The following is a 144,179-nucleotide window of genomic DNA, read 5'->3' on the forward strand; positions in this document are numbered from 1 at the left end:
GGTGAGGTGATTGACTTTGATGGAGATTAGAGTTGTGTTTTTAATGATGTTGTTGATCTAGCAATTTTGGAAGAATATGATGATGATGATAATGATGGTGATGTTGACAGGTATCAGGTATTTGTGGAATTTAAGAATAATGTAGTTTCAGAGTTATTAGCAAATAATGTTGACAATACAGGAAGATAAGTGGTGTATGTGATTATGTAAGTGACAGTCATGGAATACCTGTCCAGTCAAAGCAGTTTTTCATTAAAGTCATGCAGAGTAATGATTCAAACAGTAAAGGTGACTTATCTGTAAGTGTAGAGAATAAAGGTGAAAACTTCTTGAAGTTTGTTTGGTTGGTTGGTTGGTTTGTGGGATTTAAAGGGACTAGACTGTGATGGTCATCGGTCCCAAGTTTGTTTGGAACCAAACTGATAACAACGTAGATAAATGTGCCTTCTGGAATAAGTTAACTGTGTTTAGTCAACATTTGTATCCAAATTGGTGAAAAGAAGTAAAAGATCTAAGCAGAAAGTGTAATATTGGCAGTAATATATTTTGTGTTCTTTCTGTAATAATTGATCGAATAAATTCATTGTGTTCAATCTTTACCTGACAACATGAGTAACTATTGTAATTCTGTGATTCCAGAAAAGTTGATAAAACCCTGTAAAGACAGTGTGGATGTAACAATCGATAAAACTGAAAGTGATCTTTTACATAAAGTGTCTAATAACAGAAATGATGATTCATGTTTTGGGTGTCCTTACATTAAGATTAAGACTGACAAGTGGGAAGGTAACTGTTCAATTGATACAGGTAGCCCGATTTTTGGTATATCTGAACAATTTAGAGACAAGATTGAGTATAGTAAGAATTTTGTGGAAATGCTGATTGTAGGTGTAAAGATAAGAGGAGCTACAGATAATCAAACCAAGTTGCTAAGATCTCAGGAACTTTTAATGTTTAGTATAGAAAACAAAACATTTGAATATGGATGCTTAGTGACCTCTAGTCTGTAAGAGAATATAATTCCTGGTAAGGATAGGATACTGAAAATTGAGGCTTGTTTGGATGTAATGCTAAAGAATTGTTTGTTTTGGAACCTAAAAGTAATACTTATGTGAAAACTAATTTCTGTATTTTAAACTGTGAGAAAAATTGTAACTATTTACAAAACAATGTGTACCAAGGTGAGTACCAGGTGTTTGATGACGATATAGATTTTGGTGGGACTGAGGATCAAGATTTTGAAAGTGTAGTAGATTCTAAAGCAAGGGAAGCTACAACTCTTAAGACCAACAAAAGAAACAACTTAGAAATTTGTTATTGGAGTTTATAAATGTGTTTAGTGAAAACACAGGGTAAGTGGAAGGCTGTCAGTGCATGCTTTTGCTTAGAGATCATCAACCTTTCTTTCTCAAGGCATATAATACACCATTTTCAAAAAGAAAAGATGTAGAGAAAGATTTTCAGAAAATGGAAACATGGGGTGTAATTGAGTGAAGTAGGAATGCTTCCAAAAATCCTTTAACTGTGGTAAGTAAGAGAAATGGTGGAGTGAGAATTGGTTTGGACTCTATACATCTTATTAAATTTCTTGTCATAGAGAATGACCACCTGGAGAACATGGATAAGCTGTAACACAAATTTTCTTATGTAAAATATGTGAGTAGTTCAGACTTGACCTCTGGATTTCATCAGATCGCACTTGAAATTAACTGTAGAAAGTATACTGCATTTTTGTGTTAAGGTGTTTTCAGTACTGTATGGTGCCATTTGGGCTAACTGTATCTGTAGTTGAATTCATAAGAGCTCTGGATTCTGTCTTGTGAAGTTAAGTGGGTCCAAAATTAATTGTGTACATTGATGACATTTTGGTCACTGAAAACGTTTGGGAACAACATTTGGATCTGTTAAGAGAGGATGTATGTCTGCACCATGCTGGACTAGTCAACTTTCATGAGATTATATGTGTTGGGCAATGTACTCATGCATCTGCCAACTACATCAGTGTTGTGACTGAGATTGGTAAATTGTTAGCCAAAACTGCCAAAGACAGTGTTATTCCACAAAAATATGTTTCTTTCAAGCAGGGGGATTTATATCCCAATACATTATATAACTTGAAATCAGTATGGTTTTTTTACCAATTTTAAACGATTCTATTAGGCATTTACATATGTACGTTAGTTTGTATGAATAGCTAGCAAATAGTGGGGAAGACATTTACTAGTATAGACCATATAACATGATGCAACCACGTAAGCTTTCATACAATGATTTTGGTTCTCAAGCTACTCGATTATGTCATCATTCAAAGCTAATTATGACTCTGTTTACCTGTCTTTATCCTGAGTACTGCAAGATTGTATCTGACTGGAACTTGAGTTGTGGGCAAACTGTCTTGGGTAGCACTGGTCATCACAACAGTGTATGTGTACACAAGGAGTGCATACAACTAATGTTTGGGGCTAGATGCTTCTTATAATTACTCTTTACATGTGACTCAATTTATTGATACGATTGTGAACTTTATTCATTTCATTGTGTCACAACATTTTTTGCTGTTTGTACATGTGTGGTTTGGAATCATGTGTCGGCCCCTACATCATAAGTTTAGACCCAAATATTTTTTCATTATTTTGTCCTTTCATGAGCCAACATATCCTTAAGTATTATGTGGCTGATTGATTTTGAGCTATATTCCTGTTCATGATTGAGTATATTATTCTGGTCAGTACCTGTCATTGTGTTTTTCGAGTCAGTTCACATATCTTACACTTAGGCTTTGAATTTTTTCTCTTCTTCTTTGAAGATTTTGGAGGTGTGATTTCTATGGATGTAAACTTTCAATTTGTAGTTCTAGTAATTTACCTTCTCTCTGTATTTATTTCTATAGTTTAGTGTTGTAATGTTGTAATTTTAACTTTGTATTATTTGTCTTTGGACAGTTTGTTCCACAGATCTGAGAATCTGAATGCCATGTCCAGATATATGTACAATAGATGTTTCTCTTATGTTTTCTGTAATGTGTTATATATCAGTTACTTCTATACATCTGTATTCTGTCTTTTGGCATCATCCTGTATATTGTTTGGCAAACCTTATAATCTGTCGCAAAATATTGAAAAAACACATTTTTTCCCAATTTTTGTGTGCAGGAGGCTGTAAAGGGACACGTTCCTCTGGCACTACTTTTCTGAACTGAAGTAGTCAATATCAAAAATAATTACAACTTTTTAAACAGGTTAATATTATCTCAACTGTTTTTTAAATGAATTTCCCATAATTTTGTACAGGATGTCTTATATTTATGGCTATAATGTATAAAAAGAAATTAATTTATTTTTGTTGTTACAATTGGTATGTGCTAGCTTTGAACATACAGTTATAATAACTTTTAGAAACATTTGAAATTTACAAAATATTTGGCACACTTAAAATTCCTTTTATTAATTGGGCAGTGTGATGATGATTATGTTTATTTCTAAGTGACATGCCTCTGATGTGATCAGATGTGTTTTAATTTTGGCAATAACCATGTAATTTTCAGTTTTGAAGTGGAAATTGTAAAGACAGTGTGATATAGAAAAATGTACAGGAATAAGAATTACAGAAGCAGAAATTTCTGCTCAGGCAATACTTCAGATTTATGTACATCAATTGGAACTGTGAGAACCTACAATGTCAAAAATTTCAGCTTCAGGAATCAGCCCCTAGACATGAAGAACTGAAGCCAACGACAAGCAAAGGATATAAGTAATATGTTTATTGTAAATCTCACTCCTCTTGATGCTTATTAAAAGAGTTGGTTATGAAGTCAGTGACAATCAACAAATGACGTGATGGAGGGCAGATTGCAAGACTGATGCGCTACTGAAGTGGCATCATAGAAGAGACTACATAAATCAGGTTGGTTGGCTTACAGTACTTATGCAATACAGTGTCATTGGTGTGGGTGACAAAAAAATAGAAAATGTAATTAATGCAGCTGCACTGTTACAGCCCACATTAAAAACCATAACTATAATTTTGCACTGTATGCCAGACACTAATACTGAAGCATTTGCACAGTCCTTGGAGAAAACTGACTTATTTGTTGCACAATGATGTAAGTACAGGATATACATTCTTGGTGACATAAATACTGACTTAAGACTAAGGCAACCACACAATTTAGTTTTCTTAAAGTGCTATGACTGCATAACTTGTATTACATTGATGATAGTTCATAACAGTTTTTCTGTTGTCATCAGTGTTCATTAACGATACTTCATAAAATGGCAGGGTTTCTTATACCTCTCATCACATCCTGAAATGAAAAATATTCCTCCCCCCCCCCCCCCCCCCACCCGCAGAGTTATCCTGCTGCCTACTGAACTTAAATGATATCTTTGTCTCCCCCTTTTCCACCCCTGCTCCAAACCAAGTGTCCCAGGGGATTTATCCTGCAATAGATGCAAGACCTGACACACACCACAACATGTTCCAATCCTGTCCCAGGCATCTCTCATCCCATCAAAGGCAGCGAGAAATGTGAAAGCAGTCATGTGATCTACCAAGTTATCTGCAATAAATTTCTGGTATTCTACATGGTCATGACCACTAACAAGCTGTGTGTCCACACGAATGGCCTCCACCAAACTGGCCAAGAGACAGCTGGATCACCCAGTTGCTGAGCATACCACCCAGTATGATATGTTTGAATTCAATGACTGCTTCACTGACTAGATTCTTTCCACCCACACCATCCCCATGATCTCAGCCTTCCCTATCCCCTTCCCTGCTCCCACTCCAGCCCCTACACAGCCTTCTACTCCCCTGGTGCACTGGCAAAATCCTTTTCCTTTTTCCCATTTTCTAGATTTGCAATGACCCTAAATTATTGTTGTTCACATTTCACAAGTAGGATTTCAAAATGTCTACATGAACAATTTTTGTCAGTTCTACATGAGTACATAGAATGCACATAATTTGTTTTTCATTGTGTCAATTACTCATAGTAATATCTGAAACTGACATCGTGATTTAATGTACAGTTTACTGCAACAGGTGTGCAAATGGTACCATTTGTAAGATTGTAGGACTCAGTTGTTGGATTCTGTTGTCTCTGGTTTGTAAAACCACAGTTCTTTTATTTTGGACTATGTCATACAGTACTGAGAAGTTAAAAATCCATGCTGCTTATTCAATACTTCACTTTAAAAAAATTCTGTTACTGCTCTTAAAATATTTTGGTAGGGTATTGTACTCATGCATCTACTCATAAATTTTTGTTTGTCTGAAGTAATGGTATTATGATCATTTATCTTATTACACATATCTGACTAATCTTGATGGTACACAGGAAATCAAAAATATCTGTGAAAGTAAATATCATTTTTTATGTTTTCTTTTATCATTCCGGACGAAGGTCATCCTACACAAGATCATACCTACTTAACCCAGAGTTCCTGTTTTTAGCTTCTTGTCTGAGGTACATGTCATGAAATATTTATGCTGGATAATAGCTTTGTGGATGCAGATCTGGTGCAAGTGTTACTGCTCTCTTTTACAACAACAGGGTTATGTTACTGTGAGTACTCACCCAAGTAAATACTGTTATCAGAATGTGCCAACATTTTGTCAAAAGGAGGGGATTATGTGTTATCCAAGAGCTATTATGCTCATCCCTGAACTAATTAAAAATTCGGTGATTAACACAAAATGAATTCAATATTAATCCTTTGTCAAAGATTACTTTAGTCCAGGGAGTTATATAAAGACAGCAAATGGTTTTCAGTACCTTTTTATTTATTCTATTTGGTCTTCAGCAGTATAATACTATTTAGCCAAGATTGCCTGTACTTGGGATGTGTTTATTCTTTATGGATTCATCATCTCATCAAACTCATTGCATTAGTATATAGACTATTCCACAATTTCATTGTTAGATGTGCATATTAGTAGTGTGTATGGGTATTTAGCCCCCACTCATAATTTTAGTTTTCCTGAATTTGCTGATGAGCTTTTAATTGACTTAACAGAAACTCTTACAGGCATATATTGTATATGAAGATTAGAAATCTTTACAAAATTGACTCATTCCTCATATGATTTGTTCTCTTCACAACATAGAAACAAACACTTAAAGTGTCAATGAGCACACTGTACAGTATAGCATTTAGTACTGCAGTTTTGGGCAACATGTTTTTCAGTTGGAAAAGAAGTTGCTTACAAAATGCCTTTTTTATGTGCACTCCTCTCTACATAGTTGTATGAGTAGCCATGTTTTATGTTTAGTGCTTCATTAGGAAGCTTTTCTTCATCATTATGGACTCTACAATTGCCTAGTGAAAATCTAAACACACTATATAGCATTACTGACTTGGTTATATTGCTGGTATTCTTTGGTAATGCAAAAATTTTGAAGTCTCATTCTCTGAAACTAGTTGGAGATGTAATCTAATATTTCAATGATGAACATGAAAACACTGATTTAAACATGAGATTACTTCACATTTCTTAGTGACAAAACACATAATTATGAAGATTAACTTCTGCTATCACCTATTTTTATTGTTTAAATAAACCAAGTAAGCTACTGCAGTGGTTGAACTGTAAACACATTCAAGTCTACAAAAATGTAAATCTTCAGAAAATAGCATTTGAAAGAACTCAGTCACTGTAGCTTCACTAAGACTTTAACACAGAAAAGTTGTGTGGATGACTACAGCCAGATTTTCCAAAAAAGTTCATGATATAATCACACTGAGTGACTGTAACAGTAAGATCTCCTCGTATTAGTGACTTTGACATTGAAATGTAGAATGATGAGTTCACTCCATGAATTTTTACATTGAGACATTAAGATGAAAACAGCTGATCATGACTCTGCCATGCAGAAGTTACTGTAATGATTACTAGACGCTATATTCCTATTGTTATATAAAGAGAACAATGTCAAAATTAGTAGCAATGACATTATGAGGAAGCAGGTAATAATTTGTTTTATCTATGTGATAGACGATTGGGAAATTAATAAAGTTAGGTGGATTGTTTTATTCATTCAACACGCATTGTTGTGGGTATTTATTGAGCTTCCTGTAAATTTCCCAGTATAGTAGTTTTCTTCATTTCTTAATTGTCAGGTTACTCTGATAACCAAAGCAATTTTCCAGTTCAGAAAAATTAGAGCAAGAAAATTATAACTAGATTATTGTGTTATAAACATACTGAAAGGTCCAAATAATAATATTATTTTCTGGGTGATGGAGACCTTAATTACGGATAACTTTTTAGTTAATTACTTTCCACAAATAATAAAATGTTTACTGACAGAGTGAAATGAGGGCCTTCAAATAATTTATGTCATTCTGGAAATAAACATTTGTTACCTCATGAAATGTTTCTGAGCATATGGCTTCCAAATAAAGTAAATCACCTATTTCTCTTAAAACAACATATACAGTGAATAATTATGTATACCACTGGCATCAGCAGAACTCAAATAAACTGATGAATAATTATTTTTACTGAAACATCACCTAAATAAGAATTTTGGTGCTTTATGTAAATGTGGTACGTCTGCTACCAGCACAATATAAAAAAGAAGGTGTAGAGTTATAGCAAACAGAATTACTTCAATTTGCTAAGTTTCAAGTTCCTCATCTGTACAGTAGAAGCATGTCTCATGCTGCTCCCATTTCAAAAAAGTGAATCTAAGGTTCTCAAATCCAAAATGGCACATGTAAATCAGCTTTTATGAAGTTACTGTTGATTGCTTTAGCACTGCAGATAAACTAGCTGGATTATGAAAACATATCAAAATTAGGGACATCTTTAACCCAGCAAGTTTCTGCGAGGAACACAGTATTATAAAAAATAAAATGCTCTAAAAAGGTAATAGAGCACTTGTACACATAGTACAGAGATCTACAAAAGCAAACTTGGTAACAGTGGCATACAAGGGCAGTCAAATTAATATGAAAGATATGAAAAACTAAGTAAACTATTCAATAATACAAAAGTAATTGTCATAGTTGTTAACACATTTATTCCACTGTAAGGCAAGGTGGTGAATGTCTTTGTGGAAAAATGTTTGCAGTTGCCTCCAGAAACATAACTGGACCCAGTCATGCACCTCAGCATCTGAAGCAAAAGGTCAGCCATGAATGTTTTTCTTCAGAGCTTTGAAAATATGAAAGTCACATGAGGAGAGATTGTGACTTTATGGAGAACATGTAAGGGTTTCCCAGTGAAATTTCTACAGCGTACTATATAGGAACTTGGCAGGCATTTTGTGGGCAAGATGCTTCAACTATGCCGCACAGTTTTCCTGGAAAGCCTCCACACAACCTCCATACAGTCCCACTCTCTCCTCATGTTATTTCCATATTTTTGAAGCCCTGAAGAAAAACATTCTTGGCCATCCATTTGCTTCAATACAAGATGGGCACACGTGGGTATGATCATGATTCTGTGGGCAACCACAAACCTTTCTCTGTGAAGGGACTGACCATCTTATCTCACAGTGGCATAATTTTATTCACAACTATGGTGATTACTTTTGAAATAATACACAGTTTACTTACTTCTCCAAACATTTCTCTGTGAAGGGATTGACCATCTTATCTCACAGTGGCATAATTTTATTCACAACTATGGTGACTACTTTTTAAATAATACAAAGTTACTTACTTCCATAAGTCTTGTTTTCATTGGACTGCCCCTTATACATAGAGCTTTCAGCTTGTGTACTCTTACCGAAATTTTTCATCAATGTAACCAAATATATTAGAACAAAAGATGAAAGTGACATGGCTCACATCCCATGCAAAGCCAATCACAAAATATATTGATTTCATTGATTACTTTGAAATTATTTTTAAATTCTGTTATATTGGCTCCATGACAAATCTATAGTAGCCAATCTGAGTCATGATAAAAATTGCTGTTTTGAAGAGTGTGCTGCAGCACGTTGTGTGAAGCAGCCACCCTCAGTTTCTGGTGGCGGCGCCGCTGTGGCAATCACAACTTTGGTGTCTCCCTCTGGTGGAAAAGGGGAAAGGTTGCCCGTTCAAGTGCATTTAAGGGGCGTTATGAGCTCGGCAGGTGAGTCTGGTCAGTTGGTCAGTCCAAGTGGGGCTGGGTCAGTCTCACGACACCAGTTGCTGGTCTGTCTCTCATTCACATTTGTGCAGCAGTGAGTGTCTGTCTGTCATCGGAGTGCTAGTATGGCTGTCATTTGGATCAAACTTTAAAGCCAGGAAATGAGAGTCTTGTCACTCAGCCAGTAACAGAACTCAGCTAGTGGTCGCCCGGTCGGTGCTGTGTTCCTGCATCTGAGCCTGCGCATTAGGCCGCCAGTCTGCTCGAGTTGCTTAGGCAATGGTCATTGGCGGTTGGATCGGTCGGTTGGTCAGTCTCGCACTGAGACACAAGATGACTGGTCTGGCTTGAGCATCTGCACATGTGAGGTCACCACATGAATCCAGTGGGCCACGCCATATAGAAAGGGGTAGCGGCTTCGCGGTTGACACGAGAGCAACAGGAGTCAACACACAACATCAGTCTGGCCAGTGCGAGCTGCGACGCTGTGAGACGGGAGATCGGTGCGCCTTCCTGCATCCGTTGAAGCGACTGGCAGTGGACAGTTTGTGAGAGTGTTGGGGGTGCTGCACCAGGTCTTTGCCAGAAATCGCAGTTTATTAAAAGTTAAGAGATTGGAGACATGTTGTTTCATTTGCTTCTTAAATTCTACTTGTTTTGGTAAACATTTTTGGAATACAGTGATCAATAGATTATTATATTTTGACTAAAGTTCAGTCTTGATCACACCATTTATGTTTCAATGATATAGGTAACCGGTTTCGGTTATTTTTACATAACCATCATCAGACCCATGGTTCCCTTCGGATGGCAGGCGGAGCTCTCCTTAGCTGCTACGAAGTTAACTGAGGAGAGCTCTGCCTACCATCCTAAGGGAGCCATGGGTCTGATGATGGTTATGTAAAAATAACCGAAACTGGTTACCTATATCATTGAAACATGAATGGTGTGATCAAGACTGAACTTTAGTCAAAAAATCTACTTTTTTTCTTGGTGAGGTCACCAGCCGCTTTGTTTTGGGGTCATCCCACTAATCTTCTCCATTTGCCCACCAGCAGGAAGATGGTTATTTATGAATTGGGCTGTCCATTTTCCCTTGTGGAGTTGGGGTGGGTTAGAGCAATCTGCAGTTTGGGTTGTTCAGTAATCCCCCTGTCAATCTGCCATACATAAACAGCTGCCTCTGTCATGTTTGTCAGATAAATGCTAACGAATTTATTGCTTAAGGTGTAAAGGGCAAATTCCTGAAATATGTTTTTATCTTGCCTATCATCTTGCAAATTGGTATATGTGTAATGTAGAGCTTGTTGGTACATTTAATGTAAAACTGAATCTCACGGGTTTTATTTAAATGGTCATTTTCGTATATAAAGATGCCACCCTTCCAATGTAAGAGTTCTTTTAAAAACAAGTTGCGCTTTTGGTCGCAAATAATTTTTAATGTGAGTGTTTTGTACCATATCCATCGGTCTTACAGGGTGTGTAGTTTATGTGTTTGTGTGAGTTGTTAAAATCTTTAGTTTAAAGTAATCTGGTGTGTTGCAGATTTGCACCAGTGTAGTCTTTAAGAGGTTGTTGTGAGCAGTCGTGACTACAGCCATGTTAAAAGGGAGTGGCAAGGTTTTCAACCCAAAAGCTCATACTATAAAAAAAAATTAAAAAAAGATGTTATTTCTGCCTCTGAATAAATTGTAACTTGATATTTTCAGGGCGCTTTCTGATTACAATTTTAAATCTGTTTAAAAAAAAGAAGGTTTTTAGAAATAAACTTTCCATTTATTAAAAAAAAAATTTTAATTCGTTCATCAGTTACTCATTGGCAACTACTTCCGCACTCACATAGTGTGATTAAATGTGTTAATGTTGTTGATGAATTCCTAATAAAAAAGTAAATTCTTAAGAAAATGTTTTGAAAGTAAATACATGGTTCATTACTTGTAGCAGAGCGTGGTTACTTTCTTGCTACTACTCTTTGAGTAACTGATGAAATTATACTTGTACTTATTTTATAATTTAGTAATATTTCGCTTTGGCTGAGTGACTGTTTTGCTGCATGTTTCAGGTTGAGTAACTGATGAAATTATACTTGTACTTATTTTATAATTTAGTAATATTTCGCTTTGGCTGAGTGACTGTTTAGCTGCATGTTTCAGGTTGTCATGGCGGCCAGAGAATGTCCAGGATTCGGTCTATTATGCAAAAATCAAACATCATATGAGTTGCACATCTGTAATATAAACAAACAAGGCACTGTTCTTGAGTTGCTAGGGGATTTAAAAGATACCTTGCTCAATCCGGTCCAAATTTCACCAGAGGTTGTTGGTTCCTTTCTGACAGCCATGGCAGCAGAGGCAGTAGAGGTTGGTGAGTTCCAACAACATTTAGACTGGTTTCGTGTTGATCAACCAAGTCGTAAGCAATTAACTAGACTACGCACGCATTTGGTTCACATGTTTAACCAGGTCTCTGATTTAGAACAACTTACTGTAAATGAGGCTGATCATAAGGAAGTGGTTGAGTTGCAGCGAAAGATGGCTGTGTTGCAGATTAGGTTAACTGGGTTAGAGTCTATCTCCAAAGAATCTAGTGGGCAGGTCCAAGTCATTCTGGCAGGGCCAGGAAGCGAACTAAATAACCCGAACAGCGGAATTGAACCTAGCTCGGAGTTTTTCGCAAAGCTACCTAACCCTACTGCACTTCTGTTAAAGGATGTAGGAGAATTAAGTGTAGAATCATTGGTGAAATTCTGTGGTTACTGGTTTATTTTGAGCAGCATTCCTTTGCTTTTCGAATATCGTGCTCCACCCTGTTAGCTCTACTGTACCTGTTAGCAAAGGGGAAGTGTAATGAATTAATTTCTAGAGCTCTTTCAGAAGGGTTCTCGTTACAACAACTTAGGTGACTTATAATTGCTGAGACACTCACAGAGGGCTCTAGGAAACATCCAGAATGTCAGTATATTTGGAAGGTGCTGACCGCTAGTGAAGATTTGTCAATGTATGTGGAAAGGGTAAGGGTAGCTTCGCAGCCCTTTCTAAGTGATTTATCAGAAGAACAATTAATTGCAGTAGTTTTGGAAGGGATGGCAGCTGCTGACAAAATAAATTTTATTTTCAAGTCACCCCCAAAGACCTGGGAAGAACTCTCTGTTGTTGTTACTTCTGCATCTGCACTAAGGTTAAGCAAGGACTCTAGGAATGTTAGTGTGTCGGGACAAGTGAAGGAAAATTTTGGAGTGGAGAGAGATCATCCAAGCAGTATTTATCAAGGCTTACACAGGAAATGTTTTTGATGTGGGGCTAGTACGCATTTGGTTAGGAGTTGTCTGGTTTCACAAGGGGCAAGAAATATTAAATGACATAAGGGCAGACGACACATTTCCGGTAGTAACTTATTGTGTAGTGAGGGGTGTGCCATAGTTGCCGATTCCCGATTACGCCTACCTTATATTTGTCTTAATTTGAATTGGGAACCTCTGTGTGCTTTATTAGATACGGGTAGCACGTATTCCTTGCTTAATGAGACTTGGTTTCTGGAATTTGGCAATCTTACCAAACTGAGACCTAAAAAAATCCCACTTCGGAGGTGTTTTGTGACCAGTGGTCAGGTGTTGCTTCTGGTGGGATGGGTTAAGGGTATTGTTACTGTAGGACAGATTTCGTTGCCAATGACCTTTAATCTCATTGCTAGCTTGCCAGTAAATATGGTGCTGGGTTGTGATTTGATTTCTAAAACTCAACTAGTTTTGGATTATTCCGGGGGTAGGTTTTCTTTTAAGTTTCATGCCAAATCATAAGTTTGGATTTTGTGAATGTTGAGTAGCGTTAACATCCACACCTCCTTCCTTGTCAGTCACTCCTATTAATGATATTGATCTCTGTCGTCTTTCTCCAGGGGAGGGCCAACAGGTCCATGAGTTGTTGGATGCATTTCCTGGCTTATTTAGTGATAAACTTGGGGTAACAAATAAATTAGAATATGATATTCGTTTGACTGACAATATTCCGGTTAGACAGTCCCCATATCGTCTCTCACCTCCTAAGATGAAAATATTGCGGGAAAAGGTACAGAAGATATTAGATCAAGGGGTTATCCATCCCTCGACTTCTCCATATGCCTGTCCGATATTCTTGGTACCAAAGGATCAGGGTAGTGATATCAGGGCAGTGGTAGATTATGGTTGTTTAAATGAAAAGGTGATTTTGGAATCAGTCCCATCGCTTGATCTACACAACCCCTTTACTTGGTTTACTGGCTCATCTTGGTTCATTGTTCTAGACTTAAATCAGGGTTATTACCAGATCCCATTGACAGAGGAGTGTAAACATGTCACAGCATTTTGCACCGATTGGAATCTATTTGAATTCAACCTGGTGCCCTTTGGCCTGGCCACCAGAGCTGTTGTTTTGACTCGTTTATTAGATAGTATACTGGGTGAATTTAAACTATGCTTTGTCTGTAATTACATGGATGACCTTGTGGTATACAGTAAATCGTTTGAAGAGTATTTGAGTCATTTGCACCAAGTATTTACTAAACTTCAGCAGGGTGGTCTAACCGTTAAACTCTCCAAGGTCACGCTTGTGAGGCCCCAGATTTCCTTCTTAGGTCATATTGTTTCAGGCGATGTGGTTTGGATCAATCAAGATCAGACTAAAGCCTTGTGCGTGCTCCCACCTCTGACTGATAAGCAGGGAGTCGCTAAGTTTATTGGTATGGCAAATTATTTCAGGAGGTTTGTTCCAAATTTTGCAGCCTTAGCTACCTCTTTGAATCAGCTGCATAAAAAGAGAGTTAAATTTACTTGGGGTTCCACCTAGCAGGCGGTCTTAGAACAGATCAAAACTGCCATAGCTAATCCACTGGTGCTTGGGGTGCCTGATTTTGATAAGCCTTTTATATTTCAGACGGATGTGTCGTGTGCGGGTGTGTAAGCTATCTTATTACAAGAATGGAAAGGTCAGCAGCAGCCTTTGGCCTATACCTCACGCCATTTGAATGATACTGAGGCAAAGTACTCAGTCTACAAATGTGAGGCCTTGGTGGTCCTATTTGCATTAGAAAAATTCTGGTTTTACATTGAACACAAACCTTTTTTGCTGGAGACTGATAATCAAGGCTTGAGTTGGGTCTTGGCTAGGCCACGTAAGACCAATCGGATCACACGTTGGGCCGTGAGAATCTCAGCCTTTAAATTTGAGGTTAGGCATATCAAAGGTTCCAAGAATGTAGTTGCTGATGACCTTAGCCGGATATTTGACCCACCATCCGATTGTTCGGAGGAGTACCACCAGGGTCCACTTCAGGGTCAGCTTTTGGTTTTAGGGGAAGTACCCCAACTGTTTAGTAATCTCAAATATAACCAGGAACAGGATGTTGAATTGGGTTCCATCAAACAGCAGATTAGGTTGGGTGAGGTAGTCAAAGGTTACAGCTTGAGAAAAGATATTCTGTGCAGGGCAGTGGGTCGAGAGCATCACATCCGAATTTGTCTGCCACAAATATTACTCCAGCCAATATTCCAGTATTATCATTGCTCTTTGGTGGGAGGTTACTTAGGCACATATAAAATGATTCAGAAAATTAAGCAGTATGAGACCTGGCCTCATCTTGAGTGTGACATTAAGAAATTAGTATCCGGTTATCATTTGTGCCGGGCTGCAAAACCTAGCAATGCACTACAGCAAGGTCTATTGTCTTCAGAACATGAAAATTACCCAATGGATCATCTTTATGCCTATTATGTGGGTCCGCTGCCACGTTCCAGTAGAGGGAATATGTATATTTAGGTGGTATTTGATGCCTTTTCTCACTTTACTTGTCTTATTCCCAGTAGAAGTAGTACTACCAACATAACTATTTCTCACCTTACAAACATCTTTAGGATCTTTGGGCATCCTAAGAGCTTGGTTAGTGATAATGCCCTGCTTTTGTGTCAAATAAGTTTAAGGCCTTTTGTTTTGGGAATGGCGTCAAGTACATAAACACAACACAGTATTACCCTCAGGGGTCCTTTGCTGAACGTGTGAATTGCAACCTAAAATCAGCTTTATTAATTTACCATCAAGTTAAACTGAGTAAGTGGGATACTAACTTACCCTGGACTAATTTTGTGTTTAACACTGTGGTTCATGAGGCATTGAAGACTACTCTCGCCTCTTTCTTATTGGCCTATCCTATCAATTCGCCTTTGTCTAACTTATTGCGCATCCAAGACTTACTCCTTGAGTGGGTATCCCCAGGGTTAATTAGAGAGAACTGGAATCAGGCTCGTCGCAATATAGTGGCTGCCCATGGTCAACAAGCCATGCAGTACAACTGCAATAGGCATCCTTATCAGGGAAAACTGGGGGATCAAGTCTATATTAAGAATGTTCAGGGTCGAGGAAGGATGGGAGGCCATGTAGGGAAGTTCACACCCCACTTTATAGGTCCACACATGGTGCTCTGTGTGTTGGGGCTGGTTAACCTGTTAGTCAGACATGATCAGACTGGTAGGGAATATCGAGTCTATTTGAGCCAGGTGAAGTCTCCGATTTCGGGTGCCTGTTCTAGTTTGAGGGGAGGAGGTTGAGCAATGGTAAAAATTGCTGTTTTGAAGAGTGTGCTGCAGCACGTTGTGTGAAGCAGCCACCCTCAGTTTCTGGTGGCGGCGCCGCTGTGGCAATCACAGCTTTGGTGTCTCCCTCTGCTGGAAAAGGGGAAAGATTGCCTGTTCACATGCATTTAAGGGGCATTATGAGCTTGGCAGGAGGTCAATCAGGTGAGTCTGGTCAGTTGGTTAGTCCAAGTGGGGCTGGGTCAGTATCACGACACCATTTGCTGGTCTGTCTCTTGTTCGCATTTGTGCAGCAGTGAGTGTCTGTCTGTCATCGGAGTGCTAGTATGGCTGTAATTTGGATCAAACTTTCAAGCCAGGAAATGAGAGTCTTGTCACTCAGCCAGTAACAGAACACAGCTAGTGGTCGCCCGGTCGGGGCTGTGTTCCTGCATCTGAGCTTGCGCATTAGGCCGCCAGTCTGCTCGAGTTGCTTAGGCAATGGTCATTGTCGGTTGGATCAGTTGGTTGGTTGGTCACGCACTGAGACACAAGATGACTGGTCTGGCTTGAGCATCTGCGCATGTGAGGTCACCACATGAATCCAGTGGGCCACGCCATATAGAAAGGGGTAGCGGCTTCGCGGTTGACACGAGAGCAACAGGAGTCAACACACAACATCAGTCTGGCCAGTGCGAGCTGCGACGCTGTGGGACGGGAGATCGGCGTGCCTTCCTGCATCCGTTGAAGCGACTGGCAGTGGACAGTTTGTGAGAGTGTTGTGGGTGCTGCACCAGGTCTTTGCCAGAAATTGCAGTTTATTAGAAGTTAAGAGATTGGAGACATGTTGTTTCATTTACTTGTTATATTATACTTGTTTTCTTGGTGAGGTCACCAGCTGCTTTGTTTTGGGGTCATCCCACCATTCTTCTTCATTTGCCAACCCGCAGTAAGGTGGTTATTTATGAATTGGGTTGTCCATTTTCCCTTGTGGAGTTGGGGCGGATTAGAGAAATCTGCAGTTTGGGTTGCTCAGTAATCCCCCTGTCAGTCTGCCATACATTAATAGCTGCCTCTGTCATGTTGGTCGGATCAATGTTAACGAATTTATTGCTTAAGGTGTAAAGGGCAAATTCCTGAAATATGTTTTTATCTTGCCTATCATCTTGCAAGGTGGTATATGTGTAATGTAGAGTTTGTTGTACATTTTATATAAAACTGCATTTCATGGATTTTATTTAAATGGTTATTTTCGTATATAAAGATGCCACCCTTCCACTGTAAGAGTTCTTTTAAAAACAAGTTGCACTTTTGGTCGCAAATAATTTTTAATGTGAGTGTTTTGTACCATATCCATCCGTCTTACAGGGTGTGTAGTTTATGTGTTTCTGTGAGTTGTTAAAATTTTTAGTTTAAAGTAATCTGGTGTGTTGCAGATATGCAGCAGTGTAGTCTTTCAGAGGTTGTTGTGAGCAGTCGGGACTGCAGCCATGTTAAAAGGGAGGAGCAAGGTTTTCAGCCGAAAGCTCATACTATAAAAAAATAAATAAATAAATAAATAATTTTTCTTTTTTATTTCTGCCTCTGAATAAATTGTAACTTGATATTTACAGGGTACTTTCTGATTATAATTTTAAATCTGTTTTTAAAAAAAAGAGGACTTTTAGGAATAAAATTTCCATTTAATAAAAAAAAAAATTTAATTTGATCATCAGTTACCCAGTGGCAACTACTTCCATGCTCACATAGTGTGATTAAATGCGTTAATGTTCCTGATGAATTCCTAGTAAACAAATTAAATTCTTGAGAAAATGTTTTTAAAGTAAATCACAGTTCACAATCCATGATTAGATAGGGATTTCTTAATTATCACATACTAAGATAGATTTTTCCACGTGCACAGTGTAAATCTTCCCCTCTAGTTCCCCCTACCTCCAATACACAAAAATTCAAGAGATCAATTTCTTTCATCAGTTTCTTTTAGTGGTCGTGGTGAGTAAGGATATAACTGACAAAAGACTTATAAAATGGGTCATTATAAGAAATACATAATGGAGATGCTGAGTCACAGATAAGTACAACAGAAAGACTGTAAAACAGCCCTTCATCAAAAAGATGATGTGACTTACCAAACGAAAGTGCTAGCAGGTCGATAGACACACAAACATACACACAAAATTCAAGCTTTCGCAACAAACTGTTGCCTGATCAGGAAAGAGGGAAGGAGAGGGAAAAACGAAAGGATGTGGGTTTTAAGGGAGAGGGTAAGGAGTCATTCCAATCCCGGGAGTGGAAAGACTTACCTTAGGGGGAAAAAAGGACGGGTATACACTCGCACACACACGCATATCCATCCACACATATACAGACACCTTGTGTATATTTCTGTTTCATAACCCATTATAATCTCACAGACTGATCAATATGAAGTCACAAGCACAGGAGAGGTGACGTGTACAAAGAATCAAGGAAAAAGAACTGAACACATGGCAAATAAGAAGCTGTGTATCATTAGCTGAATGTATTATAACTGGCTTGTTATACCTACCTCTAAACATAACAATATTGTGAAAAGGAGAGTTGTTACTCACCATATAGCAGAAATGCTGGGTTGCAGAGAGGCACAAATATTCGACCAAATATAGCTTCCATACCAAGAAGTCACTTCTGTACAGCCTAGCCACACACAGCAGTCATAAATGCAGTGACAAAGAGACTCACTTGAAACATACCAAGGGTCTCACTAAAGTCTCCACAAACTGTAATTGTCCTCCCAACCTTGTACAAAAACAAATCTCCCAAGCCTTATCTTTCCAGTCTCCCACCACATCCCCTAGGTCCCACCATCTGGACACAGAATAGCATTCCCCTCATAGCTCAGTACCACCCAGGATTGGAGCAACTGAATTACATTCTCTACCAGGGTTTGGAATACCTCTCATCATGCCCTAAAATGAGAAATATCCTGCCCACTATCTTTCCCACCCCTCCCACAATAGTATTCTGCTGTCCATTGAACCTACATAATATACTCATCCATCTCTACACAACCCCTTACCTCATGGCTTATACCACGGTAATAGACTTAGATATAAGACCTGTCCTATACATCCTCCCACCACCACTTGCACCAGTCCAGTCACAAACAACACTTATCCCATCAAAGACAGGGCTGTCTGTGAAACCAGTCATGTGCTCTATGAGGTAAAGTGCATTCTATGTGTGTATGACAACCAACAAGCTGTCTATCTGCATGAAGGGCCACCGACAAACAGTGGCCAAGAAACAAGTGGACCACCCTGTTGCTGAGCACGCTGCCCAACATGACATCCTTCATTTCAATGACTGCTTCACAGCCTGTGCCATATGGATATTTCCCACCAAAACCAGCTTTTCTGAGTTGTGCAGGTGGGAAATTTCCCTGCAACATATCCTTTGTTGCCATAACCCTCCTGGCCTCAACTTTTATTACTCAGTGTCTTCTCCTACCCAACCTCTTCTCTGTTACCATTCCAGCACTACCCAGCCATCATTCCTCCATCGCACCCAGTCTTTTTACTTCTGTCCTTTTCTGCTACCGCCTCCCCCCCCCCCCCCGCCCTTGCTTAGCGTCTATCCACTACCATACATCTAACCTCCTAACCTCCTGACTGTACATAGCTGCCCTTCCCTTTATCTACCTCATCCCTGCATGATCCCGAACAGAACATCAGTGTCCACCACCCAGACCCTACTATCCCTCCCCCTCCCTGCCCCATCCTCCTCCTTATCCCAGCCCCCTCCCCACCAGTCACCACTCCCATCATGCACTGGTGCTGCTCCTGAAAGTGTGGCCTCAGTTGCCTGAGACAGCAGATCTAATTTTGATGAAGGCCTTACTAGCCGAAAGATTTTTGTTGTGCCTGTTTGCGACTCAGCATCTCCACTATGGACAGTAGCAACTCTCCTTTTTCACAATATTATTACATTCCATCCTGGATTTTCCATTGTTTGATTATTCTAAACATATGCACAGTGAATATTTGATGAGGTTTCTATGACAGATGAGTATTCAGTATTTCTTCATCCAATTCACGTTCTGATTACTGGAAACTACGCAGCCAAAAGACTGGTTCAGTAACTTCTGACAGGAAACGCAAAACTTCATGGAATATTTCCTCACAATAACAGAGAAATGCAGGTGCAAGTTGCGGTCCAGCAGAAATTTTCATATGTTGCTAATAGGTATTACATCTACACCCAATACAGCTGATTAACAGTTCACAATAAGCGAATAAATTTTGAATAATTGAATATATTATAACACAACATTACATGAACAGCCAGTCACAAAATATTATAATTTCATATTTTTCACAACTTTAGTTTTAAAGAAATGTAAGCAACTCAGTCAAGAAACATTATCCTTAGACTTATAATCATTAGTAGATGGACCAATAAACTCTCTTCTCAAAAGTGCATAAACCCCCGCCCCCCCTTTTACAACACATGCACATTACATTATGCAATGATTCTGTATTAGTTACTCTGGGAGGGGATGGGAGTAGTGGTTAAGCACAACACACATATAAGATGGGACAATATGGCTGTTTAAGATACATAACTCTTTATTCAATAAACAAATTTATTTTACTGCAGTTTTTAACATATCATACTAAAAAAATCACATTCATTACAACAGTAACTCCCACACGAGATACAAGTGTCATCCACTTCAATAAACATTTTACGACAGTGGTTTTTCACAGTGGAATGTAAACCATTTCATTTTCTTAAAATGGATCTATGATACTATTATTGACAATTCCATAACATTAATGTATTACCAGGCATATTAATTTGGCACAGATGGTAAAATATAAAATAATGTTCTTGGGTATTGGCCATGGCCTATCCTTAGTAACCATCCCAGAAAATATAGTGTGGTGGTAGACAATGTTTGGCTGTGCAATCCTGTAGTCATTCTGGTGTGATACTGGATTTGGAATCTGTTTCTGAAAATAAATCAAAGGTATACTGAATAAACTGTTGAATATTTTTTGATTGAACCTGGCAGTAATGGAAAGAATGAACACAAATAGAATAACATGTCAATGTCATATGTCAAATTAGAAAAGAGTTAAGTACATACTGATTACTAACATGAATATTGTATGTAAAGTACACCACTCCATCACCAATGAGGCACTAATCAATCTCAAATGAAGTACCTAGGAGTAAAAACTCCTGCATTTGAGCAAATATTAAGTTGACAAATGGTGAAGCAAATAATCAGTTAATCTGATCAGGTATTCCATTCACATTGTACATGGACAGCTGGAGATGCTAGTGTTTACTGTTAATCATTTTGAAGGTGTATCTTCAAGGCATTAAGCATTCTAACAGCACCTTCACAACATATACATTTACTAATGAGGCTTGACATAAATAAACCATCACAATTTCAAAAGTATAGTGATTTTTTCCACTCATTATCATATTCTGTACAACCCACCAACAAGGTGAACCCACAGGGCCATGGAACAGTTAAAGGTACACATTAACAAAAGACAACCAGACATAGCATACGCTGTACACTATATTAAGAATAAATACTGCTTAATACTAGTTCTGTTTATGCTAGTTAAATGTGTATTAGTGAATTAGAAAGAATGCTGCAGTTACTGTAGTTATATTAGGTATCTGCTAACTTTCTTATCAGAAACTTAATATTTACTTGATTATTCAGGTGTTTTTCAAAGAAAACAGAGATCTAAATATTTAATTACACAGGATAGTTTACAACACACTGCTTGCCATCTAGCTAAAGGAGTCACATCCTTGCACTAAGATAATCAGTGGCAGGAGTTGCTCAAGATGTATGTTTTAAATTTTCTTTTGAATTGGCTGAGATAACCAATTACTTGGTGTATGTTGGATAGGAGCTACTAGAATGTTTTCACATTATTGTGTAGCACAGAACTTCGTTAAATCCTAGGTAACGATGCAAAGTTTACACAAGAGTTATATTTCTGTCTTGTATTGATAGTGACAATCACAGTTCAGCTTGAACTGATTTTTAAGACCACACTAAGCCTTGACTAAAATAAATCTGTGATTGTGGAAGAGGAAAGGAGTCAGACACCTGTAGTTCTTTCATGACACCTGTGTGCTCACTATAATGACTGATTTTTAGGCATCACACAACTTTCTATGGCACAGTAGGATACAGGAAGGGGAGAGCCAACTGATTCCCTATCCACCACCCCCACTGATGCTGACAAAGACAACAATAAGAATAATCCAAATGTATGTTTTGCTCCATTTGCATTGCATGTGCAGCTGTTGCTCATTCTAAGCACATGGGATGTTGTATACAACCAACAACCTTGTGCTTCCATGGTTGTTTGTAAGCCACTAAGTTTATTTCAATCCAAATTTAGAAGAAAATGTAATAATTGTTTATCACTAAATATGCCAAAGGCTCTCAAAAGCATTCAACAATAGCCACAACAGTTTTTTGTTATTTTCCCACTAATAAGTTCTGACAGGTACCAATACAATTTTAATACTTTAAGGTATATCCATTACATATGTGGGACACTGTGGGAGTGATGAATAAAGGTTTTCAGAAATTACTGCAATTCGCCACCTTCCATATTATTTTTTGGTCTTTATTTACCATGACCAGTTTTGTATCACCATCCTCAGACAGTACATACTTATTGCATGTTTGCAGCATTGTTGCAGTTGGGCACCTGTGGCCAGGCATGAACTGTACATACTTCTCATCACATTCAGTGCATACAGGTTTCGTTCTCACATCTTGACACAGCTACATGATCCACCACAATGCTGCAAATATGCAATAAATATGTACCATCTGATGATAAATCACTTGTAATTTAAAAACCAGTCATGGTAAATAAAAACTGAAGACTAAAAGTAAAGCTTACTGGCTGCTGGAAACCCTTCCACAATTTTTAAATCTGACCTGGCAACTCCTGCTTGGAAGATAGATATTTAACAAAAACCTTGTGACATAAAAGACTACAATGATTGCCTGTGCTGTTAAGAAGTAGATGTAAATATTCCTAAACTGTAACATGAGCAGTGAAAGAAATCAATAGGTTCATTATCATTACTTTTCAGCCATTGAGCCAGCTGGTATCTGTAAATGGTTAGTATGAAGCCATAAACACAAGGAAGGCACAGAGTGTAAAACCAATGTAATCTACACCATTTTGATAGAAACAGGCCAATGATCCTTGGAACATAGCATTATTTTTAATTAATCAAAACACACACAAACTATATCTGAAAAACAAAATCAGTCCATACAAAGGTATCTACTGCTCTAACTACAGGGTGGAGCACGAAATGTGTTACCATTTTGTTTTTGAATATAAGCTTTATTGTCAATACAATCTGAAAGGAACATATATTACAATGAAGAGTCATCCATGGAGATTTGTTCTAACTCAGCACATGCTCAATATGTCCACCATTTCATTTCCTAACTTCCTTCAAACGAATACTGAAGTTAGTGATTACCGTACGGCACATGTCATCCATAATATCACTGCGAGCGTGAAGAATAAGTCTTCTGAGCTCCATTACATCACGTGGACATTTTGGGAAAATTTTTTCCTGTAGGTGCCCCCAAGGAAAAAAGTCACATGAATTGAGGTCTGGACTATTGGGGGGCCAATTTTGTCTAACATTGAAGCGACCTTGAAACCTGAGTGACATGTCGAAATGCTCATGTAAAAACTCCAACACAGTGTTTGCAGTATGTGGCCTTTCTCCATCTTGCATGAACCACTGCGTGTTGACGGGCAAAGCAGCAAGGCAGTAGCAAGAAGCTGTGGAATTTAATGGAGCTCAGAAGACTTATTCTTCAAGCTTGCAGTGAAATTATGGAAGACATGTGCTGTAGGGTAATCACTAACTTCAGTGGTCATTTGAAGGAAGTTAGGAAATGAAATGGTGGACATATTGAGCATGTGCTGAGTTAGAACAAATCTCCATGGACGGCTCTTCATTGTAGTATATGTTACTTTCAGATTGTATTAGCAATAAAGTTTATATTCAAAAACAAAATGGTAACACATTTTGTGTGCCACCCTGTATAATAGAAGGTAGATTGGTATAACTGAAAATTGTGACTCCACCAATATGTTTTAACTAGAAATGTCATCAATGTGGTGCAAACATCTACTTCAAGAAAATACAATATGGTGACCACGGTGTAACTCATTACACCTGCAATTAAACATAAATAATATGTAAAGTATTTACTCCCGCAACAGAATGAATGAAACTAAAAGTACAACCAAATGAGGATGGGGGGTTTTTGGCAGGGACAAACTAAATACATGACTGTAAGAATAATTATATCAATGCAAAACAAATATTTTCCCAAAAATCAAGTACACTAAATCCTCAAAATTTAATACAAAAGCATTGCAAAAATGAAAACTATTGGTGTTGTAAATTTTGAGTGACCGATACATCTCAAAAAAAGACCACAATATCAGTAACCCATACACAACTCAAAAACTCAACACTACAGTTTTCACTTGACCTACATATCTGAAACAAAGCATTTGATACCAGGACAAAACATACAACTCTAAAACATTGTGTTGAATATTTCAATTCACCCTTCTAGATCAAAGGCCTAGATACTGTGAAACCACACAAAACTCAAAAACACAATGACACAAATTTCACTTGACCTACACGGCAGCAAAATACGAAGCCCACAATACAAAAAAACAACTTTTAAACTATAAAATTCGTTACACACCCCATCACAGTTGCAACATGGGTCTCTGCAGATGAGTGTAGTACCAGAACCCGATCTTATGCGAATAACCTTACGTTAGCCTCAGGTAGTAAATAGTGATGTGACAATGATTGCCAAATAGCAGAGGGCTAAATTATCTAGAATGAAGTTCAGTTACTATTGGAACATTTGTTCAAAGTGTGCACCTTCTTGGTACAACTTAAAAATGTCAATACTAGCTGCTTTGCACTTAGAAATCTTTCTCACTGTAGTGGCCCACAAACAGGACTGACAGCATACTTCTATTCAGTCTGTCCTAGAGCATTTTCTTTTGAAGCAGTGCAGCTAAGATCTATAAATTTTCAATTCTAACACTGAAATTCTTATACTTACATCCTAAACCAAATCTCAAATGAACCCATACAACACATTACACTCAGCACATACACACAGACCACCAGAAGGACCATCAAATACAACAAAGCAACATATACAAACACAACCAACCCAAAAATTCTGCGCCGTAATGACGTCACACACAGCACCCTTACGTCACATGTCAAAGCAGATGGGTGGAATCGGACACTTCTGTTGAGATAGTTCCAGGAACTCCATTACTTAACTACTCAAAATGTTTAAATGAGAGTTAACTCTGAAGAAGCTTTCCAACAGTCACTACAACAGTATGTAGCTCCATACAGCATAACTCTATACCCTTTCATTTGCACGTAGCTATGAGACTAAATCTGCTGTTTATAACAGTTATCAACACAACACTACACTTGCAAGTTGAATTCATACATTACACTATTAAATAAATACTATACATTTATATTCTATGGGAAAATAAAATATTCTAACAACATAATTTTAACCAATCAACTTACTTGCCTTCCAAAATGTGAATGTATATTATGATTCCTATTCTCTCTCCAACAGTTTTGCGTTCCGATTACCATATCTTAGAAATGAGAATAGCCCAAAGCCTACTGCTGAGTTATTATTACATTTCAGTACAGCATCTACTATCTTGGGGAAAACAAGAATGACATAGGTCTTTCGGCCCGCCAAAACTTTCGTGTTCGAAGGTTATTCTCATAACGCCTTCCACTTGCTTTCTTCTTGCTTTTGCTACTGGTTTTATCCTGCATTGTGCACAGGGTCGGCAGGGTTAAGTACAGAATTGGCATGGTTAAATTTAAGGGGTGGCTGGATGCCCTTCCTGCCACCACCCCACACCCCCTGGAATGGAAGTAGTGTACCCCTAGCATCTAGTGTAAATTGTGAAATAGTGTGAATGTGTATCAGATGTCTGCGAGTCATGTAACTGACATAAGGACCAGCCCAGTATTCACCTAGTAGGATGTGAAAAACCGCCTAAAAACCACATCCAGGATGGCCAGCACAACGGCCGTCGTCGTCAATCCACTGGGTGGATTCGATACGGGGCCGGCGTGCCTACCCAAGTCCAGGAAGCAGCACGTTAGCACTCTTGGCTACGCTGGCGGGTTCATAATGCCTTCCACTGGATGTGTTAAATTCCATTAACTACGTTACTTCCTGTGTTTCGCTGTCGCTAAAGATTGTCTCGGCAGCCATATTGCATGGGCACGGCCGTTTCCGACCAACACTGCACTAAACGTCACCTTATGGTGGACAAACGGTATGTATAATTTTGCCAGTGTCGCCAACATAATTATTGTACATAAAAGTTTGCCAAAAGTCAACTGATTATATAGACAAGAATGAAGCTGTATAAACTTGACAGGATCAGATTTATATACCACCTAAAATATTTATTCCAAAGCTTGTATACAATGCCTCAAAACAGTAACCTCCACATCCTTTGAAACTTAATCTGTAATAATGTTGTTATGATGCACACTATGTGATCAAAAGTATCCAGACACCCCGAAACACATACATTTTTTATTTAAGGATCATTGTGCTTCCACCTACTGCCAGGTACTCCATATCAGCGACCTTAGTAGTCATTGGACATTGTTTGAAAGCAGAATGGGGCGCTCTGTGGAACTCATGAACTTTAAACATGGTCAGGTGATTGGGTGTCACCTGTCATATGTCTGTATGAAAGATTTCCACACTCCTAAACATCCCTAGGTCCACTGTTTCCAATGTGATAGTGAAGTGGAAATGCAAGGGGACACACACAGCACAAAAACATACAGACTGACCTTGTCTGTTGAATGACAGAGACCGCCAACAGTTGAAGTGGGTCGTAATGTATAATAGGTCGACATCTATCCACACCACTACACAGGATTTTGAAACTGCATCAGGATCCATTGCAAGTACTGTGACAGTTAGGCAGAAGGTGAGAAAACTTGGATATCTTGGTTGAGTGACTGCTCATAAACTACACATCATGCTGATAAATGCTAAACAACATTTCGCTTGATGTAAGGAGTGTAAACATTGGACGATTGATAGTGGAACTGTATCAGAAGGATCACGTGAAGAAGGACCAACAAATTTTGAAGACTATAGGGGCCCAATATGAAAAAAAAAAGATGTCCTTGACTTGTTGTTAAGCTAAATTAGCATGCCATCTGCAAGATGGAAAGAGAAAAATAAGCTGTTTGTTGTTTCATGTTTCCATTAGTGCATACATTAGAGATATGTGGAAGGGGTACAAATTATATGTGGGATAAGTGACAGTATGTTCCACCTTTTAATGCAGAAGGTACAGCATTTCTCCAATACTGATAAACTAGCGCATATGTCACTGGATGAAAAGTCTCTAATTGCAAATTTAACATATGACAGCACTTCTGACAATGTTATTGGCTTTGATGACTTGGGGTTTACACTCACAGTATATTTCTCCCACTACTTCTCAGTTGCTTGTTCCACTTCAAATAATATGAAGATGAAGGTCATATTTGTGGCAACAGGCGACAATGACTAAAACACAGTAGGCGTACGGAATGAGAAATGGGGCGTTGATCCCTTTTGCATGTATAGGTATACGTATATGCTTCTTATGTGTGAATCTATGTTTTTTTTCTTTATTGTTATTTTTAAACCTGTTCACAGGAAGGCCAGCAGCAGCATACTATGCCGCTCTTTGGCCTCAGAGAAACACAAAAGATACAAATGTAGACAATTAGAGAAAAAACACGGTGGACATATAAACGGAGACAAACACTTTTTAAAATACATGGAGCCATTCACGGGTCTAGAGTCCAAGATAAAATTTGTTCAGACACTTGGACACATACATAGATGAAAATTGTCACACACGAACATAGGTGCACAAAACTAATAACACTGAACCACTTAAGCACAATACGATGGCACACACAGAAACACGAGGCGTTGATCTCCAGTGCAAGAATGCTCATGATGCGTGCACGAGTCCGGGGACCTGCCAAGAGAGGAGGAGGGAGGATGGGAGAGGGAGAGGGGAGAGCAGAGATGCCACGGGCAGGGGAGATAGGGGGAATGGTGGAAGGGTGAGGGGAAGCCCAGGGGAAGAGGGGTGGAGGAAGGGGGATGGGGGAAAAGGAGAGAGAAGGGAGGGAGGGTGCCTAAAGGAAAAGACACAGGAAGTGGGGGCGGGAGGATAAAAGTTGATAGAAGGGGTAGCTGGAGGGGAGGAGGACATCATCAGTGAGGGGGAGCTGGCGGAAGCCACCTTGGGAGAGGGTAAGGAGGGTGGAGAGATGGAGACCGGGTGGGACATGGGAATATAGTCGCGGCAGCAGGCAGGGGTGGGAGAGGATGGGCAAGACAAGTGGATGAGGAGGATCGAGTTTACAGTAAGTGTACAGGATCCGTATCCTTTCAAGGAAAAGGAGGAGGTGGGGGAATGGAATGAGATCGTACAGGATCCGCGTGGGGGAGGGGAGACGAATGCGATACGTGAGGCGGAGAGCATGGCGTTCAAGGATTTGAAGGAATTTATAAAAGGTAGGGGGGGCGGAGATCCAGGCCAGATGGGCATAACAAAGGATAGGGCAGATGAGGTGTTTATAGGTGTGGAGTGTGGTGGAGGGGTCCAGATCCCACGTACAGCCGGAAAGGAGTTTGAGGAGACGGAGTCGGGATCGTGCCTTGGCTTGGATTGTCCGGAGATGGGGGGTCCAGGAGAAGCGACGTTCAAGGGTGACGCCAAGGTACTTAAGGGTGGGGTGAGGGCGATAGGATGGCCATAGATGGTGAGATAGAAATCAAGGAGGCGGAAGGAGGGGGTGGTTCTGCCTACAATGATCGCCTGGGATTTGGAGGGATTGACCTTGAGCAACCTCTGGTTGCACCAAGCGGTGAACCGGTCAAGATGGGACTGCAGAAGGTGTTGGGAGCGCTGCAGGCTGGGGGCAAGGGCAAGGAAGGTGGTGTCATCGGCAAACTGGAGAAGGTGGACGGGGAGGTGACGGCGGCGGCATGTCCGCCGTATACAAAAGGTACAGAAGGGGGGAGAGGACGGAGCCTTGGGACACACCGGCAGAGGGAAAAACGGTGTAGTAATCCATGTTATGGATGGTGACGTAGGAAGGATGGTGGGAGAGAAAGGAGCCAATCAGACGGATGTAGTTAATGGGAAGGGCGAAGGTTTGGAGCTTGAAGAGGAGACCGGAATGCCATACGCGGTCATAAGCACATTCGAGGTCCAGGGAGAGGAAGATTGCTGAGCGACAGGAATTAAGCTCTTCGGAAAGGAGACGTGTTAGGTGAAGGAGAAGGTCATCGGAAGAGAAGGATGGCTGAAAGCCACACTGGGTAATGGGAAGGAGGAGGTGCTGGCGGAGATGCTGGTGGATGCGTCGGGTGAGGATAGATTCCAGGACCTTGCTGAAGACCGAGGTACGGGTGAGGATAGATTCCAGGACCTTGCTGAAGACTGAGGTAAGGCTGATGGGACGGTAGGAGGAGACGGCGGACAGCGGTTTACCAGGTTTAAGGAACATCAGGATACAGAATGTTTTTCACAGGTCGGGGTAGTAACCAGTGGACAGGACTACATTGTAGAGCCTGGCCAGGGTGGAGAGGAAAGAGACAGGAGCTTCACGAAGGTGATGGTAGGTGACACTATCATGACCAGGAGGGGTGTTGCGTTTTGTGCGGAGTGTAGCAATGAGATCCTGTGTGGTGATAGGGGCATTGAGTTCTGTGTGTGCAGTGTTGTCCAAATCCTGGAAACCAGGTGCGAGGGGAGGGACAGAGGTGTCAGTTCCATCGCAGACATCCGGGAAGAGGGAGTAATCGAACTAGGGATCATCGGGGATGGAAAAGACATCGGAGAGGTAGGATGCAAAGTGATTGGCCTTACTAAGGGTGTCAGGGAAGGGGTGATCATCATGGAGAAGAGGATAGTAGGGGGAGGGTTTAGTTCCGGTAAGGCGACAGAAGGCTGACAAGAACTTGGACCAGTTCTGAATCTATGTGTTTGTATTCGGTTGATATCCATGTGATAAGCTACAGCTCTATCCACAGTTACAAGTGTTTCTTCACAAATGTATCGTAACTTGCCCCTGGTTCATGATTTTTATCCCTACTTGCGCTTATGTTAGAATCATTTTTAGAAACATCGTTGTCTTCCGATATTACACAAACTCTGGTAGGCAAAAAGAAAAAAAAAAAATCAAATATTTCGTCAATCACGTAGGAAAGGGATGCATAACAAAAGTGATGCCGACGCATCTTTTTCGCCGCTTGGAGCGCTAGTGTCGCTGCAGCTGTCAAACGGTAACAACTTTAACAGCAGTGAGTGTCGCGACTGTTAATGTTAGACTGTGTGTCACACTAAAAAAATTAACACCGTGGAGATAGATAAGCAGAGGTAACAGTAAACTTGTTGTTTCATTCGATCACATTTTTATTATTCTTGTAACTGCGTGGATAACACGAAGCATTTTACATGTTTTTTGTTACGATGCTCTGGCAATAGTTTCAATATTGCATTAATTTAATGGCTTTTGCGGCACATTTGAAATTTACTTTGTTGTGTATACAAACAGCCATGATTAAATTATCGTTGCTGGATTTGTTTATGGTCTGGGCTTGCGTGCGAATTTAGTGTGTACTTGTTTTAGGTTATGTTTTTCAAAACAAACAGCTTGTTTTCCATGAGCTTGTAATTTTTCTCAATAGTCAGAGATCAATAATTTTTCCACCAGTATTTTGGAGCGCGCTAAGTACTCTACGCATACTGTTCATTAATTACGAAAAGTTCATGTGCCGTTTGTAGCCTGTAGCGTCTTGTGAAGTACATGTTTTTTTGTCCCATCCGATAAAATTTCTACTTGTATACTCTGTAACTTTGCAAAAGAGACGATTTGTATTTTCGACGTTTTTTCAATAGTTTTTACATATTGTGATCTCCAGTGAAAGTGCTAGTCATTTATAATTGCTGTGTGCTAGTCATTTATAATTTTTGAGGGAAGGACGACCGAAGACAGCGAAGTGCTCACTTTCACTATTTCGTTATCTTAATCAGTATCACTGTTGTTATGTAATATTTGTTGTGAAGGAACGACGAGGAATAAGAATAGCGTTTGCTATGATGTAATGCGATGCTCCTCCCGATAATAGCGTGAGTAACTTTACAGTATTCGTCAGTTCTTTAGTGCACATAGTTACCTCTTTTCAGGAATTGGGTACCGGTATCTGCAGATAAAAGATGATGTTGGATGTATTAATTTGTTGTGGCTATTTAGAATCATTTTAGTATCCTATTATTTGATCTGCTGCACAGACCTGGAAATCTTACATCAACAACAGTTTGTGTTAACATGCGTATATGAATGTGGTTTAGTATAAGGGTAATGCTGCTGTGTTGCAAATAGATGTAGAAAGAAATTAGCTGGTGTGGAAAACGCTACTATGAAAGTGCAATTCTCACTGACAAAGAACATTACACATCATCAGACTGTAACAGAACATTCACCATGGGTCTGCAGCTAAGAGGGTGAAGAGCCAGTAAATATGTTTTGCAATAGAAAGTTAACCAATATGAAAAATAGACGACATTTAAAAAAAATTTTCGACAGTTCGTATAAAATACAGTATGTGTGATTTTCTTTAGTGGATAGATAAAAAAAAATCAGCATGGCAATATTTGCTCTACTGTAGGTATTCAGTAATGCCTTGTACAAGGAAAGCCTTAAAGGAGCAACTGTGTCAAAAACACCCATTAAACAAATGACAAAATGATGGTTTGTAGGCTGCTGAACTCCTCTTATAGTTAGGTTTTAATTTTGTACACATCAAGATGATACTGAGTAACTGAAGACAAACTGCAGACTAATGTCTGAGTTTAGAGATTAAGTACTGAAAGTGCCACATACATGATTAAGACCCGCAAATTCCATTTTACATTGATGAGAACAGGATTATAACACATTTGGATAATCATTTGCATTAGGGTATTCCCAAACTAAATCCCAAAAATGGAAGGCTTTATTTCAATTTATCTTTCTTCAAATTTAAAATTGTGGTTGATGTAAGTTACTGATTTTCTGTAGAAAATATCATTTCTATTCATTAGTTGCTTTGATTGCTCATAATGCTGTATGCCTAGTTAGAGTTCCTCTGGGAAAAAGCAAGACACCTCTCAAATAATGCTCACAGTAGTAGAGTATACCTTAAACCAATGACAGACACAAACAGTATCAGTCAGTCTAGCATTTTTCTGTTGGATGGATTTTGCAAAACATGATTTTCTATCATTTTGAGATTATATGTTATGACACTTCATTATGAGAGAATTGTAAATCAGTTCTTGACATTAGACTCTTTTCTTCACCTAGTTTTAATTTATTTATAGTTTAGTGGTTCATCTGCTGCACCCAGTAATGGACTGAAAATACTGCCTTTCAGCTGTATCTCACATTAACAATGGAAATTGAATGTGACTTTTATTACCTGGTTCCTTGTCTTTCCTACAGCCTGACTGCAGTAATGGACCACGAAAAAACTATTTGGATAAAAGAGGAAACAAGTGAGATATCAAGTTCACCAGGCTCCATTGTAAGTAGTTTCTTAGTATTTTTTTACTGTTGTTTCATTAATTTCAGTGTGCAGTATGTTGTGTGAATAAACAGAATTCATGCCATTTTGCTGAAAGTATGAGGAATTAAGTACAATAAAATCTCCAGTGAGTTTTTAAGTTTACAATCAACATTTACAGCACTATGCATAGATTATAATGTGTGTTAAAATTCACAAATGATGCAGGGGAGGGTTTTAATGTAATTTTTGTAAATTTAGACAAATTTGTAATGCACTGCTTATTGGCAGTTATAATATATTTATATAAAATTGAACTATTATGATAAAAATAGTCATTGGCTGGATGTCATTTCCAATGAGCACAATATTTCAGCAAGTGACCACATTGCCATCACCTTGTGCACTAACTTACTGTGCACTTACTAGTGATCAGTATGAGCTATGAGTGTAATTTTTTAAAAGTGTATCATAGGTTACATAGATGGCACCTTGGATCTTGTGTTTGTATGTTCCTGTTGTAGACTGTGGTTGTCTGTTTTGTTTATGTCACTACTTGAGTGGTGTCATAGATTGTCTTTTTGCTATACCTGTATAGGTCTAGTGGAGATGATGATCTCTTGAGGAAAGCAATGATTTGCATTGAGTGCTATACTATACATGTTGTGGTTATAGAGTTGCAGCATAGCCTAAGGCCTAGGTTAAGTAGGAAGATGACAGTCTAATTGTGGTTTGGGAAAGCCAATGAAGTTTTTATAACAATCTTTTTCCATAGCTACATTTATGCCATTGATGAAAACCCTAGCTTTCCTACCATAGTCCAGTATTTTCAGGTTTTCAATACATCTGAAGGTGTTAATCACACTCAAACTCCTGATAGTTATTCAGTTTTCATTTTTCTGATATTTGCAAGTGGTTAGTGAAGTTGTCTGTTGCTAATTTCTTAAGGCTTGTATTTCTGCTGTGTTAATGACGTAATCGGTCTACCAGTGCTCAGTCAAGTTCTCATAGTTACCTTGAAAGAAGTTTGAAGAGACATTTACTGTGAACACTGGTTTAAGAATTTAGTTTCATATAATATTTTTTTTGCATTAGCACTTGTCTCTGAATATGTAAACCAAGTGTCAATAAGACTCATGGCAGAAAATTGTGATTTGTCTCTTTAGTTCACATTAATTAAATTTTAGAACACTGTGTACATGCACCCTGATATATGCCAGTGTGTATATATGTGATGGGAGCAAAGTTATGGCAAAACTAAGAGGTTGTACATTCAGTATTGATGTGGTTTTATTCTCTCTCTCTCTCTCTCTCTCTCTCTCTCTCTCTCTCTCTCTCTCTCTCTCTCTCTCTCTCTCTCTGTCTCTTTTAGCTACCTCTTCTATATACATCACTTCATGATGGAATGATATTTGTAAAATTGCAAGGATGTTACAGAAATATTAAGGAATTTTTGTTGTAAATAATGTAACTTAAAGTTTGACCCAAACTTTTTGTTGCACTGTAAAATATTTGTTGCTTCCTTTGCATCCCTCATCTTGAATGTTTCTGCAGAATTGGTAATGATACAAATGCAAGAACATGCTCCATAGATTGGTTTTGCAAAAATTGTGTTGGCAGATTATATGTGTTTGTTGACAGCATAGCAGACAGTCTGCATTGAGTGAAGCTAGACTTCACATTTATTGTAAGCCAGGCTTAAGAACAACAGTACAGAGATGTGTGTTGTTCAGCTTTCAACCTTTTCACCTTGATTATATTTCACTTCTCTTCATTATATTTAATCTCTCTTCACCGATGTGAAAATTCGAGGATTATCTCGCACGTTTTTATTCTTTAAATGGTATTGTGTCTGCTGTAGGTAGTGAATCATGAGCAAGTTAAATAATTTGTGATGCAATAAAACCAATATACACATGACATTTATCTTTTACACTACTTCCATTGTATAAGAGTGTTTTTCAATAACTCAGTGCTGTATGAAAAAGCTGTGGGTGTTTCATCACTCAGTAAGAATTTATTTTTAGAATAGTTCTGTAGTGAGTAGTATCTAGAAAATAATGTTGTCATTCACATAATTTTATTTTCTCTCTAACTGAAATAAAACAAATCAGTTTTGCATCAACCAGAATTACTGTCGCACAAAAGAACATATACTGAGAACTGACAATAAAATGATAGTTGTTGCTAAATTATGTGGTGTTAATTATTCATGAAAAGTACTTTAATTGTGGCATAGAAGTTGTGGAAGTTGCTAACAGTGTGTGGAGATCATGACTTTTTAAATGTACTCATTTTGCTTTGTGTTACTCTCACCACAGGTCCAAGTATACCCCTCTAGTGTGAAAATAAAGGAAGAACCACAGGAGACTGGGAATCAAGAGGTAATTCTAGAATTTTTTGACTGAGTGGAATTAATCACTGATTTGTTATTTCACGGTTGTGGGGAATGTAAATGAAGAGGTAAGCAATATAGCTGAGCATTATTGTCAAGGTTTGTTCAGATATGCTAGTAATTATTACTGACTCACAATATCATAATTTGCCCACTATTGTCAAATATGGCACAAAAGTCTAAATATAGTATTTTTTAGGCATTGCTCCATATGGGTTGAAGTATTGTCTTTGTACAGGAACAATAGTTTTAATATCTACATTAGTAGAGTTATTATCTTGTACAAGGACATGGTAAAAAGTAATGCCTCCACATTTTTTTTGCAGAAACTGTTATAGCTTTTCAAATAAAACAAGCTTTGTCAATTTTTTACGTCTTTATTCTTCATGTTGACGTATTTATTTCTCAACGTAGTCTCACACACAATGAACACATTTCTCTTGCTGAGAGACCAGTTCATTGATACTGACACTGACTTTGTTGACAGAGCCACAACCTCACCTCTGCTTTCACTGCTTCAGTCACTATCTAATGGAAGTCCTCGAAGGTATTCTTTAGATTTGGAAACAGATGAAAATTGGATGGGGCCAAGTCGGAAGTATATGGAGGATAATTGATGACAGTGAACCTAAGCTGTCGGATTGTTGCAGGCATTGCAACCCTCATGTCTTGCCTGGCATTGTCATGCTGAAGGACAGGGTGGTGCATGTATGGGCAGACTCTTTGAATTTGAAACTTGATCGCAGTACGCTGCTCCTCACGCACCAACATAGTTAAGCTACACATGTTCATGTTACATGCTACAATCCAGAGCCCTCTAGCAGCAGATGGTTCCAATTTGGGTCAGCAGAGCGAAAAAGCCTGTGCACATTACTCAGTCGAGTAATATACGTGACATGTAGTATCTCGACCGATACTGCAAACAGAATTAAAAAGTTGGAGGCATTACTTTTTAGCACACTCTTGTATATACAAACAAAAATAAGAACTACACGTGATTGTGTTGATGTCTAAATAAAATGATGCATGATAGTTGCTGCAATGCCCTGGACCTGAACAGTGATTTCTTATGTATTTGACCAGTTGCCTTGACAAGTAAACTATCCACAGACACTTCTTTGACTGAGTCAGTTGTTATTCTCATGGGAGGTTTGATTAGTGGGCAGAGCAAGAATGTGAATTCATCATATACTGTGAAAATGATGACAAAGTACGATTCAAGATATGAATGCTTTTGCTTGAAAATACTCCATTATGTCTGGAAACCCAAAGTGAATCTTGACCCTTCTCAACACTCTTATCAGTCACATCACCATCTGAATCAGCATGATACTATATAATACCTACTTTTACAACAATGTGGCAGTTTTCATATTTTACACCAAAGTATTATCTACCATTAAAATTACAGCGCTATTGTAGGCTTCTTTTCTTTGTCCCCTCTTCTACATTTTAATAAACCCTTGCAATGTCATGTGCTTCAATTTATTTCATTATCCTTGTTATCAAGGTATTTACTTAAATTGCGGAGCAATTCTGTTTGTCTTCATTAAATTTACTTTATTCTTTTTTTGATTTCTGTTTTTTCCTTCATTAAATATTTTTACTCTTTTTTTTCATTTCTACATTTATCATTTCCTCCATTAGGAAAACCTAAAGAAAGATGGACAGATGGAGCAAATTCCATCCTCCAGAATATGAGTTCTTAACAACTGCAATGCCTCATTCAGTTGGTCCCTAAAGCCAATGTTATTTTGATCATACACAGTTTACACTATAGTGCATTTAAAAGCAGTTGCAACTTTTGACGTTTGGCTCACTGTGTGCCATTGCCTAGGTAGCACCAATGGTTAGCTGTTCAGCTGGTAAAGTGCCCATGGTGCCACACCATGGGTAAACAGTACCATGTGGTGTCACGCATCAAAGGCACTTACATTCATTTCCTCTCATTGTAAATTGATACTTTCTGGCAGTGAAGTGTTTTACAGCTGTCAGGTATTGTAAACAAGTGTTCCATGCTGCCGTTGCATTAATAATAACATTGCAGCATGTCTGAACATGAGATTCACAGTAAAAGTGATCACCCAAGAACTCGTTCACCAGCTGTGAAGTGTTCTGCTGCAAAATTTTCCTCCAAATTCGACAATAGTAATGGACAATGCACAATACCATTCAGTTGGGATGGATAAAGTCCCAGCAATACAGCAGAGGAAAGCAGCTATTTTTCTCAGCGTACAAAGAAATATTCGATTGGATAAAGTTGAACCCATCTTGTGTAAGGTGGAGTTAATGGAACTTTCAGTACTGTACCAGCCAGAAACTCCATGCTAACAGGTCAGTGAACTGGCTAATGTTTGGACATTGTTTAATCAGTCTTTCTCCATATTATGCTCATTTAAATCCGGCTGGGAATATATGGTCCTAGGTGAAAAGTAATGTGGCAAAAAAACAACAAGAAATCTATACTCAGTGATGCTGAAATGTTGACAAGAGAAGTCACTGCAAATGTTATATCGGACTGGTCTCACGTTATCAGGCATATCAAGAATGTAGTTGAGGAGAGCTGGATTCATGGACCGTGACGAGTTTTGAGAAATATGGTACTTCTCTTGTTGCTGTGTTAACATCTGCTTCTTTTGCCTAAACACAGTATAGTTTACAGATACACATCTCACTAACATTGTAAGGCAATTGAAATGGTAACAGAATCCTAAAACGGTGTGTTATTAACCAAGCAACTGAGGGCGAGACATATCAGTAGTTATAAGAAAGCCAGTTCTCAGTATAAAAGTAAATGTGCAGCTTCTTCACTTATGTCAGTATATGTGGCAATTTCAGATATTAACCATATGGTAAAATACTCTCCTCTTTGCATGCTATCATCTCCCAAGCTTGTTTTAATATCTCAGACCATTTATGACTGACTTGATTTAATTCTTTTGGCCCCTATGGGGGCATAGGGCATCCAGGAGAACTCACCATCTGTCTCTGTATTTGGCCATTTGCCTCAATTTTGCCCAGGTTTTGCCAACTCTTTTTGCTTCCCCTTCCATTGTCCTCTTCCATGTGCCCTTAGGTCTTCCTCTCTTCCTTGTTCCCTGGGGATTCCATTCCAATGCTTTTTTCTCGATGGTTCCATCTCAAGGTGTGCCCCAACCAACACCACTTTCTCGCATCTGGTCTTCTATAGGTATTCGGTTTGTTTTTCGCCAGAGCTCCTCATTACATATTTTTTCTGGCCACCAGATATTCATGATGTGTCAGAGACATCTATTAATTAAGCTTATCCATTTTCCTGCTTTTACTGGCATACACAAGGACAGCCTTCTCATTTGTATTAAAAATACGGATTTTTGTTTTGTACGTGATATTTCTGTTTTCTGTATTGGATACAATTTATGCCTTTTTAATGCGGTTTTTCATGTCATCTCCAGCTCCACCATATTCCATCACTATACAATAAAGATACAGGAATGAGTTGACAGTCTCCACCCACTGCTCCTCTATTAACAGTGGCACCTCCGATGTTCCCTGAATTTACTATAATTTCCTTTGTTTTGCCTGTATTTATCTTGAGGCCAGCAGTCTCTGCTTCTTCTTTCAGCAAGTTTAATGTAGCTTGCATATCCGTCAGCTAGGCTAGTGATACTGTGTTGTCTGCAAAATCCAAATTCTCTAGACATTCATGGATCTCCCACTGGATTTCTCGTCTCCTGCCTGCTGTGACTCTTGACATAACTGAGTCTAGAACAAGTAGAAAAAGTGTTGGTGATAAAATGCAACTCTGCCGGACTCCAGTTATTACTTTCATGGGCTCTGTCACATTTCCCTTCTGGAGTATGCAATGTTTGTAACCATCATATAGATATTTTATGATGGTTAAGATCTTCTGTGGTATCCCATACTTCTGCAACACCTGCCAGAGCACTTTGTTTCATGCAATCGAAGGCCTTCTGAAAATCAATGAATACCAGGTACATGTTTGCTTGGAATTCTTCCCTTTGCTTTAAAATTATCCTAAGAGTGTTAATAAGATCAATACAACTGTGTTGTGCCCTAAAACTGGCCTGTTCTTTACGCAGTCACTTTTCAAGAGACTCTTTAATTCTGTTTAAAATAATTCTGGTGATGATGTTACTGGCACTGACAACAATGTAATACCATGCCAGTTGCTACAGTCTGACAAATTTCCCTTTCTTGGGAGCTTTATGACCAAACCATTTTTCCACTCCTTTGGAGATTTCTCTTCAAGCCAAATATGCTTCATCAAGGGATAGAGCATCTTAACAGTACGTTCAATATCAGCTTTTAAGACCTGTGGTGCTATGTTGTCTAGGCCTGGAGCCTTTGTATTCTTTATGGTTTTCAAAGCAACCCTAATTTTGTCCATTTTGGGACACTGCAAATTTATATCTTGATCTTCTTCGACTTACTCTGGAACATCTCTTACCTGTTCATCATGGTTGTCTTCAAAATTTAACAGTTCCTTGAAGTGCTCCTCCCATCTCTGTAGCTGTGCCTGTTGAGTGGTAGGCATCACCCCATCCTTGTACTTAACTGGTCCTTCATATCTGAAGTTCTTCATTGACAACCATTTGGTTGTATTGTAGAACCCTTTAATATTTCCTTGTCTTGATGCCTCTTCTGCTAATTTTGGTTGCTCATCTTTCCATTTCCTTTTATCTCTCTGTGTATTCTTAATACGCTTCACTCTTCTGCACTCTTGTCATACAAAGATTTAACTTAAGTTTTAGTTCTTTCCGGTGGCTGATCTCATCTGATGTAGCATTGGAGGTCCGTTCCTTCCATAGATTTGCCTTACATCCTATGATTTTTTCTATCACATCTAAAGAACTGTCTTTAATTTTTTTTCCCCAACATGTTTCAATTCCCTTTTCCATAAAGTTTTCTTCAGAGAGGATCTGGAATCTGTTTTGTAGTTCAAGAGCAAATGTTTCTTTGATCTGTTGGTCTTTTAGCCTTGCTAGATCTGTTTTCTTGCTCCTGTGACTGATCTTGGTTCTGTTTGCCTCTTTTTTCAGTCTGAATTCTGCCAAAACTAGGTGGTGGTCACTTCCAACGTCCGCTCCTCTTCTGTTTCTGACATCTAACGGAGAGTGTTGGAACTTGCAGCTTATGACTATGTGGTCTATTTGATTTTCGGTAACATGGTCTGAAGAAGATCACGTTTTCTTATGGCAGTTACGATGTGGAAACAATGTGCCTCCAATGACTAGGTCATGTTCAGTGCATGTGTCTATCAGCAGTTCACCATTTACATTCCTTATCCCAGTACTGTACACACCCATGATATGTTCAGGCCCTTCATTTTCTGAACCAACTTTTGTGTTCAAGTCACCCATTAAAGTTTTTAGGCCCCTAGAATTTGTTTGTCTAAGGGCTCCGTTAAGCTCTGTATAAAATGCATCTTTTAATTCTCCTTTAGCTATTTTATTAGGTGTCTAGCATTGAATTACAGTGACATATCACACATTTGTTTTAAAGCATGTGGTTATTATCCATTCTGAGACTGGTTTCCACTCCAGTAAGCTCTTCTTGCTGCTTTTAGATAGTAAGAGCCCTACACCATTCCTACACATCACGTCCTCACCTGTCTGACCTGCGTACAGCAGCAGTCCACCAATTTGTGTTTGTAACTCCCCAGATTCTGGCCACCTTATTTCACTTAGTCCCAATATATCTAGTCGGTAGTTCTCCATCTGGTTTTCAACCTCTCTTAGCCTCCTTGCCTCTCTCAACATTCTTACATTCCAAAAACCAATACGGGTTTTCCTTTTCAGCCAAAGGTCATATCCTTAAGATCCATCCAGCTGTTTCTCCTGTTAGTTTCTGTGATGTGTGTTTTTTGTTGGTGTGGGTTATCAGCCCACAGCACCTGAGTGTCCAGGTGGGGCTGCCACCTCATGGCCTGGACACCTGCCAAGGTTTTATTTCAGGACATTACCCCCTAGATAGCTTGTCTTCAGCACAACTAAAGAATGCTGTCCATGCCTTTGCAGTAAGGCCTATGTGCATCAATGTTGTCATGGTTTCCAAGGATCTTCTGCTGTCCACATTAGGGGGCTGTGCCTGCTGCCACACAATCACAGGGAGGAAAAGGAAAGAAAGGGAGAGTATAGGATGGGCCACGATAGAATAGGACAGGACACTAGGCGGGACATTGTGAGAGACACTTCATCTGGATCCTCTATGGAGATCTGTCCAGCTTGGGAGGCCCTGCTTGTAGTTACACTACTGCTGGTATAGCCCTCCACTTCATTGGATCACACAAACCTCTCGCCCACGTGGATGGTGTTTCATTAAGGTGGTGTCTCCTGAGGGGGAGACCATTTATGAGATATAAGGGATTTATGAATATTTCATTCTGGCATTTTTACTGGCATGTGCGTGGGTATGGAGACCTTTACTAACATTCCATTTACTTGACATTGGAGATAAATAGCAATTTCTCAGAGGTTCAAAGAATAATTCAATATGTTATCTAAATTTAATATGCAGCATAATATGACCTAACACAAATCAAATGCAAATTCATAGTGACCCCCTATGTTTGTTTGCAAACTTTAAGAATTTCTTGCAGTAATTTAACTTATACTGAAATATCACAATAACTATGACCTTTCTTGAAGTGATAGGGAATTAATCAGAAAGTTGACAAATGAAGCTATAAGATGTGCGAGAAAGATTACAGATCAACCAGATGTGCAGCTGACAGGTAATGTGCCAAGCAGGCCTGACATTACCTTTGCCTGCTGATATCATCCATGCTAGCAACTATGCACCCCTCCACTCGATCCATACTGAATTGTCAAAAGTCACAACTAATTTTAAATGCACTATAAACAACTTCTTCTTTTGTGCATTGAGTATTAGGCCTTCACTCTTCCTTGGCCTTCCCCGGCTTCGTCAACCTACTGGGCTATAATCTCTGATGTTGTAATATTGTCTGTCACTGTTCATTGTGTCAAGATATCGACTCAGTTTTCCTCTTTGTCATCAATTTTGTTTTTTGTGTTAAGCATTTTAAATTCTATCATAATGTCTTCTCTCATACAGCCATTTGTGGGTGTAAAGAATTCCATTGCACTGCCTGGATCTTACTGCCTTGTCATTTGTAAATGACTAATGACTCGCCTCCACGGGGTAATGTGGGGATGGTCATCATTTTCTATAACTTCCTTCATGTTATTTTCTCTGTCTTTTTTTCTGAAGTACCTGTTTGCTTTTACATGTAGTTTCCAAATTTTGTTACTTTCTTACCTGTATCTTTGTCATGTTTATATGTGATATCACATTTCAGATAGTTAAAATAGCTGACCTGTTGTACTGCTGTATTGCTCAGCACTGTTTTTAGATTTAAAGGGGTCCCATCCTATAAAAATCATACTTTACTTTTGTTCTCACCTTGGTAATGGCTAAGGAACCAACCCTGACAGAGAACTGGCAGGTCTGAAGCCCATAAGCTGACAGCTACACCATCAGACTCAAACTGCATGGCACTTGTTATATGATCAGAACATTTTCACACAGCAAGTGTTCCATGCAAGGCTTGAAATTCTGCCAGTTATATTATACAGGATGTATTCACTCTGGGAAAACTGGGAAATCCTGGAATTTTTTCATCTGAGGAAACCTAGGAATTTTTTAGGACTATGGAAATATTTCATTGTTTTAGTTCTCAGTTAAAATTTTGTAATTAAAGCTGGTAAGAACTGATGCTCTAACAAAGGATTTTACAGCATCCTGCTGCAGCAGAATAATACTGTAGCAATAAAACATAAACAAGAGGATAAAACCAAAATAAAACATTGCAAAGGAAATGTGCCATTTACAACAACAACAACAACAACAACAACACAAACACAGTGTACACACAAGTGTCTGCCAACAGCAAAATGCGTCAAAAGCTTTGGGATGAAGACTATGCAACATAATAACAAACAGCTTCCAATCAGTGTGACTGTTAGGTTCGCGTGAGTGGTTGCGAGTGGGCTCATGCACATGCTCAGTTTATTCATGTAGGAGCAGTACCTTTTCCTGCTTCTAGCTACTTGAAAAGTTTTTCTGGCACACCGAAGCTGCCAGGGTGATTTTACTGTTTCTTCTTCATTTACAGCTCTCACATTAAATGGAAACAAAATGAATTTCTTTGGTCAGGAGCTATGAAATGAATTACAATGCATTCACATAATAATGGAAGTCTAAAATATCATATTGATTTTAGTTTCCTCATTTTATTTTATTTCAGCATTTTGGCAGTCAAATATTAATCACTTTGCAGAACAGTGAAGTTGTTTTTGTTGGTTTGCTAAAGAAATTTTGGCTTTTATTGATCCTTTCCACAGAGGCAGTCAATTTATTTGAAACTAAATGTTTCATTCCACACTGTTGGCTACTTTCAGCTGTTCACTGTAATTAAAGAGCATTTTTTCATCTTCTTGACAAAGTAAACTGCCAACAGGAACCAAAGTCTAGACCATAGCAAAAGTTGTCTTAAGCATATATAAACAGTCCAGGGAGCAATCCAAATCATGAAGTGTAATGCATGCAAGTTAAGAAACGTAGAACCTTTGCCTGCCTTCTACAGGCAAGTGCTCTACTGATAGTGCACCTGCCTGTGAAAGGGAAAGGTCTTACTTTTGAGTAAGAGTCCTGCACACAGTGTTAATCTACCAGGGAGTTTAAAATCAATGCACACTCCGCTGCAGAATGAAAATTTATTCTATTTGAATGATTACTGCTTTTTTAGCAATGTAATTTTCTGTGTGAGGTGTGGTTGAAGACAAACCTCTCCATCACTCTTAATAGTTACACAGTTGTTACAAAGTTTTATATGCAAACTTTAAATGGGTAAAATTATTCTCCTTTTTCAGTTACTTCAAGATCCATTAAAAATTGAGGCTCCATTTTACAACACAAAGGAAGATCCAGGACTGAAATTGAATGTGAGTCTCTCTGAACATAGTGTAAGTTTTCAAATCAGTGTTGTTTTATGCTTGAGGTACAGCAAGACAATCATGGAATGTAATTGCTGCATATAGTTAAAAAATCATAGATCGAGAGCCATTCTAACCTACAATATCAGTAATTTTTAGTATTTTTGTAGAGTTACCATGACTCATTATCCGTGTGCGTTATATGTTATCCGTGGTGGTGGTGGTGGTGGTGGTGGTGGTGGTGGTATGTCAAAAGACTGCTTTGAACCCAGCTCTCCAAGCTACTCTATCCTGTGTAACCCTGTTCATTATAGAACAACTAATGCAACCTACATTCATCTGAATCCTGAATCCTTCTTACTGTACTTATCTCTGGATCTCCCTTTACAAGTTTTAGCCCACCTCCTCCCCTCCATCACCTGCCTACACCTCCTTCCAGTACTAAATTGGTAATCCCTTAATGTCTCAGAATGCATCCTATCAACCAATCCCTTTTTTAGTCAAGTTGTCCCTTAAATTTTTTTCTCCCCAATATGAGTCAGTACATCTTCATTAGTTCTGTGATCTACTAATCTGATCTTCATTCTTCTGTTGTACCACATTTCAAAAGCTCATATTCTCTTCTTGTCTAAACAGTTTGTCACCCCTCTTTCACTTCCATACATGGCTACGCTCCAGATAAATACCTTCAGAAAAGACTTTCTAACACTTGTGTGTGTGTTCAATGTTAACAAATATTTCTTCTTGAGAAACGCTTTTCTTGCCATTCTCAGTTATTTTGCTACCAAAATAGCAAAACTTGTCTACTACTTTAAGTATATCGTTTCCTAATCTAACTCCTCCTAACCTTTGACCAGTACAGCACGGCATCATTTGGATATACACAGATAAGGCAAACATTACAGCTACTGCCCACCATGAGAGTGAATGCGCAGTGCTGTGGACACAGGACTACTAAAGGAAACATTTGCCTTGGGTATCATTGAACCTCTAGTAGTAACCAAATGCATTACGATTACTGTGGATTGTGTGAACATGGTTCCTTTGATGCTTTGTTTTTCCTAATGGTAATCACATATTTCCAGCTGGATAATTGTCGATTTCACAAGGCCAGAATCATGCCGCAGTGGTTTGAGTATTACAGTGAATGCACATTCATAACTTGCCCATCACATCCAACTGATGTGCATCTGTGGAACACATGCCAATCTGAACCCACAAACCAACAGCCAGTAATTCAAGGGATTTGCATGAGCTAAATTCTAGCACATCTAGTGCCATATACCTGCAGAAACCTACCAAGAAATTGTCAAATCTTTGCTATCCAGAAATACTGCTGTAGTGTGTTGCAGATATGGATCCACACACTACAAAACAGATGGTTTGATGAGTTTGCTCAACAGTGTATGGTACTAAAATATCTGATCAGAAAATTAGCTTTATTAAATTACTCTTTGAATAAGAGATGAGTCACTGAAAAGTGTGATCATCTTCATAATGAAATATTGAGAGCTATGTTGTATGTACATAATCAGAGGTTTTGTTTTCTTTTGTCAGTATCTGGAAGACCCATTTATAGCCTCGGGGTCCACTGATCATATTAAGGAGGATTCAGTACTAAATTTAGGATCAGAAGAAATTGAGACTTTTGTAAGTATTCACATTTTACAGATGGATTGCATATGAAGTAAAAATATGTCATTTGGTAACTGTGGAATACAAAGAATGCATTACAGTGAAATTAGCATCGTTTATACCCCTTAGAAGTTTTGTAGTATTGTATTATTCCACTTCGGTTATTTGCTGACTGTTATGAGTAGAATTTCAACAGAGCTGTAACAATATATGTAATCATATTTTCACTGTCACTGGTTGATATCAGTTACAGTAAGATCATGATAATTTGGCACACTCTAATCCAGCGGACCCAATAGTCCAACATGCGTCTGGTATTTTGCCATGGCGTGACACCTTTTCAGCAATAATTGTTTGCCTAACTGTGTGATTATAGTCTTGCCAAGATAAGCCAGTTGCATTATTGGCTTTGTCAGTATCAGTGATTCTTCATTCACTAAACCTAAGTTTACAGTACTTATGTTTGCATCAGTGCTGTGGTATTTTAATTATTTAATGAAGTCATTGTGCTGTGTTAATATTCAGCTACTTGTATGACTGTCAGTTAGACTACATCGCAGTAAAATGTTTGTATGTACAGTGAAAAATTTCCAAACAGAGCAAAAGTGCACCTAAAGCAGCAAAACACAAACGTGATGTTGACAAGCCACAAAAAACTGGTCATCATAAGCAGACTGGAAAAAGTGAGAACCAAAACAGTATTATGAGTGAACTATGGTCTAAAATGATTGAAGAAACAGAGATGGAAAGCAATTTAAATGATGAGTAGTTTACAGCTGATCGCTCTGAAATTGTACAAATGATAAATTCTGTGTCTACCAATGAAGTGAGTGCTTTTTCAGTTGAAATTAAAATGGATTGACATAGGTAGAAATTCAGTTACCGAAGGAGAGTGGATGATGTGATATTATAAAAGTGTTTTGAAGTCACAGGAGGCACCAGAAGTTGACAGTGATTATGGCAAAATGTCTGCAACTAACGTATCTGGGATTAACACTATGGAAGCCTTAGACACTTTAGTGAGATTCACTAATTGAAGACAATAATATGGTGCCTCTGAAGTTGTGAATCTGAACATCAAGCAAAATAATTGTTGTCAAAAAAGGGCTCAATCCAAGAAACAATTTGGAATTTTTGTAATGTTCAGGGTGCTCTGAAGATAATTTCAGCTAAACCATCGGTGGTAGACACCAGTCTGGCATATTCCATGCCTGTGAGGCTGTCAGATATCTGTACTGTGTCTAAGACAGTGATTACAACTAAACTGCACCACATTATTGACTATAATCTTTATTAATTAGCTTCTTGATATCCTCAAATCAGTGGTCCTTATTGTATTTTGTAACTAGCATACAAAACTTTATTTATGCACAGTATATCGAACTTCTCTTAAACTTTGAGCCTTAAACTGTTGTGTTAGAGCAATGTACTATTTGACTTTTAATTCAATTTTATATGTATTGGAAAGTAGTTCTTTTTCTGATAAAGGCTGAGGCCAAAAGCTTAAGTGTAAATCTCTTTTAATTTTGCCTGTTGGCAACTTAACATGTTATCTTTGCGTTAGTAGCAATCTATCTTTTTCTAGAGTTTTGATATTCCTATTAGAAGTTTCACATTGTTTGAAGAAGACTATGCATTTCAGTATCTTCGATTAATGTGTTGTAAGCAAATTCATTGGGCTCTTACCTGGTCAGTGAGTCTCTGTATTTGTGAGTTTGTGGTAAAAGATTTCCACGCAGGGAAAATTATTAAATGTGCTAATATGTACACAGATGAGTCACAGTGAACTGGGGAAATAGTGATTGTCATATAAATTTTGAATTATATAGTTTAGCCTCATGTCACACACCTGGTATCATTAACAGGTTTAAGCTATAATCAGATGAACTGTGCAAAACAGAAATACAGAGGCAGTAAACTACTATAGTGTGTTTAAAAGAAGTTGCAACTTTTGGAAATTTGGTGAAGAAAGAGTGCAGGGAAGCATAGTTTCCAAGGGGTAGCAACAACACAATGCCTATCTTAGGTTATGACCTATAGTCAGCTGCCAAGCAAACATTCTTTGGCCGTAAAGAAATACAATACTAAACGGAGCAGTTACATCAATGAATTTTTCATATGTACTCACATTTACAGTGTAGTTAAGTGAAACCAAGGGAAGAATCATCGCTGTCTCCCTCAGAACTGGAACTGGCACTGGAGCTGACTGAACTGACTCTCTGTTCCATCTGTTCCATCTGTTCTTTCAGCAGTCCATAAATCCATGTCTCTTCAATTACCTTCTTTGAATGTCTGACAACTCAGTATCATTACTGTGGGGTAAAGTTTGCAATGGCTCTTTTTTTCTGCATTTCAACCTCAATGAGCCCAAACTTCTTTGTGTCTCCTGCCACAGTACCTGTCACCTGGGCCCATATATGCTCAGCTGGATTCAAATGAGCATGATATGGAAGAAGCCTTGATTGCATTATGCTCTTTAATGTTAACTGGTTTGTTGACTTTGTATTGCGGAGGTTTTGGCTTCTACAGTGCAAGATCCATTAACTATGGTTTATTCGTGCCAAATTCAACTTTATCTGATAGAATGTTTCTTTGTGCACAGAGCAAAATATTTAGTTTTCGCCTCCTCGTTGTTAGAGCGTGATCCACCACAGCAGAGTGGTATGGCACATTGTCCATTATTATTATCAAATTCAGATGAACATTTCACAGCAGAACATCTGAAAACATACAACTCTATACTGCACTGCATATTATATTAACATACAATGTGTATTACCAAATATGTTATTACGATGCAGTAAATGTAACCCTCTGGGAGGATTTAAGTAAAACTGACCATGAGTTACCTAATGGGTTTGTCTTATTGAACCTGAATTCAGTGCTACGGAGGAAACCAGAAAGCTAAAGATTGAAATTTGGAAATTTTTTCAAGAAACAAAGTTTGCTTAAATGAAATAAAAATTGTCACCAGCCTAATTAGGCATACTAATGTTGTACATTACTTTTATATAATCTGTATAGAGTTGTGATCAAGGAAAGCTACTATTACTTCTTACCCAATGAAGTGCAGTGAACTCTACTATAATCAGACAAGTGGTACAGTGGTGCTAGCAGTTATAAATAGTATATGTAAGTTCTCATAGAAACAGTTAACAGCTTATTTCTTCTCAATAGTAATTACTTCATTATATATGAATTATGTGATCACCAAAATTTATGAAAGTCAAAATTAAACCAGAAATGGACATGGACTTAGTCCTATTTCAACATTTACTTTCCAAATAGTACAAATATAATTAAGTCACTTGCAATAGGATTTTTCACTCATTAAGAAGTAATATTGTTTCTACTTTTATGGATAAGGGCAATTACAGTAATTTTATCTTCAATAAACAAAATTGTTGGTGGGGGCTCTCAAATTGTTCCCCCCTCCCGGGGGCTAGCCACTCTTTGGCAGGTTCATACTTGGCTACCACGGAGCCCCAGCCTTTGGCAGCCCTTTTTACCTTCTGTGCTACATGTCTATCCTCTTGCTATTCTTTTTCCTCTGCCTTGGGGAACATGTCTGGGGTATTATGGGGAATGTTCTGCATTCTGTTGCTGACCTGCAAACAGTCTCAACTTTCTTTGTGGCTCCTTTTTCCTTTCTTTGTGGCTCCTTTTTCCTTTCTTTGTTTCCTTTCACCTCCCATTCCTCTGCTTCGGTGTTTGAGGATTCTCTCTTTTCTTCTGCTTCTTCTTCTTCTTCTTCTTCTTCCCTGTGCACTCCTGAAGGCTAGACCACATGTCTAACATGTAAAAGGTGACTGTGTAACACGTAATTCCCAGCCGCAGGTCAACAGGTAGGGTTCACATGTATCCCCTGATACAAGCCAAGCCCAGGGAGGGGTGACTGACTGAGCTGTAACCTCCCGTTGGTCCCTCTGTCATGTGTTCGGGAGGTGTGACCTGAGATGTGAACAATCACCTAAGGCGGGTGTGCCCCTTTGTGTAGGAGCCCCCCAGTAGGAGCACGCCATTGGAGATGCTGCAATCATGGGGGATTTCCTCGCGATGAGTCACTCATCCTCTTCATCAATGTCAACGAAACGAAAACGTTATTAGGGTTCTGATTTGAAGACCCTTCCCACTGCACAGCGGTTCCTTGTTGTATCACATACTGAAGATGGTCAGTCCTTCACCACAGTTAATCTGTTTATTATTTAGGAAGGTGTTGCCATTGTTAGCCCTTTGTAATCCTGCTCTCATTTACAGAATGGCTCTTTGCTTTTGGAGACGGCTTCTGATGCTCAAGCACAACTACTTCTTGCTGCCTTACTTCACCACGGCTACACTGTTCATGTCACGGCACATAGAACTTTGATTTCCTCCTGTGGTGTAGTTTACACCGGGCTTCTTGACGGTCTGATCAAGGCTGAAATACAATCTTACCTCTCCGATCAGGGCATCATTGTCATTCATCATGTCATGAAAAAGGTCGATTCTTCTTTGGAGCCCACCCGCACTCTTTTCCTCACCTATTATAGGGTGGTGCTGCCATCCAAGATTAAAGCCAGCTGAAATCATCACAGTCCAGCCATACCTTCTGAATCCGATGCATTGTTATCAGTGTCATTGGTTCAATCACACTAGAACATCTTTTCGACACCCAGCCATATGTGTAACCTGTGGCAGGGGTGCACACAAGAGCGAATGTCTACCTCTTCCTCCCTGCTGTATCAACTGCAGTGGTGACCATGCCGCCTCCTCCCAGGATTGTTCTGTGTATTTCGACGAGCAGGCTGTTCAAGAGATTCAGGTAAAGGAAAAAGTGCCTTACCCAGTAGCTTGCTGGCTAGCCACAAGCTCTGTGTTCATCTGTCAGGCACTTATAGTTCAGTTCTTGTTACCCCTCCCTCCATGAAGGACATGGTTACACAGATATGCAACCTCAAATTTGGCTCTGAGGTTGTGAAGTTGCCCAGTGTCAAGGTAGCATCATTGACCCCAGTCCTGCTGTGCAACAAACTATCAGACTCTCACCTCATGAGGCGAAGCTACCCACTACACAACTGACAGGCAGGAAGGCCAGAAGGAGTACTCGTGGGAAGACTTCGTCCATCCCTCCAGCCAACTAACACCCAAGTCTTCCTTTAAGCAGAAGTGCTCAAAGAAGTCCGCTAAAGACAATCGGTCTGCCCCTTCACCAACTCGAAGATCCTGTTTGACGTGGTCGCTTAGCCCGGCTGGCCTTTGTCTCGCTGGTGCACACCACCATTTGTTTTTTGGCATTGGACTCCACCAACCAACCGCACAAGCACTCCGATGCTTTTGTACACCCCTTGGAGCAGGATCCTCCTGCTTCTGAGCCCTGTAGTAGCGACCTTCCACCGGCTGTCCCTCCGCAGACATTCTCTTCCTCCTCATGACTGCCCTCCTGTGGAACATTCATGGCCTGCGGTCCCACAGAGGATTTATGTCTGCTTCTAGCATCACAGCAACCCCTTTTGCTTTCTGGTGACTTTAATGCATATCACCCCCTCTGCGGTTCTCCCAGGGTCTGCCTGAGAGGAGCCCTCTTGGCTAACATTCCTAACCAATTCTACCTCTTCTGCCTTAACACTGGTGCACCCACTTTCCTTTCTGACTCCTTGCACCCCTATTCCTATTTGGAACTATCCTTGTGCACTGCCTAGAGTGCCCCTCATCTTGAGTGGTCCATTCTTTCTGACGCCTACTTGAGAGACCACTTCCCGTGTGCTCTCCGTCTGCTGACTCCTACCCCATCCACATGCATACCTAAATGGCAGCTTACTAAGGCTGACTGGCAGCTTTACTCCTCCCTGGCGACCTTCGCAGAACAAGATTTCCTCAGTTGTGGTGACCAGGTGGACTACCTCACAAACGTTATCCTTACTTCTGCAGAACGTTCCATTCCTCGCACTTCATCTTCACCACATCGTGTCCCAGTCCTATGGTGTACTGAGGCATGCCGTGACGCAATTCACGCGTGGAGATGTGCTCTCCGTGTTTTTAACCACCGACCTACGCTGGAAAACTGCATTCATTATAAACACATGCGTGTGAAGTGTTGTCGTTCTTTGGTATAGCAAAAGAGCTAGTTGGATTTCGTTCACTAGTTCTTTTACCAGTTCCACACCTTCCTCTGTTGTGTGGGCAAACCTTCAATGGCTCTCTGGAACCAAGATCCATTTCCCCATTTGCAGCCTGACAGTAGGTGGATTGTGGATCCTGTTGCTATCTCCAACACCTTGGGCCGCCATTTTGCATAAGTTTCAAGCTCTTTCCACTATCACCCTGCCTTTATCCATAGGAAACGACTGAAGGTGCTTGGGGCGGTACCCTTCTCTTCTCCCAATAGTGAGTGTTACAATGCCACCTTCACTATGAGGGACCTAGATCCTCCATCCCAAGGCCAGATGCTATCCACATTCAGATGTTGCAGCTCTGCTCTCTTGCAGCAAGCACTTCGTGCTTAACACATACAACCGCATCTGGGCTGAGGGCACATTTCCTGGATGGTAGCGTGAAGCCATAGTCATACCCATACCTACGCCCAGTAAGGACAAAAACCTTTCTTCCAGCTACCACCCCATCTCTCTTACCAGCTGCGTTTGCAAAGTGATGGAATGTATGATTCGTGCCCGGCTGGTGTAGGGGCTCAAACTCGCCATTTACTCACAAATGCACTGTGTGGATTTAGAGCGCAGCATTTTGCAGTTGACCATCTCGTTACTTTGTCCACCCATGTCATGAATGGTTTTCTGCAGAAATCCCAGACTGTGGCAGTGTTCTTCGATTTACAGAAGGCCTACGAGACCTGCTGGAGAACTGTTATCCTCCGTACTCTTTACACGTGGGGCTTCCGTGGATGCCTACCCTGTTTTCTTCGAGCATTTTTACAAGACCAAATATTCAAGATGTGTGTGGGTTCTGCTTTGTCAGATACCATTCAGGAAAATGATGTGCCTCAGGGTTCCGTCCTGAGCGTCATCCTCTTTGCTATCGCCATTACCCCTATTGTGGCCTATCTCCCACTGGGTGTCTCCGGCTCCCTTTTTGTCTATGATTTTACCATCTATCGCAGGTCTCCATGGACCTGTCTCACTGAGTGGCGTGTTCAGCAAGGTCTTGATTGTCTTTACTCCTGGAACATCAACAGTGGCTTTCGCTTTTCTAATCACAAAACCATCTGTTTGAATTTCTGGTGGCGCAAATGGTTTCCCCCACCATCTCAACATCTTGGACCTGTTGCCCTTCTGTTTGTTGACACTACAAAATTCCTGGGTCTCATGATCGATAGGAAACACTCTTGGTCCTCCCATGTCTCTTACTTGGCAGCCCGCTTTACACAGTCCCTCAGTGTCCTCCGTGTCCTCAATGGTACTTCCTGTGGTGCTGATCAAACTACCCTCCTGCGTTTGTACTGGTCCCTTGTCCATTCGAAACACAACTATGGGTGCTTTGTTTATGCATCTGCTCGCCAATCCCTTTTATGCCGTCTCAACACTATCCACCATAATGACATCCATTTGGCCACAGATGCATTTTACACCAGCCCAGTTGAGAGTCTGTGTACTGAACTACCACTATCCTACTGCTGTGACTTTCTCCTCAGCAGGTATGCATGCCATTTGGCTGCCATGTGTGGCCACCCTTCCAATGCCTCCTTCTTTGATGGCTCCTTAGACCATTAGTATGGGGCTTGTCCCTCTTCCCTGTTACCTCCTAGCATCTGCTTTTGCCACTTGCTACAGTGGCTTAACTTCATGCTACCTTCAGTTTTCCCTGTGGGCGTGAACCCTTCACCACCTTGGGTTCGTGAAGCAGCCCATGTTAACCTTGGCCTTAATTCACTTCCTAAGGACACTACTCTAGCCTCACTCTGTCGCCTCCAGTTTCAAGACCTTCGCATGGAACTTAGCTATAGTACCTTTGTATACACTGATGGCTCACATACTGACTGTAGGGTCAGGTGTGCATTCGCTATTGGCGCCCGTGTCTTTTGATATCTGCTTCCAGCCCACTCCTCAGTATTTACAGCCAAGCTTTTTACCTTGTATCAGGCTGTGGAGTACATCCGGTGACACAGCCTTCCCGATTGTATCCTCTGTTCTGACTCACTCAGCACCCTCCAAAGTCTCTGTGCACTGTACACCACTCATCCCTTAGTGCAGCAGGTCGAGTAAATCTGTCATTTGCTCACTCTTCTTGGAGCCAATGTCATGTTTCTGTGGGTCCCCGATCATGTCGTTCTGCCAGGAAACGATGCCGCTGATGCTGCTGCCAAGGCTGCAGTCTTCTTACTTCAGCCTGTGAGCACCTCTATTCCCTCTGATGATCTCTGCATTGCTGTGTGTCAGGTGGTGATGTCCCTTTGGCTTCGCCAAGGGTCCTCCCTTCACAGGAATAAGCTTTGGCTTTTTAAGCCTCTCCCGATGCCTTGGACGAGTCATTTTCTTGGATTGTCCATAATGTTCTTCAAACCACTCATGAACAATTGTAGTCTGGTGACCAGGCTACGGTTTTGTAGTCACCTAGGGTACAACCAATTTTCTCATAAGCCCAGGGAGCCACTGCAGGCAATGTCGTGCTGTTGGTAAAGGCACTCACAGTGGTTGTCTGCTGCCATGGTCCATTAATACCAAATTTTGCTGCTCTGTCCTAACAGATATGTCTGCTGTACATCTCACATTGATTTATGTGGTTATTTCGTGCAGTGTTGTTTGACTGCTAGCACCAACAGTACACAAACATAGCTGCTCTCATTTGTTAAGTGAAGGTTGATGGCCATAGTGATAGGTAATGTAAGTAATTTGGTGTTTTCATCATACCCTTTACACCATATGTCTTGGAATATGTAATTCCCTAATGATTTCCAAAATGGAATGTCCTAAGCATCTAGCTCCAACTACCATTCCGCATTCAAAATCTGTTAATTCTCAGTGTGGGGTCATAATCACTATGGAAACCTCTTCACGTGAATCATCCGAGAACAAATGACAACTCTGCCAAGCACCTTCAGTTTACGTGTTGTGTATGTGATAATACCACCATCTTTACAAGTGAATATCACTGTCCCATGACTTTTATCACCTCACTATGTATGTTCTTCAATGAGTTACCCAATAATTCAACTAAACATACTCAGAGGTTCCCACAATATAAACATATTTATCCTCTGACTGTAGGAACTGAAGGCTACAGTTAAATACATAAAAGTATAAAGTTGATAACTTCTAGACAACAAATATAACATTAACTCTTAGTGCTCAACCAATGGGGTAGCCTAGACTGCCATATTTGGTCATTTTATTATTTCTATGCGCATACTTCAGAAAATGTAGTTTAATTGATGCACCACATTAATGAATGCCCCAAACCGTTCTTTTTGTAGTGATGTGTTGAGCAAAAATATTATGACATATAATGTCGGCAGATAAAATGATTACCTGTTTTCCAAGTTAAAAGTGAAGGTTGCTTCATTATTGTGGGGAGGGGGTGAAGAATTTATGTTGATCCCACCAGTAATATTTTGAGAAGTATGATGAATGATATACTGGGTGATCAAAAATTCAGTACAAATTTGAAAACTGAATAAATCACGGAGTAATGTAGATAGAGAGGTACAAATTGACACACATGCTTGGAATGACATAGGGTTTTATTAGAACCAAAAAATACAAACGTTCAAAAAAAGTCCGACAGATGGAACTTCATCTGATCAGAATAGCAATAATTAGCATAACAAAATAAGACAAAGCAAAGATGATGTTCTTTACAGGAAATGGTCAATATGTCCACCATCATTCCTCAACAGTAGCTGTAGTCTAGGAATAATGTTGTGAACAGCATTGTAAAGCATGTCCGGAGTTATGGTGGGGCATTGGCATCGGATGTTGTCTTTCAGCATCCCTAGAGATGTCAGTCGATCACGATACACTTGAGACTTCAGGTAACCCCAAAGGCAATAATTGCATGGACTGAGGTCTGGACCTGGGAGGCCAAGCATGACGAAAGTGGCAGCTGAGCACACAATCATCACCAAACGACGCGCGCAAGAGATCTTTCACGCATCTAGCAATACTTTTTTTTTTCTTGGTTCTAATAAAACCCCATGTCATTCCAAGCATGTGTGTCAATTTTTACCTCTCTATCTACATTATTCTGTGGTTTATGAAGTTTTCAAATTTATACTGACTTTTTGATCACCCAGTACTTCAGACAGGAGAGAAGTAAACACTGGAACACTCTGGATTGCATCTTCAGATTAGACTATCCTTGCAGGATATGTGTACATTGTCAAATGTCTGGTGTGGTGGCACTGAAGGTAGTTTATCTCCCATGGTCTAATTTAGACTCCAGTGACTTCATTCCACACTATAGTGAAGTTTTTAAGAATTGTCTGCATAATGTCTCAGAAGAGAAATTTAAAGTGTTTGTCAAGTTATGTTTTTCTTTATATAACTAGATTTAATAGGACTACTGTGAATGGTATCTTTTTTAATAATGTGAATAAATATGATCTGCAGTATCAATAAATGTAATGTAATTCATGGGCATATTTTAATTTTCAACATAACACTGAAAAACAGTGAATACAGACAAAATAAAGAGTATATTGTACTTCAAAAATAAGATTTCAACTTTGCTAGTATGCAGGGTGAGATGACAAGGAGATGCCAATCCCAAGTCTACCCAGAATGGGCAAATTTAGCGAGCTGTGGTGTTAGCTGAGATATAGCAGAGAATGTGGCGAATTTTCTGACTTCACTAATTTTTAATGTTTATAGCTGCTGAATTATTACACTGACTTTAAGAAATGGAATTACATGTTTTATTCACTTGCATCAGAAAGTGTGTCCAAAGGGGTTTTTAATGGGACAACACGTGTTTAACTTAATCCAAATGTACACAAGATAACAGTACTGCAAACCATTTCCCCACCATTAGGAGAAGAACATTTGTTCTACTGTACCAAATGTAAGCAAACATGTAACTCTGGCACAGTTCATATTTTCATTAATACAGTTGTTTAACAAGTGCTCAGACTGCTGGACCGACAGCATTGTATGCTGAATTTCAAGGGACCTTATGGCAGCAATGGCCTGTGTTGTATAGCACATCATGTCTTCAGGATTTTTGGTTTTACTTGTAGGCTTCTTAATTTAATTTTTGTCACAGATAAAAGACCAGAAGTGTTAAGGTTGGCAAGATGTAGGCCATTTTATATTTCACAAATGATCACTCTAACAATTTCAAAGTTTTCTGTTAAGTATATCTGTAATTACCTTTGTAGAATGGATAGTACATTTGTTGTGGTGGTACTAAATGGATAGCATTGTGGCCAGTGGGCTCTGTTTCCAGTAAGTGCAGCTACATATCTCTTATGAACTGCAGAGACTTGTAGTTACTTAGAACACTGTCAATGAAACAGGTGCACAAGATACAATTCCTCAAAAGGCTGTAACACATATTGACAGACAAAGGTTGTTTATTCACTTCTCTTGGCGAGCATAGCTTTCAGTTGACCAGTAGTGCATGATGTAAACAATAATTTGCTACTAACATTCATTTTAATTGGATTACTCTAGTGAAGTTGTCTTCTCCCTTGACAAATTTTGCCCCTCAGCCACACTTATGCCATTATCAAATTGACAATTTCGCATTGCTTTCAATGAGTCCTGTCAACTGACTTCTTCTTGTAGTCAGGTTGTGCCAAATTTAATTCAGTCATCACTAGTAATCTGATCTAAAATTGCAATCTTCAGCATTCTTCTGTAGTAGTATATTTCAAGTGCTTCTCATCTCTCATCATCAATCACTATTATCATCCATTTTATTACTTATCTTCCATGTTTCACATCTGTAGAAGGCTACACTTCAGAAAAGACTGCCTAACAGATAACTGTTTATTCACTCTTAACAAAAGTTACTTTTTTGGAACTGTATTTTCATGCTATTGCAGGTCTGTATTTTATAGCCTTCCTATTTTGCCCATCATCGGTCAGTTTCCTATACAAACAGCAAAACTCATCTTCTGCAATTAATGACTGTATATCTCTAATTCTGTCAGCATCACATTATTTAATTTGACTTCATTTCGTTACCCTTGTTTCGATTTTGTAGATACTCATCGTATAAGCTCCTTTAAGAAAGTGTCAGTTCCGTTCAGTTTTACTTTCAAGTCTTTTTCTGTCTTTGATAGGATTACAGTGTTATCCAGTGTGACAGTGTAGTTGATGGCAGTGGGATCACTTGCGGAAAAATTCCTGTAGTAGTTGGTGTGAGAGCTGCACCTTCTTTTAGACTGAAGTCAGCTGATAGGTATACCTACTTAAAGGAAGTCCCACAAACTATGGGATCACCTTCAGAGGACATATTTCCAAGTAAAGGAATTACCGTATTTCATCAAAATGTAAGAGGTATTAGATATAAAGTTAGTGCACTGCTTATAGATGTTGACTCTGAAATTATTGGTATATCGGAGCACCACTTAAATAATTTGACAACTCAGAGGCTTCCTTTACAAAGATACAGATTAGCTGGGTGTTTTTCAAGGAGTCCCTTGCAGGGTGGGGGAGTGGCTATATACGTAAAAAAACAGTATTCCATTTGAGTCCATAGACTATCATGGCACTGATCTGACCAGATATTTGAATGTTGCACAGGGACAGTTGAATTGAGTGAAATTAAACTTCTAATTGTTGTTGTTTATAGGTCCCCTAACTCTGATTTCAGAGCACTTCTGCTCAAGCCAGAGAGAGTTCTTGATTCACTTTGTAGGAAGTACCAGAAATTAGTTATGTGTGGTGACTTCAATATAAATTTTGTATATGATGGTGCAAGTAAAAGGATGTTGGTAGATCTCCTAAATTCATTTGATATGATGCAGAGTGCCTTTTTTCCAGCTAGGCTTCAGGGGAACAGTAGCACAGCCATAGACAATATTTTTATTAATTCTTCATTACTAGATGGGAATTCTGTTAACAAAAGTGTGAATGGCCTTTCAGACCATGATGCACAAATTTTAACACTAAAAGGCTTTTGTACTCACACAAATGTCACATATAATTACAAACTATGTAGGAAAGTTAATCCAATAGCAGTAGAGAGTTTTTTAAACCTTGTCAAGGAACAAATGGCAGTATGTTTATGGTGTCGATAACATAGATGATAAATATAATGCTGTTCTTAACACATTTCTCATGCTCTTTGAGAGTTGCTTCCCATTACAACGTTCTGAACAGGGTACTAGCAGTCATAGGCAGCCTGGGTGGCTGACTAGTGGGATAAGGAATTATATCAAAATGTTAGAAGTATTCAGTCAAGCTACAGTAGCCCATTACAAACAATATTTTAAGGTGCTTAAAAATGTTATTAGGAAGACAGAGTATATGGTATGCAAATAGAATACCTGATTCACAGATAAAATTGTCAGTTGTGAAGGATGTGTGTGGTCAGCAGCACAAGGTCGATGATGCAAAGTCAGATCATAGTAAAAATATTTCTGTTATTGACAAATCAGATATATGTACAGCATTTAACAATCATTTTTGAAGCACTGCAGGTGAATTACATAAAAATTTAGTTTCTACGGGGAATCGCATAACTTCCTTGGCAGAATGCCTTTCTGAGATTGATGTCTGAAAATCTCCTCTGTGATACAGACAAGGGAGAGATTGAGTCAATAATTGAATCACTGAAGACTAAGGACTCTCATCGACATGATGGAGTGCCTAACAGAATATCAAAGTACTGTGCTGCAAATGTTAGCCCTGTATTTAGCCATATTTGTAATTTTTCTTTTAGGAATGGTCAGTTTCCGGAACAATTAAAATACTCAGTAGTAAAGCCTCTTTGTAAAAAGGGTGAAAGGTATAATGGAGACATTAGATCTATTTATATGCCATTAGTGTTTGCTAAGGTTATTAAACAGGCTGTGTATGTAAGGATAATTGATCATTTTATATTGCACAATTTGCTATCAAATGTACAGTTCAGCTTTAGAAGTTGTTTAACAATTGAAAATGCTATATTCTCCTTGCTGTTTGAGGCACTGGATAGGTTAAACAACAGGTTTTGAATTTTGAGCATATTTTTTAATTTAACGAAGGCATTTTATTCTGTTGTTCACAAAATATTGCTCCAGAAGTTGGACCATTATGGAATACAGGGAGTAGCTCACTATTGTTTCACCTCTTGCATGAGCAACAGACATCAAAAGGACATTATTCACAATGTTGAGAATGGCTGTGATGTGGGGTCTGACTGGGGTACAGGTTAAGTAGGGGGTGCCCCTGGGATCAGTGTTGGGGCCACTCCTGTTCCTTATTTATATAAATGATATGCCCTCTGCGATGTACAGCGGGGACTTCGTGTGCCCCAGGACCGCTACGGTAGCTGAGAAGGCCCTATGGGAACCCTGAAACGTGATGGCTAACGGGGCTCTGGTGAAGCTGCGATAGGCGTAGCAAGCCAGTAGTGGATAAATCAACTGCTTTTAAAAAGGGAACATGCCTCGGATCAGGGAACGGATTTAAAGGAAACCGACCAAGCAATGGAAAAGGATTACGAGATGGTTTACGACTGGGCACCTTAAACGTAAGGACTCTAACTGGGAAGTTAGAAGAAATTGTAGAAATGATGGAAAGGAGGAAATTGGACATCTTGGGACTTGCTGAGACTAGGTGGAGAGGAGTTGGTGAAAAACCACTAAGTAAAGGATGTAAACTGTACTGGATAGGGAATGAGAGGGGAAGAAATGGAGTGGCAATAGTGGTCAGAGAGGGTCTGCAGGAGGAGGTGGAAGGTATCAATGATCGAATGATAAAAGCCAGAGTACGAGTGAAAGGAAAAAGCATTGAAATCATCCAAGCATATGCCCCACAGGTGGGGTGTACAAAAAAGGAGAAGGAGGAATTTGAAGATGACATGCAAAAGCAGCTAAATGGAGGAAATCAGATTATAATAGGGGACCTCAATGCACATGTTGGCACAGACAGGAAAGGATTCGAGGACATAATGGGATCAGAGGGCTGGGGGAACCGAAATAGAGAAGGAAAATTGTTGCTGGAATTCTGCAAGAGGAATGGGCTGGCGATCGCAAATTCCTGGTACAAGAAGAGAAGTAGTCACAAAATAACTTGGTACAGTGGGGACTGGTCCCAAACTTCAGTAGTAGACTATGTACTAGTGGATAGGCAGGTGATGAGCAGCCTCACAGATGTTAAGCTCATTCCATCTGAGGCCTTAGACAGTGACCATCGGCTGTTGGTAGCCACCCTGAGAGAGAAAAGAGATAGGAGGGCAACAGATACACAGGAGAAAAGATTGAAGACATGGATGCTGAAAGAGGATGAACGGAGGACCCAGTACCAGACACTGATCAGGAAGAAGCTGCCAAAGGAAGATCAGAGAACAGTGGAAGAAGAATGGGGAGATTTTAAGAGGGCTCTAGTTGAGGCAGCTGAGACTGTGTGCGGAAGAACTAGCACAAAGAGGAGAAGTAGGGAAACCCCATGGTGGAACAACATATGTAAAGAGGCAGTACTTCGAAAGAACAAAGCCTTCAGAGAATGGTTCCAGACCCAAACAGAGGAAGCTAGGGTAAAATATAAGGAAAGCAAGAAAGCGGCACAGACCATAGTAAGGGCGGAGAAGAAGAAGTGGATGGAAAAATGGACAAGAATGTTAGAAGAGGACAGTGAAGGGAACAAAAAAGTACTTTACACCATGGTAAGAAATAAGAGGAACAACAGAAGCGAGTGCCTGAGGATCATGGATAATAATGGAAGAGTTGTGGAGGAAATGCATGAGCTCAAAAAGATTTGGAAGGAGTACTTTGAAGATCTGTTGAATGCCGCCAAGCGGGTAACTAACAGCGATGGAGAGCCTAAGGCAGCAGACGATTATAATAGTGGGGAAATTGATGATCTAACTTGGAATGAAGTGGAAGAAGCCATAAAGAGGATGAAAGGGGGCAAGGCACCAGGTTGGGACGAAGTAACAGTGGATATGATACGATCAGCAGGAGAAGTAGGAACCCAGTGGCTATACAGAGTGCTGAGGGTGGTGTGGAAGGAGAACAGAATTCCTGAGGATTGGAAGAAAGGAATTATAGTCCCGATCTTCAAGAAAGGGGATAAAAGGAGATGTGAGAACTACAGAGGAATCACCCTGCTATACCACTGTGGAAAAATCTATGAAAAGATCCTGGAGAAGAGAATAAGAAGCAGTATTGAAAGTAGACTGCAAGAGGAGCAGTACGGTTTCAGACCGGGAAGATCAACAACGGACCTCATATTTGCGGTAAGGCAACTGCAGGAAAGGCACTATGAGTACGGGAAGGACTTAATCATGGCCTTTTTGGATATTGAGAAGGCGTATGACAGTATCTGTTGGGACAAGCTCTGGGATGTGCTGAACGCAAAAGGGATAGATGAAGAGATAACACGAAAAGTCAGAAAAATGTATGAGGGAAGTGAGAGTTGTGTGAAAGTGGGGAGGGAACGTACTGCATGGTTCAAGCTGGAAAATGGGCTGCAACAGGGAAGTGCACTTTCGCCTTTATTGTTTATTATTGTTATGGATGAAATCCTACAGCAAGTATCAGATGCAATTGGAGATCATAAAATGAAAGCAGTGCTTTTTGCCGATGACCTGATGTTATGGGGAAATTGCGAGGAGGAGGTGCAAGAGCAGTTAGATGCATGGGAGGCAATGGCAGCACAATATGGAATGCATTTCTCTGCAAAGAAAAGTGAAATAATCGTCACAACAAGGAAGAAGAATAGGCCAAATGTGGATATAACTTGTGGAGGGGAAAAACTACAAGTGGTAGAGAACTTCAAGTACCTGGGAAGCGTTATTGAAAGTAAGGGGGGAAACGCAATGGAAATAAATGAAAGGTGCAGAAAAGCAGGGCAGTTCTACAAATGCATTAGGGGGCTTATTTGGAGCAAGGAGGTGCCACAGAAATCCAAGAGAATTATATACCGAACCTACTTTGTCCCCATATTGGCATACGGAAGTGAGACATGGGTAATGCACAAAAGCGACAAAAGTAGAATACAGGCTAGTGAAATGAAGTCCCAGAGGAGCAGGTTGGGTGTAACAAGACGAGACAGATTGTGAAATGTGTTTGTGAGGGAAAGACTAAAGGAGGAACCAGTACAGGACAGGATAGAAAAATCAAGACTGCAGTGGTATGGACACATGAAGAGAATGGATGAGGGAAGAATTCCAAAGAGGATGTTTGATCTGCAACTGGAGGGGAAGAGGCCCAGAGGAAGACCAAGAGATAGATGGGTGAAGGGAGTGAAGGAATGTGTGATGAGAAGAGGAGAGAACTGGACGAAGGTGGAAGAGGGGGAATGGTGGAAAGACAGAACACGATGGAGAGGCTTGTGTTCCCGACAGACCCAGCCAGTGGCTGGAAACTGTCCAAGATGATGATGATATGCCCTCTAGTGTTGTGGGTAAGTCTGAAATATTTCTGTTTGCTGATGACACTAGCTTGGTAGTAAAGGATGTTGTGTTCAACATTGGCTTGGTTTCAAGTAGTGCAGTTCTTGACATAAGTTCATGGCTTGTAGAAAATAAACTAATGCTAAATCACAATAAAACTCAATTTTTACCATTTTTAGCACGCAATTCAACAAAACCTGATGTTTTAATTTCACAGAATGGGCTTATGATTAATCAAACTGAACAGTTCAAATTTATAGGTGTTCAGATAGATAATAAACTGTTGTGGAAAGCCCACGTTCAGGATCTTGTTCAAAGACTTAATGCTGCCATTTTTACTATTTGAAAGGTATCTGAAGTAAGTGATTGTTCAACACGAAAATTAGTGTTCTTTGCTTATTTTCATTTGCTTATGTCATATGGTATTATATTTTGGGGTAACGCTTCCCATTCTATAAGTGTATTTTTGGCTTAGAAACAGGCAGTTTGGGCAATAAGTGGTGTAAGTTCACAAACCTCTTGTCGACCCCTGTTCGTGAGTCAGGGTATTTTGACATTGACTGTACTATCATTTCTTGTTAGCAGTATTAGCTTATTCGCAAGAATAAACAACTTTCACTCAGTTAATACTCGGCAGAAATGAAATCTGCATTTGGATCAGACTTCCTTCACTCATGTGGAGAAAGGTGTGCAGTATGCTGCTGCATCCGTTTTCAATAAGTTACCAGTCAAGTTCAAAAATCTTAGCAGTAATCCACCCACTTTCAAATCAAAACTGGAGTTTCCTCATGGGTCACTCCTTCTATTCTGTTGAGGAGTTCCTTGAAAAAGTAAGCTGATTCCTATTGTATTGTTGATTGTGTTTACTTAAACTAATGGACTGACTTTTTTTCTTGGGTTCCTAACATCTGCATCTACATCCATACTCCGCAAGCCACCTGACGGTGTGTGGCGGAGGGTACCTTGAGTACCTCTATCAGTTCTCCCTTCTATTCCAGTCTCATATTGTTCGTGGAAAGGAGGATTGTCGGTATGCCTCTGTTATTATGTGTATGTTGTAATTTCATGTAATGGCATGTTCTATGACCTTGGAGATTTGCTCCTATGGAACATAATGTGTAAATAAATAAATAAATAAATAAAATCGACAAACTGTAGATTTTATTTCTTCTCCCTGAACTTTAATTCACGAACTAAATTTTTCCTTGGTTTCTTTTACTGCTTGCTCAATGTTCATGTATAAAAACATGGGGATAGGCTACAACTTGATCACACTTACTTCTCAACTACTGTCTTCCTTTCATATCCTTTAACGTTTAGAACACCAAAATGGTTTCTGAACAAGTTGCAAACAAGTTTTGTTCCCTGTGTTTTTTCTGTGCTACCTTCAAAATTTCAAAGAGTGTGTTCCAGTCAGCATTGTCAAAAGCTCACCATACATCTAAATGCCCTATAAACAGGGGCTAGCCTTTCTTACCTGCTGAGTTAAGTTGTGAGGTCAGTATTTCTTCATGTGTTCCTACATTTCTCCAGAAACCAAAATTAATGTCGCCAAAGTTGGCTTCTGTCAGTCACTTCATTTGTGTGTAAATCATTCATGACAGTATTTTGCAATAACGACTTCTTAAACTGATGGTTCAGGATATTCACACGTCAGCTCCTGCTTTCTTTGGGCCTGGAATAATCACATTCTTATTAAATTCTGAGAATATTTTGTTTTTTTCATATATGTTACATGCTAAATAGTTTTTTCCTCATGAATGGATGAATGAATGAATAAATAAAAACACTGAGCTTATACTTTAAGAGAAGTGTGTGATCTTGAGTCATGTTTTAATTTGGTGCATGCCATTAGTGTATTCTCCTCATCCTCTTAAAGAAAAGCGCTTTATACAATAATTCATATGAGAGATTCCTAATGTTGTGAATTTAGCATGTGCATGTACTGCATGTTGAACAATAGTAATGAATCTCTTACATTATTTCTTTGTTACAGATGTTCAGCAATCCCGAATATGATCCTGTGGGAGTTAAGATGGAGGAGGTAAGCTACTGCTATGTCTTAAGGTCTTTTAAGTCTTTCTTTTCTCGGGATATATCTCTTGTCTAGTTTCTGTGTGCACTTAGTGGAACCTCAAATTCCAGAGGAGGAGGGTGTAGTATTCACAAGGAAAAACACATTCAGCTTTAGGTGCTGCATTTTTTATACAGCAGGTGGATACTTGGGGAAACACAAAATTCATACTGCTAATCCATTGTTAGTTGTGAGGCATGGGAATGTCAAATAGATTACAGATGAAAGGGTAGTTTTATTGTACATGATTTCTGCAGGGAAATAGGGCTCCTTGCTTTTTGGAACCATAAACCCAAGTTCTGAACTTATGTACTCACCATTGTAGTTTGTATTGGAAAATGTTCAGACGTCTTTGAAATGAAAGAAAGTCTCAACTCCCCTACTTGGCAGATTAGAGGACAACATGACTGAGAAGTAAATGTACTTCTTCATCTCTGATTTCGCACAAATTTATGATACATGCAGGGCTTGGCCAGAAATGAGAATGACAGAAGTGGGAACTCCAGATGCCCAAGGATGTAGAAGGAATAGTATTTTGGTACAGGTCGGGTAAGGCATGGGCCATTTATATTAGTATAGTTTATAGGGAGTGGTTGGCACAGTGAAAAGAATACAAAACAAAAATCTGAAGGTTATATGTAAATTGAAGGTCAAGGGGGGTGGAAATGAAAGGAAAGGGGAGCGATAATTGCTGTCAGCTACGTTGGGACATTATGCAGAATCGGCGATGACAAGTGAAAGTATGTACCAGACTGTGATTCGAACATGGGATCTCCTACTTACAGGGCAGATGCGATAAACACTGCACCATTTGGAACACAGTGTTACCACAACTGTACGGACTATCTTGGCTCGCCTCACAGCCGATCCACACTCCCATCGAGTGCCACCTATCCTCAGCCCCTGTCCATTTTCTCCATATTTACTCATCTGAGATTCCCACAGGAGGTAGGACATACTTGTGCATCCACATTGAAGTAGCTGGATTCATTGCCTAGCTAGGCCTATAAAATTATATGAATGTGTGGTGTCTGCACTTTTGGACATGGACAGGAGCTGTGGGTAGGTGGTGCTCGATGGGAGTGTGGATCAGCTGAGGGGCAAGCCAAGATAGTCCATGCAGTTATGTCCTGGATGGTGCAGTGGTTATTGAACCTGCCTAGTAAGCAGGAGATCCAGGTACACATGTTCACTCCGTAATGTCCCAATGCAGCCGATAGCTGTGATCGATTCCCTTTCCTTCCCTTTATTCCCTCTCCACCTTTAATTTACATATGATTTATAAGAGGTGCAGATTCTGTGTCATGTCTGTTGTTTCGGACATGTCAAAAATGGTAGACAACCAACATTCATGTAGTCTGAAGGTTGTTAGGTCAATCCCTATGTGAATGATTCTTTTAATCTTCTAACAATATTGTGAAAGTTGCTACTCACCATATAGCAGAGATGCTGAGTCACAGATAGGAACAACAAAAAGCCTGTCACAAATATAGCTTTCATCCAGTAAGGCCTTTCTCAGAATTAAATGACAATCATACACATATATATACACTTGTGCAAATGCAACTCGCACACACATGACTGCAGTGTCAGGCAACTGAGGCCACACTGTGAGTAGCAGCACCAGTGCATGATGGGAATGGTGACTGGGTGGGGGTGAGGAGGAGGTTGGTGCGGGGATGAGGAGAAATAGTGGGGTAGGGGTGGCGGAGGTAGAGGGTGACATCCTGTTGGGGGAGCACACAGGATTGAGGTGGAAAGAGGGTAGGGCAGCCATGTGCAGTTGGGAGGTTAGACGAAGGGCAGTGGAGTGATGGGGAGGGGAATGCAGAAAAGAGGAAATGTAAAATGATGGTGTGATAGAGAAATGAGGGCCGTGTAATGCTGGAATGGGATCAGAGAATGGACTGGATGGGAGAGGACAATGACTTACTAAGGTTGAGGCCAGGATGTTATGGGAACATAGGAGATATTACAGGGAAAGTTCCCACCTGCGCAATTCAGAAAAACTGGCACAGGCTGTGAAGCAGTCATTGAAATAAAGTATGTCCTGTTTGGCAGCACGCTCAGGAACAGGGTGGCCCATTTGTTTGTTGGCCACAGTTTATTCGGTGGTCATTCATGTGGACAGACAGCTTGCTGGTTGTCATGCCCCCATAGAATACAAGACAGTGGTTGCACCTTAGCTTGTAGACTGCTTGACTTGTTTCACAGGTAGCCCTGCCTTTGATGGGATAGGTGATATTTGTGACTGGATTGGAGGTAGGTGGTGGTGGGAGGATGCATAGGACAGGTCTTACATCTATGTCTATTACAGGGGTATGAGCCACGAGGTTAAGGGGTTAGAAGAAGGGGTTGTGTAGGGATGGATGACTAAATTGTGTAGGTTTGGTGGATGGTGGAATACCACGGGGATGGATGAATATATTCTGTAGGTTTGGCGGATGGCAGAATACCCATGGTATTCTGGCCAAATTGCTCTTAAACAGTGGGAAGTAGGAAGGTGCTTAAAACATCAGTGTACGCCTGGTCTGCGATAGTACCATGCAAAACAACATGGGCTTCAAGCCCCCTCCATGAAAAACACGACCACGCCATATCACCACTGCCTTTGATGGGATAGGTGATATTTGTGACTGGATTGGAGGTAGGTGGTGGTGGGAGGATGCATAGGACAGGTCTTACATCTATGTCTATTACAGGGGTATGAGCCACGAGGTTAAGGGGTTAGAAGAAGGGGTTGCGTAGGGATGGATGAGTAAATTGTGTAGGTTTGGTGGATGGTGGAATACCACGGGGATGGATGAATATATTCTGTAGGTTTGGTGGATGGCAGAATACCCATGGTATTCTGGCCAAATTGCTCTTAAACAGTGGTAAGTAAGAAGGTGCTTAAAACATCAGTGTACGCCTGGTCTGCGATAGTACCATGCAAAACAACATGGGCTTCAAGCCCCCTCCATGAAAAACACGACCATGCCATATCACCACTGCCTCCGAATTTTACTGTTGGCACTACACGTTCTATCAGATTATGTTCACTGGGTATTCACCATACCCACACCCTGCCATCAGATTGCCACATTGTGTACTGTGATTTGTTACTCCACAAAATGTTTTTCCACTGTTCAGTCGTTGAATGTTTACACTCCTCACATCAAGCGAGGCATTGTTTGGTATTTACTGGTGTGATGTGTGGCTTATGAGCAGCCGCTTGACCATGCAATCCAAGTTTTCTCACCTCCTGCCTAATTATCACAGTACTTACAGTGGATCCTGATGCAGTTTGGTAGTCCTGTGTTATTATATGGATAGGTGTCTGCCTATTATACATTACGAATCTCTTCTACTATTGGAGGTATCTGTCAGTCAACAGATGATGTTGGCCTGTACACTTTTGTGCTGTAAGTGTCCCTTCACATTTCCACTTCACTATCACATTGGAAACAGTGGCACTAGGGATGTTTAGGAGTTTTGAATCTTGTGTACAGACGTATGACACAAGTGACACCCAATCGTCTGGCCACGTTCAAAGTCTGTGAGTTCTGCAGAGTGCCCCATTCTGCTCTCTGATGATGTATAATGTTTACTGAAGTTGCTGATATGGAGACCGTGGTAGTAGATGGCACCACAATCCACCTAATATGAAAAATGTATGTTTTCAGGGATGTCTCTATACTTTTGATCAGATAGTGTGCTGCCTTACCCTCTTTCCACCTCAGTGCTGTATGCTACCCAACAGCACATCACTGTCTGCCACCACTATGCTACTATCCCTCTCCCTCACTACCCCAGCCTCCTCCTTACCCCCCACCCAGCTGCCGCTCACTTCATGATGCACAGATGCTGCTGCTTGCAGTGTGGCCTCAGTTGGCTGAGACTCCAGTCATGTGTGTAGGAGTTATGTTGGTAAAAGTGTGTATGTGTGTGTTTGTTGTCTATAATTTTGATAAAGGCCTCACTGGTTGAAAGCTATATTTGTGACAGTCTTTTTGTTTCTCCTATATGCGACTCAGCATCTCTGCTATATGGTGCACAGCAACTGCTCTTTTCACCATATTGTTCCATTCTGTCCTGGATTTTCCATTGTTTGATCTTTTAATCTTTTTATTTTCAATTTTTATATTACGCTGCAAATAAACTGAAATAATGTCCAGTGTATTAGTGTACTGTATTTATTAATATTTCATAAAAGACAAGAAAAAGAGAGGCAGAGGAAAATTTGAGAGTGCAAATAAATTTACAAGAACGGATTGTACTTAGTGTCCACAAGGATTTTGTATATAACTTTGGATTGTAATTAAAGTGTAGAGAACGCATTCAGTTCCATTGTGACCAATTTCTACAGGAAGAGAACAGAAATCAGACCTTGTACAATGTCTGAAATGAAGAGTTTCATCGACCTTCTTATATACACTTCAGTATTCAAATTGATTAACTAAGACATATGTTCTCTCTTTTGTATTGATGGGACTGTCCATGCTATTTTCCGTATCACTATATCTTCAGCATTATTTGCTGTAATTCTCACCTGCTTGAGATTTGACAACCCTGATGACATGGAGTTACGTAACGTTTCTGATCCAGCAGCTGCTATAACAAACATTCTACATAAATTCAACGAAAATTTGCAGCGATCCTATATTTTTGGGGTTAATGCTACAGTTGATGAAATGCAAATCGGTTTCAGAGGACACTGTAAATTCAAAATGTATATTCCATCTAAACCGGCGAAGTATGGCCTGAAGCTTCAATGCCTAGCTGACTCCAGGACTAACTACATCTTCAACACCTATCTCTACTGTGGAAAAGGTACTGATGGAGTAGGACCTTCCCCAGATGAGAAGAAATATGCCATTATCACTCAGGCTGTCCTCAGATTGTGCAAGCCAATAGCACATGCTAACCGAAACAACACTGCTGATAACTGGTATGTGTCAATCGAATTTGCAGATGTGCTACAGAAAAATGATTTGACCACAGTGGGAACAATGCGGAAGAACCGAAAGGAAATTCCTGCATCTTTCTTGCCTTCCTGTAGGCGTGAAGTTGGAACAACGCTGTATGGATTTACCAAACACATCACGCTCATTTTGCATGTACCTAAGAAAGGAAGAGCAGTAATTCTTATACCAACAATGCATCACTCCATAGAAGATGACGTGGAAAGTAAAAAAAAAAAAAAAACCTTTAATAATAGCCCACTATAACAACACAAAGGGTGCTGTTGATACTGTAGACGAAAAGTGTGTCAAATATTGTTAAAGTTGCCGCACACAACGTGGGACCATGGCCGTGGTTTTCCATATTCTTGACATGAGTGTTGTCAGTGCATATATTGTTCATCAGTCATTCAAGGAAAGAACTGTGCTTACCAGGATGAACTTCATGAAAGCCCTAGCGAAAGAACTAATCGAACATTCACTGCATGAAAGGATAGTGAATAAATGCCTCCCATGAGAATTGAGGTTTTCTATCGTTGGAGTTCTAGGAACTGAAGTACATCTCCATGAAGAGCTGGAAAAGGAGGACAAACTACCTAGGGATGGAAGGAAGAAATGTCACATTTGTCCACCAAAAAAGAAGAGAAAGAAAAGTTACTTGTGTCGCAAGTGCAAGGACCCAATTTGTTTGGAATGCTCTTGTAAGGTGGGTCCGCAGTGCGTGTAAGGTGGTGCGCAATGTAGCCGCTTTCAGTAGTGCAGATTTTTTCTGTTTCATTTGCTGTCAAGAATACTCATTAAATTTAACACCGGTGGTACTTGATCAACATTAACCTGCAACAACCAAGTTTCAAGTAAAGAACTACACTTAGATATTTGGATATTTGTCCATTACTGTAAATTTCAATGAGAATTTAGAGTGCAATATGAATAAGTCTTTTTCACAGCACCGAAACAATATTTTGTTCATAATTTACCATTTATGTATAATTGAAGAATAAGTATGTAGTACTAAATTCAAAAAGTAGCACTAGATTGGTGATTTTTACTTATTTTTCCCACCTTCTGAATGCAGTCCACGGGACTGCATGACTGTAGTTGCGTGAGAAGTACTCAAGACTGTGATTAGGGGCTAAGAGCATCTGCTCCAGGGCGAAAGGTACTCTAGTGAATACCAGAAGGACTTGTGGCAAAAAAACTAGGGCCTAAGACCCTGAGGTATGCACTGGTTGTGCAGTACGGTGGTTAGACTTAGAATTTCCTATGGAGCCATAGTGTCGTGGGAGAAGGTAGAACAGCAGGTTGCAGCTAAGAAGCTTGCTAAGGTGCAGAGACTGGACTGCTTCGCTATAACAGGCAGAATTAGTAGCACGCCAACTGCTGGGATTGAAGCCGTGCTGGACATGCCTCCATTACACCTTTGGGTGTGAGTTTAATCTCTTGGCTGTTAAAGCCCAGGATTACAGAGCTTCTTTCAAAACACGGCTTTGGCATCATTAACTTGCCATGTTTTTGCTTATCGACCTTGGACCAGTATTCTGTGTGCTATCTTCCAAGCCAGTTCTGTAGTTCTAGTTTGATCATAGCCTTGGTGATTGTCAGGACAGGTTCCGGTCCAATGAATGGAGTCTGTGCCCCCAATTTGTCAGCTTGTTCATTGCCACCGATCCCTGAGTGGCCAAGGACCAACATTGGTTTTACCCAATCACTTCCCCCTAGCTCCACCAGAGCCCTGTGACATTCTGCAATAATTTTAGATCTTGTTACAGGAGTTGCTAATGATTTAAGGTCTGTCTGGCTGTCTGAATAGATGTAGATGCTACGATCCTTCTAGTACCTATGTAGTTTTTCTTCCACACACACACACACACACACACACACACACACACACACACACACACACACACACACCCTGATTGCAGTAATTTCAGCTTGGAATACCAAGGCCAGTTGTCCTAGAGAGATGATGCCCTCCAGTCTTCGCTGAATTCCATATACCACGGCCCCAGCACCTTGGTCTGATTTCGACCAATCAGTGAACCAGACAATGTCCCCAGTATGGTGTCAAACTGTTTTTTCTTACTGTTCCCAACTTCAAATTATTAAATTGTAAAGCTTGTTGAAGCAGTTGGGAGTTATTGTATAGTCGGCCGGCAGTTCCCCAGCCATTCCTATATTTGCCTCACTCACTATATTAGTGTGTGGGTCTGGATATCTCAATGAGATCCAGTTTTTACCAGCTTTGAGTCTGTATGCACCAGCTACTTCCCAAAGGTTTAGTGGAGGCATGTCCAGCATGGCTTCCACCCCAGTGGTTGGTGTGCTACTAATTCTGCCTCTTGTGATGAAGCAGGCCAGGCTCAGCACCTTAGCAAGCTTCTTAGCGGCAACCTGCTGTTCTACCTTCTTCCAGGACACCACGGCCTTATAGGAGATCCTAAGTCAAACCACTGTGCTGTATATCCAGTGCATACCTCAGGGTCTTAGGCCATAGTTTTTTGCCAAAAGTCCTTCTGGTACTCACTAGAGTACCTTTCGCCCTGGAGCAGATGCTCTTAATGTGAGGGGTCCATATTAGTTCCTCATCTAAGGGTACCCCCTAGATTTTTCACTATCCCCTTCACAGATTGAGTTTCATCGAAAAGCTTTAGATTCCAACTTCAGTGTTGGATATGCTTCTTCATGATTGATACCACAACAGTCTTCATAGGATTAACCCTTAGGTTCTATTTAATGCACTGGTCTTGCACAATGTCCAGTGCACCTTGTGCCATATTCCTAACTGTGTCAGTAAATTTGCCAAGTATTACTATGACAAGGTCATCTGTGTATCCTTCACAAAATCATTGCCTGGAATCTAGTTTCTCAATGAGTTTGTTCACCACTAGATTCCACAATGAAGTGGGCAAAACTCTTCCTTGTGGAGAATCTCTAGTGGTGTTAATTACCATCTTTTCATTCATCACGGTGGCTTCTACCCTCCTCCTACTAAGCATGGCCTTAGTCCACCTACATATAGTGGTCACTAGGTCATGCATCTCTGCTGCCCTAATCATGGAATCAACGGTTGTCTTACAAAAAGTTCCCTCAATGTCCAGGAAGATGGAGTGGGCTCTTTCTTGAAAGCAAAGGGCTTTCTCCACCCTCACAACAAATTGACAGAAAGATTTCTCTGGTGATTTACCTGGTTGATGTGTGTGTTGGTTTGAATATAGATGAGCCACAGTTAGCCTCCTCTCCCTAACATGTACATTAACCAGACTGATTGATCTCATATCCTTGGGCCTGGTATGATCAGTGTACCCTGGCTTTGAAATAAAGACAACTATCACTGCCCTCCAGGCATTGGGAATGACTCCCGCTGCTAGGCTAACCCTGAATAACCTGCACAGCGCTCTTACAAGATTCTCTCCTGCTTGTTTCAAGAGAGCTGGAAAGATTCCATCGGGGCCAGGTGACTTGACCAGTTACAATGTTCCCACTGCCCATTGGATTTTACTGAAATTGACACACGCCTTGGCAGGTCGCAGTCCTCTCTTTGAGTGGCTGAGAACCATTGTCTTTCAGGGGTCGCATTCTGGCCTATGTTATCCGCCAGAGCATATTGAAGAAAGTGAATTTTGAGGAGCAGTTCCAGTGTCTCACATGCTGTTTTTATATTTTCCCCATCCTCCTTCCTCAACGTACCTTCTGGATTAGTTCATACCCTAGTGAGGAGTTTGTGAAGCCTGGCTTGAATTAAGCACCTCCCCATGCTTGTCACTTTAAAACCTTATGAAATATTCTAAGATAAATATTACATTAAATATTGGTGGAAACATAATAAAATGCCATCATGAAACTGTTAAAATAAGTAAACACAAAGGAATATTTGTATACAAACAAATGCGTCGTATCAGGTTAGATCATAATATCCTGCTTATTTACATGGTGCTTTATGCTACTATGTAGCACATACGAAGTTTGAATTCAACCAATTGAACTGAACATATCTTGTTCACACTGCATAATAGTTAATTTTCCAAAAACGTGCGAACACATACTGACCAAGGATAAAGGTAAGGGTGTAGTGTAAAATATACTGTCTTTTGGTGTACGGAATTGTGGAGTATATTTAGCTCTCGTCAAATTAATTGAGTAGTTTTAGTCAAATTTTAGATACCCTGGATACAGTTGAGTTCCAGATAAACTGTACAGTTTGATGTGTGGTTTGTGCTTGTGGCAGTTTTGGCTTAACAGTAGTAAAATTCAGCATTATTGTAATCAGTGTTTATAAAAATTAATTAATGAAAAACTTTACAGTGCTATATTTAACTCCTGAAGTTCAGATGCACAGTTTGATATAATACCGTTGAATTCAGTTTTAGTGCTTTTCTATATAATACTTGTGAATAATGTTCTATAGCTGGAAAGTGACAAATTAGCAGTTGGCTATGCATCTGATTTTTTGAGAGATCAGTCAGCAGAGTTAGAATATTTGATATGTTGAATCCTTTGCTTATTGCTGTTCCCCACTTACTTTGGCTGCATTCATCTTTTGTTTGTCAATGGGTTGATGAGTATGTTTAAATGTGTGACAAATTCTACTTGCCATCATAGCATTGACCTTCGAAATGTCCTAAACTTCCTCAAAGATACTATTGCAAAAGTTGTATGAATGGGAATTTAAATACTGCCTCACAGTTGCCGGCTTTCTCTCTCAGGAAAGTATTCCCAATGGATAGCCGGTTAATGGTGTTTCTCTTGGCTTGGGAGGAACATAGTTCACCAGAGAAAAATATTAAATGTATATTTATTTATTTATTTATTTATTATTTATTGTTCCGTGGGACCAAATTAAGGAGAAGTCTCCATGGTCATGGAACGAGTCAATACATGAAATTATAACACGATATTAGAAACAGATAAAATGAAATATAAAAAAACATATTCAGGTGACAAGTCGTAAATTTAAAGAAAGAAAATCAATAATGTAACACTGGAATTTGTTTAATTTTTTAGCTCTTCCAGGAGCTCCTCGACAGAATAGAAGGAGTGAGCCATGAGGAAACTCTTCAGTTTAGACTTAAAAGTGTTTGGGCTACTGCTAAGATTTTTGAGTTCTTGTGGTAGATTATTGAAAATGGATGCAGCAGAATACTGCACTCCTTTCTGCACAAGAGTCAAGGAAGTGCATTCCACATGCAGATTGGATTTCTGCCTAGTATTAACTGAGTGAAAGCTGCTAATTCTTGGGAATAGGCTAATATTGCTAACAACAAACGACATTAAAGAAAATATATACTGTGAGGGCAATGTCAGAATTCCCAGACTATTGAATAGGGGTCGACAAGAGGTTCTCGAACTTACACCACATATAGCTCGAACAGCCCATTTTTGAGCCAAAAATACCCTTTTCGAATCAGAAGAATTACCCCAAAAAATAATACCATACGACATAAGCGTATGGAAATATGCGAAGTAGACTACTTTTCGTGTTGAAGTGTCACTTATTTCAGATACTGTTCTAATGGTAAATAAAGCAGCATTTAGTTTCTGAACAAGATCCTGAACATGGGCTTTCCACAACAGCTTACTATCTATCCGAACTCCTAGGAACTTGAACTGTTCCGTCTCGCTTATAATATGCCCAGTCTGTCTGATCAAAATATCGGTTCTTGTTGAATTGTTTGTTAGAAACTGTAAAAACTGAGTCTTACTGTGATTTAGCATCAAATTATTTTCCACAAGCCACGAACTTATTTCATGAACTACGTTATTTGATACTGTTTCAATATTACACACAAGATCCTTCACTATCAAGCTGGTGTCATCAGCAAACAGAAATATTTTTGAATCACCTGTAATACTAGAAGGCATATCATTTATATAAATAAGAAACAGCAGTGGCCCCAGCACCGACCCTTGGGGAACGCCCCACTTAACAGTGCCCCATTGGGACGGAACATCACTACCACTTTCAATATTGCGGAGAATTACCTTCTGCTTTCTGTTCTTAAGGTAAGAGGCAAACCAATTGTAAGCTACTCCCTTACTCCATAATGGTCCAACTTCTGCAGTAACATTTTGTGGTCAACACAGTCAAAAGCCTTCATTAAATCAAAGAAAACACCTAGCGTTTGCAACCTTTTATTTAATTCGTCCAAAACCTCACAGAGAAAAGAAAATATAGCATTTTCAGTTGTTAAACCATTTCTAAAACCAAACTGAACATTTGACAGCAAATTATGTGACTTTAAATGCTCCAGTAACCTTGCATATACAACCTTCTCGATAACTTTAGCAAACACCGATGGCCGGTCGCAGTGGTCTCGCGGTTCTAGGCGTGCAGTCCGGAACCGTGCGACTGCTATGGTCGCAGGTTCGAATCCTGCCTCGGGCATGGATGTGTGTGATGTCCTTAGGTTAGTTAGGTTTAAGTAGTTCTAAGTTCTAGGGGACTAATGACCACAGCAGTTGAGTCCCATAGTGCTCAGAGCCATTTGAACCATCATAAACACCGATGACATAGAAATAGGTCTATAATTGTCAACATTATCCCTGTCTCCCTTTTTATAAAGTGGCTTCACTACCGAGTACTTTAATCGGTCAGGAAACCGACCACTCCTAAAGGAAAAGTTACATATATGGCTAAGTACTGGGCTAACATACATAGAACAATACTTCGGTATTCTGCTAGATTCCCCGTCATATCCATGAGAGTTCTTGGTCTTAAGTGATTTAATTATTAACTCAATCTCCCTCTTGTCAGTATCATGGAGGAGCATATCAGGTAACAGTCTCGGAACACTTTTTTCTAAGAGCGCTATATGATTCCCTGTTGGGACTAGGTTTCTATTTAGTTCACCTGCTATATTCAGAAAGTGATCGTTAAATACTGTACATATATGCGACTTATCAGTAACATGGGCATTCCCACATATCTGTTCGTGTTTCAATGTTAAATGACAAATGTTCAGTGACAATCAATCCTGTACATTTGATGGTACTCACATTAATATCTCACTCATAGTATTTGAATGTTTGAATGCAAGATAAATTTTAAGTTACCTTAATTATTTGTTCAAATTAATTTCCAGTCGTACTTACAGAGACTTGATACCATATATTACAGATTATAAAACTCATTTCTTTGTTCAAAAAAGTGCCTTCAAAGTTGAGGTGTGTTATACTCGAATTTAATATAACAAGTCCAGTGTTGGCGTCAAAATTCCTGGTTGCCTTAAAATTTGCCACACATTCAATGCTGCAGGAAATCTATTTCTATCTAGCAACATTGGATTCAATTGCACCAATGCAACGAACATGAGTTAATGGAATTCACAAGCTTGCTAACAGTGTCTCCCTCATGCCCCACAATCACAAACCAAGAGTACTGTCTAGCCTGTGACGTGTCATTGCAGTCTACAGTGCCAGCAAACTTCAATTGAAAGTGATTTATGTTATTGGTAACAGAAGAATATTTTCTTTAGTAGCTAGCTTCACAGTGGAAAAAATAAAAGGTACTCATATGATGCAGGCTATAAATAGAAAGTAAAAGCATATGCAGAACAATGTGGAAACACAGCAGTTGAGCAGCATTCCAGTCCTCCAGCAACAGAAAAAAAAATTGCTATTGGCAGGCTAGTAAAGAAGAACAGAAAAACATGAGGAAGGCCAAATGTGCAAATAGGGGACTGAATACAAAATGGCGAAAACTAGAAGATGCTGTACTGAAATGGATTCAAGCACACCATCCAAATGGTGTTCCAATTACTACAAAAAGTCTCGAATACATGTTTGTAAGCTAGTGCTACAGTGGAACTTAACAGATACTAAGGGTGAAAATATTTGGTGCTACAGGTTTATAAAGTGTCATGGACATAGCATGTGAACCAAGACCAAAACAACTTATAAAATTCCACAAGAGTATGACAATAGTATTACCTTTCCATCACATTATTATACAACATAGAAAGAAAACCAGTATGGAACTAAGTTAAATAGTGCATAAAGACTTGATTGCCAAGTAACAAAATTGTTGCCATGAAAAGTGCTAAAATGGTAACTATTAAAACAGGTGAACATGAAAAAATGCACTACACTGTTGTTCTTTCGTGTTGTGTTGATGGCACTAAACTTAATCCAGTGATCATTTCAAAGTGCTAAAAAACGTCAAAACCTTGTGGAATACTGGCAGGTGTTGTTCATGTATGTGACAGGAGTTGGATGGATGAGGCTGGTATGAAACTGTGGATTAACAGAAGCAAAGGAAAGTCACTTCATTGAAGATGAGTTTTCTTCTTGTGCTAGATCACTTCAGTAGTCATTTGTAAAATTCTGTGAAAGAGAAATGGAGACAATTAAATACAGATCTTGCTGTTATTGCAGGAGGACTTACTTCACAATTGCAACTTCTTGAAAAATACACTACGCTGAAAAGCCAAATAAGCTGGTACACCTGTGTAATATGATGTAGAGCCCCAGTGAGCATGCAAAAGTCCTGCAACACAACATGGCATGTACTCAGCTAATGTTTGAAGTACTGCAGGGGAAGAATTGACACCAAGAATCTTGCAGGGCTGACCATAAATCAGAAAGAGTGTGAGGGACTGGAGATCTTTTCTGAAGAGCATGTCATGAGACATCCCAGTTTTGCTCAGTAATGTTAATGCCAGGGGAATTTGGTGGCCAGCAGAAGTGTTTCTCAGAAGAGTGTTCATGGAGCCACTCTGTAGCAATTCTACTGGTATTGCCCAAGTCTGTCAGATTGCACAATGGACATGAATGGCTGCAGGTGATCAGACAGGATACTTATGTACGTGTGACCTGTCAGTCATATCAAAATGTATCAGGTGTCCCATATCACTCCAGCACATGCCCTACACCATTACAGAGCCTCCACCACCTTGAACAGTTCCCTGCTGAAGTATTGTCCATAGATTCACGAGGCTATCTCCATACCTTTACACATCCATCTGCTCAATACAATTTGAAATGACTCATCTGACCAGGTAACATGTTTCCAGTCTCAACAGTCCAATGCTGGTGTTGACAGGCCAAATTGAGGTGTAATGCTTTGTGTCGTACAGTAATCTAGGGTGCACGGTGGGCCTTCGGCTCCAAAAGCCCATATCAGTGATGTTTTGTTGAATGGTTTGCACGCTGATACTTTTTGTTGGCCCAGAATTCAAACCTGCAGCAATTTGTGCAAGGATTGCACATCCATCATGTTGAATGATTCTCTTCATTTATTGGTGGTCCCATTCTTGCAGTATCCTTCTCTGGCCACAGCAATGTCAGAAATTTTATATTTTAATGGATTCCTGATATTCACTGTACACTCATGAAATCGCCATACGGGAGTATCTCCACTTCATTGTTATCTCAGAAATGCTGTCCCATCGCTCATGCACTGGCTATAACGTCACATTCAGACTCAATTAAATCTTAATTACCTGCCATTGTTGAAGCAGTAACTGATGAAACAGCTGTGCCAGACACTTCTTGTTTTATATAGGTATTGCAGGCTGCAGTGTCATATCCTGCTTGTTGACATACCTCTATCTTTGAATACGCATGTGTATACCAGTTTCCATGGCATTTCAGTGCATTTAAATTGTAAATGGAAGAGGATTGGAACAAATGGGTGATGGATTAAGCCCAACATGAATTCATGACAAAGGGAGTTCTAAAATGATCTACAAACAAACAAGTGTGTCAGTCAGTAAAGCAGTTGCGATGTAGGGTGAGAGAAAATATCATCGTTAAATCTTTTAGTAGGTCGACATAAATAATGCTCATAATGGTAGTGAAGACCATCTTATATATAGAGGACAATGATGCTGAGGAAAGTTGAGATAATGAATGTCAGTGATCTTACAAGGTCATTTTGGTTTTATAAACTAAGAAATTTTTTGGCTGACTTTGCAGTCTAATAAAAAAATGGTAAAAACGTACTTTCCTTAAAAATTGCTTGAAAATTAGGGTGCACCTTACAGTCTGTAAAATATGGTAGTTGTTTTCTTCTAATACAATTTGATTTGATCTGATGAGCTCGCATCAATGTACTTAAGGATTGTTGCTGCTGTCCAGATGGTCACCACATTGCATATAGTGATCTGCAGAACAAAACAGTATTTGTACTCTGCCACTGTTCTTTACTATCTCCTTCTTTCATCTCACCATGGGTCTTAATACAGTCCTATTACAGTAGCACTCAAAAATGTTTTATAGAAAGCATTAGTTACAATTACATAAACATAAGTGTGTAATACAAAAAACTGACATTGGGTAATTGAAGGATATGAAATTGTAATCTATTTATTACAAGTCTGCTTATCTATTTGCATGAGATATGAGACAATTGTTAGAGCATGTGTTACCATAAGTGCTGATGTGATAAGAAATACCACTCCATCCATGGTAAGAAGATCACAGCACTGCATTGATACCAATGGTCATCACTTCGAACACCTTCTGTAAATGGATGTTCAAGCCACCTTTTTGACCTTCATTGACCTTCAAAGACGTTAGTGTTAAACATCGTCGGATTCATCTCCATAGCTGCTATCAGAAAATAAGTATCAAACTGTAGCATCCCATTGAAAAAGCAAAGTTGACCTTTATATCTCTGAAGCAACAATCAACCAATTTCATACTGTGGCCCCTGTTGTACCATGCAACTTTTGTCCCACAAACCTCTCAACTCCTATCATACTTTCAGAGTTACTCTTGGTGGCAATAGTTAGTGACTCACCCTGTATACTCCACACCATCAGAAAAAAAATGTTAAATTTATTTTTGTCACTCCATAAAACCTTAAATCTGTCTTTGGCATTCCAAGTTCAGGGTTTCCTTGGAAAGTCTATCCTGTCCCTAGTTTTTGAATTTATGAGCTGGTTTATTTCATTTATCATGTAAATTGCCTGTTACTAAGTGACTTTTTATGGTAGACGTGTGTTGGCTCAGTCAATTATGTTGCTTCAGATCATCCCTGATTTGTTGAGGTGTTTCTCTTGGAGCTACAGCTGATTGCCTACAAATCATTCTGTCCTTAGCACAAACCATTTCAGATGAGAATAGCTCGAGGTTGTACCAAGACCTTATCATCTGAAATACGTAGAAATATGCCATTATCAGCCAACGTGCTACTTAGACTATATTACACTTCCAAATACGGCATGTTCTTTCGCTGCACTCATTGTATTACATATTCTTTTCATTTATTTTTCTTTGATATGTGCATATTATAAATTATATTCTCATCAACTAGGTAGTAACAAATTATATGGAACCACTTTAAGAGCAGTTCTAGATGCTTCAGTCTGGAACCTCACGACTCCTACAGTCGCAGGTTCAAATCCTGCCTTGGGCATGGATGTGTGTGATGTCCTTAGGTTGGTTAGGTTTAAGTAGTTCTAGGGGACTGATGACCTCAGATGTTAAGTTCCATAGTGCTCAGAGCCATTTGAACCATTTTAACAATTGTTAAGCATTGCATTCACTGTAACCTAAGAGAAAATTTTATATATTATTTTCTTCATATTATTTTTTAAAAAAGCATAGCAGCTGTATACCAATAAGATTGTAACAATGAGAAGTCTTTGCTGTTAGATTGAGAAGCGTCTGACCCACCTTAAATTTCTAGGTGGTGGGTTACTCTGTACTGTTAATGAAATAAAATAAATCAATAAATCAATGTCTTTCATCCTCGCTCTTCATCAAGGATGATCGGACGCAGCTTATTGGTTACTGTTACTTGCTGTTCATGCCATTGACTTTGCACACTTGTTAGTTGTTGCAATATGCCATACTCTGTAGCAGTGCTAGACTGTTACCTCCCAGTCTTGAAGACATGCCAAACAGTTTGTTTCACATCAAGCAAGTGTTCCATTTTGTAATACCATACCACCAAGGCAAGTTACATACTTTTGAGCTAAAAGAATATACACTTACATTGTTGTATGATTTTGCTCATTTACTAGATATGTAACAACAGCAGCATGAAGTGCTTGATGGAGTGACACTTAAATGCATTGCTCTTCTGTGACTGCATGCAAGCAGTACTGACAGCATAACAACGCAACTGAAAAATACTTCTGAGCACTGCTGTAGCCTAACAAAACACTCCAAATACTGTTATCTGCATATTTGCAGAGACTTTTTGACCTCCTTGCTGTAGTTCATTTGCAGTACATACAGCACCACTATGCTGTACTGCGAAGGTATTACAAATGAGAAACAAATTTTTTTGTTCTGCTCAGTTACAGGCCAGCTAAGGTTTAACATTTCTTTATGCCACTCCTTCATCTGTACACGTATTTCTCTCCACTCACCTGATGTCTAGTTTCTATCTTGTCTTTTTGGAACTATTTTGCTGTGGAGAATTTATCAACTCAATTCTGTTTCTTTATTTGGTTTGGTTTTCAATTTCTTGCTTATTTATACAAGTGTCTTGTAGGTCTTTGTGCACTTCTGTAAGCCAATGAGTTTTTTCAGTATGCTAAGACTCATTACCCTTCTTTGCCAAATTCTGGCCCCAGTTATTTTCCTACATATTTATGTATACTTGTCTATTGTTTCTGAATTTAAATGTTTGTACTGGTGTTCTGTTTCCTAATATCTTTTCTTTTTTCATAATTTTCACTATCATTTGTTAAATCTGAAATCAGTGTTTATGATACAGATGTGTATTCTGGCCAAATGACTGCCTTGCGAGTCAGAGGTTCTGCAATTTTGGAGAATGAATTTTTACTATGAACATCTTCTGTTTACTGTAATGCAAAGTCCGTCTTTCATAGTCTTCCTCTTGTGGCTCCATTTTCTCCACCATATGGCTATATGACTTATCATAGATCCTTAAATTTGTCTTCCCCTGATACTCTCATACTCAGTATTTGAGTGGGATTTTGCAGTATTGCTGTTCCCCCATTACTGCTTCTTATCAGAGGAGATTAGTAGTCATGCTTTTCCTACTGTTTTTCTTTCTCTCTGTTTTGTACCTTCTCTATGCTATCAGTATTGCTAAATTATCTACAAAAGTATAACAGACAATTTTGACATCCATTTTCTAACCAAGTAGTATTCAACTTGTGGTATTATGTTCTGACAAGTGCTCCATCTGTTCAATGTTCATTTTTCTATTATGGTCTGAAAGAAGAATGGAGTTAGTCCATTGCCTTGGCTAAAGTCTATTCTTATATCAAATGAGGCTGAAGTTCTTTTAAAAGGACTCATGTTGTATTCTGCATGTCAGATTTTTTAAGTATTTTGAATAAAAGCAGTCGTGCTTTATAGTCATAAGCCTTCTGAAATTTTACAAATGTATTCCAATAGTATTTTGCCACTTTAGTCCTTCGTCAATCTGCCCATCACAGGACCTTCCTGTCCTAAGCCATCCCTGATATATCTTGTATTTTAGAATTTCTGCTGTTGTTTTCTCCTTGAACTTTTCATGTAATTTCTTTGAATCTTCTGTGAACATGATTATCAGTTATTCTAGGCCAGGAACCACTTTTATTAATCAGTGGTAATGGTCAATTTCAACAGGTATCTATGTCTGACTATGAAATTTATCAAGTTCTTGGAATTGTGCTTTGTTATTGGCACATAAGCTATGTGATATTCTCAAATCATATTAGTGTTGATTGCATATCTTTTTATTGATTTAGTGATATATATATATATATATATATATATATATATGTGTGTGTGTGTGTGTGTGTGTGTGTGTGTGTGTGTGTGTGTGTGTGTGTGTGTGTGTGTGTGTGGTGGGGGGGGGATGCTTATCTGCCAACAATTTAGCTAACTGTCTTTTTCTTACCATTTGTCCTTTTTTCTTACATCCACAGTCAGGCAGACATTTATAAATGAAAACATTTTCTCCCTGGACTGTTATGGTATATATTTATTCAAAATTAATTTGGCGGCTGTACAATTCTCAAGTGGTAAGTCAGTGTATGTCTGAAACCTTTATAATTCCTTTTGAGGTAGTATTTTCCTTGTGTTAACCGTGTTTGCAAATTCCATAGTCATTACAAGACTGGAGTTTTCATAATCTGTATGTCCAGACAATGTTAATACTTAATGTACTAATTTCTGTCAGTCATATCATACTGCACATCTTTATATCCACTCCCCAATGACTAGGCATCATGACATGTAATAACTTCGACATAGTTCATAGTAAGCTGTCACCTGAGAATGGCATAAGTCAAAATTCCAGTTGTGAATACATTTAATTAATAGCAGTTTAGGCAGAAAGTGTTGTCATCTCCATTCTGTACCAATCTGAGGATAAAAATTTAATAAAAACTTACGTTTTCCTCTGGAACTTCAACAGATGCTTCTCAACATAGTTCTCAGGACTGTTTTGCTTTCTGCATTGTTCTTGTTAACATGATTTATTGTGCATCAATTATTGTGTACCTCTCATCTAAATATTGGATTACTGCAGGGAGTGAGTCTTTCTGGAGGTAATGGAAAAATTTGGTACTGATTGCAACATAGATTTGACGTTTATGAATGCAGAGCCTAGTTCTGGGATAGTTTCGCGAATTTCTTCCCTGTGTTCTATGTAAAAATCTACAGTTCTCTGAATGTGGTATTTCTTCATCTGTGAATGTGCTGTTTTGTAATACCAATTTTGTTATACATTTATAGTGTGTGAAAGTATTTTGAGTTTGCCAATATTTATTAATGTTTGTATTTTTAATGGTCCAGGTCTGTATGTAGTTGTGGGTGTGAACTTAAGGTTGGGTTTAGAAGTCGCTCCTCACCTCTGCAAGTTCATCTGGGCTGCCCAGAGCACAAAGGCCCAAATGTGTCATTTATGATAATCGATTCTTCTGTCAGTGAATGGCAGTTTTCATAATAAAAAAACGTGAACGAAAATTTTACACAAGACGGAAGTGCATGACAGGTTAAAAATGTGAAGTGTCTAGAAGGAAGTATGGCTACAACCAAATTACTAGCTTGTACTGAAGACAAATTGAGAAAATGGAAAGTGAATTCTGACTAATATTCTGGTTCATTAACTGCAACAGTTTATCATGTCTTCTTTAATGATATTTTCAAGCTTCACTTACAGCATTTGGTGGACTAATCACATGTTGGTAGGTGTTAATATAAATCTATTTATTTACTGTCCCATCAGTTGTAAATCACTGACCATTTCTTGAAATGTTTCAGGTGGAAGCCTCAACAAGATATGCATCTGATAGTGCAAGGTAAGTTTTCATAATTCACTGCAGAACTTTTTGAGAAATATTAATTTTTATTTATTGTGAGAGTACTTCAGAAATAAAATACACTACTTTAATTATTTAGAATTACCAATAAGCACCAACATTACAAGGCAGTATGGTCAGTAATGCTGTTCTGTGCAACAACCATTATGTGACTGTTCCTAAATAAATAGAGCACATGTCTAATATCTGTACAGGAAGACAAATGTTCAGGTGGTATATCAGCAGCTGTATTGTGCTTAATCTAGAACATCACTTGAAAATCACTGACATTCAACAAATTCATCTTGATAGCCACAAGCTAATGTCATACTGCAGTAGAACAAGAAAGGGTGAGTGGCTATAAATCAAAAAATTGGAGCTGATTCCCAGCCTTTCAGATGAATGAATATAGTGTTGGACAACTCTTTCAATGCTGTGCCACAGTGGTGCTCAGGAAACACACAAGCTTGTAGTGGTGACAGTTTATGGGCCATGATCAAGAAGAATTGTGAGTAGCTGGTGCCAGTTTCAGTAAGGTTGTGAAGACTTAACTGGTAAATCCTCATTCTCTTTGTTCCTCCATCATCCTGGTGTGTTCCTGAAGGCTGGCTCTTTCATTAGACACATTACAGGTGTCAAGGTAATGCATAATTCCTAGCTCTGGGTCAACAGTAGGGTTCACACATACCCTCTGATACAGGCCAGGCCCAGAGAGGGGTGACTGTTTTTTCCCAAATGCCAGTTGGTCCCTCTGTCAGGAGTTCGGGAGGTGTGAACAGTCATTTACGGTGTGTGAATCCCCCTCTGAGGGGGCACCCAATTGGAAGGAGCATGCCATTGCAGATGTTGGCAATCATGGGGATTTTTTGCAGTGGCTCAGTCAATGTCTTAGAGTGTGTCTACTAAACATAAACAGAATGAGGCTAAAGATTTCAAAGCCATACCAGCTGTACATCAGTTCCTCGTGGTATCACGTACCGGAGGTGGTCAGTCCTTTGCTACGGTTCATGCTTGCATTATTCTGAAAGGTGTTGTTGTAGTTGCAGGCCCTGTGAAATTCTTTTGTCATTTATGTAATACAACTTTGCTTCTGAAGACGTATTGTGGTTTTCAGGCCCTACAATTGCTTACAGAATCACTCCTCCAGAGTTATCCTGTTTGTGTTGAGGACCATCGTTCACTGAATTCTTCACATGGTGTTCTTTACATTCTGATGCTAGATGGCCTCACCGAGGGAGAAATCCACACTTCCCTCTAATCATAGCATCACTGTGCCCCATTGAGTAATGAAAAAGATGGATGCAAACTTAAAGCCCACATGCACTCTTTTTCTACCATTTGCTCAAGTAGTGTTTGCCTCAAAGATTAAGGCAGGCTATGAAGTCATCATGGTCCAACCATACATTACAAACAAAATGAGTTCAACATTATAATAAAACACATATCCTGTCAAAACATGGCCAAATGTGTTACTCTTGGCAGAGGTGCTCATTAGGGCAGCTGTTTGCCTCTTCTCTGCTGTATCAGTTGTAATCCCATGAATGTCCCATGTGTCTTAATGAGTGAGCCATCCAGGAGATCTGAGTGAGGGACATCAAACTCCACCTTGTCACTCACAGTTGTTTGGTAGTCAAGATCCTTGCATTTTACCATCTGGCATTTACAGTATCATTTTTGCTATGCCATGAATAATGGAGAATATGCCCACCCAGACTTGCAACTTCAAGTTCAGTATTGCAGTAGTGAAATCACTCAGGTCACAGTAGCATCTCCTTCTCCTCCTGCGGCTGCACAACAAGCCATCAAATCCTTGCCCCTGATGACGAAATCGCCTGCTACAGAACTATCAGGCTGGAAGGACAAAAGCAGTACTCCCGCAAATACTTTCTACAGCTAAAAACGTAGTCTTCATCTGCCAACTAGAAAGTTCTATGAAATCAAACAAAAATGAACGGTTTTCTCCTTCCCTGACTTAGAGATCCCCTTCAGTGCTGTTGGCACATATACCCTCACCCAGCTGACCTCCATTTTGCTGGTGCCCACTGCCTACTGATTTTCTGCCATGGAATTCAAAGGCTGACCCAAGGAGAATGACAAAATGTTTGTAGATCTCATGAACAGGATTCTCCAACCTCTGCCCCTGTAGCAGTGAATTTTTGAAGGCTGGTACTCAGCAACCGCAAGGTGACTAACCTTCATTTGTTCCCTCCTCCCCAATCCCCATTATGACTCTTCTCCAATAGAACATTTGTGGTACTTGATCCAACAAGGAGGAATTACAGCTGCTCTTGGAATTGCAGTGTTCGCTTGTTTTCTGCTTCCAAGAAAAAAATTGTCCTCACAACCCCTTTGACCTCTCATATTTCGTTCTGGGACTCTGTGACCTTTCCCCCGAGGACTGCGTTCCACCTCATGGAGCCATGCTGGTCATCCATCTCACTGAACACTCGTTGGGTAGCTGTTGCAGTCTGCTTTTTCCTCCTTCATTTCACCTTTTCTCTTTGTAACATCTACACCCCTCTGTTATTTGCTGTTACCAAGTCAGACTTACTCCAGCTCATTGGTCAGCTCCTTCACTCCTTTTTGCTACTTGGTGACTTCAGTTCCCACCATCTGCTTTGAGGCTCCCGAAGAACCTGTCCAAGAGGTTACCTCTTAGCTGACCTTCTGAATCATCCCTCTTAGCACTGGAGCACCCATGTTTCTTTCAGATTCCATTCACATTTATTACCATTTCGTCCTCTCGTTCTGCACTGTCCAGCTCACCTGTCATCTTGAATGGCCCACTCCCTCTGACACATACTCAAGTGATCACTTTCTGTGTGCTATCCATTTTCCGACTTCTACCCCACCTGAGTGCAAACCCAGTTGGCAGATTTCTGAGGCCGACTGGAGGCTTTACTCCTCCCTCACGACCTTCACATAGCTGTGATGACCAAGTAAGGAATCTTCTGAACGTTATCTTTCCATTGCAGACTGTTCCATACCATGCACTTCAAGTTTACTGTAGCATGTCCTGGTCCCTGGTGGACTGAGGTGTGCAGGAATGTGATTCGCTTGTGGAGATGTGCTCTCCACATTTTGAACCATCATCCATATACATCTGTTTATATGGTTTGGCTTTGTCGGACACATTTATCTGAGTATCATTGTCTTTGCTATCCCCATTAACCATATTATCGATTCTCCCACCAGCCATCTCACCTCCCTTTTTGTCAAGGATTTTACGATCTGTTGCAGTTCTACATCAACTTATCTCATTTCTCGGTGAAATGAGTTTCTTAAACCATCCTACATCTTGCGCCTTTTGTTCTTCCACTTGCTGAAACTAGAAAATTCCTGGGGCTCATGTCTGATACGAAACTTCCTTGGTCCTCCCATGTATTCTTACTTGGCTCTACATAGTACCTAGTTCCTCAGTGTCTTGCATCTCCTAAGTGGTACTTCCAGGTGAGTTGATGAGACTACCCTGCTCCATTTTCTTTATCCCATGTCCATTCATAACTAGACTATTGGTGTTTAGTTTATTCCTCTGCACCTCTGTCCATCATATGGTGTCTTAACACACTCCACTACCACGGAATACGTTTCGCCACTGGTGGCTTTTTCACTAGCCCAGTTGAGTGTCTGTGCAGAAGATGCTGAACTACTAGTCATACTGGCATGATGTCCTCCTCAGTGGATAGGCATGTTGTATCTCTCTCACGTGTGGCCACTCATCCTATTCCCTCATATTTGAAGACTCCCTTGCCTGCCAGTATGGGACATGCCATTCTTCTGTTACATCCCAGAGTTCACTTTTGGCTTTTGCTTTGGCAGCCTAACTTCACGGTACCTGCCACATTCGTGATGGTTGTGAACCCTTCACCTCCTTGGCTTCGTGTAGCAGCCCATGTTCATTGTGGACTTCATTTTCTTCACTTTTATAAGCAGTACCCACTGTAGGAAAAAATTGATAAGTAGTATGGACTAACCTGTCATCAAGGTACAAAATTCGTCGCAATATTATGCTCTATGCGAATTGTACTTACTGACAGTATGGCCACCAGTTGATAACTCAAAAATTTTATCAGTATTATACACCATCACTTGACCCTTTGAGAAATGTAGTAGCCATCCTATTGAATATTTGTGACTGAAGTCGGCAATGTGTTTCGTTTTTATCTCTGATTTAAACATATTAACGTTTACATGTACCTCAAATCCCTCAGCAAAACGTTTCAAGTGTACATATGAATTGACAATGTGGCAAGAGCCAGGAGGTATTGCCACAACTTGCCCATTCCCTAGACGCAATTTATTATTAATTCAGTGACGTTAGCTATGCTTTTGTGTGTTTCCAGACCAGTTGATTCTGTACATCACTACTCCATGCTCATCTATTGGAGGAAAGTAGTTTGCTTTCAATTTAGACCAATTAGCATTAGAGTGTACGTAATTACATTGCAGCCTCAAATGATGTGGAGACTTGCATATTGCTTGTTTTTATGCAATTTTCTGGAAAAATACCATGCAGAAATATCCTCAGAGGTACGAACTGAAGTTATGGTAGTGTCGAACATTGTACAACAGCTGGTTCCTATTGGTAAAATGACAACACAATCTTTTATGTGGCCTTAAATCACAAAGCACTACATACCCTGAACAACATCTAAATTGACAGTTCCACGTTTCTTGGGTTCCCACACTGTCTCAGGCCATGTATCCTACATAAACAAGCTGTAAAATATCGCGATTTTAAATTTTCTGACGAGTTTAAGCGGATCTATGTTTTTAATCCTTCTTTCCAGTACCACTGCTGTGGGCTGTTTCTTAAATGTACAACCAAAGTTATTTCCTGTATTGTAAATATAAGCCTTTACCCATAGCAAAGGCCTCCATGGTCATATTATGCCTTTTAGCTGCTTGTAATTACTTTTCGCATTTTTGGATGTTCTGTACTGCTTGAAATATATCAGGTCTCCTAGCTAATGAAACCGGTGGCTGACAGCCCAGCAAATGGAGGTATCATAAACAGAATTGGTCCACCAGATCTCTTTGGTATTGGTAGCAACCTATGCCTTTTAACACATCGTTTCCTTCTTTCTTTCTGCCTCTAGGCTCGTTTTGCCGCTGTCACGAATTTTTTAAACATCACATAGGTTTTTCTTCTTGTTTAGTATGCAGTGAGCTGCATTCAGTATTTGCTTGAAGGTTAGTCCAGTACCCAATTTAAGTTCGAGCAAACATTGCCTTATCAACCACATATGCAGACATAGGTTGTCCTACATGAATATCCATCTCTTGACATACCTGCACAACCTCATCAATGAATATTTGGTCTGCAATATGGTGATCTTTGTTTGTAGTGTAGGCGATCATGTGCTCTTTGCGTACATTGTCCAAAGCATCAAAGCCCTTATCACCATAAGCTAGGTGCTATTTCAATTTTGTTCCAACTCCGCAGAAACTGTATCCAGATATACAAACTTCTGATCGCAGATTCTTGAGAATACCACCTCCAACTTTGTTGATACGTTTCCTAGCACTCATATCACACTACTGCATGGTTTGAGCTTTGCTTTTCGTATTACATAGCAAAATGCAAGTGTTCACCCAGCTGTAGTGCTTTGATGAGAAACTAAGCCATTTCATCAATGCCCTGTTCCCTCAACATCTTATGACCTGCTGTATGAGGAACATATTGGGTTCGAAGCGTTCCCATAATTCGTTTGTAACATCAATAGGTTTGTTTTTAATTCTGTGGTGAATAATGTGACTATACTTGAAATGATTTGTGGCTGTATGTTCAGGCATTTGCACGTACGTTGAAGATTAAATTGCTTCTACATTCGGTTTCTAATTATCCAGTTCAACCATTTGGCAATAATAGTTTCCAAATGAGAGAATGTTGAATAGTGATTTATCCCACATCGTTCCAATTCTGCTTTGAAATGCCTATTGTAAAATTCACTTCCATCATATGCGTCAAGTCGGTTGGGCAGTCGATTTAGTCCTGTGTGCAACAATTATTCAGAATCCTCTGTGCCTGTGACCGTGTGTGCCTGTGACTGTGAGAATGTAGTTGAAACCATTATTTGATTGTAAGTAGTCCTGTGTATCTAAGAGATCAGCCTGCCATGCATAATCCATTCCTCGTATTATGAGATATATTCTGCATGCAGGTCTGTAAAGCTCGTGAACTACTCTCTTCGCAATTACTCGACGATGCGTATTTTTCTAAACTCAGGTAAGATCAATAACATTTTGTTCATGTAATCTGCAATCTCTTGCCTAACTGAAGCTGTAAACAGTCGTAATCGAGCTATGATTTCATTTAGTTACCATAATTTATATACTTCAGAGGCAGATTGTTTAGTCTTTCTTGCTGAACTTCGACTTTTACCTACGCTATGTGGAGCTGCTACTGCTGCTGTAGTTACAGTCCTGTATTTGTCGCTCTATGAGACATCCATTCATCCTTTCGGGGTTTTACATGCGTTGGTCATGCTTAATATTGCACCACGTGTTTTTATAGTTACATGGTATATTTTTAACATTCGCCATTTTCAAAATTATTAACTGTAACAGCCTAGGCAATCTTCCAAATTCCTTGTTAACAATTCTTACTGCCTTCGTGGTTAAACATATTGTGTGCTTACCTAAGAAATATGGTTTCGCCCTGATGACCCCATATGTTCTGTCTTAACTCAGCATGCCTCCTCCTCCTCCTCCTATTTCTGATTCTATCCATAGTACATGACAGCTCTTTCAGCCTGTCAGTTACTGGCTTAAATATTACTGAGAGATAATGGTCTTGTTGCAGTTGACCTTACTTTCACCAAAGTAACTTTGGTCAAATTTCCAGTTTTTAACATTATACTTTCTCATCAACATGTTGGTGTAAACTAAGCCATTGCTGGCCATTGTGGCCGAGCGGTTCTAGGTGTTTCAGTCTGGAATTGTGCGACCACTACAGTCGCAGGTTCGAATCCTGCCTTCGCCATGAATGTTTGTGATATCCTTAGGTTGGTTGGGTGTAAGTAGTTCTATGTTTTAGGGCACTGATGACCTCAGATGTTGAGTCCCATAGGGCTCAGAACCATTTGAACCATTTTTGAATTACGCCATTTTTGAGACAGTTTACAACTTATGTTTACTTTGAGACAATTGGTGGTGACGGGCATGAAGTGCCTTAGCTATCACATCGATATTTCACACATACATTAGTTTTATACTGACTCCTTTAATTTTCTCGTTGACACACAGTTCATATTTCTGTATATGAACATTCAACACCTCAAATTCATAACACCTCTCTTAACAAGACCTTCAGTTCCATTAATTTAGTGTTGATTGCCTCCATTTTTTTGTCAAATGCACGTGCTTTGCGTCCTCTTAATGAATGTGCAACACATCTGCAAATTTGTACATAGTGTACAATATACTGACACATGTGCATTTTGGTGCATTGCCTTTTTGAAGAATCTAGTTAAAGTTCTGTTTCTATTGACTCTCATTCAATTTACTAGTTTTATCTGTAACCAGCAAGCTATGCTGAGAGTTAATCCAGCAATCCTTACATATAACGAATTCATTGAGCAACATTTCTGTTCCTAGATGTGCTTCGAAAATATGCTTTAATTCAGATTGCCTGCTCGAAAGTTACAAGGTTGTTGCATTCCAGACCAACAGCCTTTGGATGCTTAAGTATGTCTCACTGAAATAAAATATATTGACTTGCATGTGGCGAGCAAAGCAGAAATATCTGCACATATCCTGATTTCCCACAGAGATGTTGCCAAATAAGAATGTGCTGTTTTGTTTTACTTTTTCAGGTGGTGAATATCACTGCCTGTTAGTCCCTCAATTCCGTGCAAAATCTCCTGCAGTAGCTGATATTTTAACTGAAACAGTATTTTTGAAAAATATGTACATGCTCTAAGTGGACTCCCACAGGATATGTCAACAGTGTAAAAATTTGATTATTTTCCACATCATGAAGCCCCAATAACCAAAGCATTTCTAATATCAGGAAGTAATGATCCATTCGTCTCGTTCTTCTGGTTTATACCTTCATCATTGCAGGACCAGTCATTTAAAGACCCTTGGGGTGAGACTGTTTCTTTCGTCCACTTGGTCATGGTGGTAACTGTTTATTTACATTGAAATGGAGGGGTTTTATAAAGTATTAGTTACAGCTGGGCATATAAACAAACTTAAATATGATCATAATTCAGTGCCCACATCTGGTAATGTTGAATAATACATTGACACTTACCTCAGTGCACAGAATGCATCATGGAGTAGAGCTATGGTAGTTTCTAATGAGTGGAGAGTTTGGCAAGCTATCGACAGTAAATTACTGCACAGTGTGTTGTAGAATTGGAGAATATGTGACTGCCATCTTTGCCAACACTCTAGCTCATCCTGTAGTGCATTTCATTAAATGTTAAAAATCAGCTCCTGTAGATCTGTGCTCCCTCTGTTAAATATTTTAACTGTACCGACTGAATCCCCTACAGAGATGGTATGATCACTTTGTAACATCAGGGAACATCAGGGGAGAGCAAACTTTTCTGTGGAACAAGGCTGAAATCTGCGTTGACACACTGCATGCTCAATGTCATTAATCCAAGGAGAATATCGTTGTTGTTGTTATTGTTGTTGTCTTCAGCCCAGAGAGTGGTTTGATGCTGCTCTGCATGCTACTCTATTCTGTGCAAGCTTCATCATTTCCAAGTTACTACTGCAACCTACATCCTTCTGAATCTGCTTAGTGTACTCATCTTTTGGTCTCCCTCTACGATTTTTTCCCTCCATACTGCCCTCCAGTACTAAATTGGTGATCCCTTGATGCTTCAGAATATGTCCTACCAACCGATCCCTTCTCTTAGACAAGTTGTGCCACAAATTTCTCTTCTCCCCAATTCTATTCAGTACCTCCTCATTAGTTATATGATCTACCCATTTAATCTTCAACCTTCTCCTGTAGCATTCTACGTATGTAATCTTCGACCTCCTGTAGCACCACAATTCGAAAGCTTCTATTCTTTTCTTGTCCTAACTATTTATCATCCACGTTTCACAACCATACATAGGTACACTCCATACAAATACCCCAATAAAAAAATATTTTAACAAGATTGCGATCAAGACTGTTTTAAATTTTAATTTCAACCCTCAGAATCGCCTGATTTAATTAGACTACATTCCATTATCCTCGTTTTGCTTTTGTTGTTCGTCTTATAGCCTCCTTTTAAGACACCGTGTGTTCCGTTCAACTGCTCTTCCAGGTTCTTTGCTGTCTCTGACAAAATTACAGTCACCTCAAAGTTTTTATTTCTTCACCATAGATTTTAATTCCTATTTCAAATTTTTCTTTAGTTTCCTTTACTGCTTGCTGTCTCACTCCATTCCCAACCACTGCTTCCCTTTCACGCCCCTCGACTCTTAAAACTGCAATCTGGTTTCTGTACTAATTGTAAATGGCCTTTTGCTCCCTGTATTTGACCCCTGCCACCTTCTGAATTTGAAAGAAAGTATTCCAGTCAACATTGTCAAAAGCTTTCTCTAAGTCTACAAATGCCTTTCCTTAATGTGTCTTCGAAGATAAGTCGTAGGGTCAGTATTGCGTCACGTGTTCCAACATATTAATGGAATCCAAATTCATTTTCCCTGAGGTCGGCATCCACCAGTTTTTCTGTTGGTCTGTAAGGAATTCGTGTTCGTATTTTGCAGCTGTGACTTATTAAACTGACGGTTTGGTAATTTTCACACATGTCATCAACACTTGCTTTCTTTGAGATTGGAACTATAATATTCTTAGAGTGGTTTGAGGGTATTTCATCTGTCTCATACATCTTGCTCACCAGATGGTACAGTTTTGTCAGGGCTGGCTCTCCCAAGGCTATCAGTAGTTCTAATGGAATTTTGTCTACTCCTGGGGCCTTGTTCCGACTTAAATCTGTCAGTGCTCAATCAAACTCTTAACACAGTATCATATCTCCCATTTCATCTTCATCTGCATCCACTTCCATTTCCATAATATTGTCAAGTACATCGCCCTTATATAGACCCTCTGTATATTCCTTCCACCTTTCTGCTTTCCCTTCTTTGCTTAGAACTCGGTTTCCATCTGAGCTCTTGATATTCATACAAGTGGTTCTCTTTTCTCCAAAGGTCTCTTTAATTTTCCTGTAGGCAGTATCTATCTTACCCCTAGTGATATATGCGTCTACGTTGTTATATTTGTATTTTAGCCATCCCTGCTTAGCCATTTTGCACTTCCTGTCGATTTCATTTTTGTGACATTTGTATTCCTTCTTGCCTGCATCATTTACAACATTTTTATATTTTCTCCTTTCATCAGTTAAATTTAATATCTCTTCTGTTACCCAAAGATTTCTACTAGCCCTCACCTCTTTACCTACTTGATCCTCTGCTACCTTCACTATTCCATCTCTCAAATCTACCCATTCTTCTTCTACTGTATTTCTTTCCCCCATTCCTGTCAATTGTTCCCTTATGCTCTCCCTGAAACTCTGTACAACCTCTGGTTTAGTCAGTTTATCCAGGTCCCATCTCCTTAAATTCCCACCTTTTTGCAGCTTCTTCAGTTTTAATCTACAGTTCATAACCAATAGATTTTGGTCAGAGTCCACATCTGCCCCTGGAAATGTCTTACAATTTAAAATCTAGTTCCAAAATCTCTGTCTTACCATTACATGATCAATCGGAAAGCTTCCAGAGTCTCCAGGCCTCTTCCAAGTATACAACCTTCTTTCATGACTCTTAAACCACGTGTTAGCTATGATTAAGTTATGCTCTGTGCAAAATTCTACCAGGTGGCTTTCTCTTTCATTCCTTTTCCCCATTCCGTATTCACCTACTACATTTCCTTCTCTTCGTTTTCCTATTATCGAGTTCCAGTCCTCCACGCCTATTTAATTTTCGTCTCCCTTCACTATCTGAATAATTTTTTTTATCTCATCATACATTCCTTCAATCTCTTCATCTGCGGAGCTAGTTAGCATGTAAACTTGTACTACTGTGGAAGGTGTGGGTTTCGTGTCTATTTTGGCTACAACATCGTGTTCACTATGCTGTTTGTAGTAACTTACCCACGATGCTATTTTTTATTCGTTATTAAACCTACTCCTGCATTACCCCTATTTGATTTTGTATTTATAACCCTTTATTCACGTGACCCAAAACCTTGTTCCTCATGCCACGGAACTTCACTAGTTCCCACTATACCTAGCTTTAACCTATCCATTTCCCTTTTTAAATTACCTAACATACCTGCACAACATTTCACACTCCAATATGTGGAATGCCAGTCTTGTTTCTCCTGATAACAATGTCCTCCTGAATAGTCCCCTCCCAGAGATCCGAATGGGCACTATTTTACCTCCGAAATATTTTACTCAAGTCGACGCCATCATCATTTAACCATACAGTAAAGCTGCATGCCCTCAGGAAAAATTACAACTGTAGTTTCCCCTTGCTTTCAGCCATTCACAGTGCCAGCATAGCAATGCCATTTTGGTTAATGTTACAAGGCCTGATCAGTCAATCATTCAGACTGCAATTACTGAAAAGGCTGCTGCCCCTCTTCAGGAACCACACGTTTGTCTGACCTCTCAACAGATAACCCTCTGTTGTGGTTGCACCTATGGTATGGCTATCTGTACCGCTGAGGCACACAAGCCTCCCCACCAACGGCAAGGTCCATGGTTCATTGGGGGGAGGGGGGGAATATTACTTTGTCATCACTAAATTGATGGTTTTCAAGTAATACCACTTATTAGAACTCCCTTTTCGATATTACACTGACACTAACATGCGTACACCCACTGGTATTCAAACAGTAGGTTTGGTTGAACAGCATTATGTTGACACCAGATGCCTGCTGCTACAACGACTTCACCTTTCCCGCAAGAAAAGCACATAGTGTTAGTTAGAAGCTTATTTGCTCATTTTATCTGTTCATCAGGGTCAGCATTAATACTTAAACTGGCTCACAACAGGGACTTCTGATGCATGACTTGACATCCTTATCATTTGTTGTTTGTCACAAGAGAGCAAATTATTTATCAATTGATGTAAGTATATTTTCGTGACATCTACTATCATTATAGTTATAATTGTAATATTGTTGTTGTTATTTAGCTTCAAACCCTGTATTTTGTGCACATTTGTGTATTTATCAGGCACATTTATACGCTTTAGTAACTGTGTAGTGCGTAGAACCACTGTCTGCATTGAATCATTCATTTTGTGTTACTTGCAGCACTTAGATCGCCCAATCCAGTGGTAGCTCTCATAGTAGCAGCAGTAGCACATCAGAGTACTGTGGGCTGACACATGTTTCCATAAGAAGCGATTTATATTAAATTTTGTCAATGCTCCTTACCTTTAACTCCTATTTTTCGCATATGTCTGTGTATCTACTATACCAATTCAGGTATGTACAGATATAGTAATTGCTGTGTTCAGATGTGAATCAAGTTGGTGATTCTTCGCTCACAGCTCCAGGCAGTGTTGTACACCAATTGGTCCACTGCTGCAGTCATATTGGGTACTGTCCACACTGAGATTGACCTCTCACTTGTGGTTGAGTGGAAAGTCATTCAAGCGTGTGGGAGGCAGTGGAAGAATTTCCATGTTGCTGATCGAAGAGCCTGCTCTGTTCATCTGATGAACAGATTTGGGAGCTGTCTATGGCTGATGGAATCCATGAGCCAGATGAAGTCGTGTGCCATGTTCCAAAGGAAGCCTCTCAGTGTGCAAGACTGAGCATTCGCAGAGGGTAGTATTACTGGTACTTGGAATCTCCGATGTTAGGTGTGTAATGGCGCCATTTAGAGATAAGACTGCATAGGAGGGGAAGGAATCCAATGTGCATTCCGTATGCATACTGGTTGGAGTCTTTACAGATTAGAAATGGGTGCTTCTGAATGCCATGAAAACCATGGCATAGCCAGCTGTAAGTGGTGACTCACGTTGGTGGTAACAATACAGATTGCGTTCCATGAGTAATGAGACCAATGTCTTTCTAACACAATGGTACACCACAGTGTGTTGTAACCTGCTGGGCTAAGTGGATGGGGGTGTTAGTTTCAAAACGCTCTTTGTCTCATTCGGTTGCAAGCTGCCGGAGAGTCAGGACGTGCGTTTCTGTCAACCCCGTTTTGAGTTTATGTAACTCGCCACAATGGATCATTCTGTACAGGAATGGTACGCTATCAAATTTTACGTTAAACTTAGGAAGTCCGCCACCAAAATGTTTCCATTAGTTCAGCATGACTTTGGGGATGATTGCTTGTCCAAATCGCAACTTTTCCGATGGCACAAGTCGTTTATGGAGGCCGAGAGGAGATCACCGACGAGCCTCGCAGTGAATGGCCATCAACCGCATGAGTCGACGAAAATGTGACGCTTGTGCGCGATTGTTTGAACTCTGACAGACAGCTGAGCCTTCAATTGATAGCACAAACTTTAAACATGTCAAAAACAACCTTTTTCCGCATTGTGATCGAAGATATGAACATGAGAAAGATGTGTGCCAAACTTGTCCCAAAAGTGTTGACCGAAGAATACAAGCACGCTGCCAAGAAATGTTGGAAATGTGTGAAAATGATCCTCATTTTTTAAAATCAGTTATCACTGCTAAAGAGTTGTGGATTTTTGAGTACGTCCCTGAGATAAAAAGGCAGAGTTCAGAGTGGCACACCCCATCGTCGCCCCGTCCCAAGAAGGCATGCATGAGCAAGTCCAGGATCAAAACCATGCACATTGCCTTCTTGGACGTCAGGGGCATTGTCCACCACGAATTCCTACCTACTGGGACTACAGTGAACTCAGCTTTCTACTTGGAAGTGCTCAAAAGACTGAAAAGGAGGGTCTCGTGCTGCCGAAGCGACAGCAAGAATAAGTGGAAAGTTCACCACGACAACACACAGTCACAGTGCCTTCATTGTAAAAGATTTCCTTGCCAGGACCAAGACCCCATTGGTACCTCAGCCTCCCTACAGTCCTGACCTGGCTCCTGCTGACTTTTTTTGTTTCCTTGGTTAAAAGGAGTCATGAAAGGAAAACACTGGGACACGATTGAAAGCATCCAGGCCCATGTTACATCAGCTCTAAAGAAATTCCAGGATGCCTTCTAGGCATGGAAACACCGCCTCCAGAAGTGTATTGACGCAAGAGGGTGCTATTTTGAAAATTTTTTATTTGTACGAATATATTAAATAAATGATTTTTTTATGAATTTGGTCGCATTTCTTATGAAACGCAACTTACATGTGTCACATTGCAATGAAATAGGTTCTGTCTGGTTTCAGCGCCTAGCTAATAAAGACTGCCATTCTTGCCTGAGAGATGAAGATGGAGCTCACCATCATGGGCTAAACTGAACGAGGTTATTTCGTACAGAGTGGAGTGAAGGTCTGAATCAGAGTCCCAGACAGTTCTGCAACTGGGTAGGTTGCAGAGTCCTCAACCTGCGCCAAAAGGTGGTGGATTTACAGATTCTGCTAAATGGGTCAGGAGTAAACTACGCAAAGAAAGCAGTTCCACGAGTATAGGGGATGTGTAGAGGAGACTGCGCTTTTCTAGGTGAGAGGGTCTCAGGTAAGTGCAGAAAGGGCTTCAGTTTCAAAGGCTGAAGTAGAACACCCAAGGAGGGTAGATACAACCACAATAAGTATTGTAGTTGTAAATTGTGGTAGCTGCATTATAAAAGGAACAGAGCTCAAAGCGGTAACAAAAAGCACTGAATCTCAAATCCTTGTAGGTATTGAAATAAGTTCAGCTGAAATTTTTCAAGAGACCTAACCATGTTCACAAAGAATGGATGAAATTCAGTTGGTGTAATGTTCATTGCTGTTCGAAGTAGTTTACCTTGTAATGAAACTTAAGTAGATATTCCTGTGAGGTAGTACAGATAGCAATCAATTAAAAGTTCCAGGCTGAGAGGCTATAGTCTATCTGTAATTCGTTGCTAACTGCGGGCAACATCTTTGGAGGTGAGTCAACGATGGCTGCCAGGCCATGGATTTCCCGTTTATATAGAGGGCACCAACGTAAGTCACGTGGGGCCGACTGTAAGTCTGTCTCTGACTAACGTCATTATTCTCGATTTAATGTAATAGATCGTCACATCGTTGGTGCAAAGTTGACTGCCATATCCTGCCTAACTTTAAGCCGTCCCCTTTTGTGCTGAAATCATTGTGGTGTTCCTGAATCTCTATAGCTTCCCTATACATATGTGCATAATAATCGATGTCCTGGCTAGCACGTTTTTCTCATTAAATTTTATTTCATGGTCGACATCTTTAAAAACATGTTCTGCTACAACTGATCTGTCGGTATATTCCAGTCGACACTGCCTTTTGTGTTCGGTTTAGCGGGTATTAACACTTCTTATCGTTGTTCCAATATAAACCTTCACACAGCCACACGGAATTGTATACACCTCAGGAGTTGCTAAGAGGTGTAGTGCATCTTTCGCCGATCTTAAACACTAAAACTTGGTCACTAAAATTCTTCCGGATTTGAGGCCGCATTGTCAACTATAAAATTCCGACGTTTCGGCGACTGTTGCAAGACACCTTCGTCAGACACCCTGAGGAAGGCGTCTTGCAACAGCCGCTGAAACGTCAGAATTTTATAGTTGACAATGCGGCCTTAACCCCAGAAGAATTTTTTGACTGTGACAAGGGCTGTGAAAGCCTACGTTTACACTCACTAATCGTTTTCGTGGGTCTAAAGATTGTTATAACTTGAAACTTTGCCAGAACTTTCCCAATACTGTCCGTAATATTGCAAATGAATGGAAGAAAAACTCTTCCAGCTGACAGTTGTTCTTGCTGAATGTTGTCACACGCTTTTCTTTTGGGATGAAGTGCTTGATCTATCTCGTTGTCAGCGTATCCATTTTTCTTAACAACCGTTCGCAAATGATTTAGATCATCTTGCAAGTAAACTGGCTGACAGATATTATTAGTTGTGTCCACCAGTGTTTTAATGATGCCTCTCTTCTGCCTGGGATGATGGTTCGAATCCTTATGGAGGTAATGGTCGGTGTGTGTGTGTGTGTGTGTGTGTGTGTGTGTGTGTGTGTGTTTCTCTTTTATACACTTTATGCCCTAGACTGCAATCTGCCCATTAAATTACTGATACATCCAAAAAATTTAGTTGTCCATTTCTCTCTTCCTCCGTAGTAAATTGTATATTTGGATTAATACTATCCAAATACACCGTGAATACATACAACTAGTTCTAAGTTCTAGGGGACTAATGACCTCAGCAGTTGAGTCCCATAGTGCTCAGAGCCATTTGAACCATTTTGAATTCTAATCAAGAATAACTGTCTGTAACTTCAGGCGTTGGTATCCTAAATGCAGTGGAGCAGCTTAAGAAAGGCAATGCCTCTGGTCCAAATTGTACACCATTCAGGTTCCTTTTAGAATATGCTGATGCAATAGATCGATACTTAAGTCATATACAACTCTTCATCTGCAGAAAGATCGGTACGTGAAGACAGGAAAGTTGCGCAAATTACTCCAGGAAATGGGAGTAATCCGATGATACGCAGACCCGTTCCAGTAACATCGCTTTGCAGTAGGATACTGGAAAACATAATCTGTTTGAACATTATGAATTACCTGGAAGATGTCATTTGTTGACAAATAGGCAACACATATTCGGAAAACATAATTCTTGTGAAATACAACAAGCTCTTTATTCTCGCAAAGTAATAACTCATATGGACAGATGACATTAGATTGATTCCATTTTTTTTTTTTTTTTTTTTTTTTCAGAAGGCTTTTGACTCAATTCCTCACAAGTGAGTTCCAATTACATTGTGTGCCCCTGGAGTATCATCCTAGTAGTGTGCACTGATTCGTGATTTTGTGCCAGAAAGGTCACAGTTCGTAATAACTGATAGAAAGTAATTGAAGTAATATCTGACGTTTCCCAAGTGTGTGTTATAGGCCCTGTCTTGTCCCTGATGTACATATACGATGTAGGAGACAATCTGAGCAGCCCTCTTAGATTAGGCGGTCATTTACGTTATTGTAAAGTCATCAGATGATCAAAACGAATTGTGAAGTGAGAAAGATATCTGTAAGATGTGAAAAATAGCAATTAACATTAATTAATGAAAAGTATGAAGTCAATCACATGAGTACTGAAAGGAATGTGCTAAATTTCGTTCACACGACAAATAATACAAACCTAAAGGCTGTGAGCTCAACTAAATACATAGGAATTACAATACGAATATGCAGCCCCCGCCCACACCCGCCCGCTTCTCCCCCCCTGCCCCCACCCGCTTCTCCCCCCCTGCCCCCGCCCGCTTCTCCCCCCTGCCCCCGCCCGCTCCCCCCCTGCCCCCGCCCGCTTCCCCCCCTTCCCCCCCTTCCCCCCCTGCCCCCGCCCACTTCCCCCCCTGCCCCCGCCCGCTTCCCCCCAACCCAGCCCCCGCCCGCCCGCCCCCCTGCCCAGCCCCCGCCCGCCCGCCCCCCTGCCCAGCCCCCGCCCGCCCGCCCCCCTGCCCAGCCCCCGCCCGCCCGCCCCCCTGCCCAGCCCCCGCCCGCCCGCCCCCCTGCCCAGCCCCCGCCCGCCCGCCCCCCTGCCCAGCCCCCGCCCGCCCGCCCCCCTGCCCAGCCCCCGCCCGCCCGCCCCCCTGCCCAGCCCCCGCCCGCCCGCCCCCCTGCCCAGCCCCCGCCCGCCCGCCCCCCTGCCCAGCCCCCGCCCGCCCGCCCCCCCTGCCCAGCCCCCGCCCCCCCTGCCCAGCCCCCGCCCGCCCGCCCCCCCTGCCCAGCCCCCGCCCGCCCGCCCCCCTGACCAGCCCCCGCCCGCCCGCCCCCCTGCCCAGCCCCCGCCCGCCCGCCCCCCCTGCCCAGCCCCCGCCCGACCGCCCCCCCTGCCCAGCCCCCGCCCGGCCGCGCGCTCCCGCCTCCCCCCCCCACAGCCCCCGCCCGGCCGCGCGCTCCCGCCTCCCCCCCCACAGCCCCCGCCCGACCGCGCGCTCCCGCCTCCCCCCCCACAGCCCCCGCCCGACCGCGCGCGCCCGCAGTGCTGCCCCCCGCCCCACGACGCGCGCGCCCGCAGTGCTGCCCCCCGCCCCACGACGCGCGCGCCCGCAGTGCTGCCCCCCCGCCCCACGACGCGCGCGCCCGCAGTGCTGCCCCCCGCCCCACGACGCGCGCGCCCGCAGTGCTGCCCCCCGCCCCACGACGCGCGCGCCCGCAGTGCTGCCCCCCGCCCCACGACGCGCGCGCCCGCAGTGCTGCCCCCCCGCCCCACGACGCGCGCGCCCGCAGTGCTGCCCCCCGCCCCACGACGCGCGCGCCCGCAGTGCTGCCCCCCCGCCCCACGACGCGCGCGCCCGCAGTGCTGCCCCCCCACCCCCACCACGCGCGCGCCCGCAGCCGCCTCCCCCCCCCCCCCCCCCCCCCCCGCGCGCGTGGTCATCCTGACAATGCCGTTCAATTCGGGCAAATGTAATCCCATGAAAGCAGGCACCAAGCCTGCATTTGTAAGATTTGTTGCAGTTCCTATTTGTAGCAGGTCATACTCAATACTATAGGTCTGATTCATGTCAATACTAGTTCCTGTTCCACCCATTATGACATCCGGATGCTGCCTTGTTAAGCCCTTGCACCATGATCCTACATCATCTCTCACTTCACTAAGATGTGTACAGGACTTGGAAAAAACTTGTCACATGTAAGTTGTGAAAGGAAACAAGATTGCTTCCTTGCATAAAGTTTCTGCTTTTCTACATCAAGGAGCAACAAGTAGTGATTGTGAGGGTTATGCCAGTTTTCACAGCTTTCATCTTCCCTCCATTTTTTGAATGCCAACAAGCACTCTTGGGCATATTTTGCTTGGTGCATGTCTCTAAGCTCATACTTCTGCCACAGTGTCATTTCCACAACCGGTGCCTTCGAAATAGACACACAAGGTCATACGGTAATGCTGTGGTTAATTCATGCTGCTGTTACCATGGCTTTGCAGACAAGTTGACACTCACTATCCATCTTTTACTTGTGCTCACTGGACAGTGGCATATGTTTGCTAAGAGAGCAGTGATTTCCATTTATTAATATTGCCGTTTTTATTTCTGATTTAAGATGATTTGATTCCAAAACACACAGAGCCAGCAAAGAGTATTTTACATAAGGTAAACGAATTTCTTCATGACCTTAAAGACAGAGCAAAAAGAGACTGAATCTTATCAGCTCCGCAGACTTCAACAACATAAGTATCTGGTGTTTGACCATGAACTTTACTGAGAATATTTACATAAGTGCAGTGGATGGAAACCTGTGTACGGAAACGGATTTGGAAGATCTCTAGAAAGATATTCTTCATTGTATTATATTGAAATTTCATGACCATGGCGAGTAACCTACAAGACAAAATGAAGGTGATGTTTTAAATTGTAAGATACCTTTCACAGGGGGCTAATTATTGAGAGGAAGAGTTCTGAAACCTTTGGCATACACATTCAGCAAATGCAAAGATGAAAGATGGTCTCTGATGGAGGATCTGATACTGTATTAAATGTTGCTACTTCTGAAATAAATTCACAGCATCAGGAAAAGAAATAACCGTTTCTGTATTATTTATTTTGATCAGATGTGGCTCAAACAAAATAGTGCAGTAAACAAAATGACAAGCTTCAAAAAGAAATGATGGGTTGAAAGTACTGTATGGCAGAGGAAACACACTTACTGTCTGTCATGCAGAGTGATCTGAACACGCCCAAAAATCAATGACTATCACGAAGAACTCAACAGTGACGTATTTGAATCCTTGTGTTTACCTTTATTGAGACAATTCAATGAGGGCGCTCTGATTGGTGACAATGCCAGTTAAATTTACAGAATAAAGGGGAAATTTTCTAATTCAAGAACAAAGTAGGAGGAAATTGCACATTAGCTGGAAGGGAAGAGTAATTCTATTTAATGCTGATATACCAAGGTGCCGATATTGGAGGTGATTAGGTGTCATTGCCATATTTATAATCGATATGAACTTAACAGCTTAGCACCAGAAATGAAGCACAAGATTGTGAGACTGCCTCTTAGTGCAGAGAAGATGGATGAGGTACCATTGAGGGGAAGGGGTGGGGGAAGAAAAGCAGTGGAGAAAAGGTGTCGAGCAGAGGGGCAAGAGGGATGGGAGTGGGCAAGTAGAGGGGACTTCATACGTTAAAATTAAAGACAGTATGAAAAATTCATAAACTAAAAAACATATTGCTTAGAGCAACATGCAGATGCATGTGCCTGTGAGCTTAAACTAAATGGAACCTTTATAATTCTAGCTGTGTATAGGTCCCCTGTCAGATATTTCCAACGATTTCTGAAATACTTTGAATCTTTATTGTGCCATCTGCCAGTCAGACAAGCAAATTATAGTTTGCGGAGTTTCCAATGTAGATATTCTGAAGAAATCAGATAGAACTACATTGGAGTATTTCTTGGTTCTTTCAATTTGATGTCAGTTATAGATTTTGCTGCATACAGGAAAGCAGCACTAAGAAAGATACTTTACAGACTGAATATAAATTTAGTCAAATACTTACCCCTTTTGAGAATGATCCTTATGATCAGGATGCACATCTAGGTATACTATATAACATAGTTCCATACAAGTAATGCAAAATAGTCCTCCAAAATAGTGCATTCAATTTAACAATTGTACAGCTAGAAACAGAATGGGATGAAATCTACAGGGAAGCTGATGCTAATTTCAAATTTAATGTGAAAATAATTTCCTAAAGGAAACAACAAATCGTAATTGTAAGAAACAATCTAAAAAGCTGTGACTTATTAAACAGATAATATGTTGTAAACAGAAAATCGAAATTTATTTTACAGCCAGGAGTAATTATCGAGTAAGAGCCAAATATTACAAAAAACTGTTGCACTGTATTAGGAAAAGTTATTAAAAAGCCAAGAAGTGTGTGCACCATGTCTCGGATTAGCACCTCTGATGATAAAATGAAAAAAATTTGGGATATTGCTAGAAAGGAAACACGACAGTAGAAATCACAGAAAGATTTTATTCCTATCAAACTCAATGAAAAGTTTAACAAAAATCAGAAGTAATTGTATAATAATTTTTTTTAATGTTGTAGGGAAATTAGGATATAGCTGTTCATTAGGAAATACAAGGTTGTACATGGAAGAAGGAATACCTATGCAATTTGATAAAATTGAAATTCAAACCACCTCTCTAACTGAAATTAGGAAAATAATTAATTCACTCAATGTAGAAGCACACATGGAATTGATGGCACTTCCAACAGAGTACTAAAAGCCTGTTGTGAGCAGGACATGCACAAACGGTTTAAATCATATTTAAGTGGAAGAATGTAGAAGGTTGATTTTAACAGTAGAGATAGTGTGCTAAAGTTTGCAGTCCTTGTAATATTAGTAATATTTGCCCTACAAACATTAGTATACGCTCAATGGTAAACGCCTGATGGCCTGAAGCTATCAAACAATTGTAATGTAAAAGAAATTAACCGTCAAATAGCAGTGGCAGAATCTATTATTCTTTATCTTTGCCACTCTCACCCGGCGGTCATAAATCTCTAAGTACACTTATCGATTAATGATATAAAAAAAGAATTCTGTTTCAAGACAAATGAAGCCTTGAGCGATTCACCTTTTACTGTTGTTATTCCATGAAAGGCAGACTTGCTGTGTTCTGCAAAAATTTTAAAATTTGTGTAAAATACTCCGTAAATGTCCTAATTGTCTTTTCAATCAGAGAACATGTAGTTTTATGTAATTAATTGCTAACGGGGTCCATCGAGAGGACATTAGTATGAAGTATTGCCTGTTATGTACAAAGCTTTTGTTAATACGCACCAGCCATTGTAACTTAATATTAAAAGGTAGGTAACATTAAAAACGTGTGCTTATATAGCCAAATTATCCATAAGTATCTGCATCTCCTCATTACTTTAATGTCAATCATTTTGTATCAGTTTATCTCCAGAACCTACGATCATGCTGATGGACCCAACACTGCATTGAGGCAGGGAGGAACACTACCATTCTCCTTTCATTTCTGAATCTTTTTTTTTTTTTATTGTGTAGTATTGCTTTTCTTTTAAGGTCAGTAAATCTTTTGGTCTATTAGTGTCGATCCAGGTATGGCTGCATTGTGGTCATGTGAATGAGCGGAAATGGTAATGTTGCTTTGATAACACTACATCCTCTGAGGAGGTATGAAGAATGGTGTCCCACAGTGTTCACGTTTGTTCCTCATATTTTTCTTAATATATGTTAATGACCTGGCACTCTACAGTCATGAAGATGCAAAGCTATTTCTTTTTCTGATGATGCAGTAATCACACCAAAGATATATGAATTAGCTGAGGAAACTGTGAATTATGTCTTTCAGGAAATTAATTGGTTGTCTGCAGATGGTTTTGAGAAAACACAGTGTACACAGTTCTGTGCAGTAAATGGCAGAATACCATTGATAAGTATAGATTTAGAACAGGAATCTGTTGCTAAGCGGAGTATTTGAAATTTCTGGGTGTGTGCATTGATAAAAAATTAATTTGAAGAAGCACATCATGAGCTTATGAAACATATCAGTTCAGCATCTTACGCCATTAGGGTTATTGCAAACTTTGGTGACAAACATATCAGTAAATTAACTTATAATGCGTATTTCCATTCACTGCTTTCATATACCATGAAGTTTTAGGGTCACATCATTTAGAGAAAAAGTATTCATTGCACAAAAGCCTGTAATCAGAATAATAGTCGGGAAGCACTGAAGATCACATTGCAGACACTTATTTAAGGAACTAGGGAGGTTCACAATACAAGAATCACAGTTCAAAGATAGTAGCAAAGAGCAGTGGCTAAATCTGACTTTGGCACAGAAAGAGATGAACTGCGCTGCCAGAAAAATCTTTGTTCGTCTATCAGGTAGCATTAACAGTCAGACAGATAACCAGCCAGCTTCTAAAAACAAATCAAAGGTATTTATGAATGAGGACATCGTCTACTCAGTAGATAAATTTTTAAATTGAAATAGTAATTGGAAAAAAAAGAATACATTATGTAAAGAAACCTAATGTTAAACTCACAAGTTCCACATTGCAGAGTGACATATTCAGGATCTGTGGAACATGTATTAATGTATTGTAGTATCATCAAACCTGGCTAGGACTGTACATAACTCTATAGTTATCATAATTTGTATCTTACCAGCTGTAAACAACATCATGTTGAAAGTTTGGTCAGCATGTGGTTTACCTGTGTCAAAGATCCAAGAAAGTACTGATTGATTTTCTGCCGGGGTTCAAAAGGTATCACTCTATTATGTACACTATGATTGCCAGAATGCACTGACCACCTGTGTGCTAATGTTACGTTTGAGCAGTGCGTGATAAATTAAGTTTGTAATGGTCTTATTAGTCTTATTAGTCTTATTAGTTGTGTTCAGAGGACCCTCAAGTAGATAGTCAGCACTTGCCATCTGTAGATCATGAAAGTTTGTCTTCTGAGCAATATCTAAAAGGGATTCACTAGACCTCTATGCTGTGTAACTTGTCCTATCTGACAGCCGGTGTATAAGAAATGTACCTACATGGGTACCAGACAGGCATATATTTTTTGAAGACAGAGTACAGAAATCAGTAGGATATGATATTACACATTAAACTGCCGACTTGGAAAATTGGATGAAAAGCCATTTCATTGTTTTATTCTTAAACTACAATTTTTAATTCATTGAAACAATGTGTAACATCGTGAGCAGTTAATACTACTAACTGATAAAGTGATTATCTGCAAACATTTTGATCAATCACAAAATAAATATATTTAATCAGACATTTAGAGTAAATGGTTCTAAAGTGTGTGTACATGGATGATATACACTCTCCAGTAAACAAACCTCACCAAAAGCGGAAAGCTTCAATCAGTGGTCCCTCAAATTTTCTCTTGACCAAAAATTGTTTCCATGAACGAATGAGAGAGTGAAGGAGTGATACTGTGCGTTAAGGATGACGAACATTAACAGTTATTTCAACTTCCTATGCCTTATGGCAAAGGAAGTGATAACCTCACTTTCAACTTGGGCAGAAAGCCACACCAACATATGTAATTGAATTACTTAGTCAAAACACAGGTAGCAGTGAGGGATATGTAGCCCAGGACCCAGTCTGTAACTTAGCAAACATACAAGGTGATAATTATTGAACTATATCAAAAAATCGTAAATTAGTTACAAACTACAGCGTTCACACACTTTATTCAACATGTAAACTTCACCACAGATATTGAGATTTAGGTTATGACATGTTCGATATGCGTGCCATCATTGCCGATGATGTGGCTCAGCCAAATAGCAAAATTCTGCTATACCCACTGAAGTGTCAGAACATCATTGTCGTCGATGACCACCTGAATGTCGCTTTTCAGCTCAGCAGTGGTTTGGGATTACTGTTGTACACCTTGTCTTTAATATAGCCACACAAAAAGGACTCGGATCTGTTCAGATCCGGATAAGGGATTTTTCAGAATTGTAGGAATTTTTTAATTTTGTTTTTCAGTTAAATTTTTGTAATTTTGATTGCTAAGAACTGATACACTAATTAAAAAATTAGTTTAGCTCGCCACTGCAGAATAATACAGCAGCAATAAAACGCAAAAGAGGGAATATCACCAAAATAAATCTTTCGTTGCAAAGAAAATGAGCCATTCACATAAACAGAATAAATGCACACACAGGCATCTGCCGACAGCGCTGTTAAAGATTCTACAATATTTTCTAACAATGAACTTTCAATATATCTCATTCCTGGGCACATTTTGATGAGTGAAGTCACAACTGATTACATTTCTACATGACGTGGTGAAATATCTCGAATGTTGGTTTCAGAGGCATTACTTTTGAAGTAAATTTCCTTTTATGTAAGATGATCATGCATGTCAGAATGTGTGATGATTTTCTTAAATCATGGAGCATTATATTCACATTCAAGACTTAACGCTGACCACCAGCAAATGTGAAAAAATTTAGGGGCCCAGAGGACAAGCCATTTATGCCTTATATTTTAAATTTTGGTGACACACTTGCATTTGCTATATGTTGAAAAGGTAATACAAAAAATGACGAAGTTTCGAGTTTAGTCTTTCATAATTATTATAGTTTGTTCATTGATGACAGATTATGCAATAATGCTGGCAAAAAATATAGTTGCCTTTCAAAAACAAGAGTGAAGTTCTTGAGTGATTTCATATGTAACTGGCTTTACTATGGGAGAAGTCGAAGTGCTCTACAGAACACATATCCAGCCACGTAACCCACGTAGTGTCTGGTGCACATCAGTGAAATTTATAATCGTACTTGTCAGAAATATAAAGCTGCTAAAATTGAAACTGGTGCCCTCAGAAAAACAGCAAAAACTGTTAGGAAGTAAATATTATATATGAAAACTTAACTTTCCTTGTAGTTGACTGATTCATAGTAATTTAAACAATTAACTTCTTTCGCTTGTGTGTTTGCACAGCTTAACATTCATTTTGTTATTGGCTGACATCACATTTCCTATGCTCTGAATATCTGCTGTCATCGGCTGGCGAGATCATGTGACAAGCTATGCTTGGCCCACAAAAGCACGTCACAATCTTTCAGTGATTTAAAAGCTACTGTGATGTAATTGTTGGAATTCGTGTTCATACTTTCGTCATACGAAAATATGTAGTGGACATGTTGCCACACATCAAAGATCTTTCATAAATGCTTTGATTTTTGCTAGGTTGAGATTCCTAAACTGCCAGAAAGTTCTATACAATCTTATAAACCCATAACCATTCAAGGGATTGATGAGGTTTACAGCTCCTAGGGTAACGATATCTTTCAAGATGGAAAAATGTACTTCCACCCACTAAAACGTTTTTCACCCTGGAAAGCGCGTTTCTAACTGGTAAATCTTGGAATTTTTCTTTTCTGGACATACACACAGTTAAAACGGTTTAAGGCTTCCATATGAAATGAAATGCCTATTGAGAAGAGACGCCTTGCATGGGTGGTACAGTTGTTTTATCAGAACAGCAGCACTGCATTGCAAGAATATCATTGACATAAATGGCCGAGAAGAGCTCCATGTCAATAAATATGGTGAAGAATACAAGCAAGAAATTTGAAGAAATAGGTGAATTGAGTGGTGCAGCAGATTCCCATAGCGGTCATTCAAGTTGCTTTTAGCTGACCATGCAACAGATGCCTCAAATTCTGCATAAGTGTTAGAGTTGTCACAGGATCTCTCTCTCTCTCTCTCTCTCTCTCTCTCTCTCTCTCTCTCTCACTCACACTCACACACACTGCCTCTTACCGTGCCTCCCCCAGTCAACAGTTCAAAAGATTTTGTGGCACATTTCACACTAGTATCTCTATAAGGCTCAGAATTTGCTGCTAAAGAAGCCCCAGGATAGGCCACAACGCTGTGACTTTGTCTTTATTTTTGGCATGCCTGAAAAAGAGTGACTTTTGGCTGGGGAATATTCTTTGGAAGTACAAGGCATATTTTACTCTGTATGGGGCCATGAGTGCACAGAACTATTACATATGGGGTTGTCCTCCCAAATCTTGTGCAGGAACATCCACTGCACTCAGCTTATGTGACAGTGTGGTGTGATTTCACAAGCCCCTTCATTCTGAGTCACCATTCCTTGTAGGTGACAGGTCAAGCACCTCTTAGGTGTACAGAGACATCTGAACTTTATAAGGACCTTGTTATGTAACGTGATTCAAGCATTTCAAGACCACAAGTGTCTGCACCATTATTTTGATGTGAGATGGGGTGGCATGATATGTCAGTTGTCGAGTGAACTATTGGTTTCATGAAATCTTTGGTATCACCCGCATTATATCTAGGCAGTTTAAAATATGTGGCCTTAGAGATCCCCCGACCTAAGTTCATGCAACATGTGCATGTTGGGATATTGCATAAACTAACAATTACTTGTAGTTACTTTCTGATGTGAAGTAAAGCATGTGTCTTGAAAGTACCCAACTGAGTGAAACTTTTGTCACAGATATCGCATTTGTGAGGTCCCCTTCCCATTGATTGGGAAGATTTATTGGGGATGTATCCAGACATTCCTGATCAGAAAGATATCATATGATGACAATCAATCTGATTACATTGGATATGCTGTAGGCAACTGTTAACCATGTCATGTCATGGATACAGCATGTTGCAGAGTCAGTAGACCATTTTGAACACGTAACTTCTGATCACATCCTAATAAATGTACCAGAACCACCATTATCATCGCTCTGATCGTTTCTCCTCTTTTCCTACATTACGATGTTACAGCATCCTACAAAGTATAGAGCGCACACTGCAGCACCCAAACATCAGACAATTTTCCCCTCAATAAATTCATAATAAAGTTGCTATGACGTCTTGCAGAGATACCACACCCATTCTATGATTGCTACTCAGCAGAGGTTTTTATCAACAGCTTGTGTTTATTGTTGTTACTACAGTGTAATAGTTATTGTGTCTTCTGTTAGTGTCTTTTACAATATGCAGTGTGTGCCACGTCTCTCTAATCATTAAAATCTGCCTGAATGGACATGCTATTCTCCATGAGTTCTGTCTGCAGCTCATGGTCTAGTAGCTAGCATTGCTGCTTCTGGATCATGGGGTCCCGGGTTCGATTCGTGGCCAGGTTGGGGACTTTCTCTGCCTGGTGACTGGGTGTTTGTGTTATCATCATTATCATCATCATCATCATCATTGTCATCATCATCCGTGACATTGGCTACAATGGACTGTGTAAAAAAATAGACTGTAAAATTGGTGATACAAATTCACAACAGGGCCTTGGTGGTGGCAGTGGTGGTGGTGTTGGTGGTGGTGGTGGTGATAACAGAGGACATAGTCATATCACCATGATTACTTCTATGGGAGGGGAAACGATTTCAAATGGAGAAATGCACAACCCAAGCAATGTTTGTGCTAGACAATATAACATTGCTTTGCAGATTTCTGCCCTGTTACTCAGTGGTATTGTGATGGGTAGAAATCGAGACACTGAACAACAAATCAGGTGTACTTTTCCCTTGAGGAATTTTAGATGGGATTCAACAGTGTGGGAACAATCTTGATAATATAAAAATGTTCAAAAGAACGTACCTTCTTTGCATGATATTGATGTTTCTGAGATAAAAGCTTTTTATAGGCTTGCTTGCATTAACAGCAGTCTCCAACCCTGACATCAAATGCATTGATAATATTTCCTTAGTAGATGGAAGCAGATGTTATATTTTCATGGCAATGTATCAAACGACCCACGAGGGTAGCCAAGAGCACTAATATGCTGCTTCCTGGATTCGGGTAGGTACAGCGACCCTGGATCGAATCCACACAGCGGATTAACGATGAAGGGCCGGTGTGCCAGCCAGCCTGGAAGGGGTTTTTAGGCGGTTTTCCTCATCCTAATAGGTGAATACCGGGCTGGTCCCCACGTTTCACCTCAGTTACACAACTGGCAAACATTTGCAGACATTCGCACTTTCCCATGAATTACACTGGATGCAGACAGTTGGGGTGTATAAAATCCGGCGGTTGGATAGAGGGTACCGGTATGGATATATAGAATGTAAGAAATGGTATTTGTTCATGATGACAGCTCTTTGGTTTGAGAATCGAGAGAACAAAGGAAGGAATAAAGTAGAGGTAACAGCTTTAGTGCCAAAATTTCGAACAAATGTGGTGTGAGCCATCAGCACTGTTACTGTCCAGGCTGTAGTATGTGTGTTGATAAAATACATGTGCACTTCCATTATCACTGCATGAACAGTTTATGAATGTGCCTGCCACAAAAAATGTTGTGCAGTAAATATTAAGGATATGACACAAGTACCCAGTACCTACACAATGGTTGCATGGAGGTCTCTAAAACAATTGATAAATAATTAACATCAAACTTTATTTATTGTTGAATTTTTCCACAAATTCTCTTCCTTATCCTGGTTTCTTTATGGTTCAGTGGCATAGCATAAAATTTTAATTGTAAGTTTTATATCTAGTACTTTGAGAAAAAGAAAGCTATTTGTCTGAAACCTTACTTGCATATTTTTTGATTTCTTTCTTAATTATTAACATTCAGTTGCTTTTCTTCCATATGTATGAAAATACATGTTGTAACTAATTGAGTTTTAAGAAAGTTACAATATCTAGTTATACAGTTGTCAACTTCTAGAATCTGACACACACCATGATACCAGTTACGTTAAAAAAATCGTGTGATTCTAATTAAGAGTTTAAAAACACTCGAAATTTACCAGATATCATGCCACGCAAAACTATATCCCCAACAAAACGCAAAAAAGTCAAAAGTTGCAGAGCAAAATATAACACTGGGTAAGCATGCCTTCAGTAGTTCATACTCTTTCATGTCCAACATGATGCACATACTGGGGACCTGAAAGGCATCACAGTTCTGTTCTGTGGGAAAGGGTTTAACTGCAGGTGGAATAATGGGACCCAGATACTCAGCTCATGCATCAGCTGTTACCACTGCCACACAATATGCGGTGTCAGCTAGCAGTGTCGTATGGGTGATGAAGTGGCCATTTATATGTGTGCCCTTCAGTCAATGGTGTTCTGCAATGCCAGATGAGCAGATGTTAGGAAGATGTAAAAATTTTCAAAAAGGCTCAGTGCAAATATACTGGAAAATTTACAACTATTTCCATCTTTTCAGACAGTATTTCCATTTGTGCAAGGCTTCTTACAAGTTGCAGTGCCGAAAACACAGTCTTAGATTAAAACCATCTGCAAGTGTGTCATTCACTTTCATTCATCAGTATGCAGATTGTTCCCTTGATTGATGTGACATTGATTCTTGTTCATGAACCATCATTATTCACCTGATTAACATCCGTTCTAGATACCTAACAAAATGTTGAAGCTTGCACTAGTTCTTTAGTCATTGGGAATCAAACAAAAAAAATCTGTTAATTAGGTGAAATAAATTTATCATTTCCAAAGGTGAAAGTGTTTGCAAAACAGAAAAAGATAATGGGAGAAGAACATTTAAAAATTCTCTCTCTTAATCAAATCTTAAATGCCTTGAATGTAAGAATTTTTTTGATACATTTAATAAATTGGTGTAAACTGTTAACTTGTAGTACAGTATTTTGAAAAGATAGTAACACATGAAAGTGAATTATATTAACTCTCACTTAAAATTTCAAATGAAATCAGCAGTGACTCAGATTCATCATTATTGAATTTCCTGTGGTTAATTTCGTTTTAAACCACTTTTACCTCATCAGTTCTTTCCTTCTGGAGGAATATAGTAATTTTAAATCATTAACAGTTACTAAATATGCAATTTCTTATGCACTTTTATGACTTGTGGCCTATAGTACTGCATTTATCGACACTCAAATATTGTTTCTTTGTTGTATATATATCAACATTTAACATTCTTGTCTTCATTCTTCAGATTGACTCAGACTACTGGTGGGAGCTGTGGCATATCATGTGAAGAAATTTATCACCATGGGCTGGTCCAGGATGATTCGGTGATAGACAAGGAGAAGTCAACACATGAGTTTGGTACAGAAAATGTAACTATTGACAAGGAATGCTCAGTTGCCACCCAATATTACTGTAGTAAGAGAGAAAAGGAATTACTTCTATATAGCTGTGATTTCTGCCAACAGAACTTTCCTTCAAAATACAGACTCATAATGCATGTGTTTATGCACATTGATGGCATGCAGCCACCTTTGTATGTTTGTAAGTGGTGTGGTGAGGTATTTCACAGTAAGGTTAGTTTGAAAACACATTTGAGAATGAGAGAGAATTATCATGTCTTAACTGCTGGCCACCATGAAAAATATGACTATAGTGATGAGCATCAAAGCAGTATCTTCTTGGATAGTGATCCAGAAGTTTCTTTTACAGAACACATTGAACAGTCTTCATATAAGGAAACTTGGAAAATTTCAAAGAAGGCCTCTAATGACATGTGTAACAGACACATGACAAATGATGCAGAGAAAACAAGTGCTTATGGAATTTTATCTACAGCTGTTAATCTCAGTGCCCAGGCTGATCTATATATTGCAAACAGAACCAACAAATGTGGTATTTGTGCCAAATGGTTTGCAAGGTCAGGCGATCTGAAGAGACACTTATTAATTCACACTGGAATAAAACCTCACAAATGTGAAATTTGTGGGAAATCTTTTACTTTGTTAGGCAGTCTCAAGAAGCATTCATTAAATCACACTGGAAATAAACCTCACAAATGTGAGATTTGTGGAAAATTTTTTGCTAGATCAAATTGTCTCAAGACTCATGAATTAATTCACACTGGAAATAAATTTCACAAATGTGAGATTTGTGGAAAATGTTTTTCTAGATCAGGTTATCTCAAGACTCATGTATTAATTCACACTGGAAAGATACCCTACAAATGTGAGATTTGTGGGAAATGTTTTGCTACATCAGGTTATCTCAAGACTCATGTATTAATTCACACTGGAAAGAAACCTCATAAATGTGAGATTTGTGCAAAATGTTTTACTACATCAGGTTATCTCAAGACTCATGTACTATTTCACACTGGACAGAAACCCTACAAATGTGAGATTTGTGGGAAATATTTTGCTAGGTCAGGTTCTCTTAAGACACATGTATTAATTCACACTGGAAAGAAACCCTACAAATGTGAGATTTGTGGGAAATGTTTTGCTAGATCAGGTCATCTCAAGACTCATGTATTAATTCACACTGGAAATAAATCTCACAAATGTGAGATTTGTGGAAAATGTTTCGCTACATCAGGTTGTCTCAAGACTCATGTATTAATTCACACTGGAAATAAGTCTCACAAATGTGAGATTTGTGGAAAATGTTTTTCTAGATCAGGTTATCTCAAGACTCATGTATTAATTCACACTGGACAGAAACCCTACAAATGTGAGATTTGTGGGAAATGTTTTGCTACATCAGGTTCTCTTAAGACACATGTATTAATTCACACTGGAAAGAAACCCTACAAATGTAAGATTTGTGGGAAATGTTTTGCTACATCAGGTTATCTCACAAATCACATACCAGTTCACACTGGAAAGAAACCTCACAAATGTGTGATTTGTGGGAAATCCTTCGCTAGGTCAGGCACTCTCAAGAGGCATATAACAATTCACACTGGAAAGAAACTTCACATCTAGAAAAGACCTCAGAAATGTGATATTTGTGGCAAATCATTTACTACATCAGGTGATGTCAAGACACATGCATTACTCCACATGGGAAGGGGACCTCACAAATGTGATATCTGTGACAAAAGCTTCACTCAGTTGGGTACTTTCAAGACACATGCATTACTTCACATCAGAAAGTAACTACAAGTAATTGTTAGTTTATGCAAATAGATATTCCTGGTTAGTGCCCTAAAGGCCTATAAAATAATGAATGTAGTAGGGGGACAATAAATTGTAATGCCTGTGAAATAACATTAAAGTGTTGTAGAATTGTGAAAAAAGTGCAATAATCTGTACTATATTGAGGTAAGAGATAATGTGAAATATAAAAATCGCTATCTGCAGCTTGAGATGTTAAGAAATTGTATTACTAAATACTCCAGAAACATTAATCAAATGTGTTTTTGTCATTAACACTGTCAATAGTTATAATTACCACGCAATATTCAGTATAAGGCCAAGGAAATGTGATGACTTGCTGCTTATTATTCCAAACATAGTCATTATGTAGTACTTGTAACTCTGCATTTGAGAAAGTGACAGCAAAAATATATTCATGGCACTTCCTTCACTCAGGTTCATAAACTCAACACAGGAGATCCATGATTATGGCAATTATTTTACTCAGGTATTTTTCCTCAAGAGATATGCTGTATATGTCATTAACCCATTAGCACCGGAATTAATTATTTCGTGATTTTTCTTTAAATTGCGTTATTATGTCTGTAAAAGGCATAAATTACACAACAGAGTTTTTTGACGAAAGTCATTACCGTCATTAGCAAGATATTTGATGTTGCCATATGGCAACAATTGGTGCTTTCACTACCTAATTTTATATGGATTACAACTTCAACTAAAATAAGTAGGTTATTGAAATTTCTTATTACATATACAAGTTTTGTGCAAATTTATTATTCAGTCTTCATCATATAATTGATACTTTATAGCACAGTACAATTAAGAATCAAACATCAAACTCTGAACTCAGCGTTATTTTACATGAAATGGAATAAAACAGTCAATACACAATTCCACATTACACTTTGAACACATTGTTCTCACAATAGGTTTACAGTCCGTGTTTGCACACCTTTTCTTCTTCTTCCCTTCTTTGTGCTGGACGAGGTGGTCAGTCTTATCAAACCTAATTGAATCTGATATGCAGCTGTCGGAACATGCCCTTGATGCAGATGGTCTCCCGGCTCCTTTTGGTAAAGCTTGGTGTCTTTGCAAGTACACTGTTGCTATGTCTGTCTTCAAATCAAGCTGAGAAATGGTTTGGATTCTTGCTTATTTATACAAAATCCAACTGTTTTGTATGGCGACATCTAACATCCATGTAAAGAGACACCAGTACCATTTCTTGCTTCTTATTGCAATGCGATAGCATGCTAGATTCTGATCCATCTGATCAGTACCTCCCATATACGTATTATATTTGGCTACCAGTTTTGGTCTGGGACTCATATATTTCGCTTTTTTAGTTGTGAGAATCTCTTGACTTGGCCAACTTCTTGTGCACCACATAAAGAAGAGATCATTGTGACAACTGAGTTGTCCAGCCACCGCACATACAATAATCCATCACTCTTCTCTATTGCTGTCTCAAAATATCCCCAATCGTTCTTGGAAAATAATTTTTTGTTTTCCAGTATACATTCCTTAGGAAGTCTGTTTTCTCTGATGGTACCAATGGCAGAGTATCCACAGTACTTGATAAATGAAAATAGAGATGCCCCTGTAAATAGATTGTTCATGTAGAAGTTGTAGCAAATTTTTCTGTTCACTTCAGGAATTTCATCCAATAAAACAGGTAAGGGACTTGCCGACTTGCAAACAACTGCTCATAGACTGCTTTTCCCTTAGGAACTTTTCCCTGATACGGTTCATAATTCACCAAATATCCATCTTTAGTATTTAGGCTCCATATTTTATAGCTGAATCTAATTGGCTTACCACGAATGAACTGTTTGCATCCATGGTGGCCGTAGTACTTCACCATATAATTCGTTATATGACAGGTGTTCTTCAGGTACAAAATTCTCAATGCAGCACTTCTTCAACATCTCCATAACTGGACGAATTTTCCATGCCTTGTCATTTCCATGGATCTTAGTGTTATCTGCACAGTGCAGAAACCTGCATATTTGTAGAAATCTGTCTCTTCTCATAGACTGAGACACAGCCAAGTTTTTCATGTCATCTTTTGAGTCCCAATAATTTCTTTTAGAAGGTAACTTATTGTAGCCACTGAGATACAAAACGGAGATGAAACACGATATTTTGTCTGCTGTAATTTTTGGGTCCTGACAATTGAGAAATAGTGCATAAAGCTTTGTTTCTTTCGCTAATTGCTCAATAAATTCCTGGCCAATGGAAAGTTCTAATATGTCATGATCGACATGTTTCCATAGCTTGAGTAGTCAGGTTTTGGAAATGTAGAGGTAATTTGACTCTCAAAGTCAGCTCCTTTCTCCCACTGCCTCCCACACGTATCTTTTACAGAAACCCAGATCACGATATTGTCCGATAATAAGGTAGATCTTGCCTCAGATACAGATGGCTCTGGTATATTTGGACGTTGTGTAGCTGTTTCAGGTACAATTGGATCTTGTGCAGTACGCATTAATGGTGCTGGCGGATTACAGTGCTCATAATCAACACCAATCCTTTCGTTATTTGGTATTCTTATTTCGGCATTAGCTCGTAGTTGACGAGAGGACAGGTTGTCTAATGATCTGTAAAAATAAGAAATGAAATAGTAAATAATAATAAAGTCGGCATCAGTATACAAACAATTACAAACGAATGATAGGCACACTCACCCGCCAACATGTTCATCTCCCGAATCTTCATCTGTGTCTACATTCGGATCTGGGGGCTTAAGAAACACATCACCTTCAATATCGTCATTATAAAGAATCTCCAGCGCCTCAGCAAGCGAGAAACCTCTTGTAAAACAAAACAAAAAATTCGTCCTTTTACTGAGTACAAGTGCCTAGCATTGCCATATGGCAACACCGACGTTCAAACGGACTAAATGAACGTAATTTATTTCACAGCAAGCAGTAACTTCCAAAAAATATATATTTGAGTATTTAAAGCACAACCATACTAAAAACCCAAATTATATATCGTAACTTACTGTGTAAAACATACTTACTCGAACTTATACTCCATATTTCTTCGTCGCACAGCAAACAATGACTTCCAACACTGCTTGCGCCGCAGAATTTAAATGTATTGTTAAAACTGTTGCATTGTAGTTATCTATACAGTCTTGTGGAACGGAATCCAGTGCTGCCAACACTCTCGCTTCATTGTTGTCGTGGAATCAACGATTTTAAAAAAGTGTTACAAACATTGCATTATGGCAACGCACGGCACTGATGGGTAAATAGTGTGTACATTTATGTTCTGTTAGTACTAATCCTACATTAGTAAACGTATCAAAAGATATAGCAACCTGCTTAATAGCATGTTTGTCCACCTGTGGAACACAATAAATGACAATTCTATATGATATGGATTTGACATGTCTTTTACACATTTCTGGATGTATGTTGCACCAGTTGTATTCCACACGTTCAGATCAGCTAAATGGAGTAGTCGAGACATCAGTGTTAGTTACCATGCTACTCAGACCACTGTGGAGTCGTTCTGCACATGTGACATGGACAGTTACCCTGCTGAAAGATGCCTTCACCATGGGAGAGCACATCAGGCATGAACGAATCTATCAGTTGCAACATAGGTCACATAGTCTGCAACTGCCATGATGCTTTCGATTACTACCAGATGTCCCAAAGGAGCCCAAGTGACTGTCGCACGCACAATTGGCCCTCCATCTGGTATCATTCACCTAAATGATAGCATATCTGGATGTGACAACTGATCTAGTGTAACAGGAAATGTCACCCATCCTGACAGTTGACATTTGCATTGACCTTCATTCCAGCATCAATGATCCCTTGCCCACTGCAGTTGCCATTGAACGTTTTGGTGGATCGGTATGGAAACATACAGTGACTGTATGTTGTGGAGCCCCATGTTAAAAAATGTACATTGAATTGTGTGTCTCAAAAACATGTATGGCTGCTGCATCATTGTTTTCTGTCATTAGATACGCCACACATTGCCACATGTCCAGCTTTACAGAGCAGGCAAGCCTCTGGCCGCCATGATTTGTGATGAAGTATAGATGTATTACACCTTTTCATAAGGTTATGGATTTATCATCTTTCAGACACTTTCCACAGATGTTCACAAAAGTAGCATAGATCCAGCCAACCAGCTTCACCACTTTTGAGGCGCTAGTTCCCAACTGCAATGCCACTGTAACTTGCCCTTTGCTAAAGTCACTTACAGCATTGGATTCATATGCTCACAACCTATCTAATTGGTGGAACAATTTCTTGTTAATCTCTCGTGTGTTTATATACCTGTAATCTGCTTATTGCATCATGTGTGTAACAACATGTGGCATTCAGTCTCCTGATGGGCAGTGTTCATGACATTTTTGTTCATCAGTTCATCTTCACGTCAATGGGTCAGATGCGAAAATGTGTAATCTAACAAATTCATTGTGCCTGGTTGCCTTTACACCAGTGCACAACTGCTATATTTTGTGTGAAATTTTTTTGTTTCACAAAGCTTTGTACATGATTCAGAGATAATGTAGATAAGTGTTATGCACCAAACTTCTTAATTATTTGTTCTGCGTTTAATACTGTGTAAGTTCTCTAAAAGTGAAATAGATAAACAAACATTAGATGTTACAATTCGATTCCATATATTTTTATACACAAGAAAAACACTTGGGAGACATCAGAACGTCTGTACTAAATATTTCTTGTGTTATATTCAAAGATGTTTCCATTGTGGATATTTTTCCTAATTTGTATAAATAAATGACGTTTTTGGAAATCTGTATTTATGCTTCATTTTTAATTTCAGAACGATGGTTTTTATTTTTGATTTCCTATCTATTTGTTATTGGTGAAAGTGGTTTAGTATGTCCCATCATATGTGTAGGAACTGGAGATAGTTGTGATTAAGGGATTGGCACTGTTCTGTTTTGCTACACTTTAGCTATGGCACTTTGTAGTGATGTGATTACATTTTATTCCATCTTTAACATGATAGGACATCCACAATTGCTGTATACATTATTCATAATAGGCAACATCCACATACATTCGTATTAAATATTATTTTCCAATAAAACGGAAGAAAAACAGGGTGTCTGGCCAATAGGCTTATATTCAGTTGAATCTGAAAATATACTACTAAGTGTGGCGACTATACAAATTGTGAATCTCTAAGTAAAACAGTAAAATTTGTAGTAACATGTTAAAAAAGGTACACAATATGTATTGTATGTGTCAGCTAAAGATGGGTCATTTAGCGTTTCTCTGGTACACGAGATGTAAGCAGAAAATAAACATATTCAGTGTTTGTGTGGAAAACCACCCAGCGAACTGAGTCTACATAAACACAGTAGATACCCATAAATTAAAGAGTGTAACAGCACCTAATAAAATCATAACCTAAGCTAATCATGACAGAATGAACTGTTGTACAAGAATTGTCAAGTACAACTCAATTGTAGGATGTGGATCCAGGAGTACGTGGTAATCGAGCATATTGTTTAAAAAAACAACAATGTAGAGAGCTTTGAAACAATTGACTTGTGTTTACATCAGAACTTTACCTCTAAGGCCACTAACAGACTGAGGAGCATAGCGCTGGAGAATGGGATGGAAGGGCACCTCTGATGAGACTGAAAGCTGGTTGCTAAGAGTGAGCCAAATTGATCCCAGCAATGCTTTATGGCCCCATGTGACCATTAACAGTTGTCTAATTGGTTGCTGGATGGTTTTCTAGAAGCTATTCCTCACTAGCGATGCTTCTCAGAAGTGTCACCCCATCAGCATTCTCACTGCCAGGATGGTATGAACGTGAACAAGGCATATACAGTGGTAATTGGTACAGAACCATCCCTTGCCTAGCCACAGCTCTGCAGTGAAACATATTTCATAAAGTGTTTCAGACTTAGTCTGTCAGTCTACCATGGACATTTCACTCCCCCTCCATAGCATCAGGCTAATTATTTCAAAATCACAAAAGTAGTAGTTTAATGTTTGAAAATGCTCCTTTGGACAGGTGGCTCTTGCTAAGCGATGCAAGGTTTTAATAGGGGAAACAAATAATTCCCAAAATGTAGTACAAAAAGTGGACAGGAATAGAAAACTCAAGAGAATTTAAGAAGTTAAAGATGATAGTACAATAATTTATAGTTTGAATTGGCCAATTTTGGTTATTGTAGAAATATATGCAGCCAACTGAGATAATGAACTGGTACAGTGGTGTGGTAGTGCAGAGGCAGCAAGTGCTCCGACCATGTACTGAGCCAGCTGGGAGAGGATGATGGCTGTCAAGATGCATCAGCTGGGCAGTGGCTAGGCTACTGCAGTGGTGATGCCTATGGGTGGTGATGGAGTATTCTGGCCAGGAGTGACAGCATTGGGGCCACCAAGTGTTGTTACCAGTTGTGAAGGTCTAGCCTTGCAGATCACGAAAGACTGTAAAACTGCATCAAAGGGTGCATCAGCAAAGGCTGGCTGGGTATTTCAATCCAAAGAGAGGTTTAGCTCAATAATATTGATAAGATTCGTTACCTTTCCTATAATCTTTGCGGATTGTAGCATAAAAGTTAAAATTACAAGGTTATTGAAGGATACACATTACAAACTGATTATATATGCATAATGAACTAATCTCATTAAGACAACTGCAACACAATCATTGTTTTATTAAATCTTATTTCATGTACTTAATTATTGATTGTTAAACCCTACGCCATTGGTTTGGTCCTTAACTAAGTGAAATGTAATGCTCTCCCATGTTACAAAATACGCAAAATGATAAAATTATACAATGGAAACAAACTAATACATATTAGCATCTCATCTCCTAATGCTTAGTCATAAACGACAGTCGTGACTGAATTGCGCCAGGATCCAAAATCCACTGAAGTATAAAATTACCCAACAGGTGCTGCTTGTGCACCACTGATTTTGGTGATCTGAATATTTCAAATTATCCTTGATCATATATGGCCCATATAACCATTCTGAGTACAACTACAGTGACTGGAAGAGAGATGACACTTGGCAACCACTCTATGTAGGTATTCCAGCTTACTCCATTCAGTGATGTGAGCAGTGCCATGGTCAATGGTAACTTGCAATTTTCCCAAGCTAACATTCATCAGTGGTTTGCAGAAGGCGAGTCTTTGATTTTTTTGGTAGTGTAGGCAGGCTGTTGGTTGGGTGCCAGCACAAAAGCTGTTTCAGGAATATCAGCAGAAAAAGTTCAAAGCTGTTGTGTGTGTAAGTTAAATGAGCAGATAACCTAATGGTGGGTGTGATACATCATAATAAGAACGTTGAATAAAAGTCTACCAATAGAGAAACTCGGTAAGTCTGAAGTGTAAATGCATGGTCACAGCAGAGAACTGCTACTACAGTTGACTGTGCTACCACATAAAGTAATATGTTCCCAATGGGCATAAATAAAGATTTGTGCACTGCAACAATAGTGTGAGAGCAAGGGAACTCCTTAGTTTCCTCTTAAAACAGTGCAATTTCACAATTCATGATACTAGTGAGCTACCCAAGCACGACTCACGCCCCATCCTCACAGCTTTAATTCCGCCAGTACCTCGTCTCCTACCTTCCAAACTTTTCAGAAGCTCTCCTGCGAACCTTGCAGAACTAGCACTTCTGGAAGAAAGGATGTTGCGGAGACAGCCTGGGGGATCTTTCTAGAATGAAATTTTCGCTCTACAGCGGAGTGTGCGCTGATATGAAACTTCCTGGCAGATTAAAACTGTGTGCCGGACCGAGACTCGGGCTTGGGTAGCTCAGTTGGTAGAGCACTTCCCCGTGAAAGGCAAAGGTCCCGAGTTCGAGTCTCGGTCCGGCACACAGTTTTAATCTGCCAGGAAGTTTTACAACAAGGTTGATCCCTGCGTGGAGTAGATCATTTGCATGTGTACTGATGTATGAAAAAGTTTATTAGTTATGGTTTACAGGAAGATTTCAGCTGGCACTAAGTTAGGGCTAAGTCTCTGTTGCAGTCTTGGCTGAATGGTAGTGTGCAGGGTGTTAACATGCAACTGTTGCATGTGTGTTATACAACAAGATCTCTAAGGCTTTGGTTACTTCCAAAGTTGCAGCCAGTTTACACATTCCCTGTGTACAGTCATTACGTCACCCTGGTAATATTGCATTATTAGCACAGTGGCTATATTATGGATTTGTCAGTTGGTAGCCAAAAGGTTGTCTTCCGTGTGATTGTGCTGCACATGTCAGCATACGAGCATTTCATGATACTGCGTAACAAAGAATGAAGCTCGCTGGGGAACTTTATAACAGCGATCAGCATCAGTCTGATCAGGGGTACCAAATTTGTTTTCAGCACAGCTGCACTTCCATTAAAGCAAACTCGCATAACATTGTGAAGTGGTACTGTGACTGGTTGTTCACAGGATGAACAGTGTCTGTAATGCAGTTAATGAGAATTAAATCAGTGTGAAAAGACAGACATGGCAGTACGCACTGTCGGGTCGTTTCTGCTTGCATATTGCAAGAGTTACCACTTATGTAGAGGCAATTTCAACATGGTACCAAGGTTTTATGGCTTCACAGTCAAGATGATTGATCAACAGTATTTATAGTGTGTTCACAGGTGCTAGTTGTCTCGAAACTTTGCACATGTTTAAAAGTTTATTATTGTTTCGAAAAAATAGTGATGATTTATGTTGAGTATGGCTGAATGTTGAGCGGACTGAATTCATAGCCAGTTGTTTTTGGCATGCTCTTAGAAAGAACAGATGACGTTATAGCCTGGCATATTGCAGGATTAGGTCAGCAGTTCGCTAACGTGTATGATTTACTGTAGTTGTGCTAATTCTTCACTTTGTTGGGAAACCAAATGTGAGTTTATTTCCCATTTTTCTGACAATCTAATGAGAATGAAACTGAATTTTGGAAGTGTCCGTTATGTAAACTGGCATGATTATGGAGATGTTAGATTTAGGACAAGCATGTCAAAATGGGAGCCAGTAGACCTACCCAGTAGTGATAACTTCCTTGGTGAGCTATGGGAAAGAATAGAGGGCTTAGCTGTTAGGAAAATGGCCAAATCAGCATCAATTATCTGTAACGAAGTTAAAGTTGAGAGTATAGGTTACATTTATAATTATAATGTATTAAAATATAACAGAAGGTGCCGTAAGGATGGGAGGTGAACAAGGAAGGAAACCATGATCAGCTGTCCAAGCTTATGATGTCTCAAGCAAACTTCCATGTTGTGCACCACACAGGGTAGCCTATATAATGAACTGAAAACAGGCGTTCACAATAGTCAGTTTTTGAAAATGATTGTAGTCTTGTGACTGTTGAGGGACCTAACTGGCCCATGCCAGTCCTAATTAAATTAGGTGATAAAAATAGATGGCAGAACATGACAGTATGAAGTGAAAAACAGAAATACATTAACAGGAAAAGAGGTGACATTGTGCACTAGAATTACTGCAACTGACATTTAATCATAAAGGGAAGCAAAAGGAAGGGCAGTACCTTGTTGCTAGATGAATCAGACGTTTTTTCGTCATCTCATCAGCCTATCAAGGTGTAATGAACTTACGAGCCGTAGGAATCGAAGTGAGTGTGCTGCTGCCATACAAGATTTGTGTCATGAAGCCATAGAATTTTGATCTACTGATATAAAAGTATGGCAAAGCTAAAGGTGGTAAAGGAATGTGAAATGTGCATAAATGCTTATAGCTACATGAGGTAAATAATTGAGTTAAAAGAGGCAAAGAATTTAATTTTTTTTTCAGTGATGCATTGCTGACAAGTACTACATTGACTTTGTAGGTGTGTAAGGAGCTGTGGTGTGTCCAACTGTATAAATATTTATATGTACTACATGTGATTGTATAATGTGGTACATATCAGCGGGAATGAAAGGGTCAAAAAGTAACCTGTGTCAGTAATGTATGCATATCCAGATACACTGCTCTTTTGGTTAGTTATAGATGGGGAACCACAGAGCAGTTGAACAGATTGCACGAACCATTCTAAAGCTTTCTGTAAACGGAATGGTGGTCATCAGATGAGTTTGCATTCATCTCATCAAAATAGCAGAGCCTAACTGGCAGGTGAAACACATCACTGGAGGGACAAGTACACAACATTGTGGGTTAGTGAGTATTTAATTAGTGTATGAGTGTAAGTGATAACATTGGTGGTGGCCACATAGGGAAAAGACTTCATTATTCATATTTCTTCTTGAAGGAGTGAACAAGGCTAAAATTCGTGTGGTGTCAGGTGCATCAGCTAGAAACTGCTCGATAAATGTGATTCTGTGCTGCTGAATGCCATATTTAATTCAATGGAGTGTGTAGATAATGTCTGAGATCCCCTTTTGCACGATGGCGACGAGTAATGTAGGACAAGTGTTCATAAGCATCAAATGGAGGCTCCAGTATTATTATAAAAATGTACTAAACAGATAGATATCCAAGGGCAGATCAGTGTTCAAACTGGAAAGTGTCAGTGGTTAGTGAAACATTACGAATAAAAATAACACCATAGTGTAGGAATTAGAGATACTTACCTACTCAGGGAACACTCTGTAGGTGTCTTAAGACGAAAGTTATGTTTCATAGGTATTTGTGTTGTGTGTGAGTGGAGCCACTACGACCATAATTGAGGTACTGTAGTTCTCAGTGTGCAAGTGGGGCACTCATGTTTTTGTGTGACAGCAAGATGAATGATGGTAGAAACGACCATAGTACAATCATAGGTAAGTGGTGTGACCAGACCAGAGTCTCTGTGATGGCTAACCACACCGTGTTAGGAGGATGTCCCTGGAGGAACCAGAAGACCAAGCAACATCCTCCTGTCTCATTTGCATGGGGTAGATGTTGAATGACGCTAACTGCCTATCTAGCGAGTCTCATTGGTTCCTTTCACACATAAATTGTTGAGCAGTTAATGATATGGAATAAACAAGAGGTCTGTGCATTGAACAAGGCATATCACATTGCTCACACTATATCATTGTTTAATGGTCTTACATCCTTATGTTAAATGTAAATTGTTGTAAAGAAAGAGAGTGTAAGAGATAGCAGTACTATTATGTTTCAGATTAGGATGCACACAGGAACCAGTTCTAAACTTGCTGAAATCACCTTTGTCGAATTGAAACATACCATATGAATATCTTAAAAGAATAATCAAGGTTCCAGATCATTCTCTTATGGTGTGGTAAGTCCAAAATTAACAGGGCATACATATAATTTGCGGAACACATGAATGGAGTGACGATATTCCCATTGCCAAGATATATGAGCCAAGATGATGTGAATAAATCACAGGTAGGTGGAGGCCAAGATAGAGTGCTTAGCGATTTTCCTGTCACTGGTCAAACACTTACTTTTTGACAACTGATGTGTCAGATCATTCCTATAGAAAATAACACTGCCTCCTTGCTTAACTGATCAACTGAGAGACGGCACATACCATGCAGTAAGTCTCTGGAGAATAGCTAAAGCGGACACTGCAACAAAGCAGCACTGATAATTCTGTTGTATTGGCTGGAATAGTGAAACAGAACTGGTACTATGGTACTATGAGAGTGACATGGTCAAGATGAGCTCAGACTAGTCCCTTCTTAGCGGAAGAAGAAGAGCAGAACAGATTCAGGAACATGGTGGTAGGGACAGGAATAACAGGGAAGAGTTAAGAAACTAACTGCAATGATATATGATTACAGGATTTCTCCAGCAGTACAGGATGACTGTTCGTCGTGCATTAGCAGTAGTGTAAGAAACCACGTCATTGAGAAGTTGTCCCTATTCCTCTTTGTTTACTGAATATGAGAACCAATGACACTACATGCATTTTTTAGCAGATAGCCAGATTAAAAGAGGCTAGCATAATCTTCATTATCACATTCAGCACCATAGGATTGTCTAACGACAAAATGGTACAACTATGGATCCATGCATATATGTATTCATAACCGTGGGGTTGTATCAAAATTATGCCACTTGGACATTAACCATATGTAATACAGGTAACTACCACGAGGTCTTGTGGGAACAACTCGTTTTAATGATGCCTACACATTTGAATAGTGGCAGTAGAAGCGCAACTACAATTAAGATATAGTACTATATTACTTGGCCAGAGCACACAATGTAGTTAATGATGCCAAAAGTGGATGGAGAGATAACATGCGTCACTGTAGTGAATGTAGTAAGTAAGGTTTCCCAGGAGAATATTAAATCACAATCACTGGGTAACCCATAAAAGAAAGAAACAAAATAATTATTGTATAAGAATATGCACACTGACTGAAAGAGTATTTCAAGTGAAATACTGTGTTGAAGCTTAAAGGAAGGTAATCTATCACATAATAGTGTAACAAACCAGCTTACTGGTTTTGGCTAGTTTCAGGGGAGAGTGACTGTCATGTCATCATTTCTATCACACATGAAATACAGTAAACAAAATACAGAAAAAGTAACACAAAGCATAAAAAGAGGTACTCATGAAAATATTTAAAGTGAAATGTAAATTACCATCTATGAATGGCGTGCTTTCAGAGTAACTGTCGCAGTGACAAGAGCAGTTAGCCCATCACTGTGTAATTACAACAATCAATGCATCTACCCTTGTTTGCAGAACCGTAAGTAAATCTTATTCATCCATATGACAGTGAAGGTGCTACTGTTGTTAGAAAATTGTTTGTCTCTTAACTTCATATAGAACTGGGCATAATTAAATATTACCTTTCGCAAACCATTGCTGGGAGACTACATTTGACACCTTCTGTGTTCGTAGTTCCTTTCAAGTATCATTGTTTGGTAATGGAGTTAAGTCATTTTTGATACAGCAGTAGTATATAATTCAACTTATCTATGCTTTCTTTCTCCTGAGGTACCATTTATACCCTATATTTTTGTCATGCTGGATCTATGGTCTCGACATGTAGGAGTGTCTTCTGACAATGGACTTACCTGTGATGTTCAGGATTTCACATCTGAAATCTATTGTATATTAGGTGGAGAATCGAGGAAAGTGTACTTTTTAAAGGCGTATTACATTTCCTATAATGGCATATGGCAAAATTCGTAACCATAAATCGCTTGTTTCACCAGATCAATCCACGTGAGGTACAACACATTCCACCACAAATTACGAAGACCAGGGCTTATTTTTGCTGTGTTATCCTTTACATACAAAGAATATAGGTCATCTGACGTACAAAGGTGCTGCCAAACAGTAACATATGCTACACTATGTGCATGCGTTAGCCTGACTGCTAGTAAAATGTTGCAGTGTGAGTTATTATTTGTTTACAAAAGGGCTAACACAACTTCCAGATAATATTGTTTTATACATTATAACTTCCCACTAGTGTATACTACGAGAGTTTTGGGTAATTTCAAATAACTGTGGTTTGCCGATTTTAGGCGAGTGTGTCAAGTACATGATCTCTGTAGGTTACTCATTGCATTAATTGGTCTTTAGTGTTAACGCCAAACACTTCATGTAGAGGTCCTCTGATTGTTGCAAATTTGGTTCTAAACTGTTTTATAAATGAATGCACTTATCTCTTGTCTCTTCATGTATTTAATTAAGAAGTTTACTTGCCTATTTTGGACAAGAGAACTATGAATTCTAAAGTAAATTTTGATAGTAACGTGGAAATAGCATGACATCTGATAATAATTGAAATTTCGTGTATGTGTTTTTCGTACGAAACTCGGCAAAAGAAAAATATGTATTCCTATAAAGAAACCATTTTACTAATAGCAGCTACTGGAAAGACACTTCGTTACATAATGTCTCCAATTATCTATTTCACTTCAACGCCGCTTATGAACTGGTTCAGTAAAACATTCTTCTACCTCAAAACTGTAATTCTCATCTTATAAGAATGTAGTACTGATTAAACCTCGTTTGCAATAGTGTAAATTCGTTCGTAAAAAGTTCACTTCACATGACGTAAAATCTTTAGTGCATATAACGGAAAACAGTTATTTCATGTATCACCACAGTGCGTTTCTCACTTAAAGGAACGTCTAAGGCCTTACTGAGTAACATAGTAACCTCCTGATGATGTTGCATAGTAGCCCCCCACATTCTCTTTTACTGGTACATTATTATTACTAAATAACTGATCTCTCTAAACTCTTGTCCACTGTATAAGCAATTACTTCTGGTCACACTTTAATCATTTACATTATCACTGCTCTCGTTACTTTGCTGTTAATATGCAGTAACTTATAAAACAGCAAGGCACACTCCAGTTTTAGAAAGCAATTCTTGCAACTTCTTGCATAAAAAACTGCAAATGGAAGATGGCAATCTAACCTCAACTGGAGACTGGTTCTACAGTCTAGCACAATTCGTTTGCACCAGTCAGTCAAAATGACTGACTGAACAAAAGAAATATTACTCACAACCACATCAATAAGCTACATTTCTTCCCATAGTGAAATCACTCCTACACTGAATAAAATACTACATGAAACTTGTTCAAACAAACAATACCTCAATCCCATGACCTCAAGGCATAAGGGTGCTTATTTCCCAAGGCATACTGAGGATATGCTGACAGCAACTTGTCCTTTTCTTCCTGCATTTCTGCATGATAGTACATGTGCCTTCTCATAAATTATTTTGAGCTGGACTAAGTGACACTGTAGAGGGTGGCAGAGCTTGACCATGGTATAGCTGTAACCAGTCAGAATATACTACCACTGTATGGTCAGACAATGAATATCTGCACTAACAGAAATCACTCATATGATGGAATAAGGGGTTTCATATTGAGGCATGAATTTCTTAGTCCTCCATTTCTTAATCATGGGGTTACGAATCAAAAGTTATTCTCCAGGTTTATACTGAGAAAGCACAGCTCCTTTGTTACTTCGTTCATCATGTTTCTGGGTAGCTTATATTTATTTTACTTTATCTCCTTACAGATAGCCTTGAGGTGACAAATTTTGCCAGATCCACGACAGATGGGAGTTTATCATGTTCAAATGTGGAGCTCATAGGCCGTCCATATACTTCCTCATAGTATGTATACCTAGTTGATTCATGTATATGACCATTTTAGGCAGACGTTACATAGGCGACCTACCTGTCCCAGTCACTGTGTGGTTTATGTAGTAAGACAAAATCCGAACTGTTGTTTGATGAACACATTGGAGGTGGCTGTTAGCTTTTGGGTGAAAAGGTGTGTTTCTCTATTTTTGGTTCTTAGAAATTTGTCCGCTTGTAAAAACAGGGTGTACAAGAAATTAGTCCTTTGTTCACTCAAAATATCATCAGGACTTCCGAATGATTAAACTTAACTATTGACAAAGGCTCTTGTTACTGTTCCTGTAGTCATATCTGCACATTTTTACTAGAATTAGTTATCTAGGAAAAGATCAGTGATAGATAGGATATATTTATTATTTTATGTCGTCTGTGACAACGGTCTGACAATGTCTGAGGTAACATTCTGAAACGGGTTTGTAACGTCTGTAGCGACTAGAAGTGCTTGCAAGGCAATTTAAGTTCATAGTGGGACTGATCTCTGACCACAAGACAAGTAGTTTTGTATGTGCTTCTGAACATCAGTCTGTCTATCTTCCCATCAATACCGTGTGTCTATTCTGGCATTCATGGGTTTATGTCCATTATGACATGCCTGCAAACTGTCATGATACTGAGATAGTATACATGCTTGCAACTCTCTCTGCAATTATGACTCTGTTGCTCAGGGGGATTTATATGGCATAGAATATAATCAACTGGACAAAATGTGGAAGAGAATTGTACCAGTGACACTGTACATCTCTCAATTCTTTTATTAAAACATTGTCAGTCTGAATCATTTTGACCATATGGCTCAGTGCATCAGCGTTCAGGTGTGAACAGCTTTGTTTGTGGCATACGTCATAATCCTATTTTGACGGTTTTAATGCCCAACGAGTCAAATGACTACTGGGGCCCTTTAAACTGAACCTCTACAAAAGACCAGTATTATCAGGTACTACAGCGAATTTTCTTCTGTACAGACAACATCCGAAATAGTTGACTCCAACTTTAAGTTCTAGCAATTATACATGACAACGAACAGCACTAACAGCATATTCGAGGTGTCTATTCAAAGGATATAAGGCTTCTCAGAATCAGTATATTAATAATGAGAACCTGTCAAATCATATTTAAGTTTCCTCATAGCCAATTCAAATCCTTCTGTCCACTCAAACACTGCACCTTACTTTAACAACTTATTTAATCGTTTGGATGTTATTGTGTAAACCTTTACCAAAGACGATAATAATTAGTGAGGCCAAGAAACATTGAATCTCCTTAACGTTAGTGGGCCTGGAAGAGTCTCAACTGCTTTGGTTAGCTGTGGATCTGTCTTAACCTCACCTGAACTGGTATAATATGTCCCAGGTACTTAGCCTTTGACTGTGCAGGAAAAAACTTTAAATTCAAATGTGTACGTTGTTAACCTTGATAAAACGTACCTTAATCTCACCAAATGTTCCTCAGTACTCCTTGAAAATATGATATTATCTAAATACACTAAGGCTAGGCGCAAATTGAGACACGTATAGCGCGTGTGGCGCGACGCAGCGCAGCGCGCGTTTTTGTAACATCACAGGTTCAAATGGGACCGCCCAAATTGCGACGCGACGCGACTGGGACGCGACTCGCGCCTGCGCCAGGTCGCGCGGCGTTGTGGTTGAGGCACAGTTTCTCGCGCCGCGCGTCGCGCTTGCATCGCTAGCACCGTGGGAAATTTGAGGTGGGAAGCGGAAAAGTAGCCCGGCCATATGCTCACATCGGAACGGCGCATATGAGCTGTGGTAATATTGCCCATTCGATAAATTTTGCCTTACTGTGTACTGAATTTTATTGCCTTTGGGTAGTGTTTCGTTTTTCGCCATTTAAACGCTCCAGCTTTCTTCGTTACCACGTTATACTTTTCTGTTATTTATATGTGCACAGTTTTGTTTTGTTTTTCTTCTGTCAAGAAAAATGTGTACTTCAGTAACTGATGAGCCATTGGCCGTTGGAATTGCACCATATGCCTCCACGATGTTTTCAGATCGCAAGAAGGGACAGAGGGTAGTGAATAAGGAAGCAAGGAATTTATAAAATCATGTGATTAAGAATCAAGGCAGCAAAGTAAAGCAAGGTTATCTTCTCGCTGCCTAGTAAGCTAGCGTATCTGTACGATCTGTTACAAAAATTTTGAAAGGGATAATCTCCACAGGTGTGATCCCTTTGTGCTTCTGGTAAAAGGCGTCCAAGATCTGAAGTATAGAAGTTTCACTGTGATTACTCTGATATGGATGTAATAATGTAATACGACACACTGTACTACATGGTTCAAATGGCCCTGAGCACTATGGAACTTAACATCATAGGTCATCAGTCCTCTAGAACTTAGAACTACTTAAATCTAACTAACCTAAGGACATCACACACATCCATGCCCGAGGCGGGATTCGAACCTGCAACCGTGGCAGTCCCGCGGTTCCAGACTGCAGTGCCTAGAACCGCACGGACACCGCGGCCGGCTGTACTACATGCATGTCAACAACATATTTCCACTGCAAACTAGAAACAGTCGAAAAGCAGTCACAAATAACAATGTTTTAATTGGTTCGCCGTGATGAGAAAAAGCATGTCAATTGTTGCATGGACATTATCAGCAGTAATAAACTAATTATACAACAAGAGGCTACACAAATAAAGAAAATGGGCGCTATTATTACGAAAGTAGGAATATCCTAAAAGAGTGTTATGATTAGATATATTTAATTTGTTGAAATGTGCTGCTGACAAAGACAGATCTACTGTCATGACAATGTTTTTCGAACTCCATCTCACAAGGCACACATGGCTAGCTTGTGCATTCCTGTCGCGGGCATTATCCTTCGCTGCTGACAATACACTGACCATTGTGTTGTGCGACAGAGCAATTGTTTATTTTTCTCAATAACAACTATTTTATTCGCGATCACGCATTGTCAGTTTGGCAAGCCGTAGGTGAGTAAACAGTATCTGGCATGTGCCTATCATTCCGCTTGAAGGAACGCTCGTCATTACTTTAATACTGCCCAGATCAAGAGAAGGAATAACATCCTTTGCTATGTTTCCATTCCAGTCGCTCAGTGTTAAAAATACGATGGGTTACGAGGATTCCACCAAAATTCCAACAGAATTGCCAATCTGTTTTTGTGTGAGTTGTTAACCTTTTCTTATTCGAAGAAGCATAACCATTTATGAGGAAAGGCCACATTTCTCTTGGTGACTGGTTTAATTGTATTTCCTTTGTCACAATGTAATTTGCCAAACTCATCTCACAGCAGCTATTGAGACAGAATTCCGAAACGGAGGGCCTCATTAAACAAGTAATTGGCAATCACAGAGCTCAATAGCTTACGAAAAACCTCATAGTATCGGTTTGCAGTAACATAAAAGAAGAAATTTCATGTTTATTTTCATACTAGAAAGCTCTTGTTTCGCTAGCTGTCGATAACTCTTAAAAATTACAGTCACTGGAGTGAAATAAATAAAAAAAGAAGTATAAGTAGTGATATATCGCCATAGATAAGAAAGTTCCGTGTGTTTAATAATTGGCAAAACACTCTCCTCCTTGTGTGCTATCATTCGCTAAACTTTCGTTTCGATGTCTCGAGCGGTTTAGGAAATAAGATAGATGTTGCGAGTATTTCATTCTCGCTGGCGTGAGATCGGAAGTGAGCGCGCTACATGGGATCCATTTTCTCGAGATCGGAGGCAGATAGAGATCTTCTCCCAAGTTTAAACAAAAATTCAGCATGTTAGCTAAATTTCATACGCAGCAACATATGGTGTAATACGCACCAAACGGAAAATCATAGCGACCCCTAATTTTCGTTACAAACTTTTTGAGTTTTGCGTAATGCCTTACTAAAATGTGTACATTACAGTAAGAATGGTCATTAGCGAGGTGATGGGCACTTCGTCTCGAAGCTGACATATAACGCTACAAGTAAGGCAAAAATATATTTTCGGAGAATAGTTTCCGTAAAATCGTTTGAGAAAGATAAGAGGTTGCGCTCGCTTCGGTTCAATCAGCGCAGAGCGTCGCCAGTCGGCGCGTGCGAAGTACGGTGTACGCGTCGCACGCAATATGCGCTGCACCCGCGCGACCAGTGCGGCACGTGCGTGTCGCGCTGTACTGTCGTGTCACGTCACACGTGCTATACGCTTCTGAATTTGCGCCTAGCCTAAAGACGTTGTACGCTTCAGTCATCTTAGCAACAAGTCAACGAATCTTTGGAAAGTGACAGGCGCATTTCTAAGGCTGAAAGGCATGTGTTAAAACTAATACGAACGTCATGGAACCACAAATGCGATTTTTCGGTATTCTGATGCAATCGGAATTTGGTGGTAATTAGAATACTTGTAAAAGGTAGTAAAATACCTACAGTTTCCCAGTCTGTCTAATGTTTCGTCGATATGGGGTAGAGGGTAGGTATCAGTGGTAGTTACCTTGTTTATTGCTTTTACGTTAATGCATAGGTGATAGGCTTTCTCTCTGCTGATTGCCTTTTTGGGTACCACAACTATAGGGACCAAGCAAGGGTTCGCAGAGGATTGATCTATCCCTGCATCCAGCTGTTGTTGTGTAACATTCTGAACAATGGATTGTAGATAAAATAGGAATCTGTCCGGTTCCTAAGCTGTCCCTTTTCTAAGCTATTGGCCTCATCTCTTAAGTTCGAATTTCTTGTTGAACAACGTCAGTGACTGACATATACTGCTGTTCCTCGAACAACCAAGCATATTCCTCCAATATCGAGTACAAAAGATTACACTTACACTGGCAAATGTACTAACTTCTCATAGGCCTGATTTTCAAGTAAGGTCGCTACTGTGCTACTGTGCAAATTGTCCTTCTGTCAACTGCTTGCTCTTACACTTTAACTTATTTTCACACTGAAATTCTTCCTCTACAACTTCCTGACCACTAATAAGTATTGTTTCACGTGTAATCTCTATATCTCCTTACCAGTGTCTCTATTTTATTTACACCTCTTCTCACATGAATCAACGACCTGTAAAGAACGTTGTTTAGGCCGATTGTATCAACGTTAAAGTCCAATCTAGGCAGCATTTGGATTGTGAACACTGGCCTGTGCCACTGCTGATTGTTACCAGTTTTGTAAGTTTCATATGCCCATGTATGTGGTTCTGTTGGAGGTTGTGGAAGAGGCCTCATCCCACAAATTCCTAGCTATTGAGGGTAGCGAGTTCCACCGAAATAGTTGCCTCACTGAATCGAACAATATGCGCACCATAATCTACCACCACCCGGTGCCAGTGTAGGAAATCCTTCTCTAGAATGACACTGAAATCCCTTCCGCGTCTTCCCAAACTTGCCTTACAAAACCATAATTCTTATCATGCGTCTGCAGGTTTTACGAAACATATTCCTGCAGGCAGTATTACTTCTTCTCTTAATCCTTTAATGCTACAGCGCAACGACTTAAGTGCACTCTTATCTTTATTAGAAACAAATAATGCTCTAATTTGAGTCCCTGTATCTACTGACCACTGACTTTTTGGCAGCTCTTCCTCTGATATTGGCCTCTAAAGTTATGTTAGTCACGTCATTTACACTTCTGTCTTGGACTGGATACATTACCCACGTTACGTGGAGGATGGGTGGTGGGGCCTCATCGACCATTTCCCCAATGTGTACTCACATTTTGTCGATTATCATGTGGAGAATTGCGCTATTGAAGATTCTGTCTCTCATCTTTTGGGCAGGCAGTACTTGCATTTCAGCGTTTGAAATTCGTGTCATTTACAAAAACGATGCACAGCTTTCTGCTTTGCGACAGAGTAGAGACGAACCTTGCAACAACCTTGCAAAAAAGTGTCAGTCTTACTGCCTCATGCAGTGAAGTAAGTGAGGCCACATTTACTTCACTAGATATCTGCAGATTTATTCCACATATGAAGACGTCAATTGTTCTGGCTGTAGCTACCTCAATTAACACGTCGTTACGTGTGGTATCCCACCCTAACGCATATGTGCCACCTGAGACAGCTCGTATTTGATCAGCAAAATCTTCATTCATCTTGTGCTTTAAAGTGGATAAATGATCTGTAGTAGCTGATTTCTCATTTGTCGGGATAGTGCTCTGCTAAATCGTAAGCCAGGGCTTCAGAGAAAGGTAATTAAGAAGATTACCAAGGACTGTCCTCAAAGTTCCGTAAGTGGCCCACTGGTTTGGGATCTTAGTATTGAACTCTGTTACACCTGAGGCAGATGCTGTTGAAGGCGTTGTCGCATACGCAGGTGACATCCTAGTAAGTGTGTCTGCAGACTCCAGGGCGAGACTTAGTTCAATGGCGAGCGATGTGCTTGCTCAGATGCAGCGTCGGTGCAAGAGCAACAAATTGACTATAGTTGTTCATAAAACCACATACATACTTCTGAAGGGAAGGCTTTCTCTTAGTAGGAATACTTCCCTGAGGCTTGACGGTATACCTGCAAAATGCAGTACTGCTAGTACATATTTACGGTTTCTTCAAGTCGAGGAAAGAAACTGTCAAGAACACTAAAAATCTGTTACTAAAAAAATGGCTCTGAGCACTATGGGACTCAACATCTGAGGTCATCAGTCCCCTAGAACTTAGGACTACTTAAACCTAACTAACCTAAGGACATCACACACATCCATGCCCGAGGGAGGATTCAAACCTGCGACCGTAGCGGTCGCGCGGTTCCAGACTGAAGCGCCTAGAACCGCTCGGCCACACCGGCCCGCTCTGTTACTCAGAAAGCGGCCAAAATTATGCATAATATTGCCTGTGCTGACTATAAATTACCATTTCATGTGGTGTGGTTATAACACGGAGCTAACTTCGACACCATTATGGACTTAATCGTATTGACATATTGTCTTCGACTAGGGAGCAACAAAACCGTACTGCTACGAATTCAGTGGAGCATACTTCTGCAGCTCACTGTGCCTTTCGCACTACGCCTGTAGAGGGTTTGTTGGTGATAATCGGGATATGTCTGATGGATATCGTGGTATGTTACAGGGCAGTGCTGTTTTGGTGAGGGTGTGAGCAATATGATCAAGTGTATGAGATCAGAGGAATGCATATTACTGATAAAAGACATTCATGAGCCTGGAAGTTAGATGAATAGCAGTCTTATTCGAACGCTAGGAGCACTACAAGGAGTGTTTAACGCATATTGTCAAGCACCAGGAACAGATTCAAACTGAACGACGAGGTATGGTGCACGAGGTCGGCGGCACTATCCATATCCCAAACATCTGCACCATGTCGGATGTGGTAACACACGAATCTGTGAATGTGGAGAGGAAGGTTATGGTGATCATGTAGTTCTCAGATGTCTCCTTTTTCAGGTAAAGAGAGACTGCAGATGATTAGACTGCAATCTGCAAACAGTTGCAAGTGACCAAAATTTTAGGTCCGAAGTCAGTGTGATAGCACATCAGATATCCAAAAGGCAACTGCTTAACGTTCAGTCTACAAGATCAAGTGGAAGCTCTGAGTATCAAAATAATGTCAAAAGTTTACAAAAAGCATTTTCTCAGTTGCAGATAATAATATGCACATACATAATTTGTCGTCGGTCATTTGCTGCTCTATGCACACAAATGGAGGATGCCACATTTATTTACACTGACGGCTCCAAGACCACCTTTGGTGATGGGAGTGCCAATATTACTGACGACACCCCTATTAGGTTTCGCCTTCCTGACCAGTGTTCGGTTTTTTATTGTAGAACTTTACGCTGTTCTCAAGGCTGTCCAATAAATCCGTCTCCATCAGTGGATGCTGTATATTATATGCTGAGATTCGCTCTGCTCTCTTCTCAACCTGCAAGCTCTTTATCGCATCCGCCCTTTGTCCACCGGATTCAGGACTGCCTCCACATGCTCCACCTGGGGGGCATTTCTGTGGCATTCCTCTGGATCCAAGGGCATGTTGGTATACACAGAAACGAAGCAGCCAATATAGCGGCTGCTGTCTGTCTTCCTCGGCCCACTGTTCGCATGGTTCCCTTTGACGATCTACAGAGCGTTTTCCGTCGCCGTGTTGTTCTTTTATGGCACACATATTGGTCTGCACTTCTGTATAATAAATTACGGGACATAAAACTTCTTCTCAGCGCTTGGACCTCTTACTCCCGGCCTCGTCGTCGGGAGGAGGTAGTTTTTACTAGACTCCGGATTGGGCACTGTCGTTTTAGCCATCGACATCTTTTAAGTGCCGATCCTCCCGCGGTTTTGTCCCCACTGCTCTCAGTCGTAGACGACGAGACACCTTTGTCTTCAGTGCCCCTATTTTAATTCGATACGCGCCCGCTTACAGCTATCGCGTAATATATATTGCCTTTTAGCGGATGATGCACGCTCAGCCGATCGCGTCCGTGAGTTTATAGGTGTTAGTGAGATGACATCGGTTATTTAAAGCTCTTTTCGAGGAAAACCACACCTCTTCAATAGCACTTTTTTAGGATTTCCTTCCGTTTTTAGTTTCCCTTCTTCTTGAGTTTCGCTCCCATTACTGATGATTTAAGTACCTATTTTTACTCTTCACTAAGCAAGAGAATGGGCGCTTATGACCCTAGCTGTTTGGCGCCCTAAAACCATAATACCAAAAAAAAGCAGACCTGCGAGTCGTCTCGTACAGGTTCGTAGCAGGCATCTCAATCAGGTGCATAACGTCCTGCTCTCCTGCGGCTTGGTTCATATATTCGGCCGCAAAGCAAGCGGGAGCGTGGAAAATCCGTATGAATGTTTTGCGTAATATGAAGCATCTTTATCTGAGTCGGAGCCTCATTTCCCCACGTGGCTGATGCACAGTCCATCACTGGAAGTATGAGGAGCCTGCAAATGTGGAGACCATAGTCAGTGGACTACACAGAGTTCTGGTTGAGTAGTGAGTAGAGGGCTCCTAACCACTACAGTGTCCTGGTGTTGACGTCACTGATGGGCCACTGTCAGGTTAGTTTAGTGCGCAATAAGACCCCCAAGTATCTTGCAGTGGATGTACGTCATACTGGGGTAGCGAAAAACAGGACTGGTTGTACCTCTGGTTTCCGGCGTTTTGAGTGTATCAATCTTTGAATTTTGGCGCTGTTAAATCCTATTCACCATCGAGCCGTCCATGCTTCAAGGATTGTACAAGCTTCCTGCAATCCACTGGTGGACCACGTGCGGCCGTCTGTTCGTGGTGTAGGAGACAGTGTCGTCGGTGTGTACAGCTGCAGAGGCACGAGGAGTTACCGGCAGCTTTGACGCGTGTACAGAGTACAACACAGGGCCCATGACGGAACCACGTGGCGCTCCTGCAGGCATGACATAACATTATCCATTCATTCATCTGAATTTTTGCATTTAAAATTGCCGTAATATAACTGTGATACGCAAAGACTATTTGGTAAGTATGATATATGTGATGTTAGAGTGCTTTTCAAATGTATCTTTGAAACTTGCGTGAAGAAAAATGTGAAATGTTTAATTTATTAAATACTATTTTGTCATGGAGTAATGAAATGAAAATGTTTGTGTGTGTAATTTTATATGGTTGTGCAAGTTGTCATTTGTGTAAACTAACACACGTTTAGGGACGATGTGTAGGTTGGGTGTTATGTAAAAGATGGAGTGCTTTTGCACTGTACTACCAGCCTGGGTTTTGACGCACCACCTGTAGCGCCAGCGGGAACGAGAGGACGCAGTCTGCAGGCGGCAGTGGAGGAGCAGGCGATGCCTTGCTGGAAGTTGTTGCCTAGTTGTCTCGGGTGACGACTCCTGTGTTATTACAGCTTCGGTACAACTTTCAAATAACTTCCGGGAATGCAGCCAGGTAACACTTTCAGCGACCGCCGATATTTCGGCGGGAGAACACCCCGCCATTTTCCAAGGCAAACTGCAACGGACAGGCGGCGTACATGCAAATTTAAAACTTCGGTTCTCGGACTGAAGCAGGAAAGATAACACACACACTGAACACTAGTGCCACCAAAGATGACCAAAGTCATAGCTATCGATAGTGAGACTATGAACTCGCAGGTGAGGTAGCATTGACTCTGTCCCTCTGTTTTTTGACAAGGGAGAGAGCCGGATTCCAAACAGAGTTTAAACAGAAACCTCCATCCCTGTTAACGACGTTGCTTGCAAATTTAATCTCAACTACCTCCCTAACAACACTGTCCCAATAGCTGGACGTGCATGCCAAAATCTCGGTGTACCCAAGCAATGTTCAGCAATAGCAGATCTATTTGGCTGCTGTAATTGTATGTGCCATTTATGCTCAGTACATCGGTCCTCCACGGTCCTGATAGTTTGACCAATATATGCCATGCCGCAGCTACAAGGAATACGACCGATCTTGTTGGATGTGTTTCCTACGTAAGGCAAAAAGGCAGTAGTTACATTTCATCAAAATGGTTATAGTGATAGATTGAACGTGCGTTGCGCTATCGACCAACTGTACATCGGGTGATTGATAATAATTCTGAGTCAACACCCAAGTCTACTGCCTTTTTGCCTTACATGGGAAAGACGTCCAACAAGATCAGTCGTATTTTACAGAAATACGAATGTTTTTCGACCTCCATCTAAAATTAGAGCACTTTTGAGTTCCGTTAAGGATGATCTTGGACTGCGTAAGGCGGGTTTATATGGTAATCCTTGTAGCTGCGGCATGGCATATATTGGTCAAACTATCAGGACCGTGGAGGACCGATGTACTGAGCATAAACGGCACACACGATTACAACAGCAAATAGATCTGCTATTGCTGAACATTGCTTGGATACTGGTCACCCGCCGGCCGAAGTGGCCGTGCGGTTAAAGGCGCTGCAGTCTGGAACCGCAAGACCGCTACGGTCGCAGGTTCGAATCCTGCCTCGGGCATGGATGTTTGTGATGCCCTTAGGTTAGTTAGGTTTAACTAGTTCTAAGTTCTAGGGGACTAATGACCTCAGCAGTTGAGTCCCATAGTGCTCAGAGCCATTTGAACCATACTGGTCACCCCATGTTATACAATAACACCGAGATACTGGCGTGCACGTCCAGCTATTGGGACAGTGTTATTAGGGAGGCAGTTGAGATTAAATTAGCGAGCAACCTCGTTAACAGGGATGGAGGTTTCTGTTTAAACTCTGTTTGGAATCCGGCTCTCTCCCTTGTCAAAAAACAGAGCGACAGAGTCAATGCTACCTCACCTGCGAGTTCATAGTCTCACTATCGATAGCTATGACTTTGGTCACCTTTGGTGGCACTAGTGTTCAGTGTGTGTGTTATCTTTTCTGCTTCAGTCCGAGAACCGAGGTTTTAGATTTGCATGTACGCCGCCTGTCCGTTGCAGTTTGTCTTGGAAAATGGCGGGGAGTTCTCCCGCCGAAATATCGGCGGTCGCTGAAAGTGTTACCTGGCTGAATTGCCGGAAGTTATTTGAAAGTTGTATACGCCAGGAGAAACTCAGGTCTCACCGCTGCGGTACAAGTTGTTGGGCTGGGTAATGTGTGTTAAAACGACGCCAAGAAAAATTAATTAGCCCATACTATAAGAAACTTGTACGCCGTATCATGGTCAGTGTAGCCACCATTACTATTGGCTACGGACGACGATGTACACGAGATCGAGCGGTGAGGACTTGAAAGTGGGCATCCAGGAGTGCCGTTAAATAATGGTACAAAAAAG

The 144,179-nt window shown here is 40.0% G+C and overlaps 1 protein-coding gene across 6 annotated transcripts; it reads left to right on the forward strand.

Moving 5' to 3' along the window:
- Positions 1-30,085: 30,085 nt before the first annotated feature.
- LOC126427243 (zinc finger protein 492-like) lies at positions 30,086-117,841 on the forward strand. 6 transcript variants are annotated; one of them, XM_050089487.1, is made up of 9 exons: positions 30,086-30,192; positions 32,300-32,381; positions 34,682-34,744; positions 43,650-43,742; positions 45,270-45,362; positions 64,816-64,863; positions 85,008-85,045; positions 115,552-116,816; positions 117,153-117,841. In XM_050089487.1, the coding sequence occupies exons 2-9, from the start codon at positions 32,313-32,315 to the stop codon at positions 117,287-117,289; spliced, it is 1,806 nt and encodes a 601-aa protein (XP_049945444.1). In that variant the 5' UTR covers positions 30,086-30,192; positions 32,300-32,312; the 3' UTR covers positions 117,290-117,841. The 6 variants fall into 6 exon arrangements, with proteins under 6 accessions (XP_049945444.1, XP_049945445.1, XP_049945440.1 ...); XM_050089488.1 differs by having other exon boundaries at positions 115,552-116,480; positions 116,985-117,839; XM_050089483.1 differs by having other exon boundaries at positions 115,552-117,839.
- Positions 117,842-144,179: the final 26,338 nt, after the last annotated feature.

The sequence above is a fragment of the Schistocerca serialis genome, chromosome 11 (genome assembly GCF_023864345.2).
Source record: "Schistocerca serialis cubense isolate TAMUIC-IGC-003099 chromosome 11, iqSchSeri2.2, whole genome shotgun sequence".
NCBI classification, from domain to species: domain Eukaryota; kingdom Metazoa; phylum Arthropoda; class Insecta; order Orthoptera; family Acrididae; genus Schistocerca; species Schistocerca serialis.

Coding starts and splice junctions, on each gene's coding strand:
- LOC126427243 (XM_050089483.1), top strand. CDS start 32,313: ATGGACCACGAAAAAACTATTTGGATAAAAGAGGAAACAAGTGAGATA. Junction 32,382..34,681: donor CAAGTTCACCAGGCTCCATT/GTAAGTAGTTTC, acceptor CTCTCACCACAG/GTCCAAGTATACCCCTCTAG. Junction 43,743..45,269: donor TGAGTCTCTCTGAACATAGT/GTAAGTTTTCAA, acceptor TTCTTTTGTCAG/TATCTGGAAGACCCATTTAT.